Source organism: Mercenaria mercenaria, chromosome 6 (assembly GCF_021730395.1).
Source record: "Mercenaria mercenaria strain notata chromosome 6, MADL_Memer_1, whole genome shotgun sequence".
Taxonomy (NCBI): domain Eukaryota; kingdom Metazoa; phylum Mollusca; class Bivalvia; order Venerida; family Veneridae; genus Mercenaria; species Mercenaria mercenaria.
In genome coordinates, this window is record NC_069366.1 from 35,502,993 (window position 1) to 35,624,888 (window position 121,896).

The following is a 121,896-nucleotide window of genomic DNA, read 5'->3' on the forward strand; positions in this document are numbered from 1 at the left end:
GATATAACCAAATTTGAGGGCTGCAGACCTAGACAGTTCAGAAATATTTTCAAAATAAATTTCGTGTAATAAATGTTGATTCTACGGAAGCGTGAAAGGGCCATCAAACGCTAATACGTTTTAGTACGTTAATGCTGCGGAAAGTATATATTACCATCTAACGACTGACATAACACGCGCGCGAGGTCAGACGTGCAGTAAATTGCTCATCGGTTACATTTTTTTTATCTCAAACAGACGGATTGATAACCGTACTTTTTCTACCAACTCTGGTAAACTTTCTGACATCGTTTCTAAAGAGGCATGAAAATCGATTCAAGCAATCATTTATTTTACAAACAAATAATTAGCGGGAACATTAAGTTGTATAGCCAGTTTAATGCTGGACACGATTGGTTCTGCCTTTGCGACCAGTGTAGATCTTGATCATCCTGTATATCCGTGCAGTCTGTTCAAGATCTGTACTGTTTGCTATTCAGTCAGTATCGTTTTGGTAAGCACCCCTTTTACCTAATGGTACTTTCCAAATTTAAAGATGCACAAGTTCATTATAGAAATTTAGCAGATTAAGGGTTAGAAATTCAGAAAACGTGTTGTATCAAATATTATATCATAAATTATACTGTCATCAGTGGTTAGAGTCCTTTAAATTAACATCTAAGTTAAACACTTTCTAAAGAAGAAAAATTACAATATATCTTATCTCTGAGATAATACCAGTTTTAGTTTGAAGAAAGAATAAACTTTATTACAGATTACTTGATGTCAACAGACATTGTAAATCGAATTTTATCATAGAGAACAAATATTTAATTTCATTGTGTGAATAAAAAATTGTTTCATGGTTTTCTGGGCCCAGTTGTTCGAAACTTTAACTAGCTGTTAAACTAACCGCCGGTTAAATTTTGATTCAAAATACTATCCTTGCGGGAAACTCTAGTATGATGTTTTGATTTTATTGTAAAGATTTTTCAGTGTTCATAATTCTTAACTCATACATTTGTTTTTCTAAGTCTTCTGAAATGTCGAAATGTAGCCCTTAAAGTTAATCAACCGTTAGCTTAATCGCCTGTTAAAGTTTCGAACAACTGGGCCCTGTAATATATTGCAACGCTTGATCTGTCGCAGGGACGGAAACCGCTCCTCACGTTTAAGGGGCTGTAAATCACTCGACATGCCAACTCTGTCTGATACATTCAGATAAGGAACAGAAAATGAAGGGCACATTTGTTGGTATTTCTACGGAAGCCGAATCTCGTCATAACGAGGTGTTTGAGATCTTATCCCGAAATTACGAGATCTTTTCTCATAGTAACAACTTGAAGATTCTTTCATCTTTTCTTATAACAGTACGATAAAGTTCGAAATAAAGAGGACTATATTTAATAAACATTTTCATTTGAAACAATTCGATTTGTTTTGAAAACAATTGCCGAAGAAGACCTCACATTAATTATCCACATGCCTAGAGCGTTTACAAGGTCATTATAAATCATTCTGTACTTAACCGACAGTGACACTTGAACCTTTTCTCGGGCAGCTAAACATTTGTTCATGTCTCTTCTGACATGTTGTCCTACAACAATTACTATAAATGTCCTGTTTAAATGCTATACAGACAAAAAAGCACCACATTATTATGTTTCACTTACAGAAGAAAAAAAATGTGTGACTAAAGATATATTTCACGTTGTCGAGATATCGCGTCTAGTTGCTGTTCTTTTTTGTTTTTTTTTTTTTGTTTTTGTTTTGCAGACGATGCTTCAGTATTCACGGTATTTTCAGTGTAAAACACAAAATGATTGGTGAAAAATGTAAGGTTCTTTCTATGTTTTTATATTTAAAACTCTAAGTTCCGAATCAATTCATCTTGTATTAGTGAATATTTTAAGTAATACTGAATAACATGTATCTTTTAAGTTAAGACTTTTTCGATAATACACACTCACGTTTTGGCCTCATAAATGTCACGGCCAATGTTGCCACGTTTCTTCAGATTATGGTTAATTACAGCGTATGTAGACAAGCTCCAAGACAATACTATAACATTTTTTTTTTACATTTTGATGATTCAATACAGTGAATTGAGCCAGTCTATATCCTCTGTACTTAATCGTAATAATAATTTTATGAAATTCTTTTGTGTTTATGAAATATTATTGGATAAAAAAAGAAGAAAAATGTATTAATATCATAGTTATCAGTGTAATTGCTGGTCTATCACCCCTGTTACGATGGATACCGAGATATTAGACTGGTATCAGTCGTTAGAGTCCTTCAAAACAAATAGCTCTACCGTAAAATCCTCTTTAATAGCACTTTCTTTACACATTTATAATATCTCTTATCGCTGACTCTGCTGAGACGAGCCTAAAGAACAAAAGCTTTTCTGAGAAAATATCAGTGTCAGTATGAAGAAAAAAAAATTAACATTATTACAGATTATTTGATCTCAAGAGACTTTGAAATCTACAGAGATAAATGAATTACAAGTACGTTATAAAAATAAAGCTAAGTTAATCTTTTGAATAGATTTTTTTCTGCCTGATTAATAACACGATTCACGCTGTGTCCATCGTCCGTCGTCCGTCCGTCGGCGCCAACACTTTAAATTAGACAATTTCTCCTCTGAATCTGCCCCAAGCTTAGTCTGTAGTTAGTCTGGCTAGCGACTAGATAATCTTTTCTTTTTTAGAAAAAAAAAATCTGTTATGTATTCTGACTTCTTCAGTCTGGGCTCAGATTATCTATGTTTTGAGAAGACAAGGGATATAATCTTACAAAATTTGAATAGCCTCGGGAGTTATCTCCCAGGAACAAAACACAGGGATTGAACACAGACTAGGTCTGTAGTATTCAGGCATGGACCTCTGTCAAGTTTGTTTGACTGCATAAAGAAAACTTCTTCTCAAGAACCACTTGATAGATCTTCACCAAATTTGGTCTTAAGCATCTTTGGATGATAGGTAGGTCAGACATTACCACTGAGGACTTAAAATAGCACCTAGGTAAATAGAAAGATTTTGATTAACTTTAGTCCAATAAATGGTCATACAATAATATGCAGAGAAATTCTCTGAAATGTGTGTAAAATAGAATGGTTTCCTTCCATTTGTTTGTTCTCTCATATTTCTCATATATACGTTTTATTCATTAACACTGAAAGTAACTCAAGCAGGTTCTTTCTATATTTAAGAAATAAGATATCCCAAACAGTGATTTGTCGTTGAATAAAATCATTGGAGTTTAGCTGCGCCCACGTGATATAATACTACGCATCTAAACGACAATGATTTTATTCACGCGCGAAATCACTGTTCGGGATATATTATTTTGATACTAACACGTTGTCAAGGATTAGTGTGCACATCCTTGATGACATCGATCCATCAAATATTTGCCTTATTTCTGTTGATTTCTTTTCCAGCGCACCGCTATGCCATCTTAACGCTATGAAGTTATAATTGTGGCGTCAGAAAATGAATTTTTAAATAATGACACACAGTTTTCAGTCTTCTTTGTTTAAAGAAAGGAAAAAAGATCGGGTCATGCCAAAAGAACACTTTTATTACCCCTTGCTCTGAATATGCAAATGTATTTTTAGCCATCAGATAAAAATGTTTATTTAAGTAGCCTAAAATTTACTTATAAAATGTTTGCGGTATTTATAAAAAAGATAACCATGCGGCCAGGGAGACAGGCCAGGGCAAAAACTAAGAACTGTACTAAATAAACAGTGCGAACATTTTTAATTTGAAATCAGATTTAAATCTCTGAAAAACACTTTTTGCCGATGGATGACCCTGTAAACAGTTTCGTACATTTGAGTCTTTTCATTTGTAAGGTAATTAATTATCACCCCGAATGTTAGATAAGATTTGTGATAGACTTGAAAGAGCATCACGAACTGACACACATTCATGATTCAGTATATACCAGTTTGTTCAAAGCAAAGGGTAGTCGGTATTCAAATTTTCTTCACAGGAGATAACTCATGAGACTATTAAAAGTTTTTATGATTATGTCCCATCCCTTCTCGAAACGTAGGAGACAAGACAGATCAGGTCAGAATATCTAAGGGAAACGATTTAAAAATAAAAGGATGATCTAGCCGGGTAGCCATACTGAGCAAAGGGCAATGAAAATGTCAGAATAGAAACAACCTGCTGGACTAACTAGGAAAAGAATAATTATACAGTTACCACTTGTAAAATCACAATTTTAGGAGAAATATAATTATGTAGATTCATGGTATTTCCTGAATCAACAAAGTCTATAATGTTTATAATTTACTTTGTCAAAATATATTTATCTATATTTGAAACGTATATGCTATTATCTATGAGTATAAACATGTGAATGGTGAACAGTGCAGATCTTGATCAGACTGCACAGATTAGCTGGCTGATTATGATCTACATCGGTCACAAAGGCAGAATCAAATCGTGTCCAGCATGACAAGAGTTAACAATAACAAAGAAATAAGAGTAATTTCTTAGTGTTTGAAAGAAACATATCAATGGGCAAAGTTCACTTAACGAGACGCAGACAACACAGAACCCCTTCAAAATGTTGTTTTGGGCAGGGGAGAGGAATTTGATGGTGGAGCGGTATTCAAATTTCACATTCTTTCAGCATTAAGTGGATATCTGTCTTACTTCACCAAAGCTGATAAACGTCTGCCAAATGATACCGAGGAATGGAGGCGAATCTAGCTAGTTATTTTTACAACCAGCACATTCCGCGGTACGGGCGAAATTTTACTGAGGTAAATATAATACCAAGAACGTTACATATGTATATACATAAAATAGCAAGAGAGCCGGGCGCATATTACTGCTTACTACAAGGAATGTTTTAAGATCTTGGTGTTATAGTCTACTTTTGTGCAGTTTAGGGTAACACCTGCATAATTTAGGTCTATGGCGAATTTTCAAGCTTTTTTATTGTGGAGGAAGACTCCAGGTGTCTTCCATGCATTATTTCACCACGGGCGGACACCTGAGTAGAATCAGTCGGTTGAATGACTTTTCTACACCCCATGATAGTTTTCGAACCATATCGACGAGGGGCAAGTGATACGAAGTTTACAAACACTCAGACGAGGATGACCCCTTAGGTATTGTAGTCTAAGTGTAAACAGGCGACACGTATTTTCTTGTCATAAAGTAATGCGTTTCTTTTGTACGGTTCGCATTAGTCTGTGTTCAGACCCAGGAGATAAATCCTGAGGCTGCTCAAATTTTGTGTAATTATGTCCCTTTTCTTCTCAAAACATTTGATAATAAGAGCCATGACAGACTGGTCAGAATATATTAGAGTAATGATATAATAAAAATCTAGTCCGTAGCCGGACTACTTTCAGTATTTAGTTTAACCGCGATAAGTTACTAAAATTTGAATAACCGGTTTCTTACATAGAATCTCTTTAACAGACCACAGACATAAAACTTTACATACATCTTTTCGAAATTTCGTCTTTGTAGCACCAAACTTCCACAGGCAAAAATGGGAATATGCTATTTAAAAAGAACAAAGACGGCAATTCACACACATGTACCCAACTTAAGCCTACATTTTCTGAATGATTAATAATAACGCGAAATAAAATCTAAATTTAATAGAAGAGGGTTAACATGCGGTTATTTATACATTGTGTATTTATCATATACAAGGGAAGTAATTCCAAACAACCCTTTGCATGAAGGAGTCTAGACTGGCTCCCGTCCCTATGTTTGTTCTTATTTACATATATCAGTTTTCTTTGATAAGAGGAAAGTAAATTCAGCAGGTTGTTTCCACATTGACATTTATATACTGTCCCTGGATCCAAACATAGGTATGGTTTAGCCATCAGATAAAACCGTGCTATTTTAGAGGTTTAAAAGTTTCTTATAAAATGTTTCCAGTATTAATATAAAAGATAACCATGCAGCCAGGGAGCCAGGCTAGAAGGAGTCGAAAAAGTAACCTATACGTAAAGATAGATGTTTTGGACTCCATTCTGTTGCGTTTTTGGACTGCAGCTTTATGATATTAGTGTATAGGTACCCTAGTTGTGCCCCCCCTGAAAATCAGACTGGTTCAACATTTTTAGTGAGTTATGGTCATTTGTTTATTTTGATTTCTAATATAATTTTATATCCAGTGGCCCTCCAAGTAGTTATTTTTTATGGCCGTTTCTGTAGACGGGTCATAAAGAATGCAGACACTAATGAGATAATGATTCAAGTTGTTTATTATTTTCCTATTACACCTCAGCAGCGAATGGACTACCCTAGCAGTTGATGAATAATTTGTTTAGTACTCAAATTTCTTGGTTTAATTATTAGTTGTAATATAAGTAATTACCTGTGCATTCTTTGTTTCCATTATAAGAGAAAAATAATAATTACATGTAATTCATAAATGGTGTTATCTCTCTTATTTAGGGTATGGGTTTAATTATTAGTTATAAAAGAAGTAATTATATGTGCTTTCTCTGTTTCCGTAATAAGAAAAAAAAGCATATAACTCATTGATGGTGTCATCTCTCTTATTTCATTTGTATTTAGGGTATGGGTTTAATTATTAGTTATAAAAGAAGTAATTATATGTGCTTTCTCTGTTTCCGTAATAAGAAAAAAAAAGCATATAACTCATTGATGGTGTCATCTCTCTTATTTAGGGTATGGGTTTAATTATTAGTTATAAAAGAAGTAATTATATGTGCTTTCTCTGTTTCCGTAATAAGAAAAAAAAAGCATATAACTCATTGATGGTGTCATCTCTCTTATTTAGGGTATGGGTTTAATTATTAGTTATAAAAGAAGTAATTATATGTGCTTTCTCTGTTTCCGTAATAAGAAAAAAAAAGCATATAACTCATTGATGGTGTCATCTCTCTTGTTAAGGGTCAACGTCACTTATTTTGATCTAGTGACCTACTTTTTGTTTTTTGACCTACAACATTCAAATTTGGACCACATGTATAGTTTTCTGTGGCTAGATGAACCTTGACATGAGTTGACCTTGATCTTGACTTGTTGACCTACTTTTACATTTCTGTAGGTACAGCCTTCAACTTTGGACCACATGCATAGGTTTGTGTACCGAAATAAACTTTGACCTTGACATTGACCTAGTGACCTACTTTTACATTTTTGAAGGTACAGGCTTCAAATATGGACCACATGCATAGTTTTGTATTTCGAAATAAAATTTGACCTTGATTTTGACCTAGTGACCTACTTTCACATTTTTCAAGCTACAGCCTTCAAATTTGGACCACATGCATAGTTTTGTGTACCGAAATGAAGTTTGACATTGAGATTAACCTAGTGACCTACTTTCACATGTCTCAGGCAAGCTACAGGCTTCAAATTTGGACCACGTACATGCATAATTTTGTGTTCTGAATTGAAATTTGACCTTGGTTTTTAACTAGTACCAACTTCCACATTTCTCAAGCTACAGCCTTCAAATTTGAAGCACATGCATAGTTTTGTGTATCGAAATGTATTTTGACCTTGAAATTGATCTAGTGACCTACTTTCACACTTCTCAAGCTACAGCTTTCAAATTTTAACCACATGCATGGACCACATGCTTAATTTTGTGTTTAGAAATGAACTTTGACCTTGATATTGATCTGGTGACATATCTGTGCTTTGCTTATAGCACATTCATATATTGACCAATCTCTTTGATATTTGGTATGTAAGTACCTTGTAAGGAGCCAAAAATACTAACTGGTATTAGAGGTCACTGGTCCAAGGACCGTGATGACCTGAATTCTGACATAGTTACCTACTTTTAGGATTTTGAACTAGTTTTGAGATTTGGAACATTAAAAAAATGACTCAGTGGCGGGCGCCAAGATCTCTTGTTCATAATTATAGGTCGTTTATTTAGAAACCATTATTTCGCGGTCTTTTTAAGCCTGAAACATACAGTCCAGACTAGAGTCCAAAATATCGATATTTTTTTTTGTAATTGGACGGGACAACTCTTCCGATTCTTTAATGCAATGTGTCATTCGGCGTTTCACCTTTATAATGCATTCTAGCGAAATTCAATACAAATATTCATCTATATAAAATGACTACTACTAAAATATATCACCACGGGACAGAAGTAAAAGCAGTCAGTTGATGGAATTTATATGGGTATAATTTTAACTGTGATGTCAAGTACAAATACCTCCTAGACCAACTAATTTGACGCGATCCTAGGACATATTCTGATACTGAGTTAGTTTTCTTATGGGCTATTGCCCATCTCAAATACAAAACAATCAGACCGTCGAAATATTTTGACTAAAGAACTTTCCATGCCTTTTATTTTGCAATAAGATTGCAGTGAAATGAAAACAAGAAAGAACAAATGTACACAAACGTTTCGGATAGAATCTATTTCAATGCTAACATTGCGAGCGTGTGTGGTGCGCGCGCGCGTGCGTGCGTGCGTGCGTGTGTGTGTTTTTGTGTGTATTTTAAGGTCTTCTGTAACAAAAAATAAGAAAACGACAGTAACAACAACAACATACATCAGTTTGTGTCTTACTAAGGGGATACAATAATCCAATATTTAAAATGACTTTTTAAATACAGGTTACCGATATTTCAAGAGCCAACGTGTCTGATAAGCACTTCGGAGGATGGAAAACTGCAAGTTGAGCAGGGACCTTTGAAGCAGATAGGACAGATAGATGCACCCTTGGTTGCGGTAGCGATAGCGGGGCTGTACCGTACTGGAAAATCTTACCTTTTGAACCGGTTAGCTGGTTCAAGCTCAGGTAAGGCAACTGTTTTGTATAGTTTTAGTAACATATATATTTTATATAGTAAAGAGTAGTAACCAAATCTTTAAATTCCCTGTGCTGGCGGTCTTTTCAGTGATTGAAGAATGGAATATGGTATATGATTACAAATGTGTTGTATTCAATACCATCCTTTCACTGAAAAAAATGCCGAAGACATTGTCTGTCTAAATGTGAAAAATGAAATCATGCACAAACAGTCATATTTACTGTAAATGACTGTATACTGACTTTGTTTAGTGTTTGAGATGAACTAGTTTAATGAATTCGTTGAAAAAGATGTTAACCCTTATCATGCCTGACACGACTGATTCTGCCTTTGCGACCGGTGTAGATCGTGATCAGCCTTCACATCCATTCAGTCTGATCATGATCTGCACCTTTTGCTATTTAGTCAGTATTTTTTTTGGGGGTAAGTGCCCCTTTTTAGCTCACCTGTCACAAAGTGACAAGGTGAGCTTTTGTGATCGCGCGGCGTCCGTCGTCCGTGCGTGCGTGCGTCCGTGCGTCCGTAAACTTTTGCTTGTGACCACTATAGAGGTCACATTTTTTGTGGGATCTTTATGAAAGTTGGTCAGAATGTTCATCTTGATGATATCTAGGTCAAGTTCGAAACTTGGTCACGTGCCTTCAAAAACTAGGTCAGTAGGTCTAAAAATAGAAAAACCTTGTGACCTCTCTAGAGGCCATATATTTCAAAAGATCTTCATGAAAATTGGTCAGAATGTTCATCTTGATGATATCTAGGTCAAGTTCGAAACTGGGTCACGTGCCATCAAAAACTAGGTCAGTAGGTCTAAAAATAGAAAAACCTTGTGACCTCTCTAGAGGCCATATATTTCACGAGATCTTCATGAAAATTGGTCAGAACATTCAACTTGATGATATCTAGGTCAAGTTCGAAACTGGGTCACGTGCCTTCAAAACTAGGTCAGTAGGTCAAATAATAGAAAAACCTTGTGACCTCTCTAAAGGCCATATTTTTCATGGGATCTGTATGAAAGTTGGTCTGAATGTTCATCTTGATGATATCTAGGTCAAGTTCGAAACTGAGTCACGTGCGGTCAAAAACTAAGTCAGTAGGTCTAAAAATAGAAAAACCTTGTGACCTCTCTAGAGGCCATATATTTCATGAGATCTTCATGAAAATTGGTCAGAATGTTCACCTTGATGATATCTAGGTCAAGTTTGAAAGTGGGTCACGTGCCTTCAAAAACTAGGTCAGTAGGTCAAATAATAGAAAAACATTTTGACCTCTCTAGAGGCCATTTTTTTCATGGGATCTGTATGAAAGTTGGTCTGAATATTCATCTTGATGATATCTAGGTCACATTCGAAACTGGGTCACGTGCCGTCTAAAACTAGGTCAGTAGGTCAAATAATAGAAAAACCTTGTGACCTCTCTAAAGGCCATATTTTTCATGGGATCTGTATGAAAGTTGGTCTGAATGTTCACCTTGATGATATCTAGGTCAAATTCGAAACAGGGTCATGTGCGGTCAAAAACTAGATCAGTAGGTCTAAAAATAGAAAAACCTTGTGACCTCTCTAGAGGCCATACTTGTGAATGGATCTCCATAAAAATTGGTCTGAATGTTCATCTTGATGATATCTAGGTCAAGTTGAAAAGTGGGTCACGTGCCTTCAAAAAGTAGGTCAGTAGGTCAAATAATGAAAAAAACGTTGTGACCTCTCTAGAGGCCATATTTTTCATGGGATTTGTATGAAAGTTGGTCTGAATGTTTATCTTGATGATATATAGGTCAAGTTTGAAACTGGGTCAACTGCGATCAAAAACTAGGTCAGTAGGTCTTGAAATAGAAAAAATTTGTGACCTCTCTAGAGGCCATACCCTTGAATGGATCTTCATGAAAATTGGTCAGAATGTTCACCTTGATGATATCTAGGTCAAGTTTGAAACTGGGTCACGTGCCTTAAAACACTAGGTCAATAGGTCAAATAATAAAAAAACCTTGTGACCTCTCTAGAGGCCATACTTTTCATGGGATCTGTATGAAAGTTGGTATGAATGTTCATCTTGATGATATCTAGGGCAAGTTTGAAACTGGGTCAACTGCGTTCAAAAACTAGGTCAGTAGGTCTAAAATTAGAAAAATCTTTTGACCTCTCTAGAGGCCATATTTTTCAGTGAATCTTCATGAAAATTGAACTGAATGTTCACCTTGATGATATCTAGGTCGGTTTCGAAACTGGGTCATGTGCGTTCAAAAACTAGGCCAGTAGGTATAAAAATAGAAAATCCTTGTGACCTCTCTAGAGGCCATATTTTTCAAGAGATCTTCATGAAAATTAGTGAGAATGTTCACCTTGATGATATCTAGGTAAAGTATAAAACAGGGTCACGTATCTTCGAAAACTAGGTCAATAGGTCAAATAATAGAAAAACATTGTGACCTCTCTAGAGACCATATTTTTCAATGGATCTTCATGAAAATTGGTCAGAATTTTTATCTTGATAATATCTAGGTCAAGTTCAAAACTGGGTCGCATGAGCTCAAAAACTAGGTCACTATGTCAAATAATAGAAAAAACGACGTCATACTCAAAACTGGGTCATGTGGGAAGAGGTGAGCGATTCAGGACCACCATGGTCCTCTTGTTATTATATAGTGAATGGCACTACCCAGTTTGAAAGATGGACTAGTTCATTATAGAGATTTAGCGGGTAAGTGTTAAGTAAATGTATTTGATATATTAAGATAAATGTTACAGGATTTCCTCTTGGAAAAACTATCGAGTCTAAAACCAAAGGAATTTGGGTGTGGTGCAGAGAACATCCTAAGAAGCCAAACACTGTTCTTCTGCTGCTGGATACAGAGGGTCTGGGGGATGTTGAAAAGGTATGTAGACAAACTTTAAACGTTCAACATCCAAGTACTTCCCCTACATTAATGCTAGCTGCAGACATTTTATTTAAAAAAAAAAAGATTTATGATATACTTTGCATAATTATACTGTAAGAACAAATATGTCGCAAAAGCCTAATAGGTCAAAGATGTCCTTTTTCCCGAAAGTTTCACAAGGACGTAGTGCTAAACATGATAAGATCTTTTGGTCTTTACAATTGGGTCAATGTGAAGTCATTCACCATCAGTGTATAATATTGAAATAAGCGTCATTTGAGTTTAAAAAAATACGCGCTTAGTATACATGGTTTTCAGATCAGAAATATTTTCAATTACAGGGTGACAGTGGCCATGATAACAGGATTTTCACTATAGCAGCTTTGTTAAGCAACGTGCTTGTGTACAACATGATGTCAGCTTTCAATCAAGACGCAGTAGAAAAACTAACGTATCCTTTAGAACAACTTAAAGTCATTGTAGTGTTCAAATTGTTTATTTAAATTGTCGAAAATGTTACAATTGAATAGATAAGCTTAGAAATAACCGTTAAAAAGCAACAACACTTCTCTTTCGTACGGAAGAGCATTAGTTTTAGATGTATGTTATTCATTAACTCGAAATTTACAGTTCCTCAGTCGACATCTGAGTTACATATCTCGAAATTTTGAGTTACTAAGTCGAAATTTCGAGTTACATTATCGAAATTTCGAGTTTCTAAGTCGAAATTTCCTGTAAAGTATCTCAAAATTTCGAGTAACTAACTACAATAGCTTACCTTGATGTATGGGTCCTGCCCAAGATCGTACAGCAGCGTTTTCTTATAAAATATCACTGTTAAAACCATGTTTAAATCTGGAAGGATTTCGACCTAGTTTGAGCCCATATGGCAAAGAAATATAGACATACCCTACAATAACGTGTGGTAATGAGTCTGACCAAGATTGGGTACTTGGATAAATTTTTGAGGAGAGGTCATAGAAGGTGACCGAGAAGTATTCAAACTCGAATATTTCACTAATTTGATTATGTAGAAGGTTTTCGACCTAGTTCAAGTTCCTACCATACTTTACATAATATCCTGGATAGGTTCTGAAATCTGGAGTAGCTGTAGAGGTTATGGGGAAGTTCATACATTGATGTATTGTAGTAAATGTTCAAGTCGCTACACAAACTAACTCTGAACCAGGGGTAAATACTAATTTGCTGTCAGTATAGTCTACTGTTAAGGGTCCACAAGGCTTTTAATTTTATATTAAACATATTTATATTAAAACAGATAATTCTGCTGTCCAAATAGAGACTACACACAATAGTTAGAAAAACGCTCCTTTCAATTTTACACTCGAAATCACGAAGTCAGGGTCATAAAGGGAAATACTCAAAACAGTGCATTTTAATGTACGTTCTATTATGTAGTCTAAAGCATTATGACCCTTAAAGCGATGCATTACCCTGTACAATGACTACACCAAATTTTATATTCAGAAGCAAACAGTTCCACATGGCTGGATTGATCTGGTTTACGAACAATGTTTCTATATTTACAGAGATGACAATTAATCATCTGTAAGCATTTTTTCATATTGTTACCTTAAATAATGCAATATAAAGTACAATTGTGTTCTTAAACATAGATGTACAACGTAAGTGAATCCTATTATGACAGTTCTTTTCCCAAAACGTTATGTCATCAAAATTTTAAAAACAATATCTTAAATACAAATGGTAAGTTTTCACAATGGAAGAGCGAGAAGAAACATAGTACATGTCAGTCTTTGATAAACAAACATCTGTTTACTTTGCCTTTTAAAGTTAATTTGAGCCGCACCATGAGAATACCAACATAGTGCGTTTGCGACCAGCATGGATCCAGACCAGCCTGTACATCCGCGCAGTCTGGTCAGGATCCATGCTGTTCGCTAACGATTTCTCTAATTGCAATAGGCCTTGAAAGCGAATAGCATGGATCCGCACAGGCTGGTCTGGATCCATGCTGGTCGCAAGCGCACTATGCTGGTTTTCTCATGGCGCAACTCATTTGTTTCAAACAGCGATCCAATATTGATACAGCTGGTTCGTCGAAAAATGATCAAAATTACGATATTAACGAAAAAAGTTGCTGTAGCCTTCATGAAAAACGTGCGAAACTTTTTTTAAATATCACAATCCGAAGAGAAGTTTCGTGGAAGCCGTTAATTTCGTTAGGTAATTGTTAAAAAAAATGTCTAGTTAACAATGTTTTATCACTTTCCCACATTTTTTTGTGATTTATGTTGCTACTACACAGAATGAAACGGAAAAAAAACAGCAGACAGAAAGCAGCCATGTTTACAGAAAGCAAGATAAAACGATTTTTTGCTACTTTCAGAAAAATAATGTATGAGATCTGACAAGGTACTGCATTAATCGTTTGAATTTTCAGAAAAAGTTTGTATCAAATGCATAAAGTAAAGATATACGACCCAAACCTTTTTTATTATATCTCAAGCAATGAATTGGGTCCAGTCGCTTAGGTGACATTGTCTAAGACTCGCAGACACATTGGATGATTTCTCTGACTTCTTCTTACTTCCTCGCCTTATTGATTCGTGAACCGATTTTTGCATAATTCAAGTTGTGAGCTCAAAGTTTTCAGAAATAGATAAAATACTCGGTGTTTGTTTTCAACTAAAAGTAATGATGTTCATGTACCATATATGCATGAACTACTATACTTGACTGGCCTATTTGTTGAAGTCCCCGTCAGACGATGTCTTTTGACTCAACAGCATGTGAGTCCTTTCGCATAGGTGTTCAGTTACGTCTTCTTCATTAAACCTGCAACTCAGTATATTTGCCTTTAAACCACTATGTCTCGCAGTAAAATATCCCTTGGAATTTAAGGTATATAGTTTCAATGGTATTTTATACTTTAAATTAATCGCCTTTTGGGTGCTACCTCGCGAGAGACCACATGCTAGTCTGTTCGTAAATTTATTCATATTCGCCACCGGTAACCCATATGGGAGACTCCTCCAGAAGACTGTTAGTAATTTTATTTGAGGATAGCACAAGATACAAAAAAGCTTTTCTGGTTCGTTGGCTTGCCAGATGTGTAAGACTCTTGTCTCAGTGTTAGTACGTTTTAGTTAGAGGAGCGGGAAATCGGACTCGTGGCCTCTGGTTTCGTAGTCTTAGAGTCTTTACCACTGTTTCTTCAATTTATACCATTTATTTATAAAGGGGAGCTTTGATGGCAGTATGTAAAGGGATATTTCTGATTGGTCTTAATTTTCATCGAGTACCTGCTCTATCAAGTTATTTTGTACGGAAGACCGGTGTGCCATGCTAAATACAAACATAATTTTATGTATAATGCATGATGATGGGATCTAGCTACGACTTTAATCATCCCAGACCAACCTTTAAGTACCAAAATCTTATTATTTACAACAATGCAGCTATAACTGTAGTAAGGGTACAAAGTATTTGGGGCAAATCACTGAGCTTATATGTCACGTTGTAAATACTTAAAAATACAAATCATTTTGAAAAAAAGAAAAATAATACTATAAGATAATGGAACTACCTGAATTCTGTAAGAATATGACTATTACAGTAATATGACCCAATAAAACTTGTTTTACAAATTCAGAAAATTTAAAGTTTTCGAAAGCATTTGAGCCATGCCATGGGAAAACCAACATAGTGGCTTTGCGACCAGCATGGATCTAGACCAGCCTTCGCATTCGCGCAGTCTGGTCAGGATCCATGCTGTTCGCTAAAAGTTTCTCTAATTACAATAGGCTTTGAAAGCGAACAGCATGGATCGTGACCAGACTGCGCGGATGCTCAGGCTGGTCTGGATCCACGCTGGACGCAAAGCCACCATGTTGGTTTTCCCATGGCACGGCTCATTTAAAATGCAAAGTCAGGAAATATTCTCGAGAACGTTTTCATGCAAATAGTGAAAAAAATGAGAAAAAAATGTTTTGGTTCACACATTTTCTTTCATTTTTATGTTGACTTATCATTAGAGTATATTGTAATGGAATTCAGTAAAAATGTTTTCAATCTTTCCAATATTTATTTTGAAAGTTTTCGCAATGAAATTTGATAGTCACCGTGTAAATTTGATAAAGAAGCTTCAGAAATACCAATAACTGCAAAGTGAAATTATTTCATGTTTTATAAAATTATTTCTTGTCTTATTTCAGGTCTTATGAAATTTCGTGTCTTATCTCTCATGATCAAACAGATTCTGCTATTATTCTTCTTGGTTGCTTTCTTTGCTTCCAAAGGATCTTTTTACTGATTTCATTACCTGCCGTAGGTAATCCTGTTTCTGGTTTAATAGCGCAACAACTAGTAACCCAGTAACTGGTCGGGTAGCGGTCGGAGAACCACCCATCTTTTAACATTACAATATCTAAACACTTTCAGATTTTTTGGTTACGGGTTTATCCCGCTACCAAAGTTAAAGTGTATATCTGACAATCATAGCATCTTTATTTTATTCCGAATCACATCCAAAGGATGTTTATGTGCTACACAAAATAGCCCTATTCATTAACAACGTGGATGAATTATCAATGAACAAACAGTTCTTATTCAACCTATATGCACTCACACTGACAATTTAGATTATATAAGATCAATCCATGATAAAGTATTCCAGCCCATGGTTACAATCACAACCTGGGTCAGGCAGAGTTCATGTTAGATATGAGGCACATTAAATGTGTATTTGTTTCTCATTCATGTATATTCATAGACTAGCATTTAAACAGAAAATAAATCTACCAAAAACCCGCAACCATCAGACATTTCAAGGCTTTGATTGGACTTGGGCTCCTCAGCTTTTGGATCCATTCACTTTTACTAAAATAGAACTCCGATTACAGTAAGCTGGTTCTAGGGGGCCTGAGAGGTATTGCATATTTTATTACCCATCGCGAACAGTCCCAATTAAACCAAGCGTATTGTTATTTAAAAATTGCATGGCTGTGTTCTCGGCTTTCAAATGATCTTCTTATAGATTTTATTTATATCAAACATGTTCACGCAAATATATAAACTAACATGCAGTTTCAACATTTTTTATTGTTATTTTGTATTGACAATGTGGACATTTTGATTGTGTAGATATGATATATTTTAAAATGAATATTAGACAAAGTTTATTTATCCTAACTTTTGCAAAACGTTCAAATCAGTATGCTTGTTTCACTTGGAATAAAATTTATTCGATACATGTTTAGTTCTACCGTCGTCAATTACAATGTAGATTATATGATCATTTTGACGAAGTCCTTGCGAATTTTTCTTAACATAAATTGTCAGTTTTATAACAGAAATGTCAAAGAATATCCGATTCAGTAATGCCAAGGATGGTATTAATGATGAAGAGTTGGGACTTATCCTACCAAAGTTTGTCCTATGTCTACGTGATTTCAACCTAGTTCTTGTAAAAGATGGAAAAACGATTACATCCGACGAATACCTGGAAAACAGCCTGCAACTTAAATGTGGAAATGATAGTTTTATAATGAAGTACAACAGGCCTAGGGAATGCATCAGAAAATATTTCCGTACACGCAAGTGCTTCGTATTCGACAGACCTGGTGACAGAAATACCATGCAAAATCTAGAATCAGTGCCATTTGAAAAATTATCCGGGTCCTTTATTGAGGAAACTGAACTCTTTTTGAAGTATATGTACACCTGCGACCCCAAAGTTCTGATCAGCAGTAAAGCGGTTAACGGGAGAAGTAAGTATTATTACGTTTAATTGATATTTTCACGCAGTTAAAACAACGATTGCTTTTTGTACGTTCCGGAGTCAGACAGAACTACAAATTATTGGCACCAACAATATCTATTGATTTAGCTTTAGTGATGAACTAGGATTTTCAATTTTTAACTCTTAGCCTGCTAAATTTCTAAAATGGACTGGTAAATTGGACGGATGTGCAGGCTGATCTTGGTCTGCACTGGTCGCAAAGGCAGAATCAAATGTTCACTTTAACACCTTACGTCTTTTGATAATAATTACAATTCACAACACATCTGTGCGTTTTGAATTACTCTGCCTTAATAGCATGTAGAAGATGCAGTTTCAAAGCTGGTTCTACTAAGATTACCAGATATTAATCTTGCAAATAAACACCCTTGCTTGCACTTTTAGACATCTACCGGTTGCTTGAAGCCCGCCCGCTTAACTCATTAGGGAGAGCGTCGGTCTACGGATCGCAGGGTCGCGAGTTTATCCCCGGGCGGGGCGTATGTTCTCCATGACGATTTGATAAAAGACATTGTGTCTGAAATCATTCGTCCTCTAGCTCTGATAATTCATGTTGGGAAGTTGGCAGTTTTTTGCGGAGAACGGGTTTGTACTGTTACAGAATCCAGGAACACTGGTTAGGTTAACTGCCCGCCGTTACCTGACTGAAGTACTGTTGAAAAACGGCGTTAAAATCAAAACAAACAAACAAAACCGGTTGCCTGATGGAAAAAAAACGTTTTTACATTTTAAGTTTATTGTCATCCTTGTACTTTTGAACGATGAAAATAAAATGCAGCAAAATGTTTCATACGCTTACATTTTGAGACATTTGATATTACCCTATTTTTTTTCTCAATTTGATAGTGTTTGTGTCACTGGTTGAAAATTACTTGAATGCGATACGAAATGGGGCGGTTCCAGACGTCGATGACGCGATCACGGTTGTGGCAAATATCGAAAATGAACGGATGGCCTCCGAAGCAGTACAGCTATTTAAGCAGATGATTGAAAAAATACAACTCCCAATTCTGCACACTAGCAACTTTGAGGAGCTTTACCGGCGCACACAAAAAGCCGCTCTTGAAAAATTCAGATCTGAGTCCATGTTTAATTCTGAGAGGTTTGAAAAGCAAGCAGTGGTAAGAAAAACTGAATATAATGCATCGTTTTCTTTTTTTTTTTATCTAATGTTGAATTAATTGAAATAATTTATGATTCTTTAATGGTTTCTTAGTTAATCGCTTGTCATGATGTTTTGGACAAAACAAACTTGAAAGTTGAAACTTTAAGTAGAAAAATCCGACCGAGCTACCATTATCTGAGAGCTTGTGGTTACGATAAACCATCCACCATTTACTGTAAGCATAATACAGCTTGCAAGAACACGTTGTAGGACCACATTCGTAACAGATCGCATTTGTAACAGGTGTTACAAATGCGATCGCATATGTAACACGTGTTACAGATGAGATCGCATACGTAACAGAAATCAAGCACATATGTAACAATTTTTGTGACGAATGTGATCGATGCCGATTTTTGATGTGACATCTGATCACATTTGTCACATGTCATTTTCAATCGGAAAAATGAACAAAAAAGTGCATTTTTACGCCTGAAACACATTTGTAACATGTTTTAGCCCACTTGTACGAAGTGACAAAGTAAGCTATTGCGATGATCCGTCCGTTCACATTTTTCTTGCGAATATAACAGAGACAACATTTATCATTTCGAGGGGTTAAAGCCAGAACGGTATAAGTCCACGTTTTACTGAAAATCACTTTTTTAGACTTTTTAATACCATTTTTAAAGCTCCTTCTTTTGCCCTTATCTCTGGCACCATATAAGGTATAAAACCTAAGATATCAAAGGGAACCATATCGCAATAAGTGCTTATCATCAGTATTATTGTATGCCAGAACGTTATAAGTGCATTAACTTGAAAACCAGAAGGATTTAAGTGCACTTAGTTCCTTCTGGCGGTATACATTTTGATATATTATGTAATGTAAAAAATGTGCCAAAACGATACAAGTGCACTTAAACCATTCTAGAAGTAACACATTATGTTAATAATTCAAGGCACAAATGAAATATGATCACTTAATACATTCTGGAATTAACACCTTTGGTTAATTAGGAAAGAAAATACTTTCAGAACTTGTATCCACAAGGTATATAAATGTTAATTGTAAATGGAAAGTAATATTTTTATTAAGGTTTATGTTATATTCACGTGAAAACTTATATTGTTCCTTGCTAAAATGGTGAAAACTTCAGATTTAACAGTATTCTGCCATATTCGTATATATTAAATAGTAATGGCAAAGAAAAGTATTAAAACTATGAGAGGGAATTATAAAAGGATGTAAACAATCAGTTTTTTGTCAAGCTTGTGCTGTGAACAAAAAACAAAGAATAGACAGAACAGATGACAAAACTGTTGAGACTGTTTAATCAGGAACATAGTAAAATGAAAACCAGAGATAGAGAAAAAAAATCAAACAAATTGAGCACAAAACAAAACCAACCATCTGCAGTCGTAGTTTTACTGACTCCATGTTCCATTGTCAACCAAGTTTATTACATGTATAAAGAGAGAATTAGGTTGATACAATTTGTTTTTCTTCTCTTTGCCTAATTTAAGTTCAACATGAAATTTGTGGAAAATATCTGAAGAATAAAGAATAAAGAAGCTCTTGTGAACTTTGAAGTTGGCATACATGTACATAAAATAATTTACTAGGACAGTAATGCATATGTTTTTTCATTGTGATTGTTGTGAAGGTGAGAATTGTTGCTATAACATTAAAGTAGGGGACAATAAAAATTGATAATTATTTTTACAGAATTTCCATTTAATGACAATAGTGTTTAGTTGGTATAATTCAACGTCAATTAGTGAGGCATGACTTATCCGCTATCCTCCGCCTTTACCCCAGTATTGTTATGAGCTAAAAGTTCAGACACACTTCAATGCATAATGTTGATCTATATTTGTTTGTCAGAAAATACTGTTGTTTATTTAATAACAGTGATAATAATTTTAATGAAAACAATAAGAGAAATATTATTCAGTTTGTTTAATTTTAAATTTCACTTCCACCGTTTCAGTTTATCAGTTGTTAAAACTCGAAGTTCTATTTTGTTGAATTTTGGATATAAAATAGTTTAATATAATACTTAAAGTTAGTTCATTGATTATTTTCACTTTATCAAAATAGGAACCACACAATTTCTTCAAATATTAACTTAAAAGTTACCCTTGTTGATATTTTCTTCAGTAGAGGGTATTCTAATCAAGGATATTTTGATAGCCCCGACATTTTGAAGAAGGGGATTATGATACCCCTGCTATTTTTAAAGAGGGGAATATGATACCCCTGCAAAAGTATGAATGGGATTTTGTAACATACTGTCTTTTTCCAGAGAAGGGAATTTTGATCACGGAGATTTTTATAAACACTTGGCATGCAAAAGAAAAAAAAAACAATAACATAGAAACCATTGAGCAAGTTTTAAGTAAGCGAACTTATGCAAATGGATAATGACTGTAAATGGAGTAGTAGTATAAACAAGGCAATAAAAGAGCAAGGAAAGCAACTCCAGTAACTGTTACTGTATTCATACCCTGTCAGTCGGATAGAATTGTGAGAATGGCAAAAACAAAAAATCCTTGTGTTGTAGCACATTTACCAGTGAGAATTTCTTTCCATAAAGAGCATTGCAAAGTATGAAGTTCAAAAAAAGCTTGGATAAAAAGGGACAGAAAAGTGGGAAAAAAACTAAAAGGTTAAAATTTAAAGACGGTAAACCTGCAAATGAATATGTTTAATACAGTTTCGATGACCTACATTTCCAATGTATAAAACAGAAATCAAGAAAAGAAGCTTCTATAAAATCTTCCATTATATAAAAAAGGAAGGACTTCTTTAGCTTTGTTCTGATGAAACAACATCTTCAGAATTCCATCAGTATTTCAAGAAAAGCAGCCAGAGACTGCCTATCAGAACCAGACATGTTGAAAAGTAAGTGATGAGTCTGATATTGAATAGTTTTTATAAGTACAAGAGTTGTTTTGTTTTAAGAGGTACTATATAGAAAAAGATGGGAAAACGTTCTTTTACTAATATCTAAAATGGATTGTTGAAATTTTGTGTAGTGTAATTGTTATACAATTTTAAACATATTTTGTAATTTTATACACATTTTACTCAACATTTCTATTTGTACTAAGTGCACATATTTCCTTAGTCTTTGTAAATCATGTCATAAGATTTAACAGTTTTGTTATAAGTGCACTTGTGACAGTATGGCATCGAATAAAACCAGCATTATTGCAATATTTTAGAGAACTAAGTGCACTTAACACATTTGAACCCTCGAATTATTTTCCATTTTGTTGTATGCCAGATTGAGTTAAGTACAATTTTAACTATAAAACCAATTTAATTTATGAGTAGTCCTTTTATATTCTTCATACATTGTAACAACATTATTGTCTATAATATAACCAAATCTTATCTAAATATTCTGATTCATTAAAAAGTTTTATGTGTCTAAAACCTTCTTTTGCGTTTTTCTCCACTATTTGAAAAATGGACTTATACCGTTCTGGCTTTAACCCCTCGATTTGATTTTAACAAAACTTGCACAGAACTTAATATAGATCTATATCTCGGTTCCTTTCGAAAACTAGCAATATCACCTTATTCGTCTAGGAGTTATGGCCCCTGGAATGGCAATAATTACTGATTTTAGCCTTGTGAACCCGATTAAGACCACACGTTTTGTTATTTTGACTCAATATGCATACAACTTGTATATCTATAAGATCTCGGTTCCTTTCAAAGACAACCGTATTGCACCATTTATTTGACTTCGAGTTACGGTCCCTGATTTGGTAAAAAATGCTGCTTGTGAACACAGCGGAGACTACATTTATTATTTGATTTTCATTAAACTTATATTTGATCTCACTTCCTTGAACACAATAGAGGCCATATTTATTATTTCATTTTGACGAAACTTGTAGAGAAGTTATATATCTATAACATCTCGGTTCCTTACTAAAACCAGCTATATAGCAACATTTTTGCTGGAGTTATGGTCCCTTAAATTGCTGACTTTACCATTGTGAACATGACAGAGATCACAGTTATGATTTGATTATGACAAAGCTTGCCTAGAAATTATATATCGTAGGAATTATATATCTTTTTTCCTCGAAGAGTAGCCATATCAGGCTATTTGTCTTAAGAATTATGACCCCTAAAATGGCAAAATCGCAGATTTAATAACATGTATAGTGTAGTATTACTCATGTGAGTGATAGTGGGCCATGACGACCCCCCTCTTGTTGATAGAGGGATTTTCCGGTTAGGTTAATATCTTGGTACTGGTTGGTTATCTGGCAATTAAACTTGGCAAGAATACCGAACGGTTATCATGACTGGTCTGTTCATAGTACTTCATGTACATGTCACTTATAAATTTCCCATATAGGTTTTGGTTTTTTAAGATTTCCTTTTTAGTAAATGCATGAATACATGTATATGAATATGTATGATTAAAGGGGAAGATACACCATATGCAATCCCTGTTCAACTTTTATAATCGGCAATTCGCTGGTTGTATCGCTTCAACAACAAATAAAGTGCACTCGAAAATCAAGATCAAGGCAGTCTCAACTAGCATAGAAAGTCTTGTTAAAGATGAACACTGGGTATATATACATCTACGTATACTTAAAAATAGTGACTATAGCTTGACTATTCGAGGACTGCTAATGGATATTGTTCTGATCCTGATGTCGTCGGTGTCCGCGGGTTCGCTGCAAGATAGGTTTTTCGTTTTCGTTTTGTTTATCTTTGTCAATTCACATTACTTTAAACATAAAAAACTTAAACTGACGACAAATGAAATATGTCCAACTTAAAAACCCTGACGTGAACTTTATTGGATTATATTTACTATGAGAGTTTTCTTGCCAGGCCTGGTGTCTGCATTCGTATGGAAACACTCTTATTTTGTATCTCTATAGGAACGGCACGAGTAACTTCATCGGTGAAGCTGGTGCAGTGGATAGTTTTGCAGATTACGAAACCGGCGGAGCGGGTTGAATTCCAAGTCAGAGCCGGAATTTCCAGAGATATTGTGTCTCTCATCCACCCAGTTAATACCTTACGTGTAAAGGTGCGTTTTACCAGACCTGTAAACGAACATATGAGTGTGAAAACAGGCGCTCTGAATCCAACAAACAAAGATAATATTCCTCAATATTCCTCAAAACCATTCTACAGGGTCCAAAAATTTGAGACGTTTGCAGTAATAGGTGTAATATGATCACTACAGATTGTCAATAAATGGTGGTTATTTGCACCAAAGTATTTGGAAATCTGACTAAAGCGGGTTATGATCCGGGCACAAACATAAATATTACAACAAAATAACAAAACAAATCTAAGTTCAAAGCTGTAAACTTGATCTTGGATATATACATGTAGCAACAAGGATCATGATCTCAACACACCTTCTATCCATGCTGATCATTTGTACCAAATAATTTGAAAATCTGACTTTGAATGGGCAAGTTATACCAAGGACATGAACTTATATAAAAATTATATAACTGCACGAACGCACAGCCTCCTCTATTTCCCGGCGGGATTATAATAAAAGAAGGCCTATTACATGTACCTCACAGACGGACTCAGTGGGGTGCGGGTAATTAGAAAATAAGGTGTATTTTCTTAAAATCCCATAGACACTTAGTTCGCAGTACAAGGTCGGGCCCTCCTAGACTTAAGGCTAACGACTCCATCCATGGCAAGTTGTATATAATTTGTCCCGTGACATAGCAGCTTCCTGTTTGTCAACCAACTTGAAACAGCTCTGGATGACGAAAGACAGCTACAAATGTATGTCGCCACCGTGTTCGAACCAGCGACCTGGGCATGTGGGTCTACATTTCAGCATGTCGAGGTAACAGTAGAAGTAGCTGAAGTTGTAATCATATTAAAGTGGTAGTGGCTGTGGATGCAGAAATGATTATAAAAAATGAGCCACGTCACGGAAAAATTGGCATTCGGACATTTTCGTGAATTTCCGAAAAGTCTATATTTAGGCTGCATTTATGCATCTGAATCAGGATCAGAAAATTTCATATTCGGGCAGAATAAGCCTTCTTTGAAATAACAGCGAACGGTGTGGGCCATGATCAAGACTGCGCGGATGCGCAGGCTGATCTGGGCCCACACTGGTTGCAAAGCCTCGAAGATTCCCGAAGGCCCATTTTCTCATGACGCAGCTCAAATAATTTTATGATGTCATTTACTTCCACGACGACGACGCTAACTTGTGATATGCTTATGGCAGTCATTTAATGATGTTGCGATGACAACCAACTCATTGAACATTTGCAGTATAAAACTCAACATGATACATATGTGCTTCTCATGTCAACCCCAATGTTGGACAAACACATTCGTAACACATTTTACCTGTTACGAATGCGATCGCATACGTACGAAATCTGTTACAAATGCGATCTGTTACAAATGTGGTCCTACACACGTGAATACCATTCTTTATCAGCGTGTAATACAATGCTTTTTATCCGAATTTTGGATTGCTCTCGATAATATTCTTGTACGGTAGTAACTTACTTTACTGATTGCAGACCTATCTTACAAACTCCGTATAACATTTACCATTCATTACTGCATTAAAATTACTACATTTTCAGTTGGAGATGGATGAACTGTGGGGAAAAATAAAAACGGAAAATCTTCAGTTAGTTCGAGAACACTGTGAACGCCTGATGCAAGCATTATACTGTAAACATGTAGGAGAGAAGATGAGTAGGAAAGAATACCAAGTGGCAGGTGGCTATCCATTGTACAAGATAGATATAGATGCTACAAAGAAGGACTACATGGTTCATGTGAAAGGCATCGATGAATACGAGGTATCAGTAAAGCTTAAAATCCAGTCCCAATTTTTACACGTATTTTTGACTTGATAATTACTTAGACGGGAGGGGATCCAACATATGTATTCCCAAATGGGCACCGCTTAAAGTCATATGTTGTGCTTCCGGTAGTACATATGTGGTATACAATCAACTAGCACGTAAGTGCATTTAACTCACCTGTATTTCTATAAATGACAGAGAAAAACGTATCCTCAGTGAAGCGGTATGACTGAAAATTGGCAACATTTTTATCAACAGATGGAAATATGTTGTTTAGTTGCCCTGCGCCTGCTTAATTTTGCCCTCGCAACCTTGCGTATGCTAATCTCCATCCAGAAGAAAAAATATTTAGCGATCACTTTGCTAGTAAAATATTTCTGGGCGAAAAACCGAATGGGATACATAGGTTGTGCATGGGCTACATATGTGGTCCATTAGACTTTTAAGAACTCCACAGATCCTGAGCTTAAATGGTACCTGGATAAAGAAACGAACAGGAAATACGTGCCAAGTATATGTCACATCAGTCCAAAAATTATATACATGTGTATGAAAGGGATAACTTATAAACGAGCACAGCTTTAAGCTTATATTAGATGTTGTAGAACATTTTCACTAAGGAGTCAACGCATCTCTCCTAAATCCGAAGGCGTTAATGTGTTGCTTATGTGTGTTGACCTGTGAATGTCGGAAATATGCATGTATAGTTTGGTGTATAGTATATTAGTTGCCGATACGGTCTGCGTAATTATATGTTCTTGAACCTAGTGTTCTTTTCATGTTTGCTTTACCCGTTCATGTGCGCATCTCTATACATCTTCGGCGGTATTTTGCATCGTTAACTGTGGAAATTGTCTGTCCTTGAACTGAGTTATAGAGCAAAATATCTGTCTCGGCAAACGGACTCAAAAATAAAATGTAATAAATACTTTACGGTCAGGGTGTTTCAGGAGGTTTTTTGGTTTGCCCGATACAAAACTACTTGCCCAGCCTGTCCACTACATGTACATATGATATTGTGGACCTGGCACTTACTTGTGTAAAACTACGTTGTTACATGTATACCGCAACTCCACATTCTAGGCCTATCATAGTTTGTGGGAGGATATACTGAAAGGTACTCGGTCATATAAACAGAACATAGCTGCGTCTGGTAGGTAACTTAATCAAATTAAGGGCCTAGCTAGGACATATTTCATAATTTAATGACTATGCTCAGTTATATTCACACAACTTTTGACCGAGTACCTTGCAGTATATCCTCCCTCCTATATTGCCACAAACTATATAGGTCTAGCTTGCGAAGTTACAGCGTAGTTCAACACAAGTAAGTGCCAGGTCCACAATATCTTATGTATTGGAGCGGCCGAGCAAATAGGTCTGTATCGGGCAAACCATAATTACTTCCTGAATTGAAATTCCAGAACCTAAAGTATTTATTACATTTTATTTTCGAGTCCGTTGCCCGAAACACAGATATTTGGCTCTATAACACAGTTCACGTACATGATTCAAAGACAGACAATTTCCACAGTTAACGATGCAAAATACCGCCGAAAATATATATAGAGGCGCACATGAACGAGTAAAACAAACACAAAAAGAACACTTGGTTCAATAACATATAATTACGCAGACCGTATTGGCAGCTAATATGCTATACACCAAACTATACATGCATATTTCCGACATTCACAAGTCAACACACATAAGCAACACATTTAGGAGAGATGCGTTGACTCCTTAGTGGAAATGTTCTACAGCATCATATGTAAGCTTAAAGCTAATTCAGATATCTGCAATAATATAGAGTGTGTCTGTTAAAACACAAGTGGTAATTTTTCGCAATGTTTTATGTTTTACTTTCTACATAAACAAAACAAACATTATAGTGACGAAGCTGAGGGCACAAAATTATAGGCTTTCGTAAATACAGAGCCAACAGAGAACTTTTTTTCTTTTAGGCACAACAAGTTCTGATAAGTTTCATGGACAAAGAAGCCGAAACTGAAAGTAACATCATGTTGGAAGACAAGAAAATGTCTGAAGAAGATAGGAAGAGTAAATATATTTTCTTTTCTTTAGAATGATTTGCATATTAAAACAAATAATGGTGTCACATTCTTACCTCTGTACATGCGAAGTCATTCTTAGTTGATTGCTTGTTTGTACCTTGTGACATTTTCTTTCGTTGTGTGTGTGTTTTTTTAAACTACCGAACGATAATACAGGGAACTTGAAGTATGAGGTCTTATGTGTTAAAGATTTTATGATAAAGTCTTGTACTGCCTCTGTGTTACTGAATTAGCAGTTAAGCATGTAAATCCATTTCCACATATCATTAGAATATTTGAGTAATCAATTCTGTGTGGTAAGTGGGATTAGATCTAGTTTTCTTGGAATTAAAGATCGTTATACTACCATAGTAAAAATCTTGTCGAACATATATTTTGACCATTTAAAGTAAGCTTTGTCGCGGCACTTACAAAAGACCCTGGCCCTAATTTCACGAGAAAAAAAAACTTAATAAAAGAAAGTACTCTGTGAAGTCTATCATTTTAAAATCATGCTACTGCTTATTATATAAAAGTTATTGTTATTCAATGTAGATCTTTTTTTCTATAATAATGTATTTATTACTAAATTATATTGTGATAATCAATCACGCAAATATGATATGATATAAGAACTAAATATATTTCTGATTTCTATAAATCGTTTTCTATAAAATTCAGAATTGTTGATGTGTTTTGACTTATGAAATAGTCATATACGGTTCTGATATAGATGAAAAAATCATCATTAACCCTTAGCCTGCTGGCGGCAAGTGATTCTGCCTTTGCGACCAGTGCAGACCAAGATCAGCCTGCACATCCGTGCAGTCTGATCATGGTCTGCACTGTTCGCTATTCAGTCAGTATCTTTTTGGTAAGCACCCCTTTTAACAGTTAATGGTACTCTCCAAATTGAAAGATGGACGAGATCATTATAGAAATTTAGCAGGGTAAGGGTTAAAGAAGCATAAAGGGGAAAAAACGAGCATTTGAAAAAAAAGGAGTCTTAGCTAAGGAATTACCTAAGTTTTTACTTGAAATTGGCGGCTTAGGAAAAATACAAATATGACTTTCGCTGAAATAAAAGCTTTTTACCTAAATTTGTACTAGAATATCATAACCAAGATTATAACAATTGTTTTTAATTTTTACAGCAGGTCATCCTTTCTAATACAAATTCTATCAAATAAAGTTTCATTCAAGTTACGAATAACGTGTTTAATCCATCTTTAAAGACATGTTACCTTTCACGATGTCCGAGTTTCTTCCATATATAGACATTAAAGCGACTTTTTCACACTTTTTAGGCGATTGCTATTTGTAAAAGTTTGCGATATTGTACTGCGAATGAGACCGGTGATGCAGGCCTATTACTATATGTTTTTTTTTTTTTTTTTTTTTTTTTTTTTTTTGCAATTTACCCTTTTAATTACGAAATGTATTGTGGAGACGGGAGTAAACAAGACTTTTGAAATAAGAGAGAGGTTCAACATTTTTAACATTCGTTTTGCATTTTTCCAAAGTGTAACACTAATTTTCACAGACATTATCATTTTCAGAGTCGTAATATATATTTTCTATGCCAGACTTTGTGGAAATGGGAATACTTAGAAAAAATCAACAACTGTGAGCATGTAGTTTCAAGCAAACCATAATTATTACTTCTCTTCAACATTAACGAATGTCATAAAATGCATAGAAACTGCATAAACAATTTTAGTATGAATTTTTAATTTTCTGTTGCGTTGAATAAGACATACATTCGTTTCAAGAACAAGAAAAATTCTTTTGATAAAATACACGACGGATCAACAGAAAGTCTGGATTATGGTTCTTCGTTTAATATAATATGAGCCGCACCATGAGAAAACCCACAGGATCCAGGCTGTTCGCTCTCAAAGCCTATTGCAATTAGAGAAACTGTAAGCAAACAGAATGGATCCTGACCAGACTGCACGGATGCGCAGGCTGGTCTGGATCCATGCTGGTCGCAAAACGCACTATGTTGGTTTTCTCATGATGCGGCTCATATATGTGATGGAAAACATAAAGAGTCTTTTAAAATGATGAATATCATTTTACGACCTTTATCATAATTCTAGACATCATGAAACAGCATTTTTTACTTGTATAATTCATTTTTACATACTTGTTTCTATTTCCCGTTGAATTACACTGGTACCGGAAACGACCATATTTTTCCATACACTGACGCCAGAATTTCATATGGGATGCGTGATGTAACTCATTTTTTTTTTGTTTAGTTCAGTATTGTCAATCATATTAAGGCTATTGAACATATTCATGATATTTACATAATATCTATTCGTATAGATGTATATGTAATAAAAAGGTTATTATCTTTGTATCGGGAAAAATGTACTCGTTCTTCAGCGGAAGAATATTGCGCTCCTAAAGTCGCGCAGTATTTCAGCTTAAGAACTCGTGCATATTCCCCGATACTAAGCTAATAAGCTGTAGATAATAAATTTACAGTGGCATTACAGCAAATGAGTATATAAACAAGTGAACGTTTGGGAGATGTTTAAGCAATGATCATGTTATGCAATAAAATGTATTAATTTTGACAATTAACTGTGCAGTTTTGACCGAACTCCAAGTAAGATTACTGATACATAAAAGTTACAAAGGAACAACATCATCTTAACTAAAAGCAAGTATGTGACAAAAGAATATTGCGTATTAATATTCTACAGTGAATTTATTAAGATTTTGAATAAAATGACAAAATGCTCGGCAGATTCTCGTTTATTTTTTATTAATTTATTCAGCGACTTTAATAAATTCAATATGAAACTTCGCTCCTGTGATATCCTTAGCGTAATATTTTTTAGATGATCATATGCAAAAATCATTATTATGAGTGTTATTACATACTCGTTTCTATTCCCCGTTAAGTTACACTGGTACCGGAAACGTCAATATTTTTCCATACACTGACGCCTGAATTTCATATCGGGTGCGTGACGTAATTCAGTGTGTGTTGTTGCACTATTCTTTTCTATTTAGTTCAGTATTGTTAGTCCTATTTAGACTATTGAACAAATTCATGATATTTACATTATATTTATACGTGCAGATGCGTATGTAATAAAAAGGTTATTAATCCCCCGCCGTGGCGGAGGGATTATAGGAATGGTCTGCGTCCGTCCTTCCGTCCGTCCTTCCGTCCGTCTGTCCGTCCTTCCGTCCGTAACAAAATCGTGTCCGGTCCATATCTCCTAAACCCCTTGAAGGATTATTCATGAAACTTGGGTCAAATGATCACCTCATCAAGACGATGTGCAGAACCCATGAGTCAGCCTTGTCGGTTCAAGGTCAAGGTCACAACTCAAGGTCAAAGGTTTGAGCCTGCCATTTTGTGTCCGCTCTATATCTCCTAAACCCCTTGAAGGAATTTTATAAAACTTGGGTCAAATGATCACCTCATCAAGACGATGTGCAGAACCCACGAGTCAGCCATGCTGACTCAAGGTCAAGGTCACAACTCAAGGTCAAAGGTTTGAGCCTTCCATTTTGTGTCCGCTCTATATCTCTTAAACCCCTTGAAGGAATTTTATAAAACTTGGGTCAAATGATCACCTCATCAAAACGATGTGCAGAACCCATGAGTCAGTCATGCCGGCTCAAGGTCAAGGTCACAACTTAGGGTCAAAGGTTTGAACCTTCCATTTTGTGTCCGCTCTATATCTCCTAAATCCCTTGAAGGATTTTCATCAAACTTGGGTCAAACGATCACCTCATCAAGGCGATGTGCAGAACTTATGAGTCAGCCATGTCGGCTCAAGGTCAAGGTCACAACTGAAGGTCAAAGGTTTGAGCCTTCCATTTCGTGTCCGCTCTATATCTCCTAAACCCCTTGAAGGAATTTTATAAAACTTGGGTCAAATGATTACCTCATCAGAACGATGTGCAGAAATTATGAGTCAACCATGCCAGCTCAAGGTCAAGGTCACAACTAAGGGTCGAAGGTTTGAGCCTTCCATTTGGTGTCCACTCTGTATCTCCTTAACCCCTTGAAGGATTTTCATCAAACTTGGGTCAAATGATCACCTCATCAAGAACTCATGAGTCAGCCATGTCAACTCAAGGTCAAGGTCACAGCTGAAGGTCAAGGGTTTCAGCTCTGTATCTCCTAAACCCCTTGAAGGATTTTCATGAAACTTTGGTCAAATGATCACCTCATCAAGACGTTGTGCAGAATTCATGAGTCAGCCATGTCAGTTCAAGGTCAAGGTCACAGCTAAAATCAAAGGTTTTACCCTTTCACTATCCATAGCAGTGGCGGGGGATTTAGCTGTCTTTCAGACTGCCTTGTTATCTTTGCATCGGGAAATATGCACTCGTTCTTCAGCGGAAGAATATTGCGCTCCTAAAGTCGCGCAATATTTTCGCTGAAGAACTCGTGCATATTTCCCGATACAAAGCTAATAACCTATAATTATTGAACACAGAGTGCAAGTATTGATTAAAGAATCGAATCCAAAAAAAAAAAAAAAATCAAATCAAAACTGTATTCATGTACTCAGATACAATATCCGTATTGAATTTTAGCCCCTCAGTCATTTAATTTTCCTTGAAAGGTCTACAATAAGTATTATATCAAATGGATTTACTCTTACTGAATGCCCTTCAAATCAGAATATTTCGAATTAGTAATATTTTAGAACTGTTTGTAAAATATGTTTACAATTTATAAATAGGAGAGCTGGAGAGAATACATACAGAACATAAGGAAGCTCAAGTGGAACAGCGAAAACTATTTGAAAGTAAACTGGAAGAAGAGAAAGAGCGTGCTGAAGAACATCAAAGAAAAATGGAAGAGGAACGTAAAGCTTATATGAAGAAACAAGAAGGAAAGTTGGCAGATATTCAGCATCAATGGGATCAACAAAGGGAAATCAGTGAAACAGAGATTAAAATGATGCGAGAAGAAAATAAAGCCCAGAAGAAGGAATTTCAGGAGAAAATCAACAAAATGGCTGATGACCATAAAAAGAAAGAGGAAGAAAACAGGAAAAGGTTTGATCAAATGTTGATGGAAGAAAATGCAAAGGCAGAGAAACGCATTGAGGATGTACGAGATCAATTTAAAATTATGTTTGACGCTGAATCAAAGAAAAGTGCAGAAATGGAGAAGAATTTACAGCTGCAAATGCAAAAACTAGAGATGGAAAAGAAAAATCAGAAAGAAATAGAGGAAAGTTATCAACGGAAAATCGAAGCGTGTGATTCGAAAATTGAAACTTTGATGAAGGACAAGGAAAATAAAATGAATGAAGAAATCGAGCGACTTAGAAAAGAACGTGACGAATACAAAAAGGAAGCAGAATCGTCCAGGTTTTCATTAAAGGACATTGTTGAAATTGGTATAGAAATTTTGAAACCACCGATTGTGGGAGACATTATTAAAACATGTGGTAAAAAGTAAATTAATATTTTACTAAAAGCCTCCTGTTGTTCACAAAATAAATGGACAACTTAGATCTATCATTTTACTTTTTAAAAATATTTTGTGGAATTTGATCTTAATGTGAGTAACAGACACTACAAAGTTACATTTGCTAATTTAAGTAGCAACAAAGAGGTTTATCGCTTGACTGCATAAATCGTAATGCTAATAAGGTAATGTCTTTCCAGAAGAAGATTCTCTGTTGTCAAGTGATTAGATTAGGATGGAAACGTGACATGGAATAGACAACCTTGACGGGGTATATTGGCTGTCATATATCTTCTACACTTTGATCTTTTATATGTATGATAAAATGTGTTACAAAAGATAAGTACATTAAAGCTCAGGTTTCAGGTTGAAAAAAAAGTATGAATTGTTTTTAAGTTGTTATTGGTATTATCCTTATATCTTTGGTAGATTGTTACCAATAATTGATCAATGACATTTTCTGTAGAATTTTTTTATTTTTTATATACCTTTGTTTTATATATTATGTATAGTACCCAGTCCGGTAAATAGGTAATAAATAGAGAATAATAGGTTAGTGCCGTAGATGAGAAAGTTTATCTGGCGAGGTGGAGGAGGTTATTGGGTGAGCCGAAGGCGAACCTGATAACGGCCGGAGCCGAGCCAGATAAACTTTCTCCATCTTAGGCACTAACCTATTATTCTATTTATCTTGTCATTACTTCATTTTCCGATATTTGGCAATTTATTTTACAAAAATAAGTGTGCGCCAACCGTTTTAATGACGTCATATTTGTAATGACGTCATTTATATAATGACGTAATCACCGACAAAATCGCAATGACTTCTTCGTTTTGAATAAAAGCTCATTATTTGACCACTCATTTTCTTAGTTCGGACATTTCCAACACAATGGTGATGGTTTCAATGCAAAATTTCTTATGACAACAATATCGACCATAAGGTCACATGATCAACTGACCGTATATCACTGGTCACGTGTCAACTGACGATATATCAAGAAAGATATACGGCACCCAGATATCGGGTCAAAAATACTGCAAGTGACAGGATAAAGTGGTATATAATACGTAGTTGTTTAAATAACTCAACGTATGCTCGAAACTATTGATTGAAAGTTTTCCAGAAGTAGGTCAAACATGTAATACTTTTATTGCCCTTTGGTATTCATGAAAATAAACGCTTTACTTAAATAGAATAAGCACAATCTGGAATTAAAACAATTCTACGTCTGAGTATCCAAACTTCCTCAATTCATTGTGTGATATCATCGCATTCTTATGTAGAACATTGTCTGGATAATCCGATACATAGAGCTCAATTTTTGTTACTATGTATTCAAGATCAGGAGTCATAAAAATCACCCTATTACGTAAAAAAAAACACATTAAATAAAATATGTTGAAGAAATAAGCACATCAAACGCAGCTAGAGCAACAATTTGCAATAAACCATTTACATGGCTTGTAGAACAATATACTACAGCTTTTACAGAGATTTCACCGACAATAAGGGAGCAGTTAAGTCTGAACCTTTGATATGATCATATCTATCAGGTCAAGTCACAAAATTATTACTTTCACAACTCGTAAAGTATTTTGATACATTTCAGGCTCGTTTGATGTCATCTTTTCAGCGGGGAAAACTATAAAACGTTGCCTACCTTTAGACTGTGCTTATTAATATTATATGTCCTCTATAGTACGGCTAGCAGTAACTCGTGCAGGGTCTCACAAAAATACTTAACATGCTCAATTTTGCTAGCATTTAAACTTAAATTTTGGTCCAAATACGGATTTGTGAGTATGCAAGACGGCCCATCGCTCGCAATGCGCCAATTTTCTTCGAAAGTGTAACTGCTGACTATATAATAATCTAGTGTTATAAAAACTAATGTTCTTTTTACCTAATGTTTTAATTTATATATTTTACCGTTATTGTATCAGTAAGACACGAATATAAGAAGCAAAGACTCACCCTCACTCTTAAGGACATCTTGTTTTAATCACGACTTCGTGAGAAGTGTCCTAGATTTAAAACATACGTCTATAAAAGAGGCCTGTTGCGTCTGACTATTGATAATAAATAACAAATGCTTACTGAATGGGATAAGGCCGTGGCTCTGTTATTATAGTACCATTACAGAAATTTAATAAAATATCATAGCATATTGTAAGAATTACAAGTATCATGAAATGAAGCTTGAAATGTATAGACACAAAATAGACCACGCTATAATGCTGACGCTATCATGATAAGCAGACATGCATCAGGCAATGCAAAAAAATATTTAGTGCAAGGCAAGTACATATACCAAATATCCGAGGCTAAATGGACTACTGATTTTCAACATCTTGATGATGATTTTATCTATATTATTGATTATATACACAATATGCCATACCGAAATGCTTGAATAGATCAACTCGTAATGTTTCTTAATACTTTTATCTCACCCTTCTTGGAAAGCTTCTCCTTGATTTCACCAGTCTAATGTGAAACAACTCAACTGAGGTCATACCACTACGCCACTTCCAGCGTACTGTTTGATTTGACAGTAAATCTCATGCCACCCGCCAATCCTAGGGTACAGCTTGATCTGCCACCCTGCTACACATAGTGTGCTTTTAGAATTGACAGTGCATCTCCCTCAGCTCCATTATAACAACATCGCAACGTCTATGAATAGAGGATGTAGAAGCTGCGTACACGAACATCTAAAACAAAAGAAAATCAAATAAAAATCTAGTTTATTAATTTGTTTTGTTTGCTTTAACCTCGTACAATCAAATATCTAAATAATAGAAATACTGCACACTTGTCTAGTTAGCACGCCCGCCTAGCTCAATAGGGAGAGCATTGGTCTACGGATCGCGAGTTCGATCCCCGGGCGGGCCGTATGTTTTCCGTGACGTTTTAATAAAAGACATTATGTCTGAAATCATTCATCCTCCGCCTCTGATAATTCTTGTAGAGAAGTTGGCGGTTACTTGCGGAGAACAGGTTTGTACTGGTACAGAATCAAGGAACACTGGTAAGGTTAACTGCCTGAAATACAGTTGAAAAACGGCGTTAAACCCCACCCCCACCCCCCCCCCCCCCCCCCAAAAAAAAAAAAAAACCCCAAAAAACAACAACAAGCAAACAGAAAACTTATTCTGTTATTGATGTCTTCGTTGGTTAAGAAAACACATGTCCACATGTATGTTTTTTGTTTGTTTTTCTTTACCTTTGAATCAAAAGAATTTTCGCTTCAATGTTTGCTAAAATATAAATATTGATTACATAGTTATTGATATGAGTATCATCCAACGTATGCTAAAATGCATAGTCATATCATCATCATCATCGTCATCATCAATTTACTTTAGCTTTTGCAAGCATGTTTTATAAATCATCGTCGTTATTACCATAATCACGATCAGGATACCATCAAAATGATGAAAGAGATCCATTAGTAAATATTATTATATCCATATTATATTTCCCTAAGTAACAACAGCAGTAATGGAAATAATAAGCAGTGTGATCATCATCAATATCGTCCGTTCCAACATCATCGTAAGAATCGTCTTGACCACTAGTGGTCTTCATCAGCATTGTCCTTTTCTGTACATATAGCTACCAAATCCATTTTCTTTGTATTATCACCATCAGCAACGACTGCAACAAGACAATAATATACAGCACAACATATCATCATCGCTTTTAAAATATTTAACTGATAGAAGCAACAATCATAGAACAGTTAATTCTTTCATTATCGAAAATAATCATTCTGTCAAATATGCAGTCATTTTTGAATTTTAGCATTTTATTTGCAATACAGTGTATATGTAAAATTCAGTTACGAAACAAATAAAATTTTGTGGAGTAAACTGTTAGAAACTGTTGGAAAGGGCTATTGGTACTTTGCGAAACGGAACTAAACGAAACGAAACGGAACGAGGGGCACCATATGGGGGAAATAAAAAATCAAATTTAAATTTTAAAAAACAAAATATTATAGTAAATTACATGAACCCTGTATAAACATCAGTTGTCGAATAATGTATAATGTCCGATGAAACTAATGATACACTAGCGGTTTCATAGGGGGACGCGCCCGGCGCACGCCCCCTCTAAAATCGCCGGAGCATAGGTAATTTGTCTTATGTTCTGGGTAAAATAAGTGCAAAATATATATTTTTCTCGCTCGCTACGCTCGCGTACACATAACCTCTCTTTTGTTCTGACTGAAGAATAAAAAGTACGGATTTTTCTCGCTCGCTACACTCGCATTGATAATTTATCTTTTGTTCTGGGTGAAAAATTTGCATTTTTTGTCTCTTTCGCTACGCTGGAATACGTTATTTGTCTTCTGTTCTTGGTGAAAAATATAAAATTTGCATTTTTTTCTTTATCGCACAGGTAATTTATCTTATTTTTGTGTGAAAAAAATATGCATTTTTTCTTGCTCTCTATGCTCGAACATTTAAAATCTGACAAATCTTGCATGAGCTCCTATAAAGCTCTTCAAAGTTTTATGTTAAATAGTCCTAGGAAAGCCTTCCCAATAAACTCCTCAGAAATCGGGCCATGAAATTCCGAGGTACTTGCGCAAGAATAAGTCTGACAATTCATAAAATGTGATTATAATTAGCATGTTATTTGGGTTGATCTTGTCACAAAACCTGTCCTTTGTCAATAGCAAATAAAGTACCTCAGAACGCCCAGAATGCACCAGATGGATCCATTGTTTTCAAAATTTTCCGGGGAAGCATGCCCCCGGAGCCCCCTACTGCCTCTACACTACAAATATTTTACGCCCCCTCTAACACCAAATCCTGCATCCGCCCCTATGATATGCAAAACATCAAGTATGAAACATGTTTTGTCTTGTTTCGTTCCGTTACTCAAAGTACCGTTACCCACACAGGTATTGGTATTTTGCGAAACGGAACGAAACAAAAATTAAAAGGGGTTAGATATATCGGTGAAAAGGAATAAAACCCTATCTTTTCTTTGATATACATCCATAGTAGTTAAAAGCATAACACTGAATGATTATAAATGCACACATCTGTTAACAAGCGCGATAGTATTTGAACTAGAGCAACCCTATATGATGTAACGGATATATATATAAAGTCTTGAAAACATAAACTGTCGAATGATGTATAATGTCCGATGAAACTCATGATACGCAAAACATAAAGAAATGAAATAGATTTTGTCTTGTTTCGTTCCGTTTCGCAAAGTACCAATACCCACACAGGTATTGGTACTTTGCAAAACGGAACGAAACAAGAAAAGTTTAATTTGTTTACATGAAATATTTCAGGAATTCATATCTGATAATCGTTTTATGTTTGCGTGTACAATAATGGTCGAGCCTGGATCTGCAAGTCATTATTTTCAAGTAACTGGCAACAGCTTAACAAAGCCATATCCGGAAATTACTGGTACCATGCAACACACTATAACTATGTACATATCTACGTACCTTCATAGATACATGTACTGTTAAAAGATACCTTGACATGCAATAGAGCCGGACATATCAAATAATCACTTATGATTGTATGTATATATAAATGCCGAGCCTGGATCTGCAAGTCGCCTTTTTATGTTTAGAGATGACAGGAGAGTTTGTATGTTTGTGAAGGAAATACTTTTTGCATATCTACTTGCATGTAACTGCGTGTTATAAAATTTGATTCTCCTTCAAACTTTTTTTTTTTACTTTGTAGTTGTCAGCATCTTTAATTACATAATACATATATATAACCAAATTAGCCTTTCCTCTCTCGTTTCGTTCCGTTTCGCAAAGTACCAATACCCACACAGGTATTGGTACTTTGCGAAACGGAACGAAACAAGAAAAGTTTAATTTGTTTACATGAAATATCTCAGGAATTCATATCTAATAATCGTTTATGTTTACATGTACAATAATGGTCGAACCTGGGTCTGCAAGTCATTATTTTTCAAGTAATTGGCGACAGCTTAACAAAGCCATAACCGGAAATCACTGGTACCATGCAGCACACTATAACTATGTACATACCTACGTACCTTCATATGTATATGAACCATTAAAAGATACATTGACATGCAATAGAGCCGGACATATCAAATAATCACTTATGGTTGTTTCTATGTATAATTGCCGAGCCTGGATCTGCAAGTCGCCTTTTTATGTTTAGAGATGATAGGAGAATTTGTATGTTTGTGAAGGGAATACGTTTTACATGTAACTGCGTGTTATAAAATCTGATTCTCCTTCTAAGTATTTTTCTAATTTGTAGTTGTCAGCATCTTTAATTACATAATACATACATATAACCAAATTAGCCGTTCCTCTCTCATTTCGTTCCGTTTCGCATAGTACCAATACCCACACAGGTATTGGTACTTTACGAAACGGAACGAAAGCAGAAAAATTTTATTTGTTTACATGAAATATTTCAGGAATTCATATCTAATAATCGTTTATGTTTGCGTGTATAATAATGGTCGAGCCTGGATCTGCAAGTCATTATTATTCAAGCAATTGGCGACAGCTTAACAAAGCCATATCTGGAAATTACTGGTACCATGCAACACACTACAACTATGTACATACCTACGTACCTTCATAGATACATGTACCGTTAAAAGATACCTTGACATGAAAAAATAGAGCCGGACATACCAAAAATCACTTATGGTTGTATGTATGTATAATTGCCGAGCCTGGATCTGCAAGTCGCCTTTTTATGTTTAGAGATGATAGGAGAATTTGTATGTTTGTGAAGGAAATACTTTTTGCATATTTCCTTGCATGTAACTGCGTGTTAAAAATTTGATTCTCCTTCAAACGTTTTTTAATTTCCATGCACCATGATAAAGAATAAGGCCGAAGCTCTATTTTCATTTTTAAAAGGCTTCACAACCTTTAGAAGTGCTCGATAAAGAAAATCACTACGGTCGATCCCACGCTGAAGACCGCCAACCAAAAATGTCACTACATGTACAATGAAACATTCATTTACATTTTATGAAATACGTAGTAAGGCGGCCAAATTGTTTGTTTCCGGTATCCCGACTTACCTTAAAGTTTTGGCCCGACTTTAAATGTTTTAATGGCCTTGAAGAATATTTTTTTCAACTTTTTTGTTTAAAAAAAAGCTGCACGTTTTATGTTTTAAACATGGCCATTGATGTTAGAAATCAATTTACTGATGCTCTAATGGCATAATCCCCTTACATGTATTCATTTTTTGACTCGGAAATAATTTCCGAAAAGTCTCACTTGATAAAAACGTCCTACCTAACCTATTTTTTGAACATGTTACCGGTAACAAGAAATTGTTTTTAGGCCTAACCTAAACGATAAAGTTTGTTCAACAACTTATCTGCATTTCGCTTGAATCCTCTTATCTTTCAGTTTCTGTTCTGTGACAACTATACTACAAAACTCTAGCTCTTCAAACATTTGATGTACGTTATTATTGTAGGGATAACGCATGTTTTTTTTTCGTGTTATAACGTCTGCAGTATCCCGAGGGATTCTGAAGATGTTATAACACGAAATGAACATGCTCTAACGCTATTCTAGCATAAAACGCGAAAAAGGGAATATGTGAGTGTTTTTTTTTAACTTTGACGTCATTTCCTTTTGCATTATCCGTTTTGAGGCCTTAATACGTTTACGCTTTGCCACGGAACGCGCATATATAAAAAGGTGCTACAACTGCACGTGAGCGCGAGAATCTCTCTGTTAACACACGTTTTCTCTCTTGTTAAAATACCCCCGAAAAGTGACCAGAACAGCAGTTTTATGCTAGAATAATTACTTACGTACATGAAGTGTCGACTTGCCTGCTGAGTTATTTGTGAAGGAACGAACCGGTTTGGAATATAAAATGACCACACCCTTGAACTGCTCCTTCGTGAAATTCATTTATCGAAGCACGTTATCTGGATAGGATTAACAAAATAAGTAGCAATCATAGCTTTTGCATGCCTTCTGAAAAATAAGATAATTTTTTTTCTCGAAAGAACACACATTCCATTATAAGTCAAATTGTTTCTTCAAAAGACAAAGAGAATTCTTTTTCTTAATTCCATTCTGTAGTGATTATCTTTTGTAATGTCTGTATCCTAAAGTAGTTTTCCCTTTGCCAGGTAATGATTGAGCAATTTTCACGTTGTCAGAATTGGAATTTTCATTTCAAATTACAGCAGAAAATTATTGCATTCAATCCTTAGGATTTTGTAACATTAATTTCCACATACAATTTTGTAACACATATTTCCACATTTAATTTTGCAACACGAATTTCCACATATAATTTTTGTTTCATAAATTTCCACATTTAAGCTTTGTTACACATATTTCCACATATAATTAAAATAATGAGATAAAATATGTTAATACATTAAAATATACATTTAGAAAATATAAATTTATGAACATCTTTAGAATGGCTGCACTTTGCAGTGTTCGTTACATTACATGTTATATTGGTATCTTTAATTAAAATTCAAAGAAATAATTCATTAAAAAACTGTAAAAATACAATCACGTTCTGTCAAATAGCGTATTTGTCAAAAAATATTTTGGAATGTTTAAGATACATCAACGAGATAGTTGCAAAGTTTATTCAAGTTTTAATATATATTTTTTTTGGACAAAATCACAGGAACATCATTCTAGACAATGCAACAGAATTGATGCGGACAGGATTTGAGCCACACCATGTGAAAACCATCCGCGCAGTCTGGTCATGATCTATGCTGTTCGTTAACTGTTTCCCTGATTGCAATAGGCTTTGAAAGCGAACAGCATGGATCCTGACCAGACTTCGCTGATTCGCAGATGATGTTCGCAACTATGTTGGTTTTCTCATGGTGCGGCTCATTTTTTTAAAATTTATATTAATTACTTCCAGACGTTATGGGTCCCGTGTTATAAAACTGTTACATTTCATATGATTGTAGACTCTTATTAATAAATTCGTATATATTATATATCATATATATTTTTTTCACTGTCTTAAAAACAACTATTTAAAGTGTTGCTCCTTTAAAAATTCAAGATATTCCTACTTTTTGTAGATTCCAGTAGAAAGATTTATTACTTTTATGTGTTTCTTTTTCTCAAACAAGTCTCTTACAGAATAGGTGAACCAACTAGACTGTTGTTAAACAAATACTTACTTGGTACTATACTCCGATTACTCGTGTATATGATACAACTGATAATGTTGCGTTCCCTGATGCGATCTTGGTTGGTCGGCATTAATTCTCTCGCTTTGAGTGCACGCACGCATTGAATGACACTATTAAACTTAATAGTATGTTCAACCTAACCTTAAGGCTTAACCTTTAGTCAGTACACTGAACACGCAATACGTGCGTACATCCAATAGGGGCGATTTTATGTTGGCGGATCTTGGTTAGGAAAATGACCAATCGCTATTAAAATTCTATTCTTCCTTCTTCTTTGAATATCAAATAACTTCAACTAATATTAAACACAAGATCGCAGTCTTGACTGTTTTTGATGGGTATACAGAAGCATCGTTGTTTCACCAATTTTCCAGTTATGCAAGTCCACATAAGACTGATCTCCCTACAGAGCTAAATGGGCGGTTTCAATGCTGATGAGCTTTTCCTTAAAGTTACAAGTGCGCATGGTGTAAAACAACATCTGTACACAGCAAGACATAAATAATTCCACTACACTCATAGTGAGACATTTTTAACTTAACAGGTGACGGAGACGCGATACGAAAAGATGACATGAGCGGACTTAGCCTTTGTCGCATGGTGCTTCTTGATAGCTTCCTGAACCAACATGGTGACATTTGTGATCCTCAGACAGAAAAAAGCTATAAGCCGGTGCATAAACATCCATCAATGTTGTTGAATTTTAGGCCAGACGTTAAGGCAAAACTACATATAGATTCGTTTTATGTTTTCTGGCGCTCTGAATTGTTGAGTGTAAACTTATAATATTGTATCTATTAACGTATACCAAACGCATCTCGCAAGGAACTTTAAGCATTCACGTTTTCGAACAGTATAAAAACGTTACTTCATTTGTATATCATTCAGTGTTAATGCATACGCAAAAATATTTCTAGCTTAATATTAAGATATATTGCACTACTATGCAGACCTCGCGCATGTTTTCGACCTATAGATAATCAGTTGTCGGACGTTATTGTATTCACCAAATTTCTTTCCTACAAGTCAGTTATTCAATTTTATTGACAACGCTTTCATTTTACCAAAAATACACGAGAGATATTTGCATTTATTTAGCCATGCAGTAAAACCATACAATATTATTCCGTTCGTATCATCATGCCATCTTGATGGTTCAGAAAGCAAATGAGAAGCATGTTGTGACAAAGGCTACGTCCGTTCATTTCAGCTTTCCATGTCGAGTCTCCGTCACCAGTTATGTAAAAAATGAAATCAAACTGAAAGCGCTAAAACGAGGGGATGGGAATCTATTGTACCAATACGGCCGGCCTATGATTTCAGGCTGTACCAGAGTTCCAACTAATTAGATTTTTTTCTATTGATAAATGTTGATGAAGACGGCTATTTGAATATATTGCGTAAAGGACTGGTCCAAACCATAGTTGTCTCTTGAAAGGAATACATGAAATTTAATATAGCTTTTGGACATTCATTTTGAGGACTTTTGGACAAGACATATATCCACACCATCCATAACACCTTTGTCACATGGACATATAAGTCAAAGTGAATGTTAACTAGATTGTAAAGGTCTTCGTAAAAGTAAAAAAGATGTATAAAGTATTTATTGTTACCTACAACATTGGTTATAAATGTAGCATGTAGATTAAATACCATTTTAAGATTTCTAAGGAATACAAAAGCGGACTGTGGATGTTCTCTGGAATATGTATGTGGTAAGACATTTAGTTCTCTGATAAATACTGTAAATTTCAAAAAAGATATTTCCTTAAATCTACATGTACGTTGCATTGTGTTAGCATTTATATGACATTGCAAAACTCTTTGCCACTATTTTGTAATAAAGGCCTAATTTGATTTTATTATAATAATTGTATTTGAAGAAATGCGCCGAGGAATAACTTCAAATAAGTATTTTGTCAGAGCTTTAAAGAAAGAATGATTTCTTTTCTTCAATCTTGAAATGAAATCGTATTTTTGTGAAAATTAAGAGTTAGAACTTAGTTAGGTAGGGCATCATTCACCTTTTTACAACCAAGTTAAATGTTGCACGAAAATGAGATGCATCTAGTTGCAAACGCAACTAACCCACAGTTTTCTGATTTTCACTATCACCGACTGTTCAAAAGCGCCATTCAAATTTTTTATCTTGATTATGCAAAACAGCTTTCGTACTTTCTTATTAAAATTATCTTCTTTATAGGTTTATGACGTAGTGACAACATCTCAAGTCATGAAGATTCTTACTCGGAATCGGCTTGATGTTAAATGTATCATTCTTATTATGCTGTCTTTTTCTTGGGACTGTACATTAATTTCTTTTTAATTGCCTTCCGTTCGATTAAGTGCTGTTCATTTGGATATTGTAATAAATCATGTATAAATATTTACCGTCATTTTAAAGACAAATATGGGGACCATACGCCGCTTCTCATGGGATTACACACTAGTGTAGCATTGAAAGTTCCATGTGCACCGCCGTATGAACACATCTGCGGATGTCTCTTAATTGCTTTTTGTTCTTTTAACATGTGTAAATGTTGAGTTCTGCTCAATCCGGGGCTAGAGGGCGTGGACGGTAACATGCATTTCCACTACCTTCCATGAACAGGCTCAATCAAACCAAGCCTGCAACATTTTCGTTTTTGTTGTGTTGAGCGGCATGTGGAGTTTCCACTTTTTCTAGATGTTAGAGGAATCGAACATTTTAATATCTATCATGAACAGACTCTGCTACAATTTGCTCGTTGCTTTCTATGCCTCCAAAAGATCTTCTTATACATGTTATTTAGGAACCCAGTCACTTATTTTTAGTTCAATCAATATCATCACACCTGCACGACTCGAATCAGTACATGATATTTATAGAGAAAATAAATATTTGTTGTGTCAAGTATGCCTTACGCTACAATAAACAAAATGGTCAAAATGCAGGTACTTTTACATTAAAAAAAAGGCGAAATTAGATAAAATGAAAAAGCAATAAAACTTGATAGTTCTCGTAATATTGTAAATACATAATTATGTTCCTCTAAGTTTTAAAGCCGCTCGCCCGCTGTTAGTGTGAATCTTTCTAACATGTTCATTTCCTTTTAGAAATTATTAGAATGTTAAGTCGATAAAATTAGCAAAACTATGTGTTAGAAATCAGTAAAATGCAAAATTGTTTATTTCTCAATTATTTTAAAAACGTTACAACGGATAACACATTTTAAAAATGTTTTTGGCAATTTATCAGGGTATCTTGCAAAATGCAAAGGTCTTTGTATTACAAGTCGCTTTCACAACTTTCGCATTTAAACGATTTCTGTCAGAAAAACAAATTTAAATCGGCTGAAACGCGTGAACGTGTGCACGAGTCGCTTTATTGAAATCTTTCTGCATTTTGCACTTTTTTCTGAGGACTAAAAGTTTGTTTATATTGTCCTTAATACAAAACTACATTTGTATTAAGAAGATCTTTATGAATGTGATAAAAATATTGTGCTATTTGTACACGTTACGAAAGGTTAACATATCACTAGCAACATAAACAATAAGGAATATAAGCTTCAACAGACATGGCTACCCAACTGGGGGTATCAAAAACGGAATCGCATAAAAGCTCACCAACCCGTGAGAAAAAAAATCGCTAAAGTAAACCTGTCTGGTTTCAAACATTATATCAATAAAGTATTATCTTCAAAGACACTTATATTGTTACATCATTATATATTAAAAGTAATGCGCATTGCACTTATATTGTTACGGTTGCCTATGCATACCCTCTACGATTAAATCCGGTCTCTGACAACGGCGTTAGAGAGTCGGCACTTTAATTCAGCTGTTAATGCATTGGACTAGCACCCGAGTGATCCCGGGTTCGAATCCCGCTTCAGGCAGTTGGGATTTTTCGTCATAAGAAGGCTATGCTTTTTGATTTGTTAAGTCCTAAGATTGGGTCTTGTCCGGAATACGGACTTTATCTCATGCCGAAAATGGCATTTTCTATGCCAAAATGGCTTACACGTTATCATAAATGATGACTTCAAGTGCTACGGCCGTTTACAAATAGCTTTAGCACTAGCACCTGAGCAACCCGGGTTCGAATTTCCGCCACAGGCAGTTGAGATTTTTCGTTATAATATACTATGCCCTTTGATTTGTTACGGCTTCAAGTCGTAAGAATATATAAACCCGGTAGTACTGTCGATCGGCGACTTTGGAACTTTGCAAGACCATTTACACTTTTAGTTTGAATATGTTTACGTTAAAATATGTTATTTTGATTTAAGAACTAAACCGTCAGTGATAGCTCTTTACCCTTCCTTAAGTAATTAGCAGTGCAACTGACTAAAATCTTAATAAAGTATATGACTAACATGATCACGCGACTACGATCCCTTTATTGGTTTATGGTGGCTTATTGGCCTAGTAGTAACACTCTCAAGTGTCAATTCGAAAGTGCTAAGATGGCAGAACAGGCTGACGGATGCCTTTCCCTCCTTTTGCTATGTCTCTCTTGTCAGTTCGCATTCTTGGCAGAGGATGAGTTTGGCATCCTGAGTGGCTGCCTATATACATTAGCATGTTCGCCAGGTAAAATGCGTTATATAAATCTTGTGTAATATATGATGTAAGCTGGGTACGTATGTGGCACAGCTTTCAACATTCTACTTTGAAATACCGCTAATTCAAACCGCATACTATACACATAAGCGAATAAAGGAAAACGTTACCGACTCTTAATATTCGTAAAATCTTGAACAGATTATCAAATTTGTCCATGTTGCCGCTCCTTTAGAAAGAAAGTTTGTTTTGGAACTATTTCTGTCCGTTTGCATGGAATAAACAGAGTTGAAAACTGTTGTTTTTGAACGTTTGATACTCCTTAGATTAAAAACAGTGTTATTCATTTGTAGTTGTAAATTAAAACGTCAAAGGCAATATGTATTCAGTAAACACTCTATAATCTTTGTACAATAAATATTTTCAACAAATGTCTTTTGTGTTTGTTACACAATAATAATAAGATGTTCAATAGATGAAAGGTGAGTTAATTAGGTGAGTTGACTAAAATACGTGTACTTTGATATACGTACCTATTAGCAAACCTTAATGTGTTAGAGTCATGCCCATTTCACTCTTCTTGTACACATTTTAATTCATTAACTGTACTTGAAATGAATGATTTTAATGTGCTAATATATGTCTCAATTTAGAACACACAAAGGGATATGCCTTAAGAATTGGCTACATTTGAAAGAATGGCACAGAACGTAGGAGAATATTTGTGTGTTGGTGACTCTATTTGTCTGTATTCTGTGGAGACAGAAGGCTTTGCTTACAGTCTCCAGTCCAGGTAAGGAATAGTTCTATGGTTTCTTTTCTTTCTAAATTTGCCTGTTTGTTTGACATATATGCATCTGATATTAATATGCCGCTGTGAAAGCAAGCTTCTAATTTCAGACAAAATCACATGTCTACTAGCTTTGAATTCGGAAATAATTCAGTACTCAGAGACTGACTCCCTCACGATATATGCGTGAAAGTAAGATCCTGTGACACCAGGATATGTAATTTAGGTGATTTTGCAATGTTTACAAATGCTAAAATTCCTGAATAGAAGATGATAGTGCATTGGCTTGGTATTTTATACTGAACAGATGCGCTCCAGTTGTACTCTTTTCGTAGACAATAACAAACAAATGTCAATCAATTTTCGTTATTTTCTGTCTGTGAGGAAAAAGTTTCTGCTTGTTCAAACGGATGCATGCGCTTGTAAAGCTACTATTTTCTCCTACTCAACGTAACTGCTTTTTCCTAAAAGTCCCCTACTCAACACAATTGCTGTTTTCAAAATGACTAAGAGATCAAAAAGAAATTTAATGTTTGAGTAAAGGGGATTATTATCATATTGAGGGGATTTTGACTGCCCCATCATTTTTGCCAAAGGGGTTTTGACTATCCGTTGAGGGGATTATGAACGCCTTCTTATTTCTGCTGAGGCGTTTTTGACGACCATGTCATTTTTCAGCCGAGGGGGTTTTGACTGAGGGGATTTTGAGCGTCTCCCTGTAAAGATACCTATGTAAATGTTCCAAATATGTTGCACACCACGACCATTTACTGCCAGACACGTTGAATCATTTAGACAAAAGGGAAACAATACAGAGATGTTTATTTTCGCCTTTATTATACAAATATAAATAATTCTAATATAGCACTGAAGCTGTCAAAATGTTCATTTGTGATTACCTTAAACAAAACGAACATTTATCTTTTTGTCCAAGTTGGGGTGCATGAGTAAGTTACAAAAGATATATGTCCATATTCATTAATATCTAAACGGTGTTTGATTCTATTCATTAATATATCGTAATAATCAGTTTGCAAAGCCTTGTTCTTAACTAATTTTGTACCTGAAAACGATATTTTGCACTGTCGGTGCATTCTTCTTTTGTATGAATTAATTATTTTTGCCCTATACTATAGGCGGCGGTTACCGCCAAAATTAGTAAATATACAATCCATTCATAAACAAGTCAGTCAGTGCAGTGCATTTCAACCCCGTCTAGTCTAAAATGTCATTCCGTCCAATATATTTGCATTCAACGCATTGCATTTTGAGACAATTTAATACAAAACTTCATTCCATATATTTAAACATGGAACGATGCATTAAAAAACGGGATCCGGACATTTGCCCCCAGGACATTTGCCCCCCCCCCCCCCAATAAAAAAGTGGACTGCTGGACATTTGCCCCCTCCCCCCAGTTGAAATTGTAGATAGGACATTTGCTCCCCTGTGCTTACTTCTGAAACGGACATTTGCCACCACCCCCCATATTTTTGTCCCCTAGTGATTGTTTTGGAACTTAGCAGAAGATAATTATCATATTGCAGATAACAATGTCTTTGCTTCTTACATCTTTCTAGTAGATAGTTGCCAAATTAACAAGTTTGAGTGTTAAAAACAATGCACAAATTAAAAAATTATAACATTGTTATGAGCACTTTTATAACTCAATAACAGGCTATTATTTATCTTAACACCTGAATGTAATTAACATATTCATCAAATAAGTTTCTTTGACTGAAAATTGCGAGGGGTGGGGTGGGGGGGGGGGGGGGGGGTGTGCAAATGTCCTATCTGCCATTTCAAATTGGGGACAAATGTCCAGTAGTACATTTTTTCATGGTGGGGGTGGAATGTCCTGGGGGGGGGGGGGGGGGGGGGGGGGGGGGGCAAATGTCCTACAACCTTGAACAACTTGTTACGATGCACCGTAATATAACATGATACCATGCAGCTCAATGTGAGACCGTTTAACACAACATGAGTACGTACAGTGTAAAGCGAAATGATTTATTACAACTTCTGGAGAGGTATATTTCAGTTGAGTGAAATTTTGATGATGTTGTTGTAGAGGTTTTTGCTTAAGACAGGGCCGGTGTGGAGAGGTTGTTCTGTATTACGTATTCCTCTTTCGGCTGAAGCATGTTTCAATCATTTTATAAATACATATATTTCAGTTCAATACACAGTCATATGTATATATATCAGAACCAGGACAGAGATAAGCCGACAAAAATACCTAGTGCTCAAGGTAAAAGTCATTAACGAATTTCACTATGAAAAATTGTTTCCTCAATGTAATTATACATAAACGTTACATTTCTGTATTTATTTTACTCCTTTTTGTTCCATTAATGGTCATATTGATTTGTCATGTACGTGAACTCAGTTTCTTGTTCGATTCTTTTACAATCTAAAATGTGTCGTTTAAAATGTATTACTTTATTCCATTTCACTCCCCTTAAAATCTTTTAATGATATATGAGTTGGTTATAGCTCTGAGTCTATATCTATTTTGTACTCATTTTGTATGTAAGCTTGTAATTAGCAAACAATTAGTTAAAATTTGCCAAAAGGCTTTTCTTAAATTTAATTTTTTTTGCTAAAACCCTAGCTCTGCTATCATACATGATAAATGGGGAAATTCGACGAGTGCGGCAATTTTCATTTAAACCAACTCTGCAGAAAGGTTTCCGAAAATAATTTCGGATTTCCCACTAATTTCATTTATGAAAAACTTATCAAAACGCAATTATTTCCATTAGTTTGTGGAAACATATTAGACATACTTCAAGTTCCTGCTACGTACTGTATTTTCTTGAGTTGTTTTCTTGGTACAGCATTGAAACAGTAACTGTCGTAGTAGAGAATAATATTACCATCATTAGTAAAAACAGCAACAACACATGACTTGATTATCTTAATTAATATCTTGCTTAAAGTCAGACCGACCAAATCACGGTAATATTTTCATCTTAAATGGTACAAGAAAATACCCATATGTCCAACTCAAAAATTATTTCAAGGACCAGCTGACACCTTTGTAAAACGATCGACCTTCCACAAGCTGGCTAAATTAAATAGCTTCCTCGAATAACTGCTCTTGCAGGGCTTGAAGCAACAGAAATGAAAGACAAGAGATTCCGAGTCAACGATCTTAAGTTAATCACTTGGCTATGAAGGCCCTTGACTATTTCAAATGTGTTGCCATGTGCATAAAAGTTTAACAAACATCTGATTTTTTTTAAATGACAGCATGCGAATTTATTGTCGGCCTCCAGAACAGATACAAACTGAATAAGAAGTACAGGAAACATCAGTCGATGGTTGCAAACTCTGAAGGAGACTACCATGAAGATGAAATATCCCTTAAACAGCATAAGGTATCATTTTATGGACTGAAACATTTAAGGTATTCAATCTAAATTCCCGAATGATGCTTTCGAAAAATCCTGGAACCGAGCGACAATTGCCGAGAGGATCAAATGAGATGAGAAGATCATCTGGCAAGACACTGTTTTACATTTAACTTGGCGGCGATGTTTTAAAATCGCCTCTTGTTCGAACAAAAACTACAAAATTAGACGAAGATTTACATTATCGTAAACAAAGATTGATTGTTAACAGATGATGTTCCAAAGTAAACAAGCAACTGAAAATAACAATGATTGAACCTGTTTTTGCCTCAGTTGCTGTTGAGTTGGTCTTTTTTTTTGTTTCTGCTTTTCAACGTTTAGCATTTTCAGCAATAACATGTAATATCTTAATCTTAAAAAGTAAATGTTATGTTTATGGCTAATTATTATTATAAGTCGTTGCTTTTTCTGTTTCGAGAGTTAGATGCTCGAATACCGAAACCTTATTTCAGATGGCGGCCGAGGCAGAAAACATGGACAATGCACAAGAACAGAAAAGACAACTCGGCAAACGTGTTAGATATGGTGAAATTGTACAGGTATCGTATACATACACACATCTACTTACTGCTTTATCCACAATTTCCGTAAAAGATACTATTAACTGAAGTTACCTATAAAATATGTCTTAAAAGTTTTGGGCTACATAACATATAACAAGAATACTTCAGAAAAAATGGACAATGAACAAAGTACAAACTTGGATTCATCTGTAAAGAGGAATATACTCATTTAATGAAACAATTGCAATTTAGGTATGAAGAGACTTAAGTGACCGGCATGACACAAAGTATATTCCCTTAATTAAATACACACGATAGTTTATGCGCCCCCACCAAACATCCTCTCTTCAGTCCTTTGACCACCTCATTTGTTTGCACTAAAAACTTAATAAACAAGCAGTCATTTTACATGCAAAAAGTAGTTTCAAAAAGGAGGTACTATGAGACAAGTGCTTCAAAGCAGAGCTAGAAACCAATCTGAACAAAAAAAAATACGGAATATCCAAGCACCATGTAAGAATAATTGGATATCCTTATTTATTAATTAGGAGTTATAATTACGGTCAGTTAAAGCACGTATTCAAAAATGAATACACACCCCTTGTCGCTCTCAAAACTTGAATAAGAATTGTCAGTAAATAAGCTGTCATCAACTTTGGAAAATCTTGAATTTCAAATACAAATTCAAAAAGTAAGTTATTATAAGACATGTATATCAAAGCAGAATGAGCCAAATCCCAATCCTAACATGGATTACACAATATCCGATCGCCTTATAAGAATGATCTGATTTTTATATAGAATAGTTAGAGTAATAATTATGGGTTTATTTATATTTCAGCTGAAGCACGTATTCACAAATAAATACATTCATACATGTACTTCGCAGACATCGCAAGTGGACAAAAATAATATGGTGGTATGTTATTGCTCTTATGGTTCATTCATATTAATATGGTTTGAATCTATCATTCATTTCCATTTAACCTTTACAATTGTCTATCTAAGAGCAGTTTAAAATCAATATGTTTTTTTTCAAATTACGGTTTTGATTTAGAATGTGGATGCATTCATATAATACATTCAGCATACGTTTATAACAGCTAAACAACATTTCATATAAAAGTATGTTAGAATTTTGATTTAAAAAAAGGTATGCGGAAATTCAAATGAAACAAGGATTTACAAACGGGAATTTCCCCATAAAAATGCAATATCGGTCAATGTATTAAATTACTTAAACATATACTGAAAAATATATTTCAATGTTCCATATACCACACCCTGGAGACAGTTAAACGATGTGTAACTTGTATTTGATTATTGTAACAACCCAAATCCTTTCACAGATTTAGGAATTCAAACAGTACTATTTATTGATACCGGAAATATGTAATATTGCTGCGTAAACCCTGCATCTTGCCTTCTTGTGGCTTGCATGCATCCTATGATTGAAGCAGCTTGCACGGTATGTGTGGTACGTGTCCGACCATATTGTAACATTTCTGACAAATGATTTTTCACTATACCAAGCGGTCAAGTTAATCAAATATCAAATTGAACTTCTTAGGGAACTTCGAGACCAATGAAAGAAAATTGAAACAAAGTAACCATAACTGTTATTAATTACAGCTTAGCAGTAATAGAAATTCTTTAATTGTTCCAATCAACCTAAACATGGGTAAACAAAACATATATACATCTACAATAATGAGTTTACATGCAAGATATTCTAACCTAACTAGATTAGAATAATCTAGAGTTATGTCTCGGTGCATCCGATCTAGTACTGTCAGTCTGCATTGCAGACAAGATTGATATAGGGTAACCATATGGCCATCCCTTTGGGAATTTGGTTTCTACCAACCCATCAAACTCATTACATTACAGCATCTCAGCCAAATTACATCTACTGCCTTCTAATCTATTTCAAATAAAAATCCAAAATGCCATCAATCGTTTTTATGCGAATGTTGAATCAGAAGCAGTCCATTCACATGCAATAGTATGACCTATTTACATTGGTGTACATGCTTCTAAGGAGTGAACCATGGCAAGCAAACTAAAATAATAACAAATGGCTGGTGATCAGGCTTAAAACCAATGTCGTCTATATACGCACTGTATAATAGTGCCGTTTTGCTTGTATTGCAAACAACAACATCAACAACAACAAAATACATGCACCAATTCAATGCTTTTATTTCTATATAGTGTCTCTTACATATGGCTAAAACTATAACGGTATTGGAAAATGTAGATTTTTCTTATTGCCTTAGTGAAACAGGATCATATCCCACTTCGAAGGGGTTGCCAATACATGTTTATTGTCTGAAAAAGGACATTCTGCAAATTTTAGAAAAATAAATTCTGATTCCCCATTAATGTAACACGTTTTTTAACTGCAGCATACAGAGCATAATATATAAGATGTTAAAAAAAAACACTTTAAGATTGAATGAGATAATGTAGTTTAAACACTTGCACAAACGAAATTAATTATAACGCTACATGTATTTAAAAAAGTATCACAATAATTATTCACGGGTAAATGCACGGTTACATATAACCTGTTTAATTGGTCTCATGTACGTTACCTAGATATAATAGACACCTATTTACTCTCCGATATTGAGTTTTGTATCTCTTTTATATCTCTTATACAATTCGAACTGAAATTGAATTACTAAAATATTTTTTATCTTTGTTGTAGATAATGTTGCAACAATACAATGCCAAAAATGCCCAGTTTCGTATTTTGCCCCAGTACAAGGTTAAATCCGAAGGAGAAGTGGTACGTATCTATTGTTATCTTTTAAAGTAGATTGTCTACCTATTTCTGAAATTCTGGTTGGAAACTGCGATATATAGGTTAGAATAAATTGAGTGTCTCGGGTAATAACTTCTTTGTAAATCTAACCATGAATAGTATTTTTATCAGCATTGCCAGACTGCTGTTGTGCTGAAGGTCTTGTCTTTAGGAAATCAAAAATATCTTAAAAGTATGAGGTTGACCACAATGCAATGAAACCGTAGTCACGTGACTGGAATGCGTGATAAAATCGCTAATTTCAGTGAGTAGACATCTGGAAATATCTAGTTTCACTTTCGTCTTACGCAGCCGCTGTGATGCATACTGCGAAGCATATAACGTAGCCTAAAATCATCCGCAGATATTCCTCTTACAATGAAGCAACAATGAATTTAAATCTGACACGAAAATGGGCTTTACAAGGCGAGAAAACGACACATTATACTGATATGTACTAGGGACTTCGGACACTTTCTATATGACTTTGCCTACTTCAAGAGTGAAAAATAAACCACTAAGAAATAAATATTTAATTACAAATACCATCAAAATACATATTTGAGATTATTTCTTAAAGTCAAATGTTCAATATTTGTTTCATAAAACGGTGATTGTTTGCTCTAAATAGAATTACGTACCTTGTTATATACATATTAAAGCTATTTTTCTTTATACAACATTGTTCCCCCCGTGCATCAAAACCATATTTGGCCAGCATATGTTGATATTAATTATACACATTTTCTGTGACTATTGTGTTGATGCAAAGAGGGGAACAGGACTTTTAAACAAAAAATATAACTACAGGGTGTTCCCAAATGTAAACTAACCAATACCTTTTATATTCATTTTAAATAATTTGATAGTCACATATTTTTGCATCTGTTTGTTACTCAAATAACATACAAATATTTGCAAAGCGTACACATAGGCATGTTATACATGTATAGTTGTGAGAGAAGAAAATACTGTGAATTCAGTATTATTCGCTGGGTTAAATTTTCATTGGCTTATAGCTGTAAAATTGAAAAAAATTACAGCTGTAAATATGTCTAAATGTTACAGCTGTAGAAATATTAAAGGTGTTGAAAAAGAGGGCATTATTTAAGGGACGAAAGCAGAGGTATAAAAAGTTTTAGGATGAATTGTAATTCCCTAGAAAGGGTAGCAATTAATACAAAAATTGCAAAATAAATGTTATAGTAAGTAAAGAACAAAATGTATTATGTTTACGGTATAGCAACTGCAAAATTCAAGAGTATGACACAAGGTAGAGACTATGCATCGGTTTATTATACTTCCTGTGTCAAGAAAACATATGACAATCTTGTCATTATGACTTTTAAACTTATCAGCTTCAAATATAGTGTAAATAGTTAATATATATGCTTAAACATGTCCTTTTACAACTATATTAGATAATTAAACATTTGCACTTACTCCACAACGGTTAAAATTCCAATATTTTAGATGATGTGGTGACTCTCTGTGAATTTCAGTTATATCCCGCCAAAATGCATTAAATATGGTTGACAATACTCATGTTTCTCTCCAAAAAAGTTACAGCTGTAATTTTGAGACATGACCATTTTACAGCTGTAACTTTCAACTATTTTTTACAGCTGTATTTTTGAGACCTGCATGTTTTACACATGTAAATTTCAACTGTATTTCTGGTCATAATTTCAACTTACAAGTCTTTTACAGCTGTAAAACAGGTCCTATTTTCATACAGGCAGACTCGAAAACGAACTAAAAGGTCCAGCCAAGTTACAAGTGGAATTTTTATGCAGCGACCTGCCCTACAAATGACACATTTCGAATGTGTTTTGCCCACATTTTAAGCCTTGATTTGCACAACATTATCTTTAGCATGGTTGCAGTCAGACCATCCTGAGTTAACTGTTTCCGACACAGCTTCCTTAGGCAAACCGCATAAAGAACTGTCATTTCGGATACATTTGTATTACATTTTTAAGCCAAATATTGTGTGTGCCACTGGTACTTATCCCAAGCAAGAACCCACCCTACGGCCTTGATAAGGTGGCTGTCTTTTCTTAGTAATTATGTTATACAGCACACACATATCTGCCATCACTTATAACAGAGCTATACAGACATGTACATGTAGCCAACTGAACGACTGTAATAAAACTGACCGGTCACTTATAAATGTCTATCTGTAGCATTCCTATTCACACATGTAATGCATCAATAACTTCCGTAAAGTGATAACATTATATTTTATGGAAATTAAACTTTCTATTTTTTTCAAAAAAAATATACCCTGGCCTAGATTAAATAAGAAAAACATCTTGATAAGAACAGATACAAACCAGTTTCTGCTGTAATAAGTTAACTAACACAATGGTTTATATGTGCTTCGAAACGATTTGGGTATTGTTTAAATACTTAATGAGAATTTTGCATTCAAAATGTAGGCTAGAAGCATGTGATAGTGTCCGAAGTCCTTTCGAGTGCACCACTGAGACATAGTCGGCGAATTACTACCATCGTACTTATACACCTTAAAATGAAGATACATTCCGCTGTCCATTTAGGGTTATGAACACTATGCAATAAGACATATTTGCTCTCATTTGTCGAGCAATGCTTCTCATTCTCGAAAGTTGTAAAACTTTACTCTCTTCCAAGCAGGTAGAATGTTTTCCTCCAACTTGCTCTACAATCGATTTGATTTAAAAATATACGAACTTATCAATAGTAAAAGAAATTATATTTGTTTGTCATTTAGGTGCAAATATATGACCAGATTGTATTCGAGAGCGTCAAATCACCTGGACACTTCATACATGCTAGCTCAGCCTTTCAGATTGACCATTTTACATTCGGGTAAGGTAGTTCATAGATTATTATGAGGTGTCACTTATTCTTAAGGATAATGTTATATCCATTAACTGTAAGAAAAATGATTTTAAATCAAACATTAGTTTGTGCTGTGTTGTGTTTTGCTGTGTTGTGCTGTGTTGTGTTGTGTTGTGAGTTTGCGTACTCTGCGTAAAGATAAATAAAGACATATGCAAACATCTTATTAAGTGATTGTTGCATATACAGAATGCGTACGCAAAGGTTTGTTTACACGTTCTGTGTTTAAAACAGATTACATATAACATGAAACATTGATTTGGCATATTTTTCTGTCTGTTTGTAGGTCAGAGTTCAACCTTGGTGTAGAGAGGTCAGGTTTTACATTGATTCGATTTAGGAAACGACCTCCAGCAGAAAGCTTGATATTTATTCGGGTAAATATTTCAGGTTGTATAAGAAAGATTCAGCCCGTTTGAACAGCAAATTAATTAAAGTAGTACTCTGTAACTGTTTGTTTAGCTTATATCATTAAATATTCCAATTTTGAGGTTCTATTTGTCATTTACAAATAGTAGGGGAAAAAGACCTATGGTATACTGAAGTTTGCCTCCTTTGGCTAAAACGAAGACATTCCTAAATTAGAATAAATCTATAACGACTGCTCTAACAAACAAAATGTTATATCGAGGCAAATGCCTTCTTTCCAACCAGCAAAACTTCTAAGTAAACTTACCCTACAAAAGAGCAACAATATGTTATGGGGAGCAGGAAACTCTACAGTAGTTGTACTATGCATATTTTCCCCAATTTCAGGGTGGAAATATAATTCGACTGTTTCACAAGGAACTAGAGGCGTATGTCGTTGCCGAGGGTCTGTTTGACGATGAGATCACCGAGGACGGTAAACACTTAAGACATTTTTTTTTTCTAAATCCCAGTTGTCAGGAACAAAAGCTTCATGAAATGTTAAGGTTCAATGGCCGAATACAGGTTGTATTAAAAATAAACTGTGGTATTTCAAAGTTGATTAGCGTTTTGATGTGTAACCAACATGTTAATATTTTAAACAAAAATTGTGATGATATCATCAACTAATAGACGTAATATTGCCCTCTACTCCATTAGGTTACCCCAAATATTGTTATCTTCTGGAATGATTTAGAACTAAATGAAACCGGGTGAGTCAACATACAGTCTTGTGTGTATGGCTTGTTAAATCACATAAAGTTAAAATGTGTCAAAGAAAGGAAAGAGGCACGAGATGAATGTTAATCTTGAATCTTCGTGTAACAAAAAAAATATTGTAGTTATATGTCAAAATTATCTTTTAAAACAAATACATTTTTTTTTACAATATTCTTTTATCAGTTCATTTCCGTGTTCGGGTGATGGATCAGCATAAACCACGAACCCTGTCACCACCGACTTCCGGTAACACTTTCTGGGTCATAGAGGCGGAGAAAGGAATATTTCATGGTAACTTTGATATCAATTAGTAATATAGGCCAATTTATTTTTAGCTATATTGCACATATTAATAGGATTCTGAACAGTCATATAGTAACCGACATAAAATCACTGATTCTGGATTCTTTTATATTGTTAAATTGTATAAATACAATTGTATGTATACTATGATAGCAAATGCCAGTTTTTTACTTTTCGCAAGCCGGTCGGAGATCATCTTCCTTCGATTCAATAGAAATCTATTAAACACAGAGATTTGAAATAAATAAATATAGTTATAACATATTTGTACGTTTTAACAGTATTTGCCATTTAAAATACTCTGTAGTCCATATGCAGCTAGTACTGAAACCTAGGTTCGCGAAAATATTGACCTAGTTTTCCAAAATATTACCGTATTTGGCCTGATGGCGAAACGTTAGGGGAAAAGCTAGAGTCTAACAGTGCATAGTGCCTTACACACAAACCTCTCCCGTACCTAGTTAGCATAACTAAATGTCAACAAATTCAGTACTCCTTCTGTTATTTTGAAACTTGCACATAGAGCCAGCAATCGACATTCGCAGTTTCGCATCTGATCAACTTTAGGGCACTTTCTGTTTAGGTCAGCTGAATGCTTGTTACAAGCTTTAAGAAATATCCATTCTAGAGCACTACAACTGTTACAACACAACGTCCGCCTTGAATATCATTTTGAAGGAAAATAGGGCCTTCAGTTAGTTTTGACAATGACCTTAATTTTAAGATTTAGGCCAATTCGCATCTAAGGCTGGAACTGCTACCTTTTTTCTTCACGGGAGATAATGCTATTCAAATTTTGTATAATTATGCCCCCTTCCTTCTCAAAAGGCAAGAGGGAATATCAGAAAGAAAAGCGAAAACGCAGAAAATTGAAAAAAGAAACAACATATCTAGTCGGTACCCAGATTGATATGTACACTGATGAATTGTTACCTAAGGCCACGCCAAATTGAAAAGTTGTTCATCGGATTTTTTTTTCTGAAAAAAAATGAGGCGGCGAGCGAAAAAATAATTAAACTGTTTTTTGGTTTTTGAGAAAATATCAGGAGCGAGCGAAGAGCGAAGAAATATATTTGTCTTGATTTGGCTCTCGATTGACTAATAAAAACCTTAAACTAGAATGCACAGCCCTTTTACATTAAAAATAATTCATCTAAGATTGAGAAAATTCGACCTGCAGATGCACAACAAAGCAAACTCAAAAGGTAATAACATTGGCATACAGTACAGTGTAATCAAATAATGTGTGCTTTTGAAAATGCTGTTAGAAAATATGTAATAAACAACAATGCATAACATGACATAGATCTGTGACTTGAATATTTACTGCTATGAAAATGTAGCATTTTTAGTTTTTGATCAAATATCTCTGTTACTATTAAAGCTTTTGACTTAAAAGTTAAAGTAGTTATTTATTATCAAAGTCTACACCAGGAGAAACAATCCCCATAACTCTGAATTTTGACAGAGTTGTGCCCCTTTATACCCTATAGAATAGTTTTGTTTAAGATTTATATAACGTCCAATAGCTCTGTTACTTTCAAAGCTTTTGACTAGTATGCCCCTTTTACTGGCAAAGCTCTAATTCAGAGTCAAGCACTTAGAAAAGTTGAGTGTGCTGTCTTACGGACAGCTCTTGTTCTAACTTTAAACTTTCATTAACAGATTTATCATTAAATTTGTTGAAACAAAGTCTGAAACGGATATTAACGTGGATTAACATTATTCTACTCGAGGATTGGAAAATTTGAAAATCTAAACTGGTCTGAACACAACTCATAATGTAAATTCCTTACCCCACCCACTTTCGTATACAAATGCTGATCATTTGGACAGGAAAAGCATAAAATAGCAAAGTGGCATGCATCGTATTGACCCTTACCAAAATAATGTAGATTGATGTTATCAAATAAATAAGTATGTTTTTCAACCGATTTTCAATGAAATAAATACGATTTTTTGTAGCAACACAATTTGGTAAACATTTGAAGAAAATGGCGTAACTGCATCAAGGGGAAATAACTTTAATGCAACTAAATATAAACATTATGATATATTATAGACGATGTATTTATTGTGATTAAAGTCCATTTTAGAACAATCTGGGACTGGAATTATAAGCATTTGTACACTGTTACGTCCGTAAAACATAGCGCACCAAAAAATTTTGGCTTGATTTTTTTCAATGGGGCGAGCGCAAGTCAAAAACAAAAGAAAACTATTTTTGTGTTTCTGAAAATATACGAGCGGCAAGTCCGTTGAACAACTTTTTTAATTTGGTGAGGCCTAAAGTTGCAAATGTAATTTGCAAAAAAACTGCTGACTGATTTGTTTAGTACATTTTAGGCCTTTCCTTTCTTTTTATAACAGAGAACGAGTTTTACAACATAACAACAAGTTAAGAATAATCAGTTTAGCATTTAACTTGATCGCGTCCATCGTAAATGACAAAATATACAGCGCTCTATACCATAAAAAGAAACTCGATTAGGAAATCAACACGTTTCACCTGAAAGTGCTTAATACAGAAAAAAGTAGATTCTATTTTACATAATTACATAATATGTTAAGTGGGCTGGAATGTGTTCCTCGATCGATTTCTCGAACCCACCTATTGTAAACATTTCTTTACAGGTGAGATTATTCAATGGGAACAACAAATACGATTACGTCACATGACAACCCGGAAGTACATTTGTATCAATGCAGAACATGAAGTTATTTTGGTCGACAGCAATGAGGATCCAAGGACAGTGTTTAGGCTTCACAGTGTTATTAATGTACGTTCGTTCTGTGTAATATCATAATTATTCTGACCATTCTGGAATTAAGGCACGATACTTTTAGCATTTCAATCATTTGTCAATTCTTGGCACATGAAACACATAATGAAATGTTACGATTGGTGGCATATTAGTTTGATTTCGACGTTAAGGTGTTTACTTCATACACTCGTCTGTCAATTATTAAACTAGCATTAATTACACTTCCTATTTTACTGTAGGAGAGAGATGAAATTCGGTTTGAGAGCTATTGCAGAATCGAGCATGTTCTAACCGGATCCTGGTTACATGCGCTGAAAGGTATGTAAGTAAATACAGAACGACTACTTTGACACTTGGTAATAAAATGATAAAAAATACAATATATCAAAAGGAAGATAAGTGTGATTTTGCATACACATTGTTATCACAGACAGACATGTTGACGACAATATCTTAGAATTTCTCATTTTAGCATTCAGTCAAAATCGATTATTTCACATGCCAACAGGTGAAAAATAACAGATTGTCAAGTCGTATCGGAGTCGCTTGATTTCCTACATTTCTTAATTGTATCATGGTTTACCTGCAGTTAACTTCTATCTGTATTATTGTATCATGGTTTACCTGCAGTGTCATTATAACTGTTAACGTTTATCTGTAATATTGTATCATGGTTTAACTGCAGTGTCATTATAACTGTAAACTTCTATCTATAATATTGTATCATGGTTTACCTGCAGTGTCATTATAACTGTTATAACTGTCAACTTCTATTTATAAATTATATTGTATCATAGTGTACCTGCAGTGTCATTAGAACTGTGAACTTCTATCTGTAATATTGTATTAGTTGTTATTCTCGTTAACCCCTACTCCTTCTATTACTTCTTCAACTGAGGAAGAGGCGTGGCTATAAACCGTACTCTAGCTAAGTTAGAGAACATGTCTTAGGTTGCATATAGAATACAATAGGCAAGTATTGAACTTTCTGAAACCGTTCTCTATTTCAGTTAGAGTACGCTTGTCACGTAATAGTACCAACGCTTAAGACGAAATGTTAACTTGTCAATCAAAATTAGTAGCCGAATGCGTTGTTCATATTGGCGGACCATGATACAAAACAGAAAGCGTAGGGGTCACTCGAATAATGAGGTTATTCTCGTGAACCCGTACTCTTTCTATTACATAATGCAAAAATGTTTAATATGAGAATCATTGTGCTAATTACTCATTGTTAAAGACTTGCTACTATTAAACATACATGTATATTTTGCCGTTGATTGAAACATCATCCATATTAAATAAACATTCTTTTATAAACAATTAATTATATACAGGTTTTATTGACTGTACATCAATATTTACAAAATTGTCGATTTTTATTGTGCATCATTTAATGTTGTCAAATATTAGAAAAATAACTAATTACATTCAATTGAAGACGAGGACTACATTCGGAAGCAGTTTAGAGATGAAGAAAGTTGTAACGACCAGTCGCTGAAAGGCTTGAGGGTATCAAGTGCTCTAGTGAAACGGGTGGGTATAGGTTTTAAATTTTTGAAGTTTTGATCAAAAAAGGGTCGATGTAGATCATTAAACTTTTGAAACAAAATGGAAGGGGTATAGCTTTTAAAATGTTTATTTTTTTTGTTTAAAGGGGATACAGCAAGGGCTGCCGGTTGGCTATTTAAAATTATTGCCATTGAATTAAATGAAGTTTACTTATGAATACAAAACCCTGTTATTTACAACGAAAATCGATAACTTAAAAAAAGGGTATATTTTACAAAGTTATAGAAAATAGAGTTACTAAACCGGTAATCTACATGTCAAATTATCACCAGAATAAGTGTAAAAAGTTCAAAAAATAAATAAATGTAAAACAAATCCATATCCCCGATTTGCTTAGTCGAAACAGGGCATTTCTTTGTGGAAAAGTAGAAAGGTATTATATGATTTGCATCCTTCATGTCCCCAAATCACAGTTAACAGGTTTCTGTGTTTTATTCTATTCCCCCGAGTTTGGCTAGTAAGATACTAGCTTAAACAGAAACCTATACGCATTGAGACGACGACCCCGGCGCGGACGGCGACGCTGCCTTCTCCGACGAAAGTGTCAGAGCAATAGCGCTTAATATTCTTTTACAGGTCGAGCTAAAAAGAATCATAACCTAAAGCATTAAATACTGTTATTTTAAAATAATTTATCACTTTAGTAAAAAGAATGCCTTTGAGTGTTTTCATGTGTTTCCTTTGTAAAGATAAAATCCGACCGAAATAAGGGTGTGCGAAAAATTGTAGGAAAACTACCTATATATATTTTTTCAAAAAAACCAGTATAAAACTTCATTAAATAAGAAATGAATACTTCTATCAAATTCATTTTTTAATAAAATTCTGCAATGAAGGAAAGACATAAAAGCAAATCAAGCAGTGATAAAATGCCCTGATGCCGTAAATTGATAAAAAGAAAAATAGTTTTACATCAATTACTTGCATTTGGTACTTGGAAAAGTTAATTGTAATTAAAATGAAAACTGTTACGATATTGTACAGGTGACGGGTAGTAGTGAAAGTCAGTACGATGATGCGTTCACCATACAAAGGGTAGAAGAAGAAAATCAATTGGAATTCAACTATGTTGCTGGTATGGTGCCGTTCCTCCAGAACCTTATCAAAGACGTAAGTTCTTGGCATTTTTTTAACAAACGTCCTTTACAAAAATGCAAACTCAGACTTAGTTCACATTAATGTATTTAGCCCTTCTGTGAAGAAAGTTCGATGTTGGTAATACATGTTTTGTTAGCTTCGTGGCTGAGTCGGTAACGACTGTCGATTGTGATGTATGGTTTTGTGACGCTGGTAGTGTTTATAATCGTAACAATCTTGTAAGTTGCATGACATGTGCTTGTCTGTTGCACCAAATTCGCAAATCTCATATATATGGCATATTAATTCAAACAAACTATGTAACCATAAGATTCTTATGACACCAGCAGCCGCTACGTCATTGGATAAATGCAACGTATACATTCTCCATATTGAACGGAAATGTTTCGATACATAACAAACTTTTATGTAAGGGATATTGATCGACTTTAGTAATACTCTTATTTGTATTTTGAAACTAATTAAGATTTTTTTCTTTTTATAGAGGCAAGTTGGCATTGTCCTAAATTCAAAGAAAACGCACCAGATTGTACAGGTAGGTGAAGTGGTAAACAGCTGAACTTTTTGTTGTTACTGAAAATATAGATATTCAGATAGAATTACAAAAAAAGTCTATGCTCAACATACATTGACACAAATTGACAGTACATGTTTACTAAGATTTCACGAATTACTTGCTGGCTGCCAGTTAATTTAAGCTACAAATGAACTTTATTATTTGTAAATCATTTTCTTATTATAGAACAGCTGCAAGTTTTATCTTAAAGAAGAGCAATGAACATTCTCTTTTCAGGCAATGGACGAACTACAACATTTCATGATAATAGATAACATGCCAAGTAAAGGTCGACAGAAATTGATGAGAAACCTTAGGGTAATGTAAAATTTTTGTGATATAAATGGATATCCATTTAATCTTTAACAATACCATTTTTAAAGGAAAGACATATTGCCTTTAAATATTAACTAACTTGTCAGAGAGAAATACTCTAAATGTTGCTAGTTACAATATTATATTTTTCAAGCATAAGCAGACTTAACGTCGACTTTTTTTAAAGATTTAAACTTTGATAAAGTTATCAATTGATTTATATAAAAAAAAAACAACAACAAAAAACAATCTATATATTTGTATTTCATCTTCTGTCAAATATCTACGTAAGTACAATCAATATCACTAAAATACACACATACATCATTGCACAGAGCTGAAAGAGACAAAATGTACCAGAAGAAGTATACCATTGCACATGAAAACGATCGTCGCATTAGTATTCAATACATATTTGATATATCAACAAACTCAGTTGCACAGTATACACCTGCCTACTTCAGAACACAAAAGTGTTTGCTGTTATTTAAAAGAAATCAGTTACATTTCAGGATCGTTTTCACTGCGAACATATTTTGTGTACAGAATCACTGAATGGCTGAACTCACGATAGCTTCGCCTTCCATAAAACGAAGTATTAATTTAAAGATGAGCAGATATATGTATTGTTTTAAAACTCTTATGTATTTTTAAAGGTGATAGATTTGCTGGTGAAGATTCTGCAGTTCCCGTTAGAAGGTGTAGCGGATGAGCACGCCATAATACTGGTATTCAAGGAAGCGTACGAAATACTGTACACCTACATGATTGGTAAAAGCAGAAAGAACGCCCTATACTTCGCCAAATACATCGAGTTTTTCCAAACACAGTTTACGCAAAAGGTACGTGGCAGTCCATTTTCCTGTTCAGTATAGTGTACACAACCGGTCCTAAGAAATTATGACATGATTTTCAAAATAATCTTACTCATGATCTTAAGTCTTAATCTGATAAAGTTAATGTGTTCGGTGATAATATACGACTTTTATATCACATAAATACCTAAAATTAGCTGTTTTCCCTACGTTACATAAAATGTTTTGAATTTCTGGCACACAAGTGTTCTCCTAATTGTTTAATAAATGTTAAAAAGATTCTTCGCTGAACTGAAATAAATTGAAGTTTTTGTTTCTATACATATCATAAAAATGATGTAAATAAATACTAGTATCTAAGCAAATGTTACAAAGTGAATAATTATTACTGTTCACTCCTGTGTACAAGGGAATATTTTGTTGGTCCATGTATAGTTTGTTTCCTCAGAAATTACGTTTATTTTCGACATTTTCAGGGCGGTATTGGTCTGAACGTTGCTCAGATGATAGTTGAACTAATACGGGACAAGAGAAAGATTGTTGATAGAATTTCACACCATCAAATAGATGAGTTTGTTGGGCTACTGCAGTCAACTCAGGTAACTGAAATGCAATATTTTTGTAGGTTCTTTACAAAACATATCGTTAGCTGCAAAGTAATTATCTGTGGAACAGAATCGTATGTCATGACTAGATTAAATTATCGGAACATGGCGATCTAACATGACATAATTTCATGCAGTGCTGTAGTTTGTACCTCTTTGTGTCTTGTTTACTGGTTATGTAAGTGCAAATTTCTTATCTAGTATTAAATGTTGTCCTTTTTCATCTCAAATTATATCATATGATGTGTGCAATTCATTTAGGTGAACGGTGTATGATATAGATAAAACAATCGGTCAGTATGCAATTATTACCACAGGGATTGGAAACATGCCAAATAATTTTTATCGAATTTTGTAATTTCAGAATTACAGATTTCTAGACTTGCTGCACGTGTTGTGCGTGTGCGATGACATAGCAATACCAAACAACCAAGTCTACATCGTTCAAAAGTGGATGCTGGATAAACCGGTACGTTTATTGAATTATTCAGGTGTTTACAGAATGTATTGAACAACAAAAATAGTAAACGTGTCTGAGCAATAAAAGCACCATCCAGAAGCCTTGCGAACCGAGTCTGCTATAAGTTTGTTTGGTTGCATTTTGTGCTTCCAAAGGATCTTCTTACATATTTTATTTACTATCACAACATCAATCTTTAAGTGTAATGCGGCGGCGTAAAAAGTCCCCTGTCCCGTACTTGGATTGTGTTGTTATATTTCTGGTCCTTTGGGATAATGGAGACCATTTAGTATAACTTTATGAATTCAGATTAAGCCAGTGCTAGTTGGCGTGGGGTTTATTGCACTTTCCATTATCTCTTATGAACAGACTAAACAAACCGAGTCTGCTATATTTGCTTGATTGCATTATGTGCGTCAATATCTTATAGATTACATTTTTATTGATACACATGTTCTGAACCAATAAAAAGGCAAACATTATACGCATAATTATCATTGTATCTTCCCATTGCTGTTTGAATGTAGTTTTAATATATTTATAATCTGTATTTTTTCAGAGAGGGATCTTTTTGACAGCTCGTGGACAAGACATCAATAAACAACCAAATATATTGTACATCACAACAGACGATGCAAAGACGTGGAGCGCTCTTCACGACTTTGTCAACGTAAGCTGCACTATGCAAAATGTCTTTCAAGACAAGTTTAAACTATGAAATATCTCAAAATATGGTCGTTTGGTTTCTACCATGGATATTTCCCTCTTTAAGCAGTGTTTGTTAATTGACACATGCATTATAAGTACTTAAGTTTTACTTTGCAGAACCAGAATTAGTCTTCAGAAAGAAACATTTTAACCGTTTCGGATAACGCGAACATCCGAATCAACAGCTTTCAATATGTTAGAACAAGAAACAAAATATATTTTTTGTAAAATATATGTATGTATGTCAATCAAAAAGATTATGATATTCCTAAATAACACGACTGCACTTTTTAAAGGAATATCATTGGCGTAGGAGCGGGGGCCAACTGGGGTGAGGCGGCCAGCTAAACTTACACATATTTTCCCTGAAAAAAATTGGAAAACCAAAAAAGAAAGGAAAAATGAAAAGTAAACGTTCTTCCCCTTATTGACAAAAGAAATCACATCAAATCCTTATCACCTTTAAAATTGGAGCCCACCCCTCCTCCCACTGTTCCTATGCCTATGTATATATATATCACATATTTCTAAAATATTTCAAAATGTTTTACAGCCCAGCCACGAAGACTATGATAAGGACAAACATGACTTCCTGCTACATCAGCTAGACCTGTTTATTGCTCTTTGTAAGGTAAATGTATATAATGGACGGACAACTCAATATAACAAGTTGTTTCGCATAGATGTACACACAAATATGAGAAATAAACCTGGATGGTATAAATAGGTTAAAAAAACTGTAATATTTCACGAATGATATTTGATTTTACGCTATACCGTTATACTTGATATTCTAGTAACAATGGTAACTATATGGTTGATATAAGGAGCAATAACGGCTTCGTTATTTAGTTTCAAAGTTTACATTTATTTAATTTGGACTGCAGATTTCTTCATTTAAGCTTAAGTACCACATGACATCCTCAAAACTATTTTATCTTTTAGTAATCATTAGTCTTGTTTTAGGACTTGAGGATGTTTTGCATTTGAAATAATAAGTATCCTGTTAAAATACATACTTCATTCAGCTGTTAAATATTTAGAAAATATTAGAAGGGCCTTTAGAACAAAAGGTAATATGTAATTAAGAACATTAAGCATGAAACACATCTGTGTGATTTCAGGGGCGCAACGACTTTGCTATCAACATCATAACAAAAGAGTCGAGGTTTTTGACCTGGGAAGAAACATTTTTGGCCCTGAGATCTTCAATTTTGCCAGATTCTATAAGAGCAAAGTACTGTGATATTACAACAAGTGAGTAAATAGAGACATAGGCTTTCTGTGAAAATAAAGTTTGAAATCACTGCTATGCATCTGACGATCGGAACGTTTCCCGTAGCAAACTTTAGAATAGGTTGGAGAAAAGCATATAATAATATACATTATATAGTTATATATAAAAATATAACTTTTAATAATGATATGTTTGAGTTCAAAATCGTGAAATAATTTAAATTACGAGACTTTTAAAACTAGTATGTTTTTTATCATGTTAGATTTGTTTGTCGACATCGGGAACAACTATTCTGTGCTGGCATATCCAAACATTTGTTTCGTGTATGATTACGTCGGCTCGAAGGACGAGGAGAAAAGTGCAGGAGATTTTGTGAGTAAACATTTAAGAAAAGTGCAGGAGATTTTGTGAGTAAACATTTGAGAAAAGTGCAGGAGATATTGTGAGTAAACATTTGACATATGGCTCATAGGTCGTTTTTCATTTACTAACAAAGGTTTTGAACTATTATAAAATATATTCATTTTTACCAATATATGTCCATCCTGTGACGGCACATATTCCTGTATATTCGCCTATCACTTTAAATGTCGCTTACATTTTAAAATAATTTCTATTCTAGAAATCTGAAACGGTTTATTTGGCATGAAGCATATCTTTTCTAATTTGTTATATTATTCAAAACTGAGAGTCGACGAATATAATATTTAGTTTATAATTTATATATTGACAGATAATGAAAGAGTTGGTCGCAATCTTTCCGGTGCTGAGAGACTGGATTGCAGAATTTTTGTCAGAAAACCTGTGTATGTATGCATCAGAGATTGGACACAACATGCTTATTGAGCAAGTAAGCTTGTGCTATACATATTTTCTTTACGCACCTACTTTATAGGGGCATACTCTATAACTGAGTGCAATTAAGTATCTTCAGAAACCATGTGTAAAGGAATTATTGCATCAAATGAAACAAATAAAAGAACCATCCAGCATCACCAGACAGTGTGCCTAAATAACACAACACATACGGCGCCGCAGCAGCAAGCGAATTCGCTGCGAAAATCACGCTATTTTACCTTATTTCTTGATTATTGTACACGCCCCTGTATTTATTCATAAGAAAACACCAACTCTCAAAATTTCAGCTAAACACTTCAGCAATAATAAAAGAAATTCACGTTTTACTATTTACCAAGTTGTTGTTGTACATTTTTGGGTGGATAACGATCTATTATAAAGACGCTATACAGGTGTTTATTCGCCCAAAACTGGATAGTTCAATATATGTTTTTCTTGAAAAATGTAATATGTTCTTCTTTTACGTATATCTAGCCTATAATATTCGATTACAAAATTTAAATCTGCTATTTAAATGTGGTCTTTACACTTGTACTTGCTGTCATTTTCGTCTGAATTTATAGGAGATATCCGTTGCATATTGATACTTTGTACATAAAAAAGTAACTATTTAAAGAGAATATGTGTTTGTCTTTGCATGATGATTCAGAATGAAGAAGTGTTCTAGTTTTATTTGAATAGGGAATAACAGGTTACTGTCTTTTGAGTAAAGGTTTCTCAGACGAGGCTAGATATGGCCCTGAAAGGAGCCGTTCTATTTATCATGCCATTATTAACAACTTTTTTTTTTTGTTAAATAGGAGCGCGAATTACTGAATACACGATTCGTACAGCACAATAAAATAGGCGGGGCTCTTACAATCTGATGTCCTTGGACTTTATCATATGTTTACACAGTGTAAAGTGTTCTCAGATCACTGACCTGACCTGAGAAAGATAGGCTTTATTAGGCAGTTGTTATATAATAATGTCATTATAAATATGAGCCGTGCCATGGGAAAATCAACATAGTGGCAGTCTGGTCAGGATCCATGCTGTTCGCTTTCAAAGCATATTACAATTAGAGAAACGGTTAGTGAACAGCATGGATCCTGACCAGACTGCGCGGATGCTCAGGCTAGTCTGAATCCATGCTGGTCACAAAGCCACTATGTTGGTTTTCTCATGGCGCGGCTCATATATTCCTTAGTATTCAGTCTCAGTTTTCTGCGTATGGTGTTATATTTGTTCAATTGAAATATAAACTAGTTTTATGAAGGTGTTATATTACATGATTTCAAACGACGTACAATGCTTTTTTATATATTACTTAAGCGTGCTTTCATATTCAGTAAATGAAATCTTTACCTTAATATGTACATGCTGGTTAGTTTTAGTGTAAATTCAGTTATTTCTGCTGAATGTTATGCATCAGTAACTCTTATATAATGCAATAATAAAAGTCGTTTACCTAATCATGGTAATGTGTTTCGAGGTACTTCGGCTGCTCTATTTCCTGGTGAAATTTGGTTACTACATGGACTCCGAAGACGTTGATAATCTGCTCCCACCTCTTCTGAACCTTCTGGATGGCAGGCATGACTATCCTTTCCCTGCTAAAGACAAAGGTAAGTCTTGTAGAAGAGGCTGATTAAATAAATGAAGACAATAATGGTTTGTTTATGATATATTAACTGTTATATCAATTTTGGAACAAATATGCCAAACCCCTCCACGCTTGCAAAAAAACTAATATATATTATTTTTTCTCATGAAAACCAAACATACACGAGAAGTTAAAATCGTATTAAGTGTATACTTATATCATCGTGTCGTTTTTGCACTAACGTAACAAGTTATACCGACTTCTTGTGTTAAGTCAAGACATGTATACAGTGATTTTGGTGCTTACCTCCTGCGGTCTGTATGGTGGACGGAAACAACCGACGCAAAACAGTTATTCTGCATATTTTATACCTTGCTCTGCAAGAAGCCGACGTGAATGTCTCTATCTCTGGCAAGTCATTATCGTTTCAGCAGCAGATACATCAAAGATTTCTTTCTAAAATCATTTTCTGTTGTGTGTACATTTGTATAGGGTACACAAAAGAAGAAAAGAAGAAAGTGCATACGTATCAGCAGACAGACAGATTCGAGAAAACAAAGGAAACTGAAGCGATAAGTCGAGCGAAATTCCAGTAAGTTATCGAATCCTTTAAATACATTCAGATTTATTTTCGATTTAACCGGAATACGCGAACAGACACATTTAAGTACGCACTTTTCTAAGTCCTTCTTATACAAAGTGCTCATATGGAAAGAAACTAGAGATAAGTAAAATTTTCATTGAAGTGATGATGATTAAAGCTAATCTTATTTTTAATATTTTAGCCCCGCATTTAATTTAATACATAATACTTTTATGATTGTTTTTAATTTTAAGGATTTTTAAGGATTTTTCATCCTATTTCAGGGTTTTGGAAGTTCTCGATTTGCTCCTAACATACCAAAGGAACTTGAGACTTCAGGTTTGTTGACTGGTCAAGTGGTTAAGTCCGCTCACTTGGAAGCACCTGTCCTTTATCGTTGTGGGTTCGATACCTCGCTTTAGGGAGTTGAATCCCTTAATTTGATATCACACAAGGTCAGTGGTTCTACCTAGGTGCCCACCCGTGCCTGGCATATATTGCGGTGTTTATGGTCAATAATAAAGTTAAATTCAACTAAACAGTATTCGTAATTCATTTAAAGTCTATAGTTTTACATTATTTAAAAGCTCATTATTATCCAACAGAGGTTCAACGTGGTTCCGAAACGAACTTGTTAAGAGAATGGTAATAGCCGAACCTCAAAAGCCTGTGTCAAAGTACTTTAGACTTCATCAGCTGGTTGATAATAACACAGTGAATCTGATACAAGCTGCAGCACACTTGGGACTATTCGTCAACACCGCTCGAGGGAATCCATTACAACCTGCCACTCATTTGGGACCAATCATCAACACCGCTTGAGGGAATCCGTTACACTTTTACGCACATTTGGGACCAACCGTCAACATCGCCCATGGGAATCCATTACAATCTGCCGCACATTCGGGACCAACCGTCAACACGGGGCATCGGAATCCATTTCAATCTGCCGCACATTTCGGACCAATCGTCAACACCGCTTGAGGGAATCCGTTACAATCTGCCGCACATTTAGGACCAACCGTTAACACCGCTCAAACGAATCCATTACAGTATGCCGCACATCTAGAACACCTTATCAACACAGCTGACCAATAATTCCCTCGGGCTCGGTGTTATCGAGAGTATCACCATTCAGCTGATAAAGTCAATAGTACACAGAGATAGGCTTTCAGTTGTTTTCTGGTATATAATTGAAAAGTTTAAAGGCACCTGTTGATGGATCCAGTTAAACCTATTGTTTTACTTTGTTGCAGACTGAGATTAAAAAGATATATACGTGAACTTTATTGTGATTATTTCCCCATTGACACTGTAGTTTTCCCTTTTTCATGGTTGCGCATGATAGATCGAATACCCTTGAAAATATGAGAAAGTTGCGTAAATACAATATTAAACAATTGAAAATGAATCTTCTCTAAATATTGCAAGTGTTTGCTATAATAATTACCCTTATCCTTATAGTATACTATTATATCGCCGTTAAACGATGATATTTCTTTACATTTTTTTTTCTATAACTACTGTTCTTCTTTTAAACTAGAGTTTTGTTGGAAAATTCAAGATAGCTGAACAGCTTGAGGGTGAAGGCAAAACTTCAATTATGACACCTCTGCTTTATGATACATTCAACCCGCATGATCAGTCGAAGTGAGTATACAGCCTGAGAGCAAACCATTAATCATGACCTCTCCGCTGTTTCATATTCGAACCTGCATGACTAGTCTACTTGAGTATAATCTAGCATATCAAGCTGAGGGCACAAAATCAACCATGACAAATCTGCTGTGTAATACATTCGGACCCGTATGATCAGCCAAAGTGAGTATGGTTTAACATATCAAGCTGAGGGCAAAACATCAATCATGACACATCTGCTGCGTAATACATTCGGACTCGTATGATCAGTCAAAGTGAGTATAATTAAACATATCAAGCTGAGGTAAGCATCAATTAGACACATATTTCGGACCGTATAATCAGCAAAGTAGTTAATTCAACCATTTCAAGTCGAGGACAAAACATCAATCGTGAATCTTCTGTATGATAATTCAACCCTTAGGATCAATCAAGATAAGTATTATATATTATATCAAGCTGAGAGAGAAAAATACATCTTGACACCTCAGATTGATGAAAACTCAATAAAATCTAAAAAACATTTTTGGAAGCACAGAACGAAACTAAACACAATGAAAATATGATTCTGTTTGATCTAGACTGTTTTCGAAAAGTAACGAAAATCGCACCTCCTAGCACTGGCTTCTGCAGGATACATTGACTTATCTACATGATCTCAAAGGATCATCAAGTATGATATCGCCCACATAATATGTTACTTATCAGGCTAAGGACAAAGTATCTATCATGACATCAATACAGCTTAATAGATTCACCCTGCATGGTCAGCTGAAGTGAGTAAACAAAACTTGTAATGCTTAGAACAAAATAGCAATCGTGATCCTTTTACAATATGACCCGTTCAGTCCATGTGATCGGTAAGAGTGAGTATAGATCAACAACCATCCAGTCTTCACTCCTTGTAACAAACGTTCTAACCGCATGGTTAATCAATGAGAGTGAATATAGATAGTAAATATCCAGTCTTGACTCCTCCGTTTATCATCCAGCCAACCTTCATGGTCAATGACAGTGAGTACAAATTACTTAACAAGTCTTGAGCAGACATCCCGTCTTGACTCTTCTGTTGTACTATGCATTCAACTTTCATGATCAGTCAGTGTGAGTATAGATTACTTATCAAGCTATAAGCATACACCAGTTATACATATCTACTGTGTCATACTTTCAGCCCGCATAATCAATCAATGTGAGCATTCGGATAAACTGCAACTAATTTCCAGTTGTTCCTTTTAATGTCTGGTGCATTCATGCCTTTTATTTAGCCCTATTTATAACTAATTATTTTGATACTAGAATAAAATTTATACTGTAATGCTGTGGCGGTACCAGGCGGTGTGGCGGTGTGTAAGTGTAACTATTCATGGAGTTTTCAATGTTTGAAATATTACTACATTTCCGTATAAGATGAGACTTTTCAGTTTTCTTCTCCCAAAATGATTGAATTTGCGATTTCGACTATTTTTGTTCGTTTTGCGTTTAGTGTCTTTTGCATCAGTATTTCAATTATGTTATAGAGGCAATAAACCTAACCAGTGCTGGTGCTGGATCACAGACACTTGGGGGTCAGCAAACTCCCCCTCCAAATCCTCCCCTGCCAACCTTCAGCCAATAGTTTCTGAGCATTGATAGTGACTTAGTTTTTCTGAGCATTGATAATATATGAGAGTTTTCTAAATATGTTGAAATTGTAACAGGAGTTGTTGTATGATCGAGACACGTGCTCAGTTTGTCTTAAAAGGCGAACATGTATTGGCTAAAGGTTGGGAGGGGAGGGTGCTGACCCCCAAGTGTCTGTGTTCTGGATTTCATGGATTCCGTACCGCCATGTTATTCATTTCCAAACGTATAGTATTTTTATTGTTTGCCTTTATTTATGAGAAATGAAAGAGAATATTTCTGATCCGTTTATATCTACGTTATTTGTTGAAAACGCTGTAGTAAATTGACTACATTATGTGAAAGAAAAGTTTTGTACTATTTTCAGAAAAGCCATTGGCGTACAGAAGAAAGTGAATAAAGAACTGAACGACATGTTTAAGCTGTCGGCGTTGTTTGATCTCGAATTCCTCACAAAGGTTCTCATGGTATGTGTCATTTTCCTAATTTAACAACAAAAGTAAATATCACTCAAAGATGACAGTTCTACAGAATGTATATCAGTCGCGTCCTAGGTTGTCAGTTATACATTAATAAGGATATCAAGCACATTCTAAAATAACAGTTGACGCGCGAACAGGTGGGAAATATTATGACGGCTTCAGTTATGATAAATAATTGTGATTATTGTATTCCGATTAGCATTTAAGAATGAAAGTATTGTGGTTTATCGTTTAATTTACACGTTTCGTCGTTCAGAAGCTTGGGTATTTTACCAACTCCTGTGTGTGCGAATTCCTTGATTATTTGGTAAGTATAAACATTTCATAACGTATTCCTCCCACTTCCCACCCCTAACCCGTTCAAATTAGAGGGTATGTCATTATTTTGCTCATTGCATTGTCTGTTTGTGCGCTAGTCTGTTGGTAGACCGTTTGCTTTTCGATAAATAGCTAGAGGAAGCTTTAGCCTACTGTGTTCCCCATAGGACGGTTGCCTGTGACCAGTAGATGACCCCTAATAGTTTGGACATTAATACATCAAAGGTGGAGGTCACAATAACCTTGAGACTTTAAACGGTTTCCGCTCAGTAACTGAAGAATGTTTTGGTCGGCAGTCGTCAGTCAAACTTTATAGGAAGATTACTTTTGGTCAGGAGATAGCTTCTATTGTTTTATGGGTTAATAGGTTAAATGTAAATATTACAGTAACCTTGAGACTGGAAATGGTTTATACTTTATAAGTAAAGAACCATTTAGTCTGATGTCTTTAAAAGCCATAAGATACTTGCCTGTGGCCAGTAGATGACCTCTATTGCTTTATGAGTCAGGAGATCATAGAGCAAGGTTACACTGACCTCGAGACTAAAACAGTTTCTGAACTAAGTGCCTGATGCTTTATGACTATGATTTAGGTGAAAGATCAGAATTACATTAACTAAACAATTTAAGAATAATATCCGGATCTCTTTTGGCCTTACGACTGTAAACTTTCTAACAGGGTAAGTACATCAACAGTCAAATTCAAACTGAGCTTCAAGAAACCTGTTTCATATCAATAGGTATGCAGACTTTATAGAATGATGTCGAAAGATGAGCCCTATCGTTTTTTTGAGGTCATTAAATCAAAGGTCAATTTCACGGCGTACGAAAGTACAAACCCAGTTGCCTCTGAAAGACCCCATGGTATAGGGGCATATACGTTTTATAAACAACGCTCGTTTAATTAAACATAAGGGATGTGCTGTTCACTACAAACCTACAACATATAGTGAGGTTTAAATGTGCGTCATTGCTTGGAATATACGTTGTAAGTAGAAAACTGTTATATTGCGTGTACACTTTCCATAAGAGTCATTTTAGTAAAATTGATATACCGATAGTATTCTTTGATGCACATATATTTAACAACACATTTTTATTTTGTTATTATAGAATAATTATAGTTTTTTCAAAGTGTTACTATTAAATATTTTGACAAACATATACTTGAAACCTACTATCACAGCCATATGTTTCAGGACTTGTCGATGTACAAGGACAACAAAATGGTTTTAAAGTCAATGACCATCATGAATAAACTGTACTCCACAAAGTGTTGCATGTTCAATATCGGGAGTCAAGCTCAGGTAATTTCTGAATGTATCTTAGTTAAGACATACTAAATTTTAAGATTATAATGATTGTGTATTTTTGTAATTTTGAATCTATGATAGGATTTAACATTTCAAGGGGCATTTATACCTTCTTTTGTTCTGTACAACGTTGTCCAAATGCTACAATTTTGGTCGTATAGTGTTGGTGGTCCCGGTATATCTTTTCACATTTTGTCGCTTTCCGGCCAGACCTGTTGCAAGTCTTATTTGGCTTTTATCATGGTAACTCTTTACTGATTTAAGAGATTTAAGACTGCAGATCCGTTTGTGAAATGTATAAAAACAAATCTATAAAAGCACATCTGACAGTTAAAGCGGCGAAAACAGATGTTTTGATGGTTAAATCTATTGAAATCGACCTTTTTGACGAATTTGTGCAAAAACTTGCAAGTTTCTTTTTAGATCTTGCTAACACAAGATTCAGCACGTGTGCATAGGGAGGTACTGAAGAACATGCCCGTATTGAGAAGACTTTCAAATGCCAAGCTAGATGATTTGCAGATAAAAATGATGGGGAATATCCTCGATGATCTTGCAGAGTAAGCTCTTAATTTTTACACTTACATGTAGTTATTTTAAATTGAAATAAAGCTATATAGGGTCTGCTATTTGTAACATTCTTTCTCAAAATCGAAAAATCTTGATAAAATTAAGTTGAGAAAAAAGCCACCTTATATCTCTACATTTAGTTTATAGATAACGTTTGCCATATGCAATTTTATTGTTTTACAGGTTTTGCCATCTTCCAATGACACCGGATGAGCCACACCCCATGAATCAGAATATTTTGATAAGCAACGGTAATTATCAAGTTTAATTATTGAAATACCAAAAGTAAAATAACTTAGTATAAATAAAATGTGTTCTGTTTCTTTAGAGACTTTTTGTGTAAAAGAAACCGTGTCATTTCAATCGAATATTTTAACACATATACAAGATGTATAATTTCTGTGCTCATCATTTGGTCATATAATATACGCTAACAGAACTCAGCAAAACGAATCACACATATTCATGAAATATAATTTCTGTATCACATCATTTTGTCAGATTTTATGCTTCTAGAGCTGAAGAAAATCATGATGTATGATATGTGTCAGATATACTGTCAGGATAACCTTCGCACGTTGATATTAGATGTAAAACACGTAAACGTGTATATACTATAACTGAATATCTGTCCAAACTATGAAAAAATAGTACCATTTTTTATCTCATGAAACTTGATAATAAAATTGGCAATATGATGCGTACTTTTGCATACTTTATTTTGCATATACTCTAACTGGTAAGATAAAGTATTATGTCGTTAATATATAAACGGATAATCCATCAGTCAATATCATATAATTGTTTTCCGTTTAAGGGGTTCTTGATGTGCTGTTTACCATACTGGAGCAAGATATTGATCCAAAGTTGATGGTAAGTAGAAGTCTTGGTACAATTCGTAGGTAAGTATAGCGTACATGAAGTGTTAGGATTTTTAAAGTAAACTTTTTGTCCTGTCTTTAACTTTTGCTTGCACGGATACAAATAACATTGCAATATATTTTTTCTTAACTTGACAATTTTCTTGCACGAACAAGACCCAGATCCCAATATTAAAAGTCAAGGTCACACTAAGAGGTCAAATATTTCATATCATTTTTCTTCTCCAGTCTTTACATTTAGTATACATAGATTGCTAACGAAGAAGAAGAAGTATACATAGATAAATACTTGAATAATTAGCACTCATATTCACCATAAGTAAACACACTGCGGCGAGCAAATTAAAAACCCCTGGCTGAAAGGGCAAGGTCACACTTAAAAGTCAAATTTGAAAGACTGGTCTATAACCTGGTATTTATTGATAATTATTTAAATATCCTGGCACATATATTTACTGTTAACAAGGCGATATGTCACGTGAGCTCAAAGGTCAAGGTCATACTTAGAGTTCAAATATGTTACATAGTTTTTTCTTGTAAAGTTTTTAAGACTTGGATGCATGGATTGATATTCAAATGACGTAGGGAAACATTCATTTTATACAGACAATGTGTGGCATGGGAGACTCGGGTCCCCAATAGAAGGCCGTGCTCATACTTAGTAGTCAAAAACACTAAGTCAATTTTCTTGTCTGGTCACTTACTTCTTTTTACACTGATAAATATTCTAATCGCTTGACATTAACATTGACAAAAAGGCGGCATGTGCTTTACAAGACTTCAATCCCATACATAAAAGTCAATGTCATCTTTAGGGTTTAGTCCTAACATTCATTTGTCAAATTATTAATGCCATTACCAGCAGAAAACATACTTTTGTGTCTAATATTGAATATGTGTCCTATGAACGTACTTCAAGTTTTACCTCATTTTGCTCCAAGTGTCGACAATGAAAAGCATTAAATTTGTTTTCCCAGAGTGTGTATGGAGGAATGGCTGATATATTCAAGAAATCGTTTTACCTGCTAAAGCTGTTAGCGAGGGAAAATTTCAGTGTACAATATAAGATCATGGAGCGCCTAGACATCATGCTGGATGTGAAAGTAGTAGAATCGGATCTTGCTATAGCCCTCAAAGAGGTATAACATTTAATATATAGAAACCTGTTATTTTTTCTCTGTTCGTTTCGTGAGGTTGCAAAATCACTTTAGAGCAAAAAAAGCTCGCAACTTTCAATTTGATTATGGAGGAATGAATGTACACATCAGGGGATACTGTTGAAAGCAATGGTTGATGCATGATAAGAGCAACTGACCATGCACAAGCCAATCTGATACCTTTGTAATTACCAAGTGTACAAAATCTACAGCGGTTAGGGACGAGTAATTTAAAGACAACAATCTTAACTACAAAATTAGCTAAAGCATTATATACAGCTGTTCTCAGTTTGATCGTATAGACAACATCGTTTTAGAATAGCTTATGTCTTTACATAAATTAAACTACAATTTGAACTGCTCGACAAAGCCCGCACTTGTTACGTAATTATTATATTTATAACGTCCTATCCTGTCTCCTTGTTCACTTCGAAAACAATATGTTCATGTACATTTCAGGCCAGTTTTACTGATATTGTACTGGCTCTTTTTTATTTAGGTTTTCAATGGGAACCAATTCACATGTTTGAAGATCTCACAAAAGCAGATTCAGAAGGTTGTTACGCGAATCGCTGAACTTCAAGAGAAAGCACCGGAATTTCTCGATCTACTTGGAATGGTCGTCAAAGTCACTGGACTAAACTTGACTCTAAAACGAAACCAAGCTTACGTCATGAAATACATTATGCAGAGCTACCGAAGGGTGGCTTTTGTTTTAGATATGTCAAGAGAAGAAAGGTAGGACCGTATTATATGTAAGCATACATAAATCTGATTTTATAGTAAATAAACAATTCAAATTTTATATCGAAAAATGAAGTCTTTTATTCACCTTTTTTTAAAACTACAGTTTGACAAATTATTGTCATATACCATATGGATAAACGATACAATTGCAGGCAAAACATGTATGATGGATAATTTTTGTTGCACAATACTTTTCTAAAACAGTTATAACTTTCCTTTCTACTCAATCTTCTATGTAGTCTTTTGTAATATTAAAACAATTGCAATTATGTAAATAAATATTGTTTAGGTCAAATGTAAACTAAATGTTTTCAGTAATGTACCGCACATAAACGTGATGCTTCGAAGTTACATAATATCATAGGGAAACACACATTTATCTCAATCTCATTCTTTGTTTATTTCAACATTGGACAAACTGTAAAAAAAGAATTTACGAAATGCATCAGAATATTGCAGTTCGACCAAACGTACTTCTTTTTACAAAACTTATATTTCATACAACATTTCTTAACTGTTACGTATTTCATAGAAGGCACTCGTATATCGGTTGTAAATACCAAGTGAAATAGGGAACTAGAGTGCCAAAATCTATAACATTCTATGGTATTTTTTATTACTGTTGTATATTTCAAGCAGTTACTATAAGATGTTTTTAGCTCACCTGTCACATAGTGACAAGGTGAGCTTTTGTGATCGCGCAGCGTCCGTCGTCCGTCGTCCGTCCGTACGTGCGTGCGTGCGTAAACCTTTGCTTGTGACCACTCAAGTGGTCACATTTTTCATGGGATCTTTATGAAAGTTGGTCAGAATGTTCATCTTGATGATATAGGTCAAGTTTGAAACTGGGTCACGTGCGATCGAAAACTAGATCAGTAGGTCTAAAAATAGAAAAACATTATGACCTCCCTAGAGGCCATATTGTTCATGGATCTTCATGAAAATTGGTCAGAATGTTCATCTTGATGATATCTAGGTCAAGTTTTAAACTGGGTTATATGCGATCAAAAATTAGGTCAGCAGGTCTAAAAATAGAAAATCCTTGTGACCTCCCCAGAGGCCATATTTTTCAATGGATCTTCATGAAAATTGGTCAGAATGTTTACCTTGATGATATCTAGGTCAAGTTTGAAACTGGGTCACGTGCGGTTAAAAACTAGGTCAGTATGTCTAAAAATAGAAAATCCTTGTGACCTCTCTAGAGGCCAACTTTTTCAATGGATCTTCATGAAAATTGTTGAGAATATTCATCTTGATGATATCTAGGTTAAGTTTGAAACTGGGTTACGTGCAGTTAAAAACTAGGTCTGTAGGTCTAAAAATAGAAAATCCTTGTGACCTCTCTAGAGGCCGTATTTTTCATGGGATCTGTATGAAAATTGGTCAAAATGTTTATCCTGATGATATCTAGGTCAGGTTTGAAACTGGGTCAAGTGCGGTCTAAAACTAGGCCATTAGGACAAATAATAGAAAAACCTTGTGACCTCTCTAGAGGCCATACTTTTCATGAGATCTTCATGAAAATTGGTGAGAATATTCACCTTGATAATATCTAGGTTAAATTCGAAACTGCATTAGGTGCGATCAAAAACTAGGTCAGTAGGTCTAAAAATAGAAAAAACTTTTGACCTCCCTAGAGGCCATATTTTTGAATGGATCTTCATAAAAATTGGTCAGAATGTTCAACTTGATGATATCTAGGTAATTTTCAAAACTGGATTACATGCGTTCCAAAACTAGATCAGTAGGTCTAAAAATAGAAAATCCTTATGATCTCTCTAGAGGCCATTTTTTTCAATGGATCTTCAGGAAAATTGGTGAGAATGTTCACCTTGATGATATCTAAGTCAAATATGAAACTGGGTCATGTGCAGTCAAAAACTAGGTCAGTAGGTCTAAAAATAAAGAAACAATGTGACCTCTCTGGAGGCAATATTTTTCATGGGATCAGTATGAAAGTTGGTCAAAATGTTCGTCTTGATGATATCTAGGTCAAGTTTGAAACTGGGTCACGTGCGTTCCAAAACTAGGTAGGTAGTTTAAAAATAGAAAAACCTTGTGACCTCTCTAGAGGCCATACTTTTCATGAGATCTTCATGAAAATTGGTGAGAATGTTCATCTTGATGATATCTAGGTCAAGTTCGAAACTGGGTCACGTGCCTTCAAAAACTAGGTCATTAGGTCAAGTAATAGAAAAACCTTTTGACCTCTCTAGAGGCCATATTTTTCAATGGATCTTCATGTAAATTGATCAGAATTTTTATCTTGATGATATCTAGTTCAAGTTCAAATCTGTTTCACATGAGCTCAAAAACTAGGTCACTATGTCAAACAATAGAAAAAATGACGTTATACTCAGTTCAAAACTGGGTCATGTGGGGACAGACGAGCGATTCAGGACCATCATGGTCCTCTTGTTTCATAAGGTCCATGAGGCCTTTATATAAAAAAAAAGATTACGAAAGAAACATATTGTCTCAAACATAGGACAGGAAACAATGATAGAAGTCGTGACAAAGTTTCAACTGATTTCTCATATATTGAGAACTCCAAATTAGACGCTTTTAAAAGAATGAATACTTTTTTTATATGATATTTTAGATAAATCATTTATTTTGATTTTAAAACTTCTCATTACTACTAAGTGCTCTCAATCATTGACTACACATTGTATGATGTTTGTATTTATAAGTCTTTTGTTGTAAAAGCAATAAGTAAAACTCGGTCTAAAATGTGTCAAAAACTTCTGCAACGTTTGCATATGTACAGAATCTTCGAAACGCACATGAGTATTTCATACTTTCTGTGTTAAGACCACATATTTTTTTTAAATTTGCTGCATTTGATAAAATATATATTCATGGCTACATATATTGTATAATTCATATCTGAATGGCTGATGCGTTACGGAAACGCTGAAAGTCTGCAATATCTTTCAAAGATTCTTTTTGTTTTATATTAACTCTTAAATGAAATAAAACCTTTCAGTGAAATTGAGTGACTTATACGCATTATTCTATGAAACCATGGTAAATATTTGCTCCATTGTTTTCGATTTCAGAGTAAGTATATTGACTGACCCGAGTGAGATAGCGAAACTGAGGTACTATATAAGTTTGTTGGACTTGCTTGCAGCATGTGCAGAGGTACAAACATTTTTTTTAAATATATAGCAATAGATCTGTTTTTAGCTCGACTATTCATAGAATAGTAGAGCTAATGGACTCGCCCATGCGTCGGCGTCCGCGTCCGCGTCGGCGTCTGCGTCGGCGTCGGCGTCGGCGTCCCGATTTGGTTAAGTTTTTGTATGTAAGCTGGTATCTCAGCAACCACTTGTGGGAATGGATTGAAACTTCATACACTTATTCACTGTGATAAACTGACTTATACTGCACAGGTTCCATAACTCTATTATGCTGTTTTACAAAAGTATGCCCCTTTTTTTGACTTAGAAGGTTTTGGTTAAGGTTTTGTATGTAAGCTGGTATCTGGGAATGAATTGAAACTTCACACACTTATTTACTGTGATAAACTGACTTACACTGCACAGGTTCCATAACTCTATTTTGCTTTTTTACAAAATTATGCCCCTTTTTTGACTTAGAATTTTTTGGTTAAGGTTTTGTATGAAAGCTGGTATCTCAGTACTCACTAATTGGAATGGATTGAAACTTCACACACTTGTTCACTGTCATGGTCTGACATGCACAAAGCAGGTCCCATAACTTTATTTTGCTTTTTTACAAAATTATGCCCCTTTTTCAACATAGAAATTTTTGGTTAAGTTTTTGTATGTAAGCTGGTATCTCAGTAACCACTAATGGGAAAGGATTGAAACTTCACACATTTGTTCACTGTCATGATGTGACATGCATTGCCAAGGGTCAATAACTCAACTTTGCATTTTACAAAATTATGCCCCTTTTTAAACTTAGGAGTTTTGGGTTAAATTCTTATATGTAAGCTGGTATCTCAGTACCCACTAATGGGAATGGATTGAAACTTCACACACTTGTCCACTGTCATGAGCTGATAAGCACTATGCAGGTTCTATAACCCTATTTTTTTTTAAATTATGCCCCTTTTTGGACTTTCGTTTTCATTCAGTCGACAAGGCTGTTGAATAGTCGAGCGTTGCTGTCCTCCTACAACTCTTGTTATTTGATACTGTTTAAATCAATGTGATATATTTTTTATCAACGGCCAGTTGGAAGGATGAACTAAAGTTGGCTAGCTAGTTTTTACTTGCATGAGTTTGTTGGTACGAGATATGATCCAGTAGATTGTGGCTACTACAATAAAACGAATGAATAAAGCATCAGAACTTACATGATTGGTATATTCTTAATAGAATTTATTTGAAAAATAATTTGTTATGGGCCTGCTTATATGGACACATGCTTTTCCAAAAAAAAAATGCTCTGAGTCAGCGGGAATATACCAGTATTTTTCCACTGGTAGTTACTAAATAAATCTACGAAAAAGGGCTCATTACATTCTTCAAAAATGCAGCCAGTTTTATGCATGATTGTAGGTTGTTATACACCTTTGACTTATTTCAGGGAGAAAATATGTTCATCGAATCTCTGTGCCAGACTATACTGCCGATCGATGACTTGCTGATGGTACTGAACAGTGACAAGGTAGATAATGTATTCAAAAAGCCGTTTCTGAAATGTCTACATCACGTGTACATGAAGACTGGTGACACTAAAATGGATACAGGTGCCAGTGAATTGTCACATTTTGAGTAAGTATTTTGCTGATTTTAAATTGATTCATAAGTTATATTCTATGCATTCCTACAAATGCTATTATCATGATGATCCCCTCCAAAACGCGGATGAATATAAGTTATTTTTTCTCCGCGTGCCGGTTTATCCTCCTGTCTATCCGTCCGTCCTTCCTTGGCTATATCTGGTATACAGTCAGTTAATATTTATATTTGCGAGTGTGTGTAATTACTAACATCTGCTTTCCGACAAATATATTAAAAACCTATCATGGTAAGGGTTAATGGCCCTGATTAGATTAAAATTATATTTTTTCTAATATCTTTTTATAGCATATACGTTTTAGTTTATGTTACATATTAATGTTATAATAATCAAAAGAATCTACCTAAAGCACCAAACTGGCAGTTACTGTCCTTTCAGTAATTCTAAACTACGTGTTGTCATAATCCATTAATTTTTGTGACCTCCTTTTCGCTTAGAATACTAATTATTTTTAATCTGCATGTATCTATAGGTTGATCGAGGCAAGTTTTAAGTGCTACTTTTAAAATTTTTGTGAAGACATTTCTGTTATCGAGACCTACCCAAGCAGTACTGACATTTTTTTAAATTATTTTGCAGAGGAATATGGCATTACATATCCATCGTTTCGCTGGAGATGAATAAGCTCACAGATAGCATTAAAGCGGATCCGGATAAAATGGCAATTAATATCAACTGTGCTCCAGAAAAGAGGTGCACACACTTAAGGCTTTGTTTAACATTTTCTTTTTGTTATTTAATGGTTATCTTAGCAAATGAAAAAGCAATATCATATCATAAAATATCTATCGTATTTTGAGGTAATTAATATTTTCACAAGAAGTGGCAAGAAGTGGCAACTCTTATATTTGAACAGGTTACAAACAAATATATATGTTCAATGATCTGTATATTATTGCATCACGTAAAAAAGATAATTATAAATTCACTAAATTTTTCCAATGATAAAATATCTTCTTTATTTCTATCTTGCAAAACACCAACTTTACGTTACATCGACGAAATTTAAAACGTTCACGTGTTAGCGTCTGACATTCAAACCATACAACCTCGGCGTGGCCAGTATTATTTCGGTAACACTCCCATACCGAAATATTTGGGTGGTGTCGATAAAAGCTGCTTAATTTTGAGAAGAATAAAACTCAGTACTAATTTTTTTGAAATTGTTGTTCATGAATTTGTACTTGACATCATCATGTAATACATGTGACATGTAATTGTAATAAATGCACGTAGTTAATTTTGTATGAGCTTCACGTGTACTGATGACAACGGTCACATCTGTAGTTTCGCAACGGAGACACCACCATACGGATTAGATTTAATGAAGAACAATAACAAATGAATATCAAAATATTTTGAATGAAGTAATCAGCATTAATATACGGATTTGGTGATTTTTAAAATAGTCCTTGACTTAGAAGGGTATAAAGAGGAATTTGAGTCAGTCATATATAAACAACACAGTGAGGATGTTATTGATACTGAAATTTTATTCACTTTTATCTTGTAACACTTTGAATCAGTCAGTTGAATGCTCAATAGGTACATGTACCTTTATTCTGCAACAAATACTGCTTGCATATCAACGAATCTTTTATAAGCGTCTAACAGCGCTGACGATGAAAAGTCTGTATGCAATCCACTGACACTTGATGAAATACCATCCATTGAGTGCGATGCGCAGAGTGTTATTAAAATTATTACCCGGGGATTATTCGAAATCACGGATCGGCGTGAGAGACATTAAAAGTAGTACATTTTGAGAGATAGGGACCTTGCATTAGGTGTTTAACATGAGGTATAATAATCAAAAATATATCACATATTTGTATTGCTTTTATTCAGTGGCCAAGCCGCAGCTCCCGACTTTGAGTCAAGTTCGTACGGGACAATGTTGTACTTCCTAGAAGGGGTGTTGCCGTTTCTGTCCTCGTTTTACGAGTACTTCTACTATCCCGAAAAACACTCCCATCCAAATGAGCTGGACGAGACGGATCATATCGCAAAGGCTGTCGTGGTAAGTTACTTGTTTGCGGTAAGCGCCGTTTTTCAACAGTATTTCAGTTATATAACGGTTGACAGTTATATAACCTACCCAGTGTTCCTGGATTCTGTACTAGTATTAACTTGTTCTCCGCAAGTATCTGCAAATTTCCCAGCATGAATCAGAGGTGGAGGACGAATGAGTTTAGACACAATGTTAATCTCAACTGTCAAAGAGAACTAATGCCTCGCCCGGGGTTCGAACACACGACCCAGTAATCGGTAAATCTACGCTCTCCCTGTTTAGTTAATCGAGCGGGCGGCTAGCATCTTAAATTTTACAATGATATTGTAGCAAATGCCATATCGTATTCATTTAACCTGCAAAATTTGTTTTTTTAACTCTTTTTTTTTAACATTTTAAAACAGCTGATTTTTGATATCTGTTTACTTTCCATTGGATTACTATTTTGGTCATAAAATTGGTAGAAATATTTTATAGACAATAAATAGATGACCTGTCTGACCTGTCAGAAACGCTATAACGAATATAATGATAATACGTTGCGAATTTTCTGTCCGTCCAGACTTTCCTTGAAACAAAATCTCTTCTGAAACCATTTGGTGGTAGTTGATGAAACTTGGCCTGGATGTTCCTTGGGTGGTCCCCTTCCAAACTTTTTCAAAGAACTGAATTCCACACAGAACTCTGGTTGCCATGGCAACCGAAAGGAAAAAATTAAATAAAATCTTCTTACCCAAAACCGCAAGGTGTAGAGCCTGGATATTTGGCATGTGACCTAATGATCGTCTATGAAGATTGTTCAAATTAGGCCCCTGGGATGAAAAGAGGCCCAGGGGGACCACAGTTTTACATAGACTTATATAGGATTTTTAAAAAAAAATCTTCTTGTCTGAAACCACAAGACCTAGGCCTTTGATATTTGGTATGTAGCATTGCCTAATGATCCTCTACCAATATTGGGGGGGCCTCCGAGGCCGAGTGGTTAGAGTCGTTGACTTCAAACCATTTGCCCCTCATCGATGTGGGTTCGAAACCTCATTTGGGGCGTAGAATTTTTCACGTGAGGAAGCTATCCAGCTGGCTTACGGAAGGTCGGTGGTTCTACCCAGGTGCCCGCTCGTGATGAAACTGTGCACGGAGGGGCACCTGGGTCTTCCTCCACCATTAAAAGCTGGAAAGTCGCCATATGACCTAAAATTTTGTCGTTGCGACGTTAAACCCAACAAAATAAAATAAATAAAATCTACCAATATTGTTCAAATTATGCCCCTGAGGTTAAAAGCGGCCCAAATCAGGGTGTCCCAAGTTTTACATAGACTTATATAGGAAGAAAACATAAAAATCTTCTTGCATGAAACTGCAAGGCCTAGGCATTTGATATTTGGTATGTTGCATTGCCTAGTGCTTCTCTAACAAGATTGTTCAAATTATGCCCCTGGGGTGAAATGAGGCCCGCCCCGGGGATCACTCGTATATGAGTTACCGGTATATAGGAAAAATACTTAAACAATTATCTGATAATATTTCATAAACTGTTTAATTATTATTACCTGATGACCCCAAGTAATTAGGGGTCACTTGACTGTGAACTTGATCTACTGACCTACTTTCTAGTTTTCTAAGATACAGCCTTGAAATTTGGATGACATATACAGTTTCGCACACCGACCTTAACACTGATTTTCAGTGACCGTAGTGTGACCTACTGACCTACTTTCTTAATATTTTAGCATCCGTTTGACATTTGAAACATGTTACCCATTTACTCAGATGAGCGATCCATGGTCATTATGACCCTCTTGTTCGTGTTAAGTTGACGGAATAACTGTTTTGCAAAACTAGTAGCACAACTTTTATAATTGTAGCTTTTTGGGGAGATTCTTGGACCACTCATCCACAAACCGCTTCACATGAAAAACATCAGCACAGCTATTACTGTTCTCGTGCCCATATCAAACATGCCAAATTCCGTGAGTATATTCAATTTTACATCTTATATAGGGATTTGGCATACTAGTTAAAACAGAGGTATTTTAGATTATATATTTTTATTTGAAATATGAGAAAATATTATATTTTCTGGTCTCCTTTGTTTAAAAAAAACTTGAAGTTTGCAAGAAAAACAAAACAAATAAAAGACCATACAATGCTAAGTTTATAAATTGATTTCGACTCTCAAACCGAGTCTGCTATTATTTTGCTTAGTTGCATTGAATCTATTTACAGACTTTATTATTTATTAGCTTTCACCAAGGATGTGTTACAAGTAATACAGAAAAGCTTATACACATGTGCTGTATAGTGTCAAAATTAAAGTAGATAAGTGTTTAAATTTGGATGTTGTTTGTAATATCCGGAAATCCATTCCCTTCATTCTCAAGTAAAAACTTTGCCTACCACTAATTCATTCAGTGTCACTCGCATTTTTTAAAATTCTTCCCTTTAAGGTATTATTGCTGCAAAACATTAGCGATTCAGTGAGAAGAGTAGCATTTGTATAATTTTTATATGTTTTAGAACATAGAGTCCATTTTGGGAAGATGGGCCGGTGGCATAGCAGCGGAAGATACATCTAGTGCTATCAGAAAGGTATTTCACATTTACTTCTTTTCGAACTGTAAAAATGAGAACAGCGATCTCATTGTTTTAATGACATTTTTAAGTTGTCCAGTTGAGCAAGGGGGCGTGAATGGTGTTGCACATTTCATTTCCTCTCACGAACAGACTCAGTCAAACCAAGACACTATTATTCTGGTGCTTTCAAAAGATTATTAAACAGATTTTTAAGTCTCACAACAGCAGTCTTTAAAGTGCCGTATGATGCCCGTACAAAGTCTTCCGTATTCAATGTAGTTATATCTTTTGGTACTTTGGGGCTATAATAGAGTAAAGTTTAAGAAGTTGTTAAAGAGAGTGAAGGCTATCATCTCATATACAAATTAAAAAAGGGGTCTCCTGGTGGTAAAGGTCGCTCACCTCAAATTACTTGTGCCTATTCTAGCCCCATATGGGGCTAGACTTCTTCATGTGATGAAACCATCCAGCTGGCTTACGGAAGGTTGGTGGTTCTACCCAGGTGTCCGTCCGTTGTCGAATAATGCACGGAGTAGCATCTGGGGGTTTCCTTCACCATCAAATTTAGAAAGTCAACATATGACCTATAATTGTGCCGGTGCCAACAAAAAACATCAGTCAAACAGAGTCTGTTTATTTATTACTGGTTACATTCTATGCTTCCAAAGAATCGTTTCTATTGATTTTATTAGCTCAATCTTTAATGTGTTTTGGATTCAAATGGTTTTGAAATGTTCAATTCTTTTTCTTTTCAAGTATTTTCACTGGTATTTATCTTGTTTTGATAATTAATCAGTTATCAAGATATATGTATGATTTATTGTAATTGAAAATAAAATGCATGCATATATATATACAATTGTTATGATAAAATTGATAGAGCGTCAGTTCAAGTAGGTAATTATGTCACAATTGCAAGTTTGATGTGCTAACCGCCGAGGACGTTTTCGCTCGAGAAGCCAGACCAGCGACACGCACGGTGTTTTCGTAGTAAAGAATAATGATTTATGTGACATTACATTTCAGGGTAACATCGAATACTATTCAGATGAAGTGGAGATAAACGCCAAGTTCCGATCATTTACTAAGAATTGTTCTATAGTGTTTGCCGGCCACAATACTGTAGCAGCTCAACTAGGATATAAATCACAGCGAGGTAAAATTAAGCCATGTAAAACATTATGCATCATCTCATTGCTATTCCTGGTAATACTTTTAAGTTATTTTCATAACAAGCAGTTTATAGTATATCTCAGTATTATGACTGTATTTTTGCGTATGTTCATACAGTATTTGATTAAACTAGGCCAATAATAGTTACACAGTATACGTGTAAATTCAAAATACCACATTTCGGGCTGGCATTTGGTAACATATCCACCTATATTTTCATTCAGAGTACACCGTGTTGGGAGGTGATGAGGAACTACCCCTTGGAGAGGAGTTTCAGAGTTTAGTTAAATGCTTTGTTAACCACAATGAGAAGAAAACTGCAAAGAAGTATGAGTGGTCGGCAAAACTTATAGAACAACTCAAGTACGTAGCTTTGTAGACCATTAAAATTTGAAACGTTGATATGAAAAATGTTTACACAGCAATTAAAAAAGTCCTAACAGTTAAAAGAAAATTTTAGCTATTTTAAATAATTCTGAAAAAGACGCGCCCTTCAAAAATACCAGAACCGAAGTAATTTTGAAGACTGCACTGTGCACTGTTGTAATCTTGTTGTAGCTCCTCAAACAAGTACGGCACAGGAAAAGGAAGAAAGATCGGAGCAACATGTATTGATAATTAGTATATTTGTATTAGAACATACGTAGACTAATATTTGATTTGGTAGTGATTAGCTTGCTTAGTCTCATGATCAAATGTCTGAAAGGGATATTGGAAGCGAATAATACAACAGGAGTTACCCTAAAAGCAAAATAATTCTCTTTATATCTTTGGAGTGCTTGTGCAATTAGGCCTTTTGAAACGAATTGGGTATTCAAAACAGAATTGAATCAAAAATAACGGGGAAATTTAACAATAAATGTTTATCTGAGTTTTGATAATGACCCTTAATTTATAATAATAATGTATTACATACAAAACTTCAAACGTATTAAAAAGAAAGAATGATGTGTAATTATAAATGCATGTATTTCAGAATATCTTCGGGTTTTACGCGACTCACAGAAAGTGCACGTCAGGAGATGGACGAATTGAACATCAAATGCTTGCAGATATTAAGGGCTATGGTACACAATGAGGAGCGCAGACTGCCTGAAGATTGGCCGACCAGAACGGCAGAACCCAAAATAGCGAAGTAAATAATAATTTTGGATACAATGCTAATGATTTTGATCATCACACAATCTGATCAGTTCATATCGATTTTCTGTACTTGCAGACAACAACTGTGAAAGAAATATAAGTTTAATTACTGAACTTCATTCCTGTCAAGACTGATTATCCACTGTTCGTAAATAATCAAAAACAGACAATAATTGTTTTAAAGGGTCTAAGTCAAGATTTTTGTCAATCGTCTTTCTTTCGTATTCAGTATCTCCTGCGATATACATAAGATTCTTTCAGCAACTATTTCATGTTATATTTCAGAACTCTACGAGCTATTGGTAATATCCAGAAATTCTATGACTCTAAGGATGCAATGATGAAAATTTTGCCACACCTGGCAACAAGAAACGAGCAAGTTGCCAAGGAAACACTTGGCTTCCTATGTGCTTTGTTGTTAAATGCTAACCGTACTGTTCAGGTTTGAATCCTGTTAAATCATTATCTGCAATGACTGATATGGGATCAGAATTTCATTTATATTTGGCTTGATAGGATGATATGTATATTACACATTCTATGTTAATAAGACAAAACTTTCCGTCATTACCTATTCTTACGAGCAGAATCGATAAAACCGGCTTTGCTATTTTTTGCTTGGTTATGTCCAGTTCTTCCAAAAGATCTTCATACAGACTGTATTAAAGTACTGACTGACGAAATTGTTCTAATCTGTATTATACCACTTCAAATTTTGCGTTAAAAATTGCCTTTTTTGTATGATTTTGCTAACAAAAATATTGCAAACTATATCTGGATAAAAGCCAGATGGTCAAACATTCGAAGCAAAAAGTTTATCATACGTATTGCTGAAACTGTTACAGGAATCGATGATGAATTATTTCCTGTCGACCAAAGAAGAAGTGTTCTTCATGGCAATACGGGATAGAATGGCATGTTCTACAAATACAATCAAGGAAAAGTGAGAAATTTTCTTTACCTCCTAAAAGTATCAAATTTCGCAAATGCATAAATCATATTTCATGTATTTATGAATGTGTTGATATTTTGTTAATTGAAATAAGTACTGAGACATGAAATATTTTCGAAATTTACAAATATATCTACTTCATCAGGAATGTAGTAAGTATCCACTAAAAAATTTATTTTCTTCAAGGCGATCTTTGCAAGCTCAGATGGATGTACAGAAGAAGAAAAGCTCTACTAAACATGTTTCGTCAAAAAGTGGTAAAGCATCGGTATCAGTACGAGCACTACAGGTACGTGTTTAAATTAAGTATCGGTGAGCATATAGTCGCCACTTTGTCGGTCCGTCCGTCCTGCAATTCTTGTCTGGGGTATTTCACAGCAACCACCAGTTGGAATTTAGCGGAACTTCAAAGGAAGCTTCACTATTTAGAGGAGATGCGCATATTATTTTCATATTTTGGTCGGTTGATGTTTCACTGAGGTATTGCCCTTTCATTATTTAATATGAAAGTACCGTTTTTTGTCCGGAATATTTTTTAGTATTCAACGTTAGTACCATTTCTAGTCCGGAGTATTCCTCAGCAACAACTAGCTGGAATTCAGTAAACTTCACAGGAAGCTTCAGTCCCTAGAGGAGATGCGCATATTTTCCTCATTATTGGTAGGTTTGTTTTACTGGGTTTATTGCCCTCTGCTTATCCACATTAGTATATCAATGATTTTCATATTTTTTCCTTTAAATATGTAATAATCATATTTCGGGGAGCTTCCATCGGTTTAACCGATATTTTCGTTTTAATCATTCCTATCTTAATCAGTCTTTTTAATGATTTATGTTTCAATCTTTTTATATTACGGTGTCTGTGTTGTCATTTTGTCTTTTGATAGTTTCTGTGGTATGCAGGCTCAAATCCCTTTTCTAAATTCCAGTTTGTTTAGTTCTGCCCATTGTTTACTCGTTTAGGGCAAGCCCATTATTTTAACTGGGGACTAAATTGTCTTTGGTACTTGCAACATGTGTAAATGTTGAGTTCTGCTCAACCCGGGGCTAGAGGGCGTGGACAATAGCATGCATTTTCACTACCGTCTGTGAACAGGTTTAATCAAACCGAGTCTGCAACATTTTCATTTTCATTGTGTTGAGCGACCTTTGGAGTTCCTACTTTTTCTATTTTGTTTAAAAATTATTTATATCTTAATTAATTTTTAATGATTTTTACTATGTTGCACATGATACATAAACCGGTTTTTAAAATATAGTATAAAGTATTAAATAAAACGGGAAAGTTTTTTTTAATTATTTCATGTATTGGTAACTGCATTATTTGAATTTGGGTTTTATTGTTGGACGTTTTGCTTTGTTTTCTTTTTAAAGATGTATATAAATATGCACAGCTGAATAAATGTTTAACTATCAGTTGAACAGATTCATGTCGTTTCAAATAAATGATTATGATATTGTTTTATATTCCAGCAAATTCAAGCATATGAAACTGCGCTTAGACTTCAAAGATTGAATGGATGGGTTTGTATTTACCTGATTGCTTTTAAGTATGGATATCCGTGGCTTTTGTACAATGCCGGATTACTATAAAACTGACTTACAGTTGACTTTACACATGCTGAATCATAATCATAATCATAAATGTAAACTTCTATTAGGTTGATTTTGAATGCGTTGCAAATGTGGAAAAAGATATGTTATTACATCCAGCCAATTTTGAAACATCACAAAAGGTGATATCATTGATAGTTTGTGCCCTAACTAAAGTATTATTTGAATTTAAGGTTTATATTATTTACCGATAACCTTTTGACATTACATTTCTGAAATACTATACATTACAGTAAAAGTTCAAATAAATCTTACATCAACTTAAAGATATAGACCGAGGAAAAGGAATAGAAAGTTGTTGACTTGTAAGATTTTTTATTTTCTGCTCAATCGTAACTTGAGCCAATGCCAAATAGAAACACTGATCTTGAGCTTTTGATCTTCAATTTGCAGAACGAGTAAAATAATCGATAAATGTGCAAAAACGTATGTTTTTGATTATACAGTGCGCAGTTCAAATATCTTATTTCTGATAACTTAGAAGTCATACATTTCAAACAGCTATGTTGTAGCCAGATCTATGAAGAGAGCAAGTCAAAGCATAGAAGTGATATCTGACATCAGTTATCATTTGTTCCATCACACGTAGGTTTTCTTTCTCAGAAACCAAAGAGACACGGCCAGAAAAATGGAAACAAGAATGAGAATCATTCTAAAGAAAAGAAAGACAAGGACGACAAGGCGAAGGAAAAAGAAAAAGATAAAAAGAAGCAGACAAAAGCCCCTAAAGCATCAAAACCCAAAACTAAAGGAAAAGCAAAACCAGCTGATTCTGATGGAGCTGAAGTTGCGCAAACAACTGAAGACGATCTGGCATTAATAAACGACGCTTTTGAAGACAATGAATCGGGGGATGTAAAGGTCGATATACCAGAGGAAAGCGATGACAAAGATCCAGATGAAGCTGCAGAAAAAGCTGAAGAGGTAACTTGTGGACCATCTTAAGGATGACTTGGTTTACGTTTAATGTTATACTGTTTTGAATTGGTATAATTATGTAGTGATGTTTTTCCCTCAACACTGTAAACCATATAAGATAAATCTCTATTACATCTGATGAATATATAACTACATGATTGCAAGAGAACATTTTTAACCTTGTTCTAACTTTTTAAATATAAAGTCGAAAGAAGACAAGAAGGCGACTGAAGAGAAGAGTTCCGAGGATGAGGAAGGAGAAAGTGCAATGATGTCTGGTAATGATGGATATATAGAACTTGCATTGAAGGTCATGGCACGAATGTGTGATGGACAGAACCATACCTTACAGGTACACTAAGATATATGTTTTCAATTTAGTTTGTCTTTTAAGTAAAACTTTTGAAAATATAAGAAGCATTGTGACAAATGAAATGAATACAAACCATAATGCAGAAATGAGATAGGTAAATAATGAGTCAGTTAATTATTCTGCCAGTTTTCTGAATTTGTGCCGTCTCTGTCTGCACTGCAAAATGCATGACTTAGTATTTGGAGGAAACCAAACTATAATTTTAGAATGTAAATATAATTGTAGTCATTATCTTCACCGATATCTCTTTATTACAAATATTCTCATCATTATCGTCTTTATCTTCCTTGTCGTACTAACATCATTTTTCCACAACTGGCGTACAAATGTGCATAAATAATTCGCCGAGATCGATCAGGTAATTTTAAACGAGAGAGGGGAACAGGAGCAAATATGTGAATAGTCTCGACTAAGGAGAGTCTGCGGATTTAATGAAATATGTACCACTAATGTGTGAATAAAACGTTTTCTGAAATTAGTACCGTATACAAGCCAATCCGATATCATTATTATGTTTACTAAAGTAACGCAATGATGTCTTCAAAATGAGAACAATTCTATTTATTATTCACAGTATACAGTAGAAAGGCACAAGTAAAACGTTTGATATACCTGTTAAAACAACAGTTGTGGTATGAGTAGGATTAATTTATCGTTTTACCTTATTTCATTCGTGTAAAAATACCATTAAACATAGTGTGAAACCTGCCAGATTTTTACTAAAACTCAGAAAACCACGAAACGAACCCGTTCCTTTCTCCGCGTTGGCGTATCGTCACGGCAAGAGTATCTGTTGTAGTCTAACAATTCTTAAATTTGACAGTGACTGAAAAGTAACTTTATTACCGAAACGACTTAAGTATTCCACAAACATCGACTTTAACATGATGAGATAGTTGTAAAGGGGCGATTAGCCGTGCTGCATGAGACTCGTTGTGTAGACCTGGAAATAAAATTAATTTGCATAAAACACAGAACATGCTATCGAAAAAAATCTGATTTATAAAACAATATTATCAATATAAAATTTGTTACTTTGAAATAATATTAAGCAAAGAGCATAAAGAACAGAAATGATATCGTTGAAGCATTCAAGACGCGAAGCATCAGATCTAACTGTTAATGTTAAAATGTTGATGTCATTTTGCCGTATCTATCTACGCAGGATTACCTCCGAGATCAACCGGATAATGTGAAGTCCTTCAACATAGTAAGCGAGGTCACCCATTTTCTAAACGTGATGTATTCAAACATAAATGCACGAAGTATCGACTTGGTTTGCCAGCTCTTTGATACAATGACCGAATTCACAGCCGTAAGTTATTAATGAAAGCATTTGCGAAGAACAAAAGCGCCACGTGCCGATGTATGCGTTAAATATTTGCGATGCGCCGAGTCAGTTGACTATCTGGTACTTCTTCAAAGCTTATGGTATACGTAATATGTAATGATGGGAGCGAAAAGTTTAACTTCAGAGCAACTAAATCAGCTGAATTTTATTTTAATTTCTGCTTTCTATAACAATTGATATTATCTGTCATCTAGTAGGGGGATTCTATGCAAAGAATTGGTAGGCGAGACAGATTCAGATATCTGAAAAATACCACAGAAGCGAACTAGTGTCAAAATGTTCAGATTTGCCGTCGTGTAGGTACTTCACTGTGATGTATGAACTTACAGTACATATTTTGTTTTAATAAATATTACCATAAGACTATGAAAAAGTGCCGCGCACCGTCTACGAACTGTAGGCCTTTTAATACTGGTAAGTAAGCCTTTACTATTTTATCATTTAACGTATCTCTCGATTCAGGACTACCTAAGAGAGCAACCAGATAATGTGAAGTCCTTCAACATTATAGGGGAGGTCACTCAATTTCTAAATGTGATCTATTCAAACATAACAGCTGACAGCATTGATCTGGTAGGCCAACTCTTCGATACTATGACCGAGTTTACTGCAGTAAGTATTCCACATATACATAACACCACGGAGTTCATTATGAAAGTCTCGATTTTTTTCACATTTTGCACACAGTATATTTGGACTGTCTACATTTTCACAATATTTACTCCAAAATCACAACATGCATATCCAAGTCACACAAATGACCACAATCAATCAGTTTGCTTCACATTAATGTACTTTTTTTTCCAAAACAACTATAGCACATATGTAAACCAGTATACATTTTTTCTAAGTGACATTAATTCCTGAGTTATGAATGTAAAGTATAAGAATATATAATGCACCTTAGAAAACATTTATAAAGTATATTGATGCAGTTCCTGTAACGATGAATTCCCCAAATGACAAACATGATTTGTTAATTTAATTCTACTTTTGTCATTTCTAAGGGAAAGTGTCAAGTCGAGAAATAGAATTGAACTCTCATGAGTGATATCTCTTTAAAACAGCTACAGTTTATTTATTCAAAGCATGAGAAATAAACATGGACATAAGCCTGACACAAGTTATACCTATCCTCCTGAATTGACTTTACTCTGTAATATATTTGCGTGTCAGAAACTACCAGTAATTTATCTTTTAGGCATTATAACCTATTTCTGAATTTCTATACTGATATTTATATACAATTCTGTTCTATCTATTCATTTGTGACGGTAGCATACTTGTACCAAAATAAACAAAGGAACATTAAAATGGAACGCACTGGTCGTTTTTTGTATTAATTTATAACACAGAAATTTACAATCACGACGGCACTAACATTGCAAAGCTGAATACTTAACTTGAATCATCCATCAGTACAATTTAAGTATTCTGAGCAAAAAAAATATGAGAGAGGGACGCTAGTACTTCAGGTAAGTATACAAAGCTTACAGACACTCTTCCCCTGGAAGTCCTGAAACAGGTAAATGAATATAAGTTACTTACAGATTAAACCATTATCATGCGAGGACACTTAAAGCGTTTATTTGAGAAATTGTCGAAAAGTTATATTTGCATCAGTTTTACTATTACATTTACCATTATTTTTTCTGTTGTACACGCAGGCAAATTGTATCCAAGCTTTGTTCTGAATCACTTAATAAGACAATGTTGCATGCCAACTTTTCATCATATACATTGCTTTTAATTGCTCCAACTACGAAGCATTATGAAAAATGGTCGTCTTCTTCTTAAACGAAGTCAGTTTTATGTAACAATGTGTCTCCTTACGTTTCTGAAATGGTTCTGTTGGTGTTAATCTAAGGTCGTCAATTACATTCAAGTATTTAACAGTCATCAGCGAAGAATATGGTCTCCGTAAATGAATTTTGTTCTTAAATTGTAGGGCAATCAAGAAAATCGTATTGTAATATATGACAACAAAATCATCGACTACATAAACTTCATCTTGAGAGCTGGCGAAATCGGAGACTGTCCAATTGACAAGGTATTTGTGCATTATCAAAAGAAATACATAGTATGCTTCTAGTAGGTTTTACATGTATTGAAATAGAATTTATAAAGGTAAAACTGATACCAATCTTTGGAAGCAAAATAACAGCAGACTCAGTGAGATAAGGGCTAATTTAATGTTAAACAACCGTCATGCCCCAATAACTGGTTTAGCTGCACTTTAACATAAATACCGTTGAATGGTATCCATGATCCCAAAGAAACAGAAATGATGACAACAAATGCTTCCAGAATACAAACATTTTACTCTTGAACACATTCTTCAGATCTATTAATTTAATGTACATTAGAATGAATGTTGAGAAATAACTTTTATTATGCGTGATTAGAAAAAAGAAAACAATAATCTTGGTCAAAGTAATGAAATGTAAAATACGAGTTCATTCAAAGACGAGAAACTAGTTGCTTCTAAATATAATAATTCAATGTATGCATTTCTTCTTTCAGATTCTGTCACTTCGAGAAAGCATTTCAAACCTGGTTTTGGCATTAGTAGAAGAAAACGGTCATGGAAAAACACAAGTTGCAATGGTACGACTTTGTGACAAGTCTGTTGCCCATTTTTCCTACATCTTTATGATGATATGCGAAAACTGATCTACCAAATTGATTGATACTATATATTTTTTTATCTTAAGTTGGAATTAAGAGGGAATTTCATAACTACACGGAATAGTGCGCTAAAATCGGTATTGAATTTCCTAGAACATAAATATATTCTTTTTGTCAAGGCCAAGTTACTACAGCAAACTCTGCCCAAGGTTAATATCACAGTGGGCGAGTTTTTGTGGTGTTGAGGAAACTGACCGCGTTAATCCTAATCCAGGAGTTCTTTAATTTTTAAGATACGAATGAACGATATCACCTTTGACGCCCAAATCCACGTGCTGTGATCGGTCACCTTTTCATCTTTCATACCACTAATGAAATGTAATTGTCTTCATGACATTATTCATGATTTGTGCAGCAAGGCAATTGTTTCCTAATTTGATTATTTGTAATTTGACAATAATTGTATAACATTGTATTATTCACGTAATTATAAACTTGATTTAGGACTTCAGCTTAGGAAGTAAATGAATGCCATAGAAAATAGGTTTTACTTATTATATCCCAAAAGAAATCATGTTTCCTTATTATCAACTTTAGATTGCTTTATCTGAATATATAACAGTTACATCGATTTTAGATGATATATGAAGAAATGACAGCACTTTTCCGGGTATATATGTTTCAGTTTATTTTGTATATTACGAGATGGAAAATATTGCCTTCGGCTGATGACGTAGTGTTACAATGCGTTGTCCCATTTATGCGTTTTGTTCGTTTCTTTTTTTATGTTATGTCTATTGTCTCGTATGTCTGTCGTGTTGACGCCATTCCATTGATTATATTGCAATAAAATGTACCTTGCTGACAGGTATTTGAAATTTATATAACTTTACTATATCTTTTTACCAGTAACAGCTTGCAGACGATGCTTTGTCGAGTGTCGCTTACATTGCTTTTGATAGGCTCTGTTGAGAGATTCTACTCCTACATTTTTGTCTTGGTCAGTAAATTAGTGTATATAATCCAAATTGAATGTGTTTTAAATTTCTTACATGAAGACATACTTTTATCTATAATGATAATGTACTTTGTTTGTTAAAACTACAGGAAGTGAAAGATTCTCTTGACAAGAAAGCTGTTGTTACTCTGATGGCCGAAGGTTTTGAACATCACGGTATTGACAAGAAGAAACTTGCGGAAATGAAATATATAGAACAAGAAGGACAAATGCCACAACAGAAAAAGAGCAAAATTGCTGTGTTAAAAGAAAAACTCCTAAGATCAATTGGGGTACATATGACCGTGTAACTTATTTGAAAGTAATATATTCAGTCGAGTAATTTTGTCTTTGAAGAAATATTTAATGCAAAGATCTACAGAATATCTCTTCTAAAGAGATTTTTCTTCAGTGGCAATATTATTGATTAAAAAAAATGAAGTACCTTTAGGACTAGCTGCTACAAGTTTTAGCGAAAAGGCTAAAGGTGACACTATTAAAATCAATTATGTGATTTATTCTGTAGGTCACAGTTAAATAACTAAATACATTCTTTCAAATCATTATACACATGAAGACCAGTCATGATCAGTTATTATTGGTATGAACACCAGTCATAATGGGTATGAACACCCGTCATAATGAGTATCAGTCATTATGGGTACCAATACCAGTTACTACGGGAATGAACATCAGTCATTATGGAAATGAAAAGCAGTCAGTATGGAAATAGTCATTATGTGAATGAAACCCAGTCATTATGGGTATGAAAATCAGTCCTTATTGGAATGAAAACGAATGAAAACCAGTCATTATGTGCATGAAAACCAGTCATGATGGGTATGAAAATCAGTCACACCAGTCATTATTGGTATTAAAATAAGTCCTTATGGGCATGAAAACCAGTCATAATGGGTATCAGTCATTATGGGTGAGAATAGCAGTTATAAACATCAGTCATTATGGAAACGAAAACCAGTCAGTATGGGAATAGTCATTATGGGAATAAAAACCAGTCATTATGGGCATGAAAATCAGTAACATCAGTCCTTATTGGAATGAACACCAGTCTTAATGGGTATGAACACCAGTCATTATGGGTACGAACAGTAGTTACTACGGGAATGAAAATCAGTCATTTTGGGTATAAAAAACCAGTGATTACTGGTATGAAAATCAATCATTATGTGAATAAACACTAGTTATTATTGGTATAAACGCTAGTCATTTTACGTATGAACATCAATTATGATAGTTATGGACCACGGTCAGAATCAACATGATTATGAAAATTGTTGATACTTTTCCTTAAGTCTTTAAGGTGAGAATTCATCTATCCTTTTATATTCACAGAAGAAAGACAGCGATGAGTTTGCGGAAGAGTACGAAGATGTTGGGTATCGCCTGTACCTCATACTTGCACGAATGGTTGACATTGATCCCTATCTTCTAGAATCACGTGAGCGTTTATTGTTAATCAATTTGTCTTTATCTGACATTCAGTTGATTAGCTTTAAAACACTATAATTGTTATCTGCGGCATAGTCGGTTTTACCGGAAGTAGACAGGTTGCGAAACTCTTTTGTAACAGAACAGATACGATGACAGGGTATAAAGTAATCAAGAACTTAAACCAATATAGCTCTTATACATGTGTTAAGTCCTGAAATTTCGTTTATACTGATAAAAAGATGCGTTACTGAAATAGTAAGTGAAATCATTTTGTCTCATTGTATCTTTCCATTTGCTTTTTTTCTCACATTTCAGTCAGAATGACACCATTGCAAATGAAAGCTTACAACTTTTACAAGAAGAATTGCCAGTCAATCGAGATAGTGAAGGACGATGAACTACAGAAAGCCAACTTCCGCGTTAAAACTTCGGTATGAGTATACTGATGTTTTTCACAAAAAACTGACATATATATGAAGGGCACCACAGGGTTGATAATAATAAACTACTCATATGTGACGTCTCTAAGGAAACCGCCGATGTTAGCACAGATTACACTGATATCATAGTATGATATTTATTCATAATCACTTTAGGGTTAGGCCATCATCCGTTATCTACTCCAACCCCCATATACACTGTCAGCCAATATTGTTTAAGCATATGAAATTGGAATGATAATAGGTCGCGGACCAAATAAAAGATAAGAGTAGATTCCTTGGGAGCACCGGGCACAACAAACACAGCCAGAGCCACACATCACAAAGTAGACCTATCAAAACTAGAAAGTATCGTAGAAAGGTATAGCAAACGGGTTGCACATTTTATTACCTCTCATGAACAGACTCAATCAAACCGAGTCTGCTATCATCTTTCTTTGCTTCCAAAAGATCTTTTTTCAGATTTTATTAACTATCACAACAGCAATCGTTAAGTGCCGTGTGGCGGCTGTAATAAGTCCCCCCGTACTTGGATTCAGTGTTGTTATATTTTCTGGTCCTTTGGGATCATGGAGTCCATTCAACATATGTGTAATAGAGTTCCGCTTAAGCCGGTGCTGGGGGCGTGAGAGGTGTTTCACATTTCATTACCTCTCATGAACAGACTCCGTCAAACCGAGTCTGTTATTATTCTTGTTGGTTGCATTCTTTGCTTCCAAAGGATCTTTTTACAGATTATATTGCTTTGAATATCCACCAAATAGTTAATGATATGAGTGACATAAATATGGGGATGCCGTAAAAAGTGGGAAAAAGAAAAGGCAGGTAAAAGTGGGAATATTAGGCATAAGGGGCGAGGATGTGGTTAAAGGGAAGTAACAGCGGTAAAGACACGAGCCGGACAAAAGGCAAGTTGAAAATAGGAGCATCACCTTAGAAATCAATAAGAGGTACCATTACACCATTGAAAGAAACTGTTTGAAGTCAGAGCCCCAAGAGCATACTTTTTAATGGCACGACATGGCAAATTTCAAGACAAAATCTACTTCTGCTGTTTGTTTTATTGGGATTTTTAAGAAACATAATTGTTACAATTTCAGCATATTCAAAAAGCACTGTTTACAATTATAGTGCCCCATCCAGTACAAGAAAACACCATGTATGAAATTCTTGCATGGAACACTAACCTGGGATTGGATACCTGCTCTGTATCACGCATGCCGTTAGCTTGTAAACAGTCCTGGTGTAACAAATGGCGGGAAGCGATAAAACGGTTTTACGAGTTAAAACAACATTTATTCCGGTACCCGTTGAATATGTGATACAGAGCGGATATCCTCTGTCGACCTTGCATTGCATGCAAAAAAGATCAATTAATAGAAGTTACCGATTTATCATTTGAAACCTGAGTGTCAATTGTCAGCCCCGGCAGCATTTGAAGGAACGAATACAGACAGTCGATAGGCAGTTGTTATTGTTATAGTTGACTCGACAGTATGTTTACGAGTAACATATGGTTATCTTGTACTGCATAGAGTATCTATAGCTTGAATTGTATTGAACATATAACAAAACAGGCATAATCTCAGTGCGTTTTAAAAAGAAAAAATAATACTGGATAAAAATTGGCTATGGTGCAGCACGGGTCTATGTCCTGACCATAAATTTCTGTTTATTTGATAAATATATCTGTGTCACAAGGGACACATGTTGAACAGGTTGTGCATATAGCACGTTTACTGTGTCTTATTTTCTGAGCACGTGCTAATATGCAATCATAATTGTACATGTCAGCCTATTCCGCCAAAGTCATTTATATTGCATTTCAAGAAAACACAGTAATCAAGGCAATGATCGTGAGTCTTATCCTTAAACATAATAAAACAATTCAAAACCTTGTTTGAACGTAAACGACGCCAACGAAAAATCCTCTTATATTTCTCACATTTTATTGTCCATATTCATACGTGATCTTCACGTCGGAAACATATGTTACATTAACTGAATATCTTGTCCACGACAATATATTAGAAAGAACATTCTTACATAGTCAGCACGTTATTCGTTTCGGTCTGCGTGTTTGAAAAGATCTAGTAAGACTGAAAGAAGGCATTCTTGCATGCCAAATAAGATTTTACCGTGTTTTTGCCGATGCTGGAAAAGCTCAACTTACATCCATAGGTGTAACATGACTCTGTTACATTTGTATTTATGCATGAAATCGTAAAGATATACGCTGCTGTAGTAATAGTGTTTAAAAGTAAAGCGTTAGTCTTTCATTATTGAAGAATACCGTATGCAAGTAAAAGAATCCCTCAATAGCTGAAGGAGCACATGGAGTAGACTGGCTATCGGGTAACAGTTTTGCAATAACTCGACTGGGCCTCTTTACCGCTTGAAAAGTTACCCTTGAGCAAGATATTTCCATCCGCACCATCAGCCGGTGAAAGATTCTTTTATTCATGCAAGAAAACTTCTTTAAGTACACATCGTCATAACAAAATTGAAACCCGTTTATCATGTTATGATGCCACATGTCATAATAAAAACGTAACACATTTATCATGTTTCAAGAAAACACCTGCTGGCGTTGTCCTTATTGTGGCTTTTTTTATATATAAGTTTCCATACACCCATTTAGCAAAAGGAGAAGGAAATACGACTTGAAATTAGAGTCCAGTTACATAGGCTAATCTTATTAACCTGGTTTAATCGAAACTTGGACGTATTTCAATGACACGTTATCTGCTTAGAGGCCAACTGTGCTTTCACAGAATAACCCTACACATCGATAGAAATTATTCCCAAGAAAGTAATCTATTGTCGTTGACCAGAGTGACGAAACAATATAAATGCCTCTATCAATCTAGTAGACCAAATAGTTATTGTATCTTTTATTTTTTCAACAGTTCATGCAGTAAATAAGCATTTTCCAAACCTTTACAGGGACATCCGGCGATACAGGTCTATCTATTGTTGCACCTCCTGCAATAGTATTCATCCAGAATATTGCATATTTATATTTGTTATCTTCCCTTATTAGACTCTTTTACATTTATTTGAAAAGTTAACATAGTAACCTGAATAGTGCTTCTAATATAGTTGAGCACTTTACTTAACAAACCTGTAGACCCCTTTTCTTTGCTTTAACGAAGAAGCTTCATGCCAGTTCTTTCAGTAAAGTAAGCTTTCAGTTAATTTGCTAGTATCATTTTGCAAAGTATTTCCTTTTTGCAGCTATTGTGTAAATTTCGTAAAAGACTAGACTTTTTTTATTAGATCTTGTTAAATGCATTTCGGAGGAAGCTTTTTGTTGTTTTTTTTTCTGCTAGTTTTCGTTCAGATTTACTCCGGTTTTCTTTACCCTCTAGACTGCTATTGCCAGTATATCTATCCATAACCCGAGTTCGTCAGTTTTTCACAAAGCTTTTACAAATTATCTTCCTGTATTTTGTTTTCAACTCTCTTATTGTTTCCTGATTTTAAGACCAATGCTTTCTGAAATCTAATCTATGGTCAAACTTATTTACTGAAACAGGTCTTACTTAAACACTTAAATAATACGTGTATGTAGGCTTAACAAAATTTTACAAGCTAATACATATATTACCATACATTAAGTCAAATTCTCGTATCATTTAAGTAACTGGTATATAAATCCTTCAGTTTATTAACGAATATTGACTCTAGCGTTTTTAGTCTTCCGAAATGGTAATGTCTTTGAACATTCTTACGTGTAAGGTTGAAACGTATTCAAAATGCACTAGATCAACTAAAGGGAAAACATCGTTCTTTTGCAACCATTCTTTCATTTTGTCAAGGCACAATTATTTGTTTGAACATTGCTTTTGTAAAAAAAACAAACAAATTTGTTATTGTTATTCATGTTCAGTCCATGTTAAACATTTCAATTAAATCTTTCTTTATGTATGTATATTTCAAATTTCATGTAATCAAAGTTTATACATCACTGTGACATGATACAGCGAATCTCTGTCTTATTGAAGAAAACGCCAATCAATCATATGTGAGTTTAGCAAAAATTATTAAAATTTGAATATTTCTTTTGACAAACCAACCACATACAAGCCTAGCGTGGTGGTTGCAACTATGTGTTTACATGACTGCGTAAACTAATTCAAAACGAGACATTTGGTGTTGCACTTTTACTACTACCTTTCTTACTTAAAATTAGATTCATATTTTTAACAGCGAGTTCTTCGAGAAGAAGTCAAAGAAATGTTGAAATGGAGTGTTGACAGGTCGTCACCTAGCAACAAAATTCGGGACCTTATGGCATGGTCTGTAGATATAATGAAAGACATCGCTTACCAGAGAAAGATACTGAACAACCCGGTCGCAGTAGTTCTTACGAAAGGATGGTAAGTTATTATACTTCAGCATGCATGGTGACTGTACTAAGTTTAGGCGATTTAAAATTTTACAATAGTGAGTGCGAGAATTTGCTGTAATAATCAACTGTATTTCAATATTTTTGCTTTATAATGCAATGTCTAACTACTCATTAATAAGGGTGTTATTTGTTTATAGAAAAAAAGTTGAAAGAAAGATGCATTTCATCATTTTATGTTAATTTTCTCAGAAGGCAATTTACTTTTACACAAGCCTTTCATCAAAGCAATGATTGATGATATATTTCTTAGATATGCCATTAACCCGTTAATGTTTCTGTGATGACAATATGTATCTTTATTATTTCCACTTAAACTCTATTGCCATTTTCTACCCAAGGCTTGTGTGGAACAATTCCGTGACAATTTTGTCATTTGCTATCAATATTCTGATGTTGATGACATGGAATGCAAAGGCATCACTAAGCATGTCAGGAATGTATAAAAACACCACAGCCCTACCACCAGAACTTGGAGAGTAAGTTATTGTCGTCTTCTGGTTTAAAATTAAGTGCTGCACCACATAAAACTGTAAAATGCGTTTTGAAAACTATACTGATATAGTAAGTGATTCTGCGACACATTCCTTTGAACAGTGGTTCAATAACAGAAATAGTTGTTGTGTCTTATTACATCTGAAAAGACAATGGTGATTGCTTTTTGTTACATCACAATAAAAGTAACTATAAACATGTCTGTGTATAATTGCTATTAAAAAGGAAAATAGTCATCATGTATATAGCCATATTTGGGAAATTGATATATCTCTGTGTATGCTTTGGGTTTGTAGTAGCCTAAATAGTGTCAACGATGGATGTAATATTGCAGGTACCTAATGCAATGTACAAGTGAAATGTGTGTTCTTTTTTTGTATTAATCATACGAAAATAAATGATTATACATACACCATATTGTGATGTAAAAGAACAGATGTAGTAAAACGCACAAACCTACCACCTAGATTTTCAAAAAATCAGATTTCAAAGCGGCTATTGCTAGACTTTTACCGCTGTCCTTAATTATATATTCAATATCTCTATTAATGTGTAATGTTTTATATAAGTTTGTGTAACAAACAATAGAATAAGGTTTCAAGGTAGAAAAAGTGAAACTTGTGAAAATTTTAAGAGAAAAGTAATCATCCTGGTTAAATCTGATCTCTTCACTTGAAAAAGAAGACACAACAATCCTCAGTCCAAATATTTAACCTCTAGGCTTCGATGTCAGTTAAAGGTTATTTAAAAGGAAGTTATAAATTAAATTATATTTATTATTATTTATTAAATTATATTATTAAAACCATTTATCATTTTTGTTCTCAATTATTACCCCTTTGCAATATTAAACAGTGGATAGATGCAGAAAGTTCCCTGACAATTATACCTACCTGAGTTGTTGTTGTTTGCGATCACATTCGTTCAAATTATATGAAAAAACAAAACTATCAGCAGTTGCAAGTATGGTATGTGGACGATATCCAAATGGATATTTAAACTATTTTCCATGTGTTTTAACGTTAAAAATATTGTACTACATTTTCTATTTCAACAGTCCAATTCCTGAGATTAGCAATCTTAGTCCAGAAACGTATGCCTTGGTTCTATTCGTGCTTGGTGGACTGCACAATGCGTGTTGTTTTCTGGTAGTTATCAGCTATTTTGTAGGCAATCATCCGAGGCTTCCTGATCCAAAAGCTGCATTTCTGGAAATCAAGTAAGACTCTGTTTGTCTCGTTTCTGTAGCATTTGGTATGTAAGTGTTTACATAATCAGATGCTGAATTGAAACAACATGTAAATAAATAGAATGTTTACTGACTTGGTGGTTGGATTTTGAATCAAGAATTTTATCTAAACTTTTACTTTGAATTGCATTTAATATAGCAAAAATGAGGAAAATATGAAACAGAAACAACATTGTTAGAATTCAGAAAACAACGACAGAAAAGTAAGAAATGTTAAACCAGTGAACTCATAAAAACATTAACAACAGAATGACGTCAGTAACCTGGTGTGGGCAATTATTAGTGTATCCCTTCTCGAATGTATAACATATGTTTTAGATAGTTGACATATGAACTGCTGTTTTGGCACAGGCCTTAAAATCGGTTAGTTAGAGTGATTGTTCTTGCTCATTGCTAAACGGAGATTTTAACATATTATTGTCAAACATGAAATATGTCAGATCAACTCAAAGACAAAGGTGGGGCCTCCGTGGCCGAGTGGTTAAGGTCGCTGACTTCAAATCACTTGCCCCTCATTGATGTGAGTTCGAGCCTCACTCGGGGATGTGAGGAAGCTATCCAGATGACTTACGGAAGGTCAGTGGTTCTACCAAGGTGCCCGCTCGTGATGAAATAATGCACGAAGGGTACCTGGGGTCTTCTTCCACCATCAAAGCTGGAAAGTCGCCATATGTCCTATAATTATGTCGGTGAGACGTTAAACCCAACAAATAACAAAAAAAAAACTATTCTTCCTTTTCAGCTTCTTGAAATTTAAAACATTATTCTACAAAAAAAAAACAAAACGAAATCGCCACATATGATTATAAATCATATATTTCAGAACATGTACTGTTATTCACTATATTATGATGCTATTGTTACAGTTGTTGTTTTTATACCGTCCTTTTTGGTGTTTTTGTAGTTAAACGTATTGTATTAATTATATTCAGAGAATATTTCCTTGCAAAAAAGAAGGAAGAAGATGATGGAGATGAAGATAAAGCCAAGGAACATGTTGCTAAAATGGACGCAAAGCTTCTTAGTTTTACAACATTTTACTACCTTGTAAGTTTGGTGTCCTCTTGAATCAATTTATATTTTTAGAATAGATGATGATGACGGTCATTCTAAATAATTTGACAATCAAATATCATATTTAAGTGCGAAATAAATTATACAAGTATAGAGGTCACTCAAAATTGCCTGTTGACAGAGCGTTTCGTTTTTGTTAGATGATAAGATCTATTGCAATCAGAATTAATCTGCCAGTTCCGTTTCCATGTCATGATCACTTTTTGTCATCAACTTCTTTCACTAATTTAAGCAGAAAACTCATTTCATATCGAAATACACAACAGATTTCAAATCAAACAAAGATAGGACAGTTACTTTAACGTTAAAACGTGCAATTATGATGTCAGAATTTGATAATGTCTTTCGGAAAAAGTTCTCTCTGTGATACCAGATTCTAGTCACTTTTTTTTTGAGACGGTGTCCTCCAAATTGGAATAATTCCGTGGTTAAAGGAGCACATATTTCAACTATTAAACAAATGTATATTTGTAGAGTTTCCTTGCACTGTCAATCGGAGGTACAATGTTCCATGGCTATTTCTTCGCATATCATCTTCTAAATATAGTCAACGGAAACCAGCTTCTTAGTGGCGTCATCAAAGCTGTTACACAGAATGGTATAGTACATAAATATATCAGTTTATTAAAATTCGATACTGTCTCCAATTTAACGTTCAGAACGTAATATTTTTGTTATCAACGTAATGAATTCGGCATCATTATACTTCCAGTAAAGTGTTTGCAAGAAAGTCGTCAATGGGAACAAAAACAGGAATATTTAAGCGAGTTAATAAGAAATCTTGTCTTTTCTGCTGTTTTAAAAGTGCAGTTACCATGTTTTTACATAATGTGTTGAGCAATTTTATATCAAACATATTGTTGACCATTTACAGCATATTCTTACTGCACTATTCAACCGTTGAAGCAGTATAATCCGTATACTGGTTATTTCCGTATTTTCTCCGATCATATAGTTGAATTAAATTTTGCAGAATGTAGAATATATATATATAAACACAATAATAGGACAATTTTTATAATAATGATTATAAAACCGCAGTTAGATCAGTTTCGTTAGACAAAAAGGGTATCGTTTAGTCAAACACCAGGATAACGCCAATGTAATGAACGTTTGTCCTTTTTATAAAATAAATATCGTTTATGATTACTCTTTTCCAGTTACATGTACTGATCTCTACTTTGACAAAGCTGTTTTCCTAAATGCATGTGTAAAATCAAATATTATCATTTTATTAAAAAATGTTTGGTGTTTCTTTTTTTGATCTTCCGTCATGCTAAAACGTTAACGCATTTATTATTGCACCGTTGATTAGACTGTTGGAAATTTTTTAGTTTAGCTTTTGTTTTGTGTCATATTTCCATAAATAAACAGGGATACAGCATGTTTTAGAGACCATTTGATTGATGAATGTACTTCACATACGTAAGCAGAATGTGATTAATGTTTTTATTCAGGACGGTCGTTAGTTTGGGTTGGTATACTTGGATTGTGTGTGTTCTACCTCTACGCCATAATTAGTTTTGCTTTGATGAGGAGCATGTTTGATCCGAATGATTATCTTTATTGCGACACACTCTGGCAATGTACGCTAACAATTATCAGATACGGTCTGATTGGGGATCTGTTTGATGTAAGTATATCAATTGTTGGACACAGGTTCCACAGAATATTCCCACTTCGCTCATGGTTGGCGATATATTGGCTGATATAAGCTGAATCCAATTTATTAAAGGTTTCATTCATGATATATAGTTTACTTTGCCACCAAACCACAATGAATTAGATTTTATTTAAAATAGTTTTATTTGTTTACTATTGGTTTTACACCATACCCAATGATATTTTGCAATATAATGTCCGCCTGTTAAATATATGTTTCGTTTCTGGATTACGTAATAATACTTACTGCAAATATTCTTCATATTAGCTTGAGGTGGCACTTGAATGACTCTAAGGTCGGCGTGGAGAGTAACAGAGCCGAATTTACGACCAATTGAACCATTTTAGTAGTTTAAATACTCTGATAACCGGGTCGGGAAATTATAAGGCAAACAAGAAACGTTTCTTCATACTTTTATGAACAATAAAATGAAATTTAATGAAATTAATAACGGCATTTTAACATAGTTAACTCAAAATTATTAAGTGCTTGGCCTGTTACTACAGCGTTACGAGTATTCCGGTATGTATAAGAGCTTACTTCACCCCGGAACGGATGGCTATTATGAACGCTCTAAACTTACTGGCCAAATCCTTTTTAGACTATTAAAGCACACAGAACAGAGAAGAATTTCCGGATGTTTGGATTTGTTGTTTTGTATCACGTATCTTTCTTCATATTCATTACCACGATTGGGCTGAACATCATCTTCGGTATCATTGTCGACACTTTTTCCGAACTGAGGGATTTAAAGGTAATATTCAGTGGTGCAAAGAAGAGAAACACTCACATTGATGTAATTCAATAGAATATCTTTAACTGTAAAGGCATTCTAGTTTTCTTACGCCTTTTGACTGCATTGAACTTGAAACAAAATGGCCGAAAGTTTAAAAAATGAAGTTTGTAATTACTATAAGGAAATGACTTGTACCTACATAAATCTCTTATATAAATTTATGTTATCTCTATCAAGTGACAGTATTATTCACCAAATTGTGACAACAAGTAATTATTTTTGAAGTCCGTTACTTTAGCATTTGTTGCAATTTGTTGTTGATATTATTACTATGACATTTCCATTTTCAGTGGACAGCCGAATCTGATATGAGGGATACTTGCTTCATTTGTAGTAGGAACAGTTACGATTTCGAACATCATGGCAATGTAAGCTTTAAAGATACTAAAAACTATTATGACAATATTTCATATTTAGAAATATGAAATGTCACCACACTGTGTCTTGAGTAAACAAAACATGAACATGATTATGTGTATTAACAGTGCAGTGTGTTAAGGTCTAATGCATGGAAATATAGTATGCCCATAAAAAACTAGATTTCTTAGCAAATGGTATAACCTAGATGACGATTAATTTTGATTGTAGTTCTACTACAAACACAGTTATAGATGAGCTTAAACATACACGTATTTCACGGGACGTTTCTTAATTTAACGAGTAAAATAGAGCTTTATTACAAATATACACTCATAGACATTTATAATCGGTCACCTATGATTTTCATATCTTTCGTTAAGACTACGCTGAAAATAAAACAATAAAGTATACCACGCATGGTTTAAAAGCCATTTTAATGGAAAATTACCCTCACGAATAAATAGCATATGGAGACAAAGGTAATCGAGAAAATTTCAGTCGTGTAATTTAAATATTATCCAAGTTATCGCATTTACATTGTACAACAGTGAGTCAGTGACCGATTTTAAAAGTCTATGAGTGTATATTATGTACAAAAGATTTTTTGTCGTAATACAGCATGTATTTTACTAACGAATACAAAGACCTGTATTCACGGAAATATATTCAACATGAAATGACGCGAGTTCCGTGCGTCAAAATGTTCACCTTTTTACATGAGTTTTCGGTCTTATCTATCTTAAAATATAGTACATTTTGTAAGTCTTCCCTGATATAACACGAGAAATAGGTATACTCGTATAATGAAAGGATCATTAAAATAGTACCTTGACCTGCAATGATACTGTTATAATAATCCTTTTTTATATCAGGAGTATATGTATTTGGCACAGACAACGTATTACAAGCAGAATGTTGTTTCAAAACAGTAATGTTGTGAAAATTTGAAAATACTTTAAAATGGTTTCACATTGGAGTAATTGTTGAAAACATAGTCACAATATATATATTTTTTTGCAATTTTGTTTTATTTGTTTAATTTGAATTGACATTATCAAAAATCTTTAGATAATATAAACGTGCATTTAATAGAAACCATGTTGAAAATAAATGATGTCTGGAAAAGATATGCAAACGTGCATCGTCGAAATTATTCTAAAACATTCTTTTTATCGTATTACCATTTAAACTCAAGACGATTAAAAGCGTAACAGTTATTCATTCGTTAGACATTCATTCGTTATTATCCATTTAATGCTATTGGCCGTGTTTGTTTCTTATGCGATACTTGGAGCGTGACCATTGTCACCTGCGCACGAGAATTTCATGTCATACAACATTCACAACGCACATTTACAAAGATCTAATTTTATTACATGTTTCAGTCGATTTCGAACTTCTTAAAAGATTGCCGACGACTAAAGTGTATGTTTATTAAATATTTATCGACAATAATTGCTGTTAAAAAAGATTCATTCAATGCATTATTACGCAACAATGTCAATCACCATTCAGTCATTTCGGTACGAGAGTCATCGAAAAATCCGGACAAACTGTGATAAGGGCTCCTCGTATGACATCAGCACGTCATTGTTTTTAGTAACTGCAATAGCTTGTACGACATTATGCAAACGTAAATAGCCTGCCCGCTCAATAGGGATAGCGCAGAACCACTGATCGAGCGGTCATGACTTTGATTCCTGGGCGAGGTGTACGTTCTCCGTGAAGATTTGATGAAGGGCTTTTGTCTGAAATTATTTGTATTCTGCCTCTTATTCATGTTGAAAAGCTGAAAGCTACTTTCGGAGAATACATACGTGCTGTCACAGAATCCAGGAACACCGGCTGTATTAACCGCCCGCCGTTACATAACGAAAAAACTGTTAGAAATATACACTGACTAAAAGAGGCGTTATTAATTTTCTTGAGTGTAGTCCGCTTTTGAAAACAACATTGGTTATAGGGCAAGATGATATATAAAGATACCTATGCAAGCCAAAAATTGCATAGTATATACATAAAACCGATATTTGAAATTACCTAAATGTGACAGTTACACGCAACACTGAAGAAATATTGCAGATATTTAACTTGACGATATGCAGCTTTGGATAGTAATTTAAGTAATATACGGAAATGGTTGCATGTTGTTAAATTCATAATTGAATTACATCATGATATTTGTTCGCTTTGATCCTTCAGGTAGTTTTGCACATTTGAGACAAATATTGTTCTATGATGTAGAATTCTGTCCAAGCTATACCAGATTACGATCATTTCAAAGCATCATTGTGCCCGAAGAAATTCAGCCAATGAAATGATAGGGCCGTGTGCATTATTTTCTGTTAGACTTATTCGAAAATATTATTCCTCTAAACAATTTTCTCAGTCGACTTCTGAGAAACGCGTTTTTTGGAAACATTTCCATAGACAGAAAACGTTTCACAATGTAAATTTTAATGAAACTTTTCATACTTATGTGCTTAGTTTTCCCCAATTCGCCAAATATCAACTGTAGTTTTTACATTGTTGCTTATGTTATGAGCAAATTAATCCGAAGAAAGGTAGAAGCGCTGACTGTTAAACGCTTGATACATAGGATGAAATAGATTATAGGCAACATTTATGCTACTCGTATAACGGCTACCAGGCATTATTCTAAACTTTCCAGATACACGACGTAACGCCGTCATTTCCGTTTAATCAAACGTGCAGAACTACTTTAATTCTTTATTTGATGTTTAAATTTGTATGTAGTATAATTATATATACTTATACTGCCATGATATTGTATTTCTAGGGGTTTGAGCAACATGTTCGTCATGAGCATAATATGTGGGCGTACATATTCTTCTTTATCCATCTGGATGGAACGAAACTCAATGACTACACAGCTTTGGAGATGTATGTCTTTAAACATGTGAGTTCTTACACTTACAATTAAAACAGACTTCTGTTTTCTGAAATAGAATATTTCTAACGTTCTTATTATTAGAGTGGTTCTAACAGGACATTGTATGCCTTTACACTGCGATTTTGTTTTGTTTACTTATGTAAAATATATTTCACTGCGAAATAAGGGTTCGTTTCAACAATTAGCAAATTGAGTCGAGTATCTTCAGAGATATGATACTTTAACTTGTTACAATTACTAAACATTAAAATGCTTGCTCGAGAACAATACCGTTTTTCCTGCAGCTAAAACAAAAATACATAGAATGAGTGTCACTAATTATTTAGATCAAATGGCATAACATATAAGTTTGAACAAGCGCTTCTAGAGTTATGGTTCCTAAATTAGTCAGCATTTAGAAGTTGATTATATAAGTAGAGTGCATTCTCCTTGATTGATTATCGGTCATACTTTATGCTGTTAAGTAAATGATTCTTTTATGTTACATAACAAATATCCGGCCTGAATTAATATTTGCAAAACCAATATATTCTATAAAAGTAAAGATTTTACTGGCAAATATAAAAGTAATAAACAGTTCTTGCAATTTAACCAAGTTTCATTAGGGTTCAATGTCTAAACACATTGACATATTAGCAAAAACATACAGATAACAGTTCTGATATATAAATTGGACGACAAAAACAATATTTTCGGCACGAAGTTATTAAAGCGAATGACCATGTATAGCTGATTTTGGGATATGATGATACTTTTTTTCAGCTCCAGAAGGAGAATTATGACTTCTTCCCATTGGATCGTGCCCTATCTCTTGCTGCCATGGGTCAAGACTCGACAGAAGTTAAGATAGATGATTTACTATATCATGTGACCTCGATTGTACAGAAACAAAAGAAAGAGGTATATTGTTAACAGAAATTATTTCAAAGAGAACGGATGTAAAAGTTTTTCTTTCCGGTTTGTCATTTTTGAGGTATATATGGAAAAGAACATTGTTCCAGTGAATGAAAAAAAATCAGTGTTAATAGTAGTGCATTTGATTAGAAATCTTTTAAACGGAATATAAAAGTCTTACATACAAATATGAAAATTATATAATCAACCAATCCTAACAACGGCGATTTTCAAGCTTTGTGAAAACTAAAATTGGTTCAAGTAATTTCGTTTAATGTACTGAAACAATACGGTATGGGCATCTTCCAGACGCCTAGTTTAAAGGTCAGGATCAGACGTTTAGATCAAGTGTTAACATGGTATTAAAAATGTCCGTTTTGTGTTCCGTCTCTAACTCTGTTGTCCATCAAGTGATTATAACATTCCTAAGCGCAAATGTTTTCGATAATAATACGTGTAATGCACAAAATCCAAACCACTGACGTTAAGGTCCAGGTCACACGTAGGGGTCTAATGTCAGCAGGATTCTTTTTCTGTCCTCTCCATAACTCAACCAACCAACGAGGGATTTTAATATTTCTTGGCAGTAATTTTCCCAATATAAAGACCGTATGCCATGCACAACTCAAGATCCATGTCACGCTCTTTGTCAGCTCCATGAATATGCCCTCTATCAATGCTGTTAATGTTATCTGGCACAAAATGGCCCCCACTAATGTGATCATGTGTCATATGCAGCTCGCAAATCCACTAGGTCAAGGTCACTCATAAAGGTTAAAGGTAAATATAGCTAAGAGGGATTTTGATATTACCTGGAACGAACAAATGTTCTTCATTATCAGTTGATGTGTCTCGGACAACACCTAGATCCTAGACCCTAGCTGAATGTTCAACGACACATGAGAGGTCAAATATTGCAAGTCATTTTTCTTTTCAGGATCTTTTTACAGATTTTATTATCTGACACCCTTTCATCCGCACACGGATATTTAAATAACTTGACATAGATATCTAATATAACAAACTTATACGGACCCTGTTAAAACGTTTGTTTGTATATTTTCTTCTGTTTTACTTCGTTTTACTTCCTTTTAATACCATGGAATACGTTTTTATCTATCTCCGTATCAATTTAAAAATTATGTATTTTTATTATTCTTTTGATATTCATTCTTGCTAAAACAAAAACAACTGAAGATTTAAGATATACAAATTGAAATTGCAAACATTTTGCATTATAACAAATTGTATGTATAGCACACTATTGTATACACATTTTCGACAGATATCGGATGATTACGTAATTCTCCAGTTGAGAAAATCAGCCACTTTCCAGTTTAAGACTATATTGCATGGCAATACTTCATTCACTTGTTGTAATAATTATTTAACAATTGCTTTGTAGCAGCTTTTATTTCGGTAATATATTAAAAATCATTGATATTAAGGCCAGTTATTGTACCCTCAGACAACGAAGATGTAAGCGGGGTGATGGTATACTGGTTTCAGGTTGTCTGTCTGTCCGTCCGTGCCCGCGAAATGATGGTTAAGTGACTGCATAACGGTACTTTCTCTTTGATGTCATTCATTCCGTTCTGTGTATGTGACCTTTTTCTTTTTATGTGACTGTTAGAACAATAGGGAGAACAATGGGGGTGTCACATAAATACCGTTTCGTTAGAACGTCCGTCCGTCCGTCTGTCCGTAGACACAATCTTGTGCGCACCATCTCTCCTCACCCACTGACACAATTTAATGAAACTTCACACAAGTGATCAGTTACAACTGTAGTTGTACATGGTGCATGTTAGGTTCTTTCAGAATGTTTTGCAGGGTTACGGGACTTTGTTTTTTGTTACCATAATATATACATAGAGTCTGCATAGACAATTTTGTGCGCACCAACTCTCCTCATCCCCTTGACACAATTGAATGAAACTTCACACAAGTGATCAGTAACAACAGTAGTTGTGCATGGTGCATGTTAGGTTCTTTCAGATTTTTTTGCAGGGTTACGGGACTTTGTTTTTTGTTACCATAATATATACATAGAGTCTGCATAGGCAATCTTGTGTACCAACTCTCCTCATCCCCTTGACACAATTTAATGAAACTTTACACAAGTGATCAGTAACAACAGTAGTTGTGCATGGTGCATGTTAGGTTCTTTCAGAATTTTTTTGCAGGGTTACGGGACTTTGATTTTGTTACTATACTATATACATAGAGTCTGCATATGCAATCTTGTGCGCACCAACTCTCCTCATGCCCTTGACACAATCGAATGAAACTTCACACAAGTGATCAGTAACAACAGTAGTTGTGCATGGTGCATGTTAGGTTCTTTCAGAATTTTTTTATAGAGTTACGGGACTTTGTTTTTTATTACTATGCTATATACATAAAGTCCACATAATTATGCAAGCCAGTGTGTGTCAGATTGCAATGTACTGTGTCAGTGCGTGCGGTGGGTACATTCATCACCTTCAGTGATAGCTCTAGTTGTACTCTGTAAACTCGTTTAATTATGTTGGCATGATCTTTCATTATTTTTACTTCTATCAAAATGGATGTTTAATGCCGCTATCAATTCGTAGATTTCCAATTTTAAAGATATTATGTTTGAGAATTTTCTTTGTTCGCTGAAATATGATTTCGTGAATTGGCACAACCGTGAAATCCCCGAAACATTGTCCTATAAGTATATGAATGACTTTATGTTAAGCTGTATCTCATTATCATTCAAGGAACTTGAGAAAAAACGATTTGAAGAGAAAATGCGACAAGCGGCATGGGAAGAGAAACACCGTATGGTACCAATACAGGGCTCTCTAAATATTGCAGCCAATGAAGACTACCTTCTTGTTTCCGATGAGCAAGATGATCAGATTTTTGACACGCTTGTGGTTGGCAGTCCACCACAAGGTCTTTCACCATCATACTCGCGGAGAACGAGTGTAGCTACAGCAACAAGAAGACAGAGCGCTGCAGGATCAGGTTATCAGACACCGCTCAATCGTCATGACAAATACCGCCGGCGTCGTAGTGTAAGTCCAATGGAGCAAAAGGATTCATTGTTCCGTCTTGTCAGTCCTTCGCGCGGATATGATGACGACCAATTATCTCTTTCCGGAACACAAGTCTATGGATGGGAGGAAAGAATCCACAGCCCAACGTTACTTGGCTTAGATGAAGATGTACTTGATATAATTCCTGTATCGTTCAGCAGACGACAATCTTTTGACAGGCTACGTAGTCCAAGACTGAGCATTGCCCCAGGCCATAGAGAATTACAGACCTACTATTCAGAGTCTGACCCTACCCCGTACCTACGCCAGCTAGCGCAACAATACTCGCAAGACAGAGAAAGACGTCTTTCTCAACAATATCCGGAGGGCCAGCCTCTTACGCTACCTCCAGAAACGGAGAGGGGGGATGCAGACAGCATTACCTCCGAAGATGTACCAACAGATACACAATTTTAAAACATTTACAGGCTTAAAAAGAATATGTTTGAGTAATTTCGGGAACATTCGCATCCTATTTAAAGGACAACTGAACAAATACACTGTACAGCACTCTTTACACGAACAGAGCTAGGAATATGTCCATACACTGATTTAACACTGGTTGATATTTTTATTTAGTCTGTATACAGCTGCAAGATATTTAAATGTAAGCAAATACGGAGCCTATGTATGTGTTATTGCTTAAGTGAGAATGGAATCTTACGTTTTATTATATGCAATGAGCATTTAATGAATATGCTATTGATACCTTATTTGTATTATATTAGCAGTTATTTTAACTGATTCACAATTGCAATCGCTTGACATATTGTATTCAAATAGCAATTGATGTTTTAATTGAATAACTATTTTGCAATCTTTAATCATATTGTATTTAATCTTCAACAGATGTTTTAGTTGAATTGCTGTTGCAGTCGTTAGTCATATTGTATTTAATTTACAACTGGAGTTTTAACTGAATTACTTTTGCAATCATGAGTCATACTGCATTCAGTTTGCAAATGATGTTTTAGTTTAATTACTTTTTGCAGTCATTAGTCATATTGCATTTAATTTACAATTGGTATTTCAACTGAATTACTTTCGCAATCGTTGATCATATTGCATTTAATTTACAGCTGATATTTTAACTGAATTACTTTTGCAATCGTTAGTCATACTGCATTCAATTTGCACTTGATGTTTTAATTGAATTACTTTTTGCAGTCATTAGTCATATTGTATTTACTTTTGCAGTCGTTAGTCATATTGTATTTAATTAACAGTTGAAGTTTTAACTAAATTTCTTTTGCAATCGTTACTGCATCCAACTTGCAATTGGTGCTTTAATTGAATTACTTTTGCAGTCGTTGGTCATATCGTATTTAATTTACCATTAATGTTTTAGTTGAATTACTTTTGCAGTCGTTAGTCATATTGTACTTAGTTTGCTATCAGAGTTTAGAGAAATATTGGACTGAACCTTCAAGTAAGGTGGTATGTTCTTTATACATTATTATTATTACATGTTTATATTTGTATCAAGTTGACTCATTAGAGTGTTTACCTCGTATGGTCTCAAGTATTTTAATTCATAGTACTTAAAGAAACTCGTTTGGTAAAATGTCGATGAAAAATTGCTTCATTTTCTAAAACTAGTTTGGTATAAAAATACCAGTATGTATATATTTAAACCTCTTTTAACTGAACATTTAGACAGGTCCGCCCCCTTTAGACACTTAAATAAGATGTAATTAGAGCCACTGTAAAAACTTTGGAAGCTTTTCACTTAATCTGGCAAAGTCTTACTACGATTGAAAAAGTAATTCAGTTAAAACATCAATTGTAAATTAAATATAATACGACTAACGATTGCAAAAAGTAATTCAATTAAAACATCAATTGCAAATTACACATTCAAAGCTAAATACGTTGTTGTTTATTACTATTATTGATATAGTGTAAACGTGAATATCTATAAGCGTTTAAAAATTACCGAAATGTTCTTTCCTGTCAATCGCCAATGCCAGAGTAAGACTTTGTCAGGTTATCCCGGTCTTTAATAAAGGCAAGCTAATACGCGGTAATGATTCAACCAGAACTCAATTACTTGGTATTATCTCCTTTATGTCAATTATAAAAAGGGCAGGAGACATTAATTGTCTTAATAGTGTGTGGGTTATAACGGCTTGCTGATCTATAGGACAGAGCTGGTAGTCATTTAACATT

The 121,896-nt window shown here is 34.6% G+C and overlaps 2 protein-coding genes across 2 annotated transcripts in view; both read left to right on the top strand.

The window, feature by feature from the left end:
* The window catches only part of LOC123549212 (guanylate-binding protein 1-like), a 34,668-nt gene extending 1,354 nt beyond the window's left edge, over nt 1-33,314 (top strand). The window contains exons 2-9 of the mRNA XM_045337117.2: nt 8,592-8,776; nt 11,534-11,661; nt 12,006-12,115; nt 16,990-17,417; nt 18,296-18,570; nt 25,182-25,403; nt 27,374-27,470; nt 32,188-33,314. Of these exons, the coding sequence (XP_045193052.2) occupies nt 8,592-8,776; nt 11,534-11,661; nt 12,006-12,115; nt 16,990-17,417; nt 18,296-18,570; nt 25,182-25,403; nt 27,374-27,470; nt 32,188-32,915 (2,173 nt within the window). The 3' untranslated portion in view covers nt 32,916-33,314. The remainder of the gene's footprint in view (nt 1-8,591; nt 8,777-11,533; nt 11,662-12,005; nt 12,116-16,989; nt 17,418-18,295; nt 18,571-25,181; nt 25,404-27,373; nt 27,471-32,187) is intronic.
* Nucleotides 33,315-47,372: 14,058 nt separating this feature from the next.
* LOC123550555 (inositol 1,4,5-trisphosphate receptor type 2-like) lies at nt 47,373-120,850 on the top strand. The gene is made up of 67 exons (XM_045338987.2): nt 47,373-47,467; nt 49,642-49,715; nt 50,720-50,847; nt 51,333-51,419; nt 52,225-52,302; nt 54,097-54,177; nt 56,951-57,048; nt 57,368-57,458; nt 57,838-57,925; nt 58,393-58,500; nt 61,147-61,292; nt 61,517-61,595; nt 62,719-62,813; nt 63,834-63,959; nt 64,432-64,482; nt 64,741-64,821; nt 65,475-65,660; nt 66,110-66,232; nt 66,603-66,731; nt 67,258-67,368; nt 67,960-68,037; nt 68,531-68,663; nt 68,906-69,015; nt 69,377-69,493; nt 70,976-71,108; nt 71,579-71,678; nt 71,954-72,008; nt 73,213-73,319; nt 75,298-75,397; nt 76,930-77,037; nt 77,467-77,603; nt 77,797-77,864; nt 78,431-78,486; nt 79,472-79,633; nt 80,151-80,389; nt 83,461-83,545; nt 84,962-85,149; nt 85,757-85,870; nt 87,026-87,197; nt 89,054-89,158; nt 89,706-89,777; nt 90,789-90,918; nt 91,160-91,298; nt 91,912-92,070; nt 92,364-92,520; nt 92,924-93,021; nt 93,217-93,319; nt 94,504-94,554; nt 95,248-95,568; nt 95,768-95,914; nt 97,749-97,898; nt 99,235-99,336; nt 99,810-99,893; nt 101,022-101,204; nt 102,265-102,370; nt 102,679-102,794; nt 107,016-107,185; nt 107,556-107,693; nt 108,767-108,928; nt 109,891-110,005; nt 110,507-110,630; nt 111,490-111,665; nt 112,297-112,449; nt 112,782-112,859; nt 115,652-115,771; nt 116,528-116,665; nt 119,407-120,850. Exons 1-67 carry the CDS (start codon nt 47,373-47,375, stop codon nt 120,142-120,144), a joined length of 8,652 nt encoding a protein of 2,883 aa, XP_045194922.2. The 3' UTR covers nt 120,145-120,850.
* Nucleotides 120,851-121,896: the final 1,046 nt, after the last annotated feature.

Coding starts and splice junctions, on each gene's coding strand:
- LOC123550555 (XM_045338987.2), top strand. CDS start 47,373: ATGGCACAGAACGTAGGAGAATATTTGTGTGTTGGTGACTCTATTTGT. Junction 51,420..52,224: donor GATATGGTGAAATTGTACAG/GTATCGTATACA, acceptor TTTATATTTCAG/CTGAAGCACGTATTCACAAA. Junction 58,501..61,146: donor GGAGAAAGGAATATTTCATG/GTAACTTTGATA, acceptor ATTTCTTTACAG/GTGAGATTATTCAATGGGAA.